Raw genomic sequence first — 144,179 nt, 5'->3', positions numbered from 1 at the left:
CACCATCGAGTTTATTGTGCTGTCTCACTGCTCACACGACATCATCCTGGGATGTGACTTCCTTTCGACCCATCGTGCCGTTATTGACTGCGCTCGAGCTGAAATCGCCTTTTCTCCGCTGTGTGACGCTCCCTTTTGCGACGTACCTACGCAGTCTGCCAAACTTGTGGTCGCGACTGATACCGACATTCCTCCGTTTTCTGCTGCCCTCGTACCCCTCTCCTGTGCCGGCGTCACTCATTCAACTGTTTTCTTCACGCCTTCCGAAACCGCTTCCCGCCATCCCTGCCTCCTGCTTCCCTTTGCTGTTCTGACGATCGACCATGGACAAAGTGCAATTTACGTCTCGAACCCATCTTCGTGCCCGTCAGCAGTGCTCCGAGGTGAATGCCTCGGGCGTATTGAAGAACTTGATTCCTGCCTTCCCTACCCTATTCTTGATACCACCGCTTCCTTCGATGTCGATGTGCTCAGCTCCTGTGATGTTAAGAATGATCCACCGCCCTCCGACGTCTTCCACCGTGCCATTGACGCTGACCTTCCACCCGCGCTACGTGATCAACTTGTCGCCCTCCTCCAGCGCTTCAGGTCTTCTTTCGATCTTCCTCAGACTGCCTTGGGCCGTACGTCTGTCGTTGCGCACACCATCGACACCGGTACACACGCCCCTCTTCGCCAGCGCCCCTATCGTGTCTCGGCTTCTGAGCACCGCGTCATTTCTGATCACGTGGACGACATGCTCCGTCGGGGTGTCATACAGCCCTCTCACAGTCCCTGGGCGTCTCCTGTTGTGTTGGTAAAAAAGAAAGATGGTTCCATCAGGTTCTGTGTTGATTACCGCCGGCTCAACAACATCACACGCAAGGACGTCTATCCCCTGCCACGAATCGATGACGCCCTGGACTGCTTGCAAGGAGCTGAGTATTTCTCCTCGCTGGATTTGAGGTCAGGTTACTGGCAGGTGCCTATGGCTGACACTGATCGCTCAAAAACTGCCTTCATAACACCTGACGGCTTATATGAGTTCAACGTCATGCCGTTTGGCCTTTGCAACGCCCCGGCAACTTTCGAACGCCTGATGGACACCATCCTTAGTGGACTCAAGTGGGAGAGTTGTCTTTGCTATCTCGATGACATCGTCGTCTTTTCTTCGGACTTTTCTTCTCATCTCATCCGCCTGGAGCGCGTTCTGACTTGTCTTACTGACGCTGGGCTCCAGATGAATTTGAAAAAGTGCCGCTTTGCTGCCCGACAACTCACCATTTTAGGACATGTAGTCTCTAAAGACGGCATTCTTCCGGACCCCGCCAAACTTCGTGCAGTTGCCGAATTTCCGAAGCCCACCTCACTGAAGCAGCTCCGTAGCTTCGTTGGCCTTTGCTCGTACTTCCGTCGCTTCATCTTAAATTTCGCCTCGATCATCGCTCCTCTGACCCTGCTACTCGCAGGCAGCTCCAACCTCTCCGCTTGGACGCCTGCTTGCGATGACGCCTTCGACACCTTGCGCCGCCTTTTGGTTTCGCCTCCTATCCTGCGCCACTTTGACCCGACTGCGCCTACTGAGATCCACACTGACGCCAGCGGTATTGGACTGGGTGCCGTTCTCACCCAACGCAAACCTGGCTTCCGTGAATATGTGGTCGCCTACGCCAGTCGGACCTTGAGCAAAGCGGAGGCCAACTATTCTGTTACCGAACGCGAATGTTTGGCCATCATTTGGGCCATTGGAAAATTTCGTCCCTATGTCTACGGTCGCCCGTTCTGTATAGTAACCGACCACCATGCCCTGTGCTGGCTGGCCTCTCTCAAAGACCCGTCAGGCCGCCTAGCTCGCTGGGCTCTGCGATTGCAGGAGTATGACATTCATGTCATTTACCGCTCCGGCCTCAAGCATAATGACGCGGACGCTCTTTCCCGCTCGCCGCTACCTAGTGCTTCATCGCCTGCTCCTGTGTCTGCTTACGACTTGTCCTCGCTTGCCACTGCCGACATGTCAACCGAGCAGCAGAAAGACCCTTGGATCGCCAGTCTTATTAACTTCCTTTCGAGTCCTACGACTGATAATTCGTCCCGTTCTCTCTTACGTCAAGCCCGTCACTTTTCTATTCGGGACGGTCTCCTCTACCGTCGCAATTACCTGTTCGACGGACGCAAATGGCTCCTAGTGATCCCCCGCCATCTACGCACCGACATTTGCGCCGCTTTTCATGCGGACCCACAGTGTGCCCACGGCGGCGTGTTGAAAACCTACACGCGTCTGCGTCTTCGATTCTACTGGCGTGGCATGTACCGCTTTGTTCGCCACTTTGTGCGATCTTGCCCATCCTGTCAACGGCGTAAATGTCCGCCTCACACCTCGCCTGCTCCACTGCAACCGTTACCCTGCCCTGCCCGCCCGTTTGACCGCGTTGGCATAGACCTCTACGGCCCCCTCCCTCCCACTCCCGCTGGTCACCGCTGGATTATCGTGGCCGTGGATCATCTCACACGTTATGCTGAAACGTCTCCATTACCATCTGCCTCCGCCCGCGACGTGGCTTCCTTTCTTCTAAAGAACCTGATTCTTCGCCATGGTGCTCCTCAAGAACTGCTCAGCGACCGTGGACGCGTATTCCTGTCTGACGCTCTTGAGGCCCTCCTCAAGGAATGCCGCATTATCCATCGAACCGCTTCGTCTTACCACCCTCAGACCAACGGCCTGACCGAGCGTTTCAACCGAACCCTCAGTGACATGCTGTCCATGTACGTCGACGCCAACCACTCCAACTGGGACCAAGTTCTTCCCTTCGTCACCTACGCATATAACACTGCGACACAAACCACCACTGGATTCTCTCCCTTCTTTCTTCTGTACGGCCGCGAGCCCCCTTGCACGATGGATACTCTTCTTCGCTACCGACCCGACATTTCCGAGTCCACGCCACTGTCCGACGCTGCCAGGTACGCCGAAGAATGCCGCCAGCTTGCTCGCTCGTTTACCACGCAGACCCAGTGGCAGCAAAAACATGACCGCGACACTTCCGCGGCCTCTACCTCCTACCCTGCCGACTCCCTTGTGTGGCTCTGGGTGCCTCCCACAACCCCCGGCCTTTCGCGGAAACTTATGCATCGCTATCATGGTCCCTACCGGGTTCTCAAGCAAACATCTCCGGTCAATTATATTGTTGAGCCTGTTGCACCCGCTGCGGACTTGCGTCGCCGTGGCCGCGAAACCGTCCACGTCGACCGACTGAAGCCGTACTACGACCCCTCTGTTCTTCCTTCCCCTTAAGACGCCAGGATGGCTCCTTTTCACCCGGGGGAAACTAGTGTGCCAAGTGTGACAGGTTCCGCTACCACCATGCGCCGACACTGCGCTGCGCCTGACGACGACGAAGTTATGCGCCGACACTACGCTGCGCCTGACGACGACGAAGTTCCCCGCTCTCTTCTCTCTTGGTGCTGGCTACGCCCGTCTACGCTGCCAGACCCTGCACAGCGGTTCGGTCTCTTGAGGACGCCTAATAAACGCACCCCTACAATACCATCAATTCCGCAAGAAGATGTAAGTTTCAAATCGATAATCGGTATGATAATTTGCAAGTCGAACATGTTGGGACCCATCGCGAAATGATCGCACATTTGGAAATCGGGACGTTGGCTTATATTGGATGAAGAAGGAAACGACTTAACGAAAGTATCATTTAGTACAGTAGCACAGATGTGGCCGGGAGTACGTTCGCCGGTGGGTGCAATAACGACACTTTATTGGCGTTTCCAGGTTTTATTGTGTTCCAGATGCGTTTTAGATTACTCTTCAGAATGTTCAGGAGGGTTACTTTAAAGAAGGTGGATTTAGTAGACTTCAGTGCCCGTTGATATGCTGAAGCAGATGTCTTGTACGCTGCCAAATGGGCAGGTTTTAATGAATACTTAGAAGTTGGAAAAAGTACTTTCTTTTTGTTAGAACATCGTTTTAAATTTCGTTTATACCATGGAGCTTGGCTGTTGGAGTAGACACGCCGAAGAGGGTGAAGACGATCAATCAGTTAAGACACTTTATTTCGGTACATGCACCTGGTAACCTGGTAAGAAAATATCTAATAAGAAGCCCGGTTATTAAAGGCTACGAAATGAGCTTTATTATAGTCGCTAATGGTCTTTGAGCGTTTTCACTCTGGTGCATGCGATAAATCGAACGTGAAATGTAAGATATTGTGATCGCTCAGGCCGGGCATATGTATTACGTGTAACAGGGTATCTTCAGATGATGTTAGTGCAAGATGTAAACAGACAGAGAGGCTACATACTAAAGGCCCCGCCTTCTAAGGAACGGGTCCGCGAGCCATGGTCTCGCCGACGAGTGACAAATCTAGTCTTCTTAAAACACCGGTTTATTCCGGATACACAAAAAACACTTTGAAAAGACACAGCATTGGACGACAGCATTACAATTTCAATATAAACATATTTTAAACCCTTCGTGTTCTTATTAAGAAACAACGGACCATAAAGCAGTCTCACAACAAGCTAACCATTTAAAATTTAAAGAAAAAATATGGGCTCTTCATGCATCTTTCAAAAATATAAGTGAAGACACAAACAGGAGTCAAAGAGCAGAAGTTGTAATGTCGAAGCGGCAACACAGGGAAGTGAGGGCCGATTTTATGGGAGGGCCTAATTTGAGCTCATGGACAGTGGCAGATTGAAGAAAGCTGGCGTATTTTACGATGATGGACTTCACTGTCCTTCAAATTACAGAAAAGCTTCTGCACAATCGAGAATGTGTTTCTTCGCACAGTAGACCTCTGAATAAAGTCCGAGATGTCACTCAGATTTATTTTGCGGGTGAGCTCTATGTGCCCATGAAGAAGTGCTATGTGATTTTATCGAGCTTGTCCCATTGCTGACCTGAGGTAAGTTTTGACGCGACGGAGGCACGAAAACGATCTCTCAGATGTGCATGACGTGAATGCAATAGAAAAATAAATTTTGACAAGCTTAGCCACCTCGGCCAAAAGATGTCGCAGCTGCTCACCGTTATCGCCAGAAAGCATCTCAACAACGTCCTGAAATGTCTTCAAGGGTGTATTGCTGACTTGCAATATCTGTTAGCATAATACGGTGAAGGTTCAGTTCAGTTCAGTTCAAAGCAATATTTATTCACACACAGAGGAATACATATGAAAATATCTGGACCGACAGCCGTAGGGCTAGGTCCAGTACAAAATAAACTTCATCAGGCAGCCGTAACAAAAAGAGGAAAGAGAGGAACACAGGAATCAAAACGCCTAAAGCAAAGTATTTCAGTGAACAGCAGTATAATACAAAGCAGAGACAAAGAATAGGGGAAGAAAGAAAAAATAACAGAAAAAAGAGGGTGGGGGGGGGGGGGGGGGGGCTCAGGGTTCTTCCTGGCTGTTAATGAAGAACAGCTTGGAACTGAGCTTAAAGTTATTTGCAAGTTTCACATTGATAGGTACTGCATTCCAAATTTTTGCTCCTGAGAATTGAATCAAGCGCTCACCGTACACATTGCGACAGGCAGGGAGGTTGCAGTTGCATTTTAATGCGTATCTTCTGTTTCGGGATGGTAGCAAGGAAATATTGAATGGCAGCGGAATACTAGTATTAATAATGTTATTCACCAATATACATAATTTGTAATTAAGCATGGATTCAAATGTTACTGCATGTTCCTGATATAAATTATTGTTGTTAAAATTTGACGATGCATGACCTATCACACGCAATACTCTCTTTTGTAGCCTCTGTACTGGAAGTAGATAAGTTATGTAAGTCTGTCCCCAAGATTCGCAGCAGTAGCTAATGTGACAGTGAAATAGGGAGAAATATAAGGATCGTACAGTTAGCAAAAAAACACCCAAAAGGGAGTAAATGGCTTGTCCTCTAACGCACACCCAAAAGGAGGTTTTTTTACTCCATATGTATAGTGTTTTTTTATTTACTCCCTTATATAAGGGAGTTATTTTGGAGTGTAAAGGGAGTAAATTTTTTGCTACCCACAGAGATGGAGCCTAAAGATGACGTCATGTTTATTTATCCTTATTCAGGATCATTCTTACAGAAGTGACAGCGGCGAAAACGGGCAGTAGCTCTGCGTGCCGCCGGCAACCGAACTTGAGAAACTGCGCTGCCCTAATGTGACCCCGTGTCACGCATTCTTTTCGCCGTCTGCTAGCCCGGCGGCGGCGTGCGCGGCAGGAGTCGTCTGCTTGTCGTCTCCTTTTGCTGTACGAGCTCGTTTGGTTGGCCATGTTCGTAGGTAAAGGGATGTGACATTATAATCAGTTTTTCAAAACTGAAAAGCAGACGCTGGGTAGTTTTCACAGTCATGCACCACGCTATATTTGACCCAAAACAAGAGCAGGAAAGATTAAAATACACCTGATGGTAGTTTGGAATGGCAGTGGTTGCTTTAATATTCACTTCATTAAGGCTTGGATTTTAAACATGGCTGAGGAAAAATGTGGCCTCATGAGCTAAATCAAGAGATCAGCGTTGACACTACGTTCTATCACAGTTCCATGTTCATGTAACACATAATCTGCTGCAACACATTGCGAGAACCACACTGTAAAAAGCTTGTAAGAATTAGGCCTAAGCGGGTGCTGTAACGGGGTGGCGACACAAACAAAGGAAAGTCAGGTATCGTTAGAGCACTGGAGGCTTCACAGGAACAATTCAATTATGTAACGTACTGTAGCGGAAAACGGCGACAAGTCGATATCTTGTACCGCGGCAGGCGCCCGTGAAGGAGCAGAAGTCAGCAAAGATCCAGCGACGATGGTAACCAAGCGGTCGTCACCACTGATCTCCACTAGGGGAGCTGGATGCCGCATCGGGCGCCCGAAAGTGAAGCCACCGGAAGTAAGCGGCCTTGTCCCGGAAGTCAGCCTTTGGCAGTGCATGAAATCGGACCTCAGCACGGTTTTTCAGTTCCAGTTTTGTTTTCCCACTTAGCATTTCGTCTTTCCGCTGTTCTCGTCTTTTTCCATGACAATGCCTACCTTTTGCGCCGCCAACTGAGCGAGGAGACCAGCGAAGTCTTCGGGAAGGACGTTTCAAAAATAAGGGCCCATTGCATTTCAATGGGGCGACACTAGCAGACGACAGGACGTCGCTACACACAGCAAGTATGGAGCCTCGTCTACTCGGCTCGGTGTCGTCTCGTTTGCCTAGCTTCGCCAACTCTGCTCTTTATTGCGATGCTCAAGCCCAAGTTATGCTATCAATGGGGGATAAATATAAGAAAGAATAGGTTGAAACATTCACCAGGCAGCTTACTTTGCAGCGACCATTTTACCGAATTATATTTACACCGAACCGGAGCGAGGGCTAGGTGTCGACGGTGTTCGGTTGGTTCACATTAGCGCCTCCAAAAGGTATGGTACTGCTTTTTCGACGGAGCATGTTTCGTGTTGTTGCAAGTTAAGCCTGAATGGTCTTTAATTCGTGGTGCTTGGTGCAGTTGACTTCTAACAGCGCTTCTCACGCGCACTGCACCATTCGCCTTTCTTGTCAGTCGTTCCTCTCGCGCTGCGCCTCTTCTTTACTGCACGAAAATTCGGTTTTAAGGTGACCTAGCCTCATCGTCATTCCACTGCTTCTCCTTTACGCTCGGAATACAAGAACCAGTCAAGAACATAGTGTTTAATGCACGTACCCCTTTGCCGAGGCAGGGTGAGACCTGCATGCCTGTTTTCTTCGCTTTCGCAGAAATTACAGCGTTCTGCACACAATGCTCACATTTCTCGCGTTCAGCTTGCTTGTTCCTTTCATATAACAGCAGACATCACACGAAAACAGCGCAAAAAACTGAGAACGAAAGGGCGAAAGACATGACTGTTTGCATTGAAATACACAGCAGACACCCGACTTCCGGGACAAGCGGTCCAACTTCCGGTGGCTTCACTCGCGCTCGTCTCGGAAAGCGCGAATGCGGCATCCAGCCACCTAGTGGAGATCAGTGGTCGTCACTCACCGCCATTATCCGACAACTGACCAGAAGCAGACGAGATGCTAGGCGGCGGGGCGGATTGCACAAAATGGTGTTTTTGTACTCCATTTCGGCACTGATGGAGTATTTGGCACAATTAACTTCCTTTCTAGACTGGAGTAAAGGCTGGTAAATCTTCATTTTTACTCCCTTATTCCCTCATGGGAGTAAAATGGAGGACAATCCACCTTTTTACTTCCCACTCATGGAGTAAATGTTTTCACAAATGGAGTAAAAAGGGTGGCCGCCACCATTTTTACTCCCTTTTGGGTATATTTTTGTTTACAGTGTAGCACATCATACGGGAAATACCGTTTAGCCTTAACAAGTGCGTAGGAGCTAGAAACTAACTTTATAAATATCTTATCTGCCTGTTCTTTCCAGTGCAAGTGTTGGTCAAAGATGACGCCTAGGTATTTGAACGAAGAGACCTCCTGAACACTGCGGTTGTTTAGTGATATGTGAATCATGTTGGGGGCAATGTTTCTTCTCCTAGACTGGAATACCACGTATTTGGTTTTGTCAACATCTATCGTTAATTTATTAACACGAAAGCATTCTGAAATATTAGAAAGTTGGGATGTTATTCGGATTTTGTTGGCCGGACAGTTATTCAGCTGTGAACAAAAGGGCAGTGTCATCCGCATACATAAAGACCTTAGAAAACTGAATGGCCTGCGGGAGGTCATTCACGAAAATAGAAAGCAAAACAGGACCCAATACTGATCCTTGTCGAACCCCGCAAGTAATAGGTTGAAGTGTGGAATGTTTGTTATTCAGCACTACTTGTTGTTTTCTGGCGGACAGGTAACTATCGAGAAACTGGAGCGAGTCATTATTAAAGCCACAAGCTTCTATTTTTTCAACGATCCAGAGTGGTAAACGCACTCAAATGCTTTTTTTTATGTCGAGGAATATTACTATTGCAATCTGGTCATTGTGAAGAGCAGTGTTGATGTGCTGAGAAAGCGATGTAACGGCAGTAGTTGTGGATTTAGCTGGAACAAACCCATGCTGCTCAGCACAAATCACACTGTTATCAAGAAGAAACTTGTTAAATTGCAAGGCTACTAATTTTTAGAAAAAAGTATTGATCACACTGAGTACTTATGTAGGTCTGTAACTATTGGGGTCATTGGGTCACCACTCTTGTATACGGGAACAACTTTCGCGATCTTTAAGTTCATCGGATATTTGGAACTAGCCAACGCATGGTTAAATATATTGCATAAGGGGACGCAAAGAATATCAGTACTGTCCTTTAGTACCTTTACTTCTCTCAGACCTTTAACTATTGATTTCATCTCATCTGCAGTTATATCACGAAAAGCGAGGATATTAACTGTTACTCTAGGTGTCCCCAAACAAGGCGTTGTTGAGGGGAATCTATCAACTAAGTTCCTTCCACGATCAACGAAATGATTATTGAAAGTATTAGCGACCTCATCAGAGATTACGTAAGGAACTATATATTCTTTTTTCTTTAATCCAACAACATCGGTTACAATTCCCCATATCTTTTTGGAGTTACCTTTCTGCCGCATAATTAGCATGGTATGGTATTGTTTCTTGACATTCCTCATCATTGCGACCGACTTATTTCGGTGATAACAAAACTGTTCGCGGTAATAACTATTAGTTCGATTATTTTTCCACTTGTGATAATACGAATCTTTCTTTTTCAGGACTTTAAGTAAGTCTTTTGTCATCCAAGGGCATATACCTTGATCGTAATTACGTCTAGTATATGCACGAGTGGATTGATCGATGGCGTTGGTGATTTTGGTCACTGGATTCTGACATTCAATATTCACGTCGTTATCGTATACGCCCTCAAAATCAGTGCACTGAAGCAACGACCGCACGTGAGAGTAATCGATTCGTGCAGCGCGTTCTTTAGGCGATTTGGAATGACTGCGCAAAGGGTCACAGGGATAAAGCACAAATGTTGGATTGTGGTCCGAAATGGCAACGTCGCATACGCCAGCAAACGCATTTACGTCCTTGTCGCACAGCACATGGTCAATCAATGAGGCGGATTGATTAGTGACTCGAGTTGGCTCAGCTATAACATTTGTTAAGTTAAAAGACTGTGAGAGGAGGAGATAGTCACAGGAGTTATCTTTCAACAAATCAATATTGAAATCACCACAGACAATTACCGATTTACTTGTCGCAAGGGTAACAGGATACTTTCCATTACTGAATAGAATTTGTTTAGACAAGCGCTGGGTGGACGGTGAACAAGCCAATAGTGATGCCACACTTCAGTTGAATAAAGAGAGATTCATCGATGCTTTCGTCATAATTAGCATTATAATGGCAACAGTAACCGATTCACTTCAATTCCTTTCGATTAAAAAATGCGACGCCACCACCACGGGCGGTACCTCCTCGTAGTCGCGAAAGAAAACTGTAACCAGGAAGATCAGCACTTTCATCTTGTTTAAGCCAAGACTCTGTCAACGCAATAACATCGTAACGGTGCGGGTAGTGTGAAGCACGCAATGAAGCACGCGGGAGCAGTTTTTCTGCCCAAAGCCCTTCTCGCCCTGGAACTCCGCTCTTGCTCTAAGCGGCCCTCTCTCAAAGCCCCTAACAGATCACGTTTGAGTCTCGTTAAATCTCGTACGGTGCCCGGATGCTCTCGTTTCAGCTCCCGGATGTGTGGAATTCAGTTCCCGAATGAGTGGAATTCAGTGCCTGGATGTTGGCCCTCGGAGTCGGCGTGAAGTTGTGAAGCTGCAATGTCGCAGTCACTAACTGGCCAGTGCTGATGCGCGTGTGGGCATGGTCGGGCTTGAGAGCAAGCGCTGACACTGGGTCAGGAACTGTTTCAGGCAAAGTGGGGCTGGAGGCGATCGCCGTGCTTGTTACTGCTGTCATCGGGTTGGCTTTCTCATCCTGCTCCTGATGACGAGTAGTGCTCTGCGGACCTTCTGAGGGGCTGGGAGTGTGACAAGCAGGCTTGGTCGTTGTCGAGGGCTCTTTAGCATCAGCGGGCGACGGCTTCAACCTCACAGAAGAGGCCTGCAGAGCTGTTGGCGGTAGTGACGAGGTAGATGTAGATGCCGGAAGCCTCGGCACGGCTGCTGCCGCAGAGTCGTCCTTGGCTGCAGGAGGCTCTGGCGACAACGCCGCTGAAGCGCAAAGTGGCAGAGCCAGAGACGCGGGTGGGATAGTAGTGGGAGCAGGACGCGAGGCGGAGCTCGTGCGGATCCCACCTGGTGTGGCGTCGAGAGAGACAGCCGGGCTGGAGACGCTGGACAGGAGTGGCGGCGATGCGGCGAAGGGCTGCTGAGGCGGGCCGGGTTCTGATGAAGGCTGCGTGGGCGCGAGCGAGGCCGGTCCAGGGACAGAGGCTGGCGGCGGCGAAAACGGGTCCGCTGCGTCGTAGAGAGGCGGCGGAACGTAGTAGGCGCCGAAGTACGCCAAGACGGCCGCACGCAGCTCATCGTATGGCCGGCCGCCGAAAGCAGAGTAGGTGAGCCGACGCAGGAGGTCGGCCGGGAGGATGTCACAAAGGACTTCGTGTTTGAACGGCTGGATGGTGATGCCGTTCAGGTACATCGCAGCCTCCAGTTGGGCGAACCACCCGCCGACGCCTGCAGGCCGGAACGCCGGGAGCGGCGGGTCGAAACTTGGGTGCTGCCAGTACGCCATGCTGGAACGCCGCTGAGATAGAAGGCACGGTTCGCCAGGTCACCACTGTTGAGGTATTAGCGGTGTCGCAGCGGAGCACTAGAGAGACGACCAGCGTGGCAGGCTTCTAGTTCCGGACTGCCCGTGCCGGGCGTGCGCCACGAGCACGCGCTGTCCGTCTTTATTTTCCTCTAGCGCGCGCCGTAACGCCGATCTCAGCGCCGGCGCTTTATAGCGTCGCCGGGCGCTACAACTACACTGCCGACAACGGGAGCTATTCATGCTTAAAATTTCTTACAAAACCTGGGCGAGGTCAGCTATGCATGTTACATGCAGCAAGTGCGAGTTCTCAGTTTTCCGCATCGAAAATTTTCCATCTGTGACCTAAGCATACTTCCAACCCTTCTCTTTCTTTTTCTTCAGAGCGTTTCCCAGGAGCACTTTCGTTGCCGGACACAAATTCTCGTTCACGTATGCTGGCGAACTGTCTTCTGCTGAACTGATGAAACCGAGTTGAAATGTATTTAGTTTATGCTTTTTGGCTGCGTTCTGCATTTTGTCTCCAGCGGTACGGGAGTGAAATTTGATAACATTTGACTCTTTTTTTCGTTCATCGATGGTACTATGTGTACGACATCAATGTCATTCTCATTGCACTCAATTTGCAGATTGCGGGATATGTTTTTCAAAGTGGAGACAAGGCCTTCATCCTGGACTACAGGAAGCCGTTCAGGCTGATCTTCCCGCCGCCGCGGTGGCTCAGTGGTTATGGTGCTCGGCTGCTGACCCAAAAGACGCGGGTTCGATCCCGGCCGCGGCGGCTGTAATTTCTTTGGAGGAGAAATTCTAGAGGCCCGTGTGCTGTGCGATGTCAGTGCACGTTAAAGAACCCCAGGTGGTCGAAATTTCCGGAGACCTCCACTACGGCGTCTCTCATAGCCTTAGTCGCTTTGGGACGTTAAACCCCATAAACCATAAACCATAAACCATGATCTTACCCGTAGAATTTTCAGCAGGTACCCCCTTCGCCAGAAGTAACCGAGCAACAGGTTTTCGCTTCTCAACCGCATAACGGAGTCATTACGGCATCCATAAAGACCAAAATGTGTCAAAACGTGAGAAAAAGGGCCCACCATAATTCACAGAGATTTATAGCTTAAGGGCTGCCGTAAGTGCTTCGCTACGCGGCTAAGAAACAAATCACCTGTGCCCGGTTACTTTTGGCAAAGACTGTACGAGCTGTCACCATTTCCTGTCAAAAATTGCTCATTCTCTGCTGCCACATATCTGGTGGGTAGCTGTCGTTTAGCGAGGAATGTACCGTGTCCACCACCCCGTAGAACCGCTGACGATACATGTCCTCGAAGGAAGGAAATACGTGAAATAGAGGTCCGTCGTCATGTCGTCGTGGAGTCTTCCTTTGCCTTGGCGCAGGAGCTTCTTTTTCTTTAACACGCAGTTCCAATTCACGCGCCTCTGCTGCAGACTCGTTCCAAAGTCGGCAAAATCCTTGCTTCCTAAGTTCACTGAGACTCTTCCTGACAGCCTTGACCATTTTTTCCGTTTGATCAAATCTCAACGCTGCCTTCTTCAACGCCGTGCTTACTGTTTCTAATCGTGAAAATACGAGTCCGGAGCTTGAGCATGAAGTATGTGTTGAATTTTGACAGCGCTTTCAAAAATTCACTGGCTTTGGTCCCGGTGTCGTTCTATTCTTGTGGTGCTAGGCCATGAAGAAACAAGATGAGGTGGCTATAATTCTTGGCAACCTTCCTTAGTGAAGTGGCCCTGAAGCCCACCTCGTGGGACAAAACTTTCGCAAGTTTACGCTTTCATCTTCTTTATGAAATGCCTCGAACAAATTCAGACGTTTTGGGGAGCACGTAACAAAGATTATCATTTTTGATATCATGCCCAGGAAATCGCGATATATTCGATTTTCCGAGACATGTCCTGCAGCACAAGGTTCAGTATGTGCGCAAGGCAATGCACGCACAGTGCTCGCGGCTCGTCCTGCTGTATTCGGGCTTGCAGCCCACCGTGCTGCCCTCTGATGCTTGCAGGGCCATCATAGCTTTGCTCACGTACTACTGCCAACACTCAGATTAAAACGATAGAGGACGTCCTTGAGAACAGCAAAAAGACTGGTCGCTCTGGTGTCTGCAGGCTTATAAAATCCACAGAACAGCTAATGTGTTTCGAAGTTCTTTTTTACAATACGAAAGCATATCGACACCTTGGCAGATATGTCCGCTGTTTCGCCTGTGACCACTTATTTCGAACATTTCGTTTAAAATTTGATGGGAAAGCCACCTGTACTTTGTTCGAGAAAGCCATGATTGCAGTTCTTGAATGTCACTGGTGCGAAGTTCTAGAAGCTTAGGTTACTTTCTGCACCATCATGACCACGCACTGCCAGTCCTTGGCACGCTAAGTACTGCAATGAAGATAATGCCGCTATCAGGGCTTTCCTTGCGTCTTTCATTTCTCTTTGCTTCCCACTATACACAAGCACATGTTACGAGTACGTTCATCCCTGCTTTGATAGCTGCGGTTACGCTCATGGACGCACGATGCAGATTCGAGGCCTCATGACCCTTAAATATTATAACAGCTTTCTTGCAGTTAGCGAAACCATTCGTCAAAAAAGTCAATTGAGAGTCCTTATCCCTGGAAGTATTTGGCAGAAAGATGTTCATAATGAAGCTCAAGCAGCACGACAAGTCTCACCGAATGTCTTTGTCCACTGACGCGTCATAAACAAGCCATTCGTACGCCTTTTTCCACGTTGGTTGGTAACGTCGCCCACGTTGTGCTTTAGCAGCAGAGGCTGCATCCTCACGATTTACATGCGTGTGGAGGCAATGGTTACAGTGGCAGATGTTGAGCCTGGGCCGCTAAGGCAAACCTCGGTATTTTGAGAGGAGCTCGCTGAAGGTCCCGCACAGGGTGAACTGGGTGTCCTTTCGTCACTCTGTTTGGGAGGTTTATCCTTCTTGGTGAGGTATCTGTCCATTGTTCACTGTTCTTCACGGCTTCCTGAAAACGCAATACCAGGAAGGTAAGGCGACCAAGAAATTGAGCGCCGAAACCGAGAGAGAGAGAGAAAAAAAACACCGATCGCTTATTTGTGCTTAGTGCTGCGATCAGTACGGACATTGAACAAATAGTTCGCTTCCAGCGACAGCGTTGGCATACCTTTCAGTGAGCAGAGCAGAAGTAACGTCATTCATCCACGGAATATGCAGCAGTCGATCGCTGGTCGATTCTTAGCGATTCCGACAGGCGCAGCTTTCCAGGACATGTGCTACTTGCGCCACCTACCGGCAAGTGGCGGTGACAGGGTGCGTAACTAAATGGCAAGGGATGCAAAAAACAAACATAAAACGTGAACGAAAGCACGTAGAGAAAATGCTTTGGGGGATGTGTATAAAAATTGTTGGCGTTTATGCATAGCTTGAACCTAACGATACGAGAGAAAGCTTTGTTAAGCATGGTGACGCATGGTTTGACGGTTTGAATTAGGGGGAACGCTCAGGCTCCGCCTTTAGAGTAGCCACGATAAGTTGAAAGTTGCGCTTCTTTCCTGTCGTCTCTATCCCTTTTTTCATGTGAACGTCTTTTTAGCGCACAGCCTTTCAAATACGCATATGTACCAACTAGCCCGTCAAAAAGCCTTACTTATGTTGGACCGGCCAGTGGCTGATGCAATGGCCGCTGCTACTCTCCATAAGCTCGCTCTGTATTTTCCCAAGTCCAAAACCACTTCTTGGTCTGATAATTGCCACGACATATCTCTCCTTTCCAACGCCTGGGGTCTCGGAAAGCCTTTACCTTGGTCTGGGCTCACCTTAGCATGTTACACGTCATCATTCCTGCTCGACAGCTGCCGGTCCCGCTTGGCTTTTCGCACCGCATTCTTGGAATGTGCCTCAATCCACTGAAGCGAAGTTAGATCCAGGGTTCGCTTTACTTCCTTATCTGCTTCTTGAGGGCTCCCACTTTGCATCTCATCGGGATCGTATCCTATGAACTCCTCCATGTTATCAGGCTAAGCGTCTCTACCAGCTGTCGTAGAATTCCAGTTTGTTGACTCACACCTTAATGGTTGGTAGGTTGGTATTCACGTACTCTTGAAAACTTCGTGTATTCAACCGCTCTAAAGGTTTGCCTTTGCAACCGCCGAGGTGACGACGACAGCGAGACTTTGTCTGAGTGCCTCAGACCAGCGTCCGAGCAGATGCACTTCGAAGCCTTTCACAGCTGTTAATGACGACGATGTTGTCCACAGGTTAATGGCACATGCCCACGGCGGGGGATTGGCCAGGGTGCGTAGCGGATACAAGCGCAGTTTACTCCAGCGAGGTTATTGCTGAGCGTGGTATCGACGCGGAAACAACGTCGACGTCTTTTACGTCATAAAACATGTGAGCTGCATAAGTATTTCCACTATTAAAAATACGAGCGATGCCATTTCATCGGTGTGCAACGTGGAAAAGCAGCTTTAACGAGTGAGATCCCGCACAGTAACTAACAAGTCCTAACAATCCTACCAAGCTTTAACGAGTTTTCGAAAACATGTTTTCTACCTTTAGACATCTCTTACCACCACACCGGTTGCGAGATCTTAAAAGACGGGCTCACCTTCGATGTCATTTGACGGCCTTCGATTTCGCGAAAAAATTTTCCGCCCAAAATAAAACAATGAAAATTCGATGAATTAATTTTGGTCCATTAATCACCTTTAATTGCATTCTATAACGCAAATTATGCCCGTATTACTGCACAGTGCATCTGCACAGATCACACTGAGGTATCTTTCATGGCCCTTAAAGAAAATTCTGGAACGAATGATTTCAAGCATCTAGTATTTATATAAAACTGAGGACAAGCCGCCGCGGTGGCTCAGCGGTTATGGTGCTCGGCTGCTGACCCAAAAAGACGCGGGTTCGATCCCGGCCGCGGCGGCTAGAATTTCTTTGGAGGAGAAATTCTAGAGGCCCGTGTACTGTGCGATGTCAGTGCACGTTAAAGAACCCCAGGTGGTCGAAATTTCCGGAGCCCTTCACTACGGCGTCTCTCATAGCCTTAGTCGCTTTTGGACGTTAAACCCCATAAACCAAACCAAAACTGAGGACAACGCAGTGAGCTATGGAAAGGAGAACTGTAGACGTAACGTTCATATACAGGGAAACGAATCAGTGTACGTTTCGCCCAATTGGGGTGGTATTCTGCCGGTGTCGCCTTTTGCGACATGTCGCATATGGGCGGGGCCTAAAAAAGTGCTTGCAGATGCTCGAAGAAACGGAAAAAGCCGCCGGCACTTACGTCTGCGGTGCATTCATTCACTCCTAGAAGCGACAATTTACCACTGCTGATTCACTAGCAGCAGTAGTTTCGTATCTTTTATAGCAAGAATATTTGTCATCACATGACGTCTAATGTTCAAAAAAACATTTGCAAATTTAATATAAACTCGCTTTACTTCATTTAAGTCTATAAAACACCGCGAAAAAGCTCCAAATCTATTTTTCTTTCGTTCCGGACGGTTGTGCTAGGTTTCGGCTGCGTTTCGGGCAGTTGCAGACGGTAGCAGTGTAGCTGGAGGTCCCATTAGGCTTGCGCGCTCCAGAATCGAGAGCGTATCTAAAAAACTAGGCTGAATTGCAGCTTAAACTTTATCGTCGAAGCAAGGTAAGTCATAGCGAAAAGTAACAACACCAGTAGTTGCCGGTAAACATGCCGACCGCCGGAATCGCAAGGACTGCTGAATTGGCTGAAGCGGGCGGCTCTCGCTTGAAAGGACGTCGCCATGTTTTCACGCCAAGGGCACAAAAGCCGCAACTGCCGATTGCGTTCGTACGCGGTAGCCCGTCGCCCGCGCGAATCGCTTCAGCGCATTCCGTTGTTCGACTAAGCGTAGTAAATTGGAGCGACGTCACGATGACGTAGCAGGAAGGCGGGTCCGTGTCGTCACGCCGCCGTCACCGCGGCTCGAGCCAATCAGCGAAGAGCGAATGCGACATGTCGCAAAAGGCGACACCGGGAGAATACCACCCCTGTAGTCTGCGCCTATCGGCTTTAGCTGTCGGCCGGGGATGCCGCATAATATTGACGAACACGCATCAGCTGGCGCTAAAAACCCTGCCTCGCCTCCCGGCGCCTGACATATTGCGTGCGTGATGGTTGGGAAACTTTTTTCTTTAATGAGCCGAACGAGAGGTGATCGTGCATGCATTTTGCAGTTCTCATATATATTTCATCACATCTAAAAGCATATTCGCCTTTTCACTGCGCAGAAAACAAGACCACGCACTCGCATAGCGCTTCACACGTTGACGACGTGCATGCATCCGCGAGTATTCATGAGCGTGTAGTAAAAATAAAGAAACAAACACTTCGGGATTTCATAACGCCCGCGGCCCGCACAAAGTAGCCGATTCGAAGGCAGAAAGAAATCATTTCGCTGGCCGCATAGCAAGCACACAGCGTGAAAGCCATTGAGAGCTCGCTGTTGGCAACTTACTGCCTATACGCAGCCTGAGTCCTCAGAATGAGAGGCTAAAGCCTCAGCGCTCGTGTTTTCGACTAACCCTCGCTCCTATAGCGCAGTGGTGCAGCGATTGAGCGATGCGCACTGCCTCAACAGGTGGCTGTTTCACACAACCACCGGTTGGGCTTGTGAGACCCAGGTTGGTCAGTTTGCTCACAACCCTGTGGGCAGGTCGGGATGACATCACAGGTCACGTGACCTAGGTGACAGGTGGACCCCCTGCTTTTGTTGTCAACTGTTGTCATGCCGACACCGGGATTTCCGTGGAACGAGGAAATAGACCGGGCTTATCATTAGTAGGAAAGATAATCAACGAACACTTCGAGTAACGGAGTGTAGTCAGGTGGGAAGGTGAAATGTGCAGATTTGCAGGGATAGAATGTCCTCAGCAGGCGGAGGACAGCGTTAATTTGGGATCAATGGGCGCTGCATTTGTCCTACAGTAAATATAACCCAGCTGACGACGATGATGAAGACAATAACCACTGCGTGCAGATATAATGCCTTGCCTGTTGCTTCCGCTACACCTGCCAACTACACGGTAGCTAAGACTGGAGACAGAACGGTTACTCGCGATGCTGCTGGCGGTACTTCTGTGATCGTTGTTCGATCGCGATCGCTAAGTTGCACTAGTTGGTCCATAATGTTATTCCCTCTGCTGGCATCGCTGCAGGAACATTCACACACACTGCTACTTCGACAACTGCTGTCAGAGATGCAGACAAACTACTGGCATTACTACTGACTTCACCACTCTATACTACAATCTTCTTGATTGCGACCACCACCGTTGCTACTTCTGATAGCTAAGACACCAGTCGCGCTAGCCGCTCTGGATAATAAATAACACTTTTGCGATCACTACAACTGTCGCCAGTTGGGCTACTTCTGCCAGGCTGATGGCACCGTTGCAGGTCGCTGTAGTCACTCGAGAAAGGTAGGTTTACTCGCGCCTTCGCTGAAGCCTTGTCGGCGTGACGTTAACTCTGCACTCACGCTAGGGAGCGCAGGCTGAGCACTCAGTTCAATTGCAGAAAAGTCACTAGCGGAGAAATCACTGATGAAAGGGATTTGGGCAAAGCCATATGTTCAGAACATAGATTCTGCTTACTCAGCGATCGAATAGCTTTTGCTTTGACATTTCATGGCACGTTAGTAAGCACAGACCGTCCATATCGTCCGGAGGTGGCATAGTGAAAGATGGGACCTGAAAATCTAAAAAAAAGTGTTTGGTGAGAAAAAAAAGATGTGCGCAATCAGTTTTAACAGCCGCGGATGGCGTTCGATAATACTGATTGGAGGTTATTTGAAGATGTCATTGATCGGAAGTGGACGCCAGCTGGCTGGAGATGAGGATATCGTGGCCTTGTCGAGGGCGGATGGTGCAATTTCAGGTTGATATCTTTTTTTTTTTCAATTCAATTCAGCGTTTATTTGGTTCCTTGTACAGTACAAAAAGGGCAAAAGAACTGTTTGAACCGTTAGCCAACGGCTAGTAAATGGGTCCAAGTCAAACGTGTAATTCAACAGACGTTGTTGGTTGGTTGGTTGGTAACGTTGGCTGGTTTATGGGGTTTAACGTCCCAAAGCGACTCAGGCTATGAGAGACGCCGTAGTGGAGGGCTCCGGAAATTTCGACCACCTGGGGTTCTTTAACGTGCACTGACATCGCACAGTACACGGGCCTCTAGAATTTCTCCTCCAAAGAAATTCAACCGCCGCGGCCAGGATCGAACCCGCGTCTTTCGGGTCAGCAGCTGAGCACCGTAACCACTGAGCCACCGCGGCGGCTCAACAGACATTGTATATATGTAAGGATACAAAGCAAGATAGTCAGTATGTAGAAGGAACTTGTACATAGGTATCCACAACGGATAATATTGCATACATAAGTCCATGGTAGAGAGAGGGTGCGGTAGATGGTCCTTGGCGATCACAAAATGAACAAGGGAGGGGAAAACCTCAGTTTGCTAGAGCCAACGTTTCGACAAGGGGACTTGTCGAAAAGACAAGTCCCCTTGTCGAAACGTTGGCTCTAGCAAACTGAGGTTTTCCCCTCCCTTGTTCATTTTGTGATTGCATACATAAGTACAGTGTAAGCACTCTTGCTCCTCGAAAAGGGGCCGACGCACTTTTAGCCTGAACTTTCCGACGCCACCCAAGGCGTCCCACAGTGACCACTAAGTATACAGGCAGCGCTCCCGTGTTCTAGGACTGCTCGATCGGATAAGACCACATTGCGTTCTGCGGCAGCTGGAAACCGCTGCAGTAACCGGCGCTTTCCTTCTCTTATCAGAGCAAACGGTCAACTATCGTGAAAGGTCTAGTTAACGCCAAGGGAGTGCTTCGCGCTCTTGATACTCGGTCAGACCTTCAACCGTTTCTAGGGTGAGCAAGTAAGTGTGATACTCGTATTAAATGGGGCGCTGAAATGCGGATGAGATTCGGTAAAAGAAACTGTAGGCACATTTCCGGTACAGATAGAGGGAATTAGACCTGTATTTGCCAGTTTTGTGTGGAGAAATTTTTCTAACAGATGAAAATTGTGTAAAGCAAAGGAAAATCTTGCACGCGTTCTATGGGAGAGTCCCCAAAGACCTAACAAGGGCCGAAATATTAGAAATGAGGAGCAATGGGAGATCCTTATGCTAAGCAGGAAAATATTGTGTTCGGCGTCCCTCAGGGTAGTATACTTGCATTGTGGGTTTTTTGCGCAAAAGACACGACACAAAGGAACGAGGTAGACAGGACAAGCGCTTACTAACAACTCAGGTGTTTATTGACATAACATTGCTTAAATACAGCAGCTGCTCTTATCAATCACGAAAAGGGAAAGAAGAGACTTAGCATACATATATCATATCAGCACAGATCCCACCATCGCACGAGTGAATGCATGTTTCGAGCTCTAATTCTGCGCAAGATAACTGATTTCTTTTTTTGAGAGCAAAATTGAAGGATTGCTGACACAAGAGTTACCCGATTTTCCTATCTCATTGGCCTCAATTATCTCTCTTCCAAGTTGTGTCTTGCACCGGCGCAGTACTGAAGTTTTTTCGAGCGCGGGAGTGCAGTTGCGGCAATTCCGAATATGGTCAATCATTTTGCTACCTGACTTGTTCTTTACATCTCTTGTTATGTCAATAAACACCTGAGTTGTTAGTAAGCGCTTGTCCTGTCTACCTCGTTCCTTTGTGTCGTGTCTTTTGCGCAAAAAACCCACAATGCTTAGGCACCAACTAGCCTGCAAAAACATACTCGCAAGTAGTATACTTGGGCCCCTGATTTTTATACTGTACACTAATGATGTTGCATTGCATCTATAAATTCGAATGCTGAGTTTGTAACATACGCTGACGACACTAGTATACAGGGTCTGTTCTGAAAGTAGTAGGACTGGTTTTTTCCTGGGCGAACGGGCGGACGAGAGGTGGTCTGCGCGTGCAGGATCGTTGAAGGGGGATATTGGGAATCCTGGGGAAAATCGGCAGTCGGCTCTCAGCCGTTGAAGAGAGGAGGTCGCTTGTACTGTGAACCCCTGTCGAAACGTCTCGTCACGCAGAATCATCGAGCGTTTACTGGATCAGCGATACGCGGTCAAATTTTGAGTAAATCTTGGTAAAACGGGCAAAGAGACTCACAACATGATTAAGGAGGCCTACGGTGACGCTTCCATGGGTAAATAAGGTGTTTTTTGAGTGGCACAAGCTGTTCCGAGAAGGTAAGGAAAGAGTGAAGGAAGACGACCGCTCCAGACGCCCTTCGACCAGCAAGACCAACGAAAGTGTGTAGCGAGTGAAACATTTACTTAACAATGATCGTAGAATGAGTATCATAATGATTGGTGATGACTTGAGCATTCCTCAAACCCAATTTTTTTAGATCGTGACAGAAAACTTATCCATGAGGAAATCGTGCGCGAAGTTGGTGCCGGGAGTGTTGTCAGAGGAGGCCAACCGGTAGGATCTTCTTCATCAGGTGAATGAGGACCCCGATTTTTTGCCCAGCACAAGGTGGCAACGCTGCCTCAGCCCCCCTACAGTCTCGACTTGGCCCCGCCAGACTTTTTTCTATTCCCGAGAATGAAATTGACGCTCAAGGGGAAACATCACGGATCGGTAGAGGTGGTTCAACAGGCCGTGACGAGGGAGCTAAACACTATTCCGGTGCAGGCGTTCCTGCAGGCGTACGAAAACTGTAAAACTCATTGGCAGCAGCGTGATCACAATTTTTCCAGGTGAAAAATTGTGATCGTTTGTACTATTCTCTTGAATAAATTTTGTTTAAAAAATTGAGTCCTACTACTTTCAGAACAGACCATGTATTTATTTCTTCCCACTCTTACTCTAACTTAATCAGTGCTTCAAATGGAATACTTCACAAACTTGGCGTCTGGTCAAACGGAAATGCCCTACATGTAAATTGAAAACAAAAAAAACTAAAGCAGTCATTTTTCACACAAAGGGTACATATATTCCCGCTTACGACAGCTTAATATTAAACTCAATTAAAATAAAGATTGTTAACAAAACAAAAGTGCTCGGAGTTGTTTTTCAAAGCACACTACAGTGGGAGGAACATGTCAGTTTTCTGCTGCAGAAGGTTAGCAGTATCACTGGCCTGTTAAATAGTATCTTACCAACACCAGTCAAGTTATTAGTATATAATTCTTTGTCTCTATTACATGTTCGTTACTGTCATCTTGTCTGGGCGACCACCACTGATGCAAACCTAACTAAACTCTTCCTAATGCAGAAAAAATTCTGCGAATCATAGCTAACGTTTCCTACAAGGAGCACTCAAATCAATTGTTTAAACAATATAACATAACGCAAGTATACCTCTTATACAAATGCATGCTGTTGAGAAAATTCCATTTTGCCTCTAGGCAAAATAGCGCATACCCTAAGAGAAATTGCAAATCTTAATGAAAACGTTCCAGCGTACATCACTCGCTCTCCAGAAATCTATAATATTCCTCATTCTCGAACGAACTATGGACATCACATGCTGTGTAATACACTTCCGAGGCTACTGAATTCATATCTCGCACTAGGCATAAACATCTGTGATCTCTCACTAACCGACTTATAAACTAACGACTTATAATCTTATAAACTCTTGCGCTCAATATACACAATTTTATTGAGTTATTATTTTTTTCCCTCCTGAGCAATTTATGTTAAAGGTTTCTGTATGTATGCATTGTTTGTTACTCATGTTTGTGGAACACCCACAAAATCATATCTTCCAATGTGTGTGCGATCAATTGTTGTTTATTTTCATCAAGTTTTTATGTAAATTTATCAGGTTGTTTAACTTATTAAGCTGACTCATTTTATCTGTTAAGTGTTATAAGAAGCTGTGCATGTGTTTCCTCTGCTGCTGCCATTGCACTGGGACTGAGGGCCTTTCAAGATGCTTTATGCAGCTTTTGCCTCAGTTTTCACCATTTTCTTTAAATCGAAGATAAATCACATCAATCAAGCTCAGAACCATACGACCAACTCTGGGCCGTCCAACTGGTCGAACACGTCGCCAAAGCCCAAGAGCTCCTGGCTGCCGCCTAGGCGGGGTAACCAAATCCCAAACTTCCTTGCTTGACGATCAAAAGTTATTTCACTCACTATGTTTGGTGTATTTTGCACCATTCCTGTTATTCAAGTCATTTTTCTGCTGTTCAATAAGCTTTTGTTCTATCATTCAGATCTTTGTTTTTTATTTATTTGCGGCGATATAATTAATTTGAACGTAGCGTGAAATACAGCCCACATAACATTCTTCGTTCAAGTAGTCATCATCATCATCAGCCTTACTACGCCCACCGCAGGGCAAAAGCCTCTCCCACATCTCGCTAATTAACCATGTCCAGCCGGCCCTTTTGCTTAAATGTGCAGTAAGTAGCAGCCGAAATCGCCCGCGTTCGCTCGCTGCCTAAGCTCAATGCTATTCAATTGGGCTGAGAGTGGGCAAGGAATAAGCAGTGCGTAGTATCGTCCCAGTCAGCGCAGCTCAATGCGGGACATGTACATATGTTACTGAGTTAATATGTAAATAGATTTATTGCCCAGTGTACCTCTCCCCCTATCCTTTCTAACTGTCCCCTCACCTCTTTCGTTTCACTTCTACACACTGCCTGCTGTCCTTTATTTCCGCTGCCCCAGCTCAGGTGCTTCCCGCAGCGATAGCAGATGCCGGGGCTAGCAAAAACCATTTTCCTTCCATTTATTATGTTTTTATTAAAACCACTTACTACTACTACTACTACTCAGTGCAGCCATGGACAGTCTGCTGTGTTAGGAGGAAAGAGGGCGATCAGTGTAACCTCTGCTGTGCACTGCCGCTCTCGGGGGAGGGCCTAACGCTTCCGGGTTTTTGTTTATTCTTTCTGATTTCTCTTTGATTTCTCTTCCAACGAACTGCACAATCAGCTGCATCGCCTGATGTTGGAAGTGCTTTCTATCGCCGTACGTTTTCAGGTGACTGATGCTACCTATCGCCGTAGGTGACACATTCATATGTTGACGTAAGTATAACAGCTCCTTACCAGTGCAGTACCAGTAAGCCCTGTTATCGCCAAAAACCGTTGCCAACTGACTCGAGAAACCATAGAGGCTGAAATGATCGACCGGTTGGGTGGATCCTGCGTGGACAAGCCTTCTATTGCTCTTACTGGTAAGAAGCTGTTATACTTGCGTCAACATATGAATGTGTCACCTACTGCGCATGCATGATGTTTGCCCGACTTTTTCAGCTATCGTCCAAGGTCCAAAATAACTGTTGCAAGTCAGCGCTCGTGTGTTCCATGTGTCTTCCAATTGTGTCCCCGTCTGTATTTGCGCTGTACATTCCCTGGAGAAAAGCTGCTCGTAGCGGTCAGCATGGTGTCGGTTAGAGCCACGCGATTCTAACGAGTGGTTGCTACCATATTAGTGCGCTGTGAGTTTTGTCCATAGAGCAAATTTCGCGCCTTATATCCCCGCCCCGGGTGTCCAATCTGCAAATCGCGAAATGCTGAGGCCGACATCCACCAACTGCTGTTGGTTTGCCCGATGCTGAAGTCGACGAGAACCCGGCACTTGGCGGCAGCGGGTTTCTCGCCGACCAGTTCTTCGTCACGTATCCCTTGGGCGCAGGGGCCGTCCCAACGAAGATTAAAACGACCATGGACGTCTACAGGACGTCTCAATGAACATTAAAACTGCATGGACGTCCTGCGGACGTCTAGGACATCCACAGGACGTCTAAGGGAGTTCCAGTGGCCATTGGGGTATCATCGCTCACTTCATTTGACCGTCCAACCTTTTTTGATTCATTTAGCCATCCTTTCATTTCAACCTTCATTACATGCCTTTCTATGCCCTGAAACAATGAATATCACATTAAAAAATGGCTGGCTATCAAGTGGCTTAACTAAAATGGCCGCCACCACGGTAAATAAGAAAGTGGACAGAGAGCGTCTGTGCATGAGATTGCAGCCTCCGCTTTCAATCTATAGCCAACTCTATGCATGGTGAACGATGCGGAAGCAGCAACAGCACACTGAACTCCTGCAGACCAACAACGCCTAAACCACCCCGCCCAAGAGTACTCTCGGGCGGCTTCAGCAAGTGGACGCTGCTTCTAGTGCAGAACACCTAATGCCCGGAGTAGGGAGAAACTGGGAAGAAACTCCGGCTTTATACTTCGCTTCTATACGTCTAATCTCGCATACCTATATAACAATAGTGGACTGATACCTACAACCGGAATCCACGGCAAGGTAAGCAGGAAATGAGGTGCACTGCTCCAGCTGATCTCGCCGAGAAACGGAATGGAGCGTCTCCTCGATCCTTTTATATTTATTTGTACATGCATCAGCCCCAGCAGGGGCTATTGCAGGAGTGGGGATATCAAATCAAATCGTCTTTATTTCTCTCTCAAGGAGAAAAGGGGGTGACGGGTAAAAGCCGCATGACTGCGGCTTGACAAAGCCCGGCCCCCTCTATGCACAGTTCGGCAGTATTGCTCGTGCACATACAGAATTAAATTTCACACTTCCTCTCAGACCTAAAATTTTGCACCCTACAGAACAAAATCACTCCAAATGAAAGCACATGCAGTTTTAAATACATAAGAAACACACATTCTAGAACACATCAGGTTTTAAACATAAAAATTTCAAACACACTCAGATTAAAAACACGTTCAGTTCAATAATTTTCAATTTTTTAAAATTCTGGAAAAGACGTTACCTTTAGTGGTAGCAGAAAGTAAGACATTTTACAGCAAAAAAGCACCAATAAAAATAAAAGGCACCAAGAAAAACACAAAACGCAATCATACAAGAGAATCATGTGATGTTGGCTGCAAGGAAATGTGCATGTAGCGCTCGTAATGACAATTTTTCCGGGAAGGTATCGATGAGCGCAAGGCTATTTAGAAGAATAGCAGCATGATACGAAATGGACTGGCGACCGTACTCTGTACGACAGTGAGGCACCACCCATGCGTCACTATGACGTGTATTGTAAATGTAAGTGCGGGGGCGAAGGTTTAACAAATTCAGGATGCTGTGATTGCACGCCGATACGGATGAGCGATATGTACAAGATAGACGGTAAGGATAAATGCATTCCGTGGGAAGAAGCTTATAGCGCAAGAAGTAATCGGAAGTGTGTGCATGACAAGGGACATTAGCAATAGCACGCAAGGCACGTTTCTGTAATGGCTGCGTTTGGGCGAGTTGGTTAGACATGTTAAACCTGGAAAGCGCATAAAAAACAACGGACAACAGAAAGAGACAGACACACGAGCGCTAGTGTGTCTGTCTCTTTCTGTTGTCCGTTGTTTTTTATGCGCTTTCCAGGTTTAGCACGTTTCTGGCAGATTTTAAGTTTCTGTATGTTTTCTTTCGATGTAGTTGACCAGACTAAATGGCAGTAGTTAAGTGTCGACAAAAATAGTGCGTTATAAATTAAGCGTTTAACTGTTGTTGGCAAGAAGTTGCGGTGTCTGTTTAGTATCCCGCAAACCTTATTAAGTTTGTTGCAAAGCCCATCAACATGCTTGTTCCAAGTTAGAGTTTCCGATAATGTTACGCCAAGAGTCTTAATTTCATTAATAAGGCTTACCTCTTCGCAGTCTAAAAGAATTTTGCCCTTGATGTTTACCTTTGTGTTCTTAGTACGGAAAAGAATAGCTTGAGTTTTTTTGGTATTCAACCGCAGGTAATTTGTTTGCGACCAGTCTCTAACTAATGATAAAGCGTGATTTGCCGAGCAGACTAGATCATCAGTATTTGCCCCTCTGAAAAACATAGCAGTATCATCCGCGTACCCAACCCATGTAGCTGTGTTTAGAAGAGAAAAAATGTCGTTAATATAAACAACAAATAGCAGAGGTCCTAGAATACTCCCTTGCGGTACGCCGGAAGTGATGGTTCTTATGTCGGAATTATGATTGTTATTGCTGACATACTGGCACCTGTTTTGAAGGTATGAGGAAAGGAGACGATTTGCACTACCGCGTATTCCGTAATGCTGCAGCTTAGATAATAAGGTTACATGATGTACGCAGTCAAATGCTTTCGTGAAATCAATATACAGTCCTAGTACAAGTTCTTTGTGTTCAAAAGTGTCAATAATGAATTCTTTTTCTGTTAATAGTGCCAATTCTGTGGATTTGCCTTTCAGGAAGCCATACTGGTGCGGCGAGATAAGTGAGAATTTGTTTAAAAAGTTGTAAAGGCGTGTGTGCATTATTTTCTCCAAGCCTTTTGAAAATATGGGTAGTACGGAGATGGGACGATAGTTATTTATGGCATTTTTATCACCCCCTTTATGTAGAGCTACCACTTTTGCAATCTGCATGTTCTTGGGAAAACTGCTGTACTCCAGAGCTAAGTTGTATATCTTATTCAGGACAGGTGCGATCAGGTCTAGGATATATTTCACTGGGGCAATCTGCATGTCGTTCACATCATGTGATTTAGAATTTTTCATTGTCTGGAATGCAGCAATGATTTCAGTCTCAGTTGTGGGGAAAAACACCATACTGTTACTAACTGCACTTGGTCCAGGAAGTGGGACAGAGCTTATTGCTGGTTTACTGTTTGAGGTGCCAACACTAATAAAATGGCCATTAAGCATATCAGATAGCTGTTTGTCAGCCACAATGTTATTACCCACACTCAAACTGGTGAGTACAGCTGGGCTTTTACTTCGAAGAAGACTGTTTAACCGCTTCCATAATAAATCAGGGTTTTTAATTGCATCACTGAACTGCGCCATTAAGTACTGATCTTTAGCCTTCTTAAGCTTAGCATTTAGACGATTCCTGAACGACTTAAATGCTTTAAAATCTGACGCATCTTTTGATTTTATGAATTTCCAGTATAGTGCGTTTTTAAATTTAATTTGAGCTAGTAGGTAGCTTGTAATCCATGGCTTTCGAGAGTTTTTGGCACTCGAGCGTGTCGTGTAAGGAAAATGCTTTTTGTATATGTCTGTAATATCTGACAGGAAAGCGTCATACATGGAATCAACATCAGTGTTTTTAAGAACAAGAGCCCAGTTGTGGGCCTGAATATCAGCACGAAAACTGTTTAAAGAAGCATTAGTGATCTTTTGAAAAAACCACGTAGATGAGTTTTCTATCTGTGGTGCTGTTCTATCTTGAATAAATGCGAAAATAGGCAAGTGATCACTAATGTCCCACACAAGGGTGCCAGAAGTTGAAGGCTTGTCGATATTGGTAACAAAGATATCAATTAGAGTTTGCGAAGATGATGTTATACGTGTAGGCTCATTGATGAGGTTGACGAAACCATATGCATCGAAAACTGATAACAGACCAGTTCGATAGCTGGAAGAGACAGTCAGGTCAATGTTAACGTCCCCACTAAGAAATAAGAAATACTTGTTTAAAGATATGAAGTCAAAAAGCTGCTCAAGAAATCGCAGAAAAACGGTGATGTTTGCATGCGGTGGGCGATAAATCACGGTGAAAAATCTACAGCCATCTCGAACAGTCAGTGCCTCATAGTTCTCATTTGACGCAGAAAATTCTTCAACAATATGCGCGTTAAAACAGTGTTTTAAAAGGAGCAGCAAACCACCACCCCTTTTCTGCGGACGACAAAGCGCAAAGCTTTTATAATCAGAATGATCAAAGGTACAGGAGGCTTCAGTGTACCAAGTTTCAGATACCATAACAGCATCAAACTTGATATCCACGGAATTGAGTAGCAGTTCAAAGTCATCGTGCTTATTTTCCAGCGAACGGGAATTTAGGTGAAGAAAAGACAATGTGCCTTCAGGTTTCAGGCTTTTGAGGCAGTCGGGCTTGACTGGCATGAAATTTCATGTTTCCGCGTACTTTGGCTCATTGGTTCAGATATGACTACGTGGTCCCATCATCGCTAGTCATGTTATCTAGGTCACTCATTGATGCGATATGGATCACAGACGAGCCATCTTTCTTGCGCGCAAAAATTTTTCCGTCTTTGCACCATGCGTACTTCCATCCAACTTGCTTTTTCTTTCTGATTGTAGCCCCGAGTAGCTGCTTGTTGCAACGGGTGAGGTATATGTATATGAACGGTATATGAAACACATACCGGGTGTTTCACCAAATATGTTCTGCAATTATGGAAAATAGGTTAGGTTTGGTTTGGTTTATTGGGGTTTAACGTCCCAAAGCGACTCAGGCTATGAGGGACGCCGTAGTGAAGGGCTCCGAAAATTTCCACCACCTGGGGTTCTTTAACGTGCACTGACATCGCACAGCACACGGGCCTCTATAATTTCGCCTCCATCGAAATTCGGCCGCCGCGGCCGGCATCGAACCCGCGTCTCTCGGGCCAGCAGCCGAGCGCCGTAACCACTGGGCCACCGCTTTTGAGTCGGAAGAGCGCTTTTTTCGGCATAGCATTGCATAGCATTCGGAATAACATAGCAAGACGGTAGTTGCGTTCATATGATCTACTTCAAAGAATAATTCTGAAGGAACTAATTCACTTAAGAGAGTTTCATTTGGTCTACATATAAACAGATATTTATCTAAAACCGTATAGCCTCAGAATGTGCGTTCGTAGAGTTATGTTGGATCGGCGGCCTTTTACACAGCATACACAGCAGACATTCATACCCAAATAAGCCAAATTTTGCTACATTTAAAAAGCTGCCGATCAAATAAAATTTGACCAACGCTAATTCTGAGACCATATGATACTAAACAGACATCTATTCCATATGTAGGTCAAACGAAACTGTCCTAAGTGAAGCAGTCTTCTGATTTGTTCTTTTAATGTAGGTCACATAAACGAAGCTACCGACTTCGTTATCTGCAATACCATATCTTGTGCAGTTGATAACGCAGTTACGGTGTGCATCGATTGAGTGGATGCACATTGAGCTTTCGAATGATGCGTAAATTGTGCTGTTTAACGAAGAAAAACGCGCAGAATGCTAGCGCGAACAGAGCCTAAAATGAAGCATTTACTCAAACGGAGGGGGGGGGGGGGGGGCTCTGCCTTAATACAAAGCAAGGAAAGAAGTGGTGATTAGAATTTCCGCTTCAGACAATTGTTCTGTACTTGAATCACACGAGGGGAAAGCAAAATTGACAAGGATGCAGAGGTAACTCTAAATATAGGGACGGGCGCTGTCCAGTCTTCAGGACAGCGCCCGTCCTGTATATAGTGTTAATCCTGTGCTCCGTGTCGATTCTGTGCTCCCCTCTTGGGATTCAAAAGAATTGGTCCTAGAAGAGACCTTTGTGGAAGACCTTATGACACACTCTCTATAGAAGAAATGGTCGAGTTGAGGCATAACACTCTGTGATCGAAGAAAACTAGAAATAGAGTTAAGAGGCAGATTGTCTAATACTGCGTTGAGATTGTGTAAGAGTTTAAAGTAAGGAATTGTATCAAATACTTTTGATAAGTCTACGAATGTAGCATCACTCTGGTTACCGAGATCCAAGGAATACTCCATGCTTAACCTTTTCCTTCCCTTTTCCTTTCCCTCGATTACCCTTACCCTCGGTTGCCTTCATCGTCCTAGACTCCATCTGTGCTAGTAAAGATATCAAAAGGAGAGGATAACCTGCAGCGGGGACGACATGGAGGAAAAAAAACTGAGGAGGTAGCGTCCGGCGACAGCCTTGAAGCCTAGTCTTAACAAGTAAAAATATAGCAAAAAAAAGAAAGTTTGTCCCCCCGTGATCACGCCACGTGATAGTGTGCGGTTAAAGGCTAGCCCCGCTGCGCGCGCGCATGCGCGGATTAGCGAGGCAAACTGACTGTAGATCAACTTCCTTGCTGTAGATGCCCGCGCATACGCGCGCACTAAAACATACCAGAATCAAAACATAAAGGACTGACTGGGAGAGCGAGAAACTGAGGGAGAAAACGGCTTCGTAAACACTCGGCTTGCGAACGCTGGCCGCGTGACGTCACGCTGCCTCCTCAGTCTTTTTTCCTCCATGAGTGACGAGTAAATTTCCACCCAGAATCGTGATCGGCGCAGCGCAGTTTGATAAGGTTAAGTCGGACCTCAGCGCCAACCCGCTGAAGAAACATCATTTGAATGAAAAAAAAAGAAAGTTGCAAACAATTCATATTTAATTGCTCCCGAGAAGTTGACAGTTGCTTCTATCTTCAGGAGATCTCCGACTGCCATTTTTCATTTATTGCAAAATGGGCATAGTGTATACAAAGAAAAGTAAAGTGATATTCCTATGCTTACCTTAACAAGTGTCGTACGGCTTGGATTTAGCGAGTAATTTTATAGAGTATCGCTATAACCGTCCACGTAATATGCTGCACTTGCTTAAAAGTTTGCTCTTCTCAAATCAACAAGTGAGGCGAGTTCTGAGTGCATAACAATATGCACTGAAATTACCATGGATGTGTTGTGGACGTTTAAGACGTACATGGGACATCCAAAGGAATTTCAGTGCTTATTGGGATATGGCTCGAGATGCGTTTTCCTATTCCAGCTTCACCAGCAAGTTTAAGCGGTGATACTAACATAATTCTGACAAAATACTAGAATTGCGCCAGCCAGACTTGTCCCGTTGGACGTAAACTGAACTCCCAGGCACTCTATTTAATTAATTTTTCTCCTTTTCTTGTCTTTCAGGAATAGAATTGGATAAACTGGAAATAATTGTCAGAAACATTCATGAATGTTTTGTTTAAACATTCGCGCTGCACTTTCGGAAATCGCCGATTACAAACCAATTCAGTCTGACTTTTTTATTGCTAAACTTGCTTCAGCACCCCATAAATAAGCTTGTTTTATTCCAGTTCCATTCTCAGCGACGCATAGCGATTACGAAGTGGGTAGACACAACGGAACCGAATCCTGCGAATGCGACGTTCTCGCTGCGGAAACCACTTTCGGTTTCAGTTTCTCTTTGGCCACCGCGCAGCGCCGGAAACGACGTCTGCTCCGCCGAGAAATGTAGCTCCGAGGCGGGCGCGGAATGATCAGATGAGATGTCCGCGATAAATCGATCACTCTCGGAATCCCACGCCTGGAACAGGTGGATGGGGGAGGAGACAATGCAGGGTGAAGCAGAAAGACAGATTACCTGGGCAGAACTTCATTGATTCGGCCGACACCGTAAAGGTCGTTTCCGAGGTGCTGCTTATCAGTCAAGGGGCAGGCGAGGAGGTGAGCAGACGAGGGAAAGAAGCCATGGCGCTGCTGCAGTGGATATCACGGGCGAGGGAGGTAGGCTCTGAAGGCGTCGCTGCGCGAGGCTGTACTACAATAGACCGAACAAGCCGCCGACGGTGGGAAAGAGATCGTCTGCGCACTCAATCAGCGGCGTTAACTACATACGTGTCAGAAGGGACTCACTGCGTTAGCTTTGTTAATACAATTCTTGCTACGTAGAGCAGTTGGCCTCTGGAAGAGAGCAGCAGCTTGCCACACTTGGTCCTCGTGACAAGTCGGAGAGATAAAACGCCGAGAGCCAGCCTGTCAGCGCGCTTCCGTACCGCCTGAATCAAGGTGAGACACAGAATTCAATATATGTGTATGATACGCGCCCTACAGTTAGTCATTGCCGAAATACCGCGTGGAACATACCCCTTCTTAGTTTTGTTTGCTTACAGCTTTATTTCTAAATATTGTTGAGAAATCATACATTGCCTCTTTGTCCCGTGCTGTTTTGAAAGGTTTGACGTCGGCTAATCGGTCTAAGTGTGCATGCTGCACTGCATTTTCCGGTCAGTCTAAAAAAAAAAAAAATGCTGCTGGAAACTTGTGAAGCGAGTTCGTGTTCCGCAAAAATGTCATCCTGCAAGCTAAACCATGGAGTAAAATGCTTAGCAGCCTGCATTGATATCTATCATGCTGTTGCTACGGCGGCGAGATGAGGCGGTTGTCGTCTGCTGTATATTTGTGCAGACGACACCGCGCCGCCTCGTTAGGCCGCGTAGAATGGCGTACGCAAAGCCAAATGCATTGTTTCTACTTTCGTTCTAGGCGTTCACGCGTCCGTAGTGTAGCCACTGACATATGCATTAGAACACGCGACACCTCCGAGGCTTGCAGCGAGTCGAGAGTTGGGTGGTTTCCTTCGGGCGTAACTAATATGTGGGTGCAAGGCTCGCGAGAAGAGTCGGTCACAATCGCACATTGAAGCGTCGCGCTTGAGACGCAAACGACGTTTGCGCCGTAAGTCTACACGTTGGGAAGAGCGCTGTGATGTGCATTGTCCAGCGCAATCTGTCATCGGATGGATGCAAATTTCCCCGCATTTGCGCAACTTGGACCGCAGCCAAGCGGCAGCTGCGCCGCCGCGCTGAGCCTAGCAGACACCGCGGCGGTAGTGTACGAGTAGTACGGGCTTCCACTTGTGTCGGTCTGCCGGCGGCCTTCCACTCGCGGCGCTCGATTACAGCGCATTCAGCGGCAGCGAAGAAAATCAAGTGCTCTTATTCGTGGCCTCCAAGACCGTCTGCAAGATAGGGTGATCTCGGAGGCTATGACTCATCTTACGCACGCGCAGCTTTATGTAGCGGTTCGCAGACGGACAGCTGCTGTCGTATATGCTCGGATCAGGTACTGCACGGTGGCGCGTTGTAGTGACGCTGCTAACTGTTTCCGTCTTTCATTGTGTGCGTTGTTGCGTTACGAATTTCACCACTCAAAAAGCAGTACAGCACTGAAGGGTCCTAATTTCGAAAGTACTGTTGCCCTTTCGAAGTACTGTTGCCGCGAAAGGTGGGCACCAACTACGTAGTCAAAAACAAACACAAACCAGCCTAAGCGAACATCAGAAAAGATAGTTTAAATCAATTCGATTTGTTCCCATTAGCCTAAATTTTTAGTCACGCCCATTTTTCGAAGTTGAAATCTCCTTTAACTGGTTTTCATTCAGCAGGGCTAGGAAGTATCCAGGGCATCTTAGAATTCGTTATCATCGAGACACCATCGATACTTTTCGGATATCTTGTATCGCAATCAAATTACGTCGGAATATATGTCCGGAGTTTTATTTTCAATATTCTCTTTGGATCGATCCTTGAAAGCACTTTCTAGAGACCACATAGACATCTGTTTGGCAGTCAGCGGCAATCCGCTTCTTTGTCTAACCCTGCTTCTCGCTCTTGGCAGGTGAGTTTGATTTGCCAATTGCTGAAACTGGATATATTGTATATTTTTTTCGCCGCTGACTGCAAAAATGCCTGTTACATGCTCTGCTTGTTCCAAACCCGTGGACGGAAAGTGTTTGACTTGTTCTCGTTGCAAAAGTAGCTACCACTTTGGAAAGAGCTGTTCTGCTATCACGAAAAATGCTTTTTCAAAAATGTCGACTGCTAAGCGTGAAACCTGGACATGCCCATCATGCGAATCCAGTGCAAGCAATCACTCAGACTCGGATGATAGTGACGTTTCGTTTGGTCATGAATTCTCTGCAGTTAACAGCAAACTTGACCAACTGAGAGTTACGGTTGAAGCTCTCACAACTAAAGTGGAGGAACTGCTCCAATTTAAGGCAACAGGTGAAAAAATGGCTGAAACCGTCACTGAAATCCAAACGTCAATTGAGTTCCTTTCTAATAAATATGACTCTGTCATGTCTACCCTAGAAGCGAACCAAGCTGAGTTAACCCAGCTACATGCCCGAGTGGAATCACTTTCTGAGACTGTTGTCGCTCAAGCTGAGCTGCTGGATCAATCAAGGTGCGCAGTTAATGATCTTGAACAGTACAGCAGGCGATGCAACTTTGAAATACATGGCCTCCCAACCAACCCTAATGAGAATTTGGTTTCTTTCATGGGCGATCTAGCTCAGACACTAGAGTTTCCAGAATTTGAAGCGAATACAGTCGCTTCAATACACAGACTGCCGAAAAAGGACAGTTCGTCTCCCCCTATCCTTGTTCAGATGCGTGACGTGGCGTCTAAAGAAGTATGGCTTGCTCTACGGAAAAAGCTTCGCGATTTACCTACGGATGAGTCTCACCCTCGGCTGTATTTCAACGAAAATTTGACACGGACAAACAAGGAGCTTTTCCGATTGGCCAGGTCTAAGGGAAAAGAAAAGCAGTACAAATTTGTTTGGACACGTAACGGCAAAGTTCTGGCCAAGAATTCAGAAGAAGTCAAGACTGTTATCCGCATTGAGAAGATGTCTGACCTGGACAAGATCTGCTGAGCATGGGTGATCTCGAATTCCTTGCATGTACAACATTTTCCGAAGTAACAAAATTTTTCACAAGTGACGCACAACCTGCTTTTTGCGCGACGCACGTTAATATCCGCAGTATCCGAAAGCACTGCGATGAATTCATGGCACTAACTTCACCTTCTCGTTCTACATTTGACGTATTTGTACTGACGGAAATCAATATTTCAGCCGATATTTTCAATCAGTATGCAATACCAGGTTACCAAGCAATTTCCTGTACCCGACCTGCTAGAAAAGGGGGTGGCGTCGCAGTTTTTGTGAGAGACAGTTGGACTGTCACAGAGCTAAATTCTGACTTCCAGCAAGCAGAAGTAGTAGCATTGCGTTTGAGCACGCCAGCTCTCTCTCTGATACTCTTTTCAGTATACCGACCCCCCTGCTTCAATGGCAGGCTCTTTTTGGCCGAACTTGACAACGCCCTCTCAGCCCACTCGCATGAAGATTATATCTGTGTTATAGGCGATGTTAACATAGATACCTTTCGCCCTTCTAGGGCTCTGGTCTCAGATGATCTTGATCTGTTATCAAAATGGGGACTGCAACCAACTATCCAGAAAGCTACGCGAGAAGAATTTCTGTCAGGGCAACTTGTCGTCTCTTGCATCGACCACATAAATATAAGAGCTCCGAATTGTGCCCTACAATCTGCTATCGTCGAAGCAAAGCTGTCAGACCACTACTTTGTCTGTTGTTCTTTAGCCCGGAAATCGAACCCTCCAAGAGCAGATAGCGGTAAAAAAGAAATTTCCATCTGCGATCCCAAAATCTTCTACCGACTGGCATCGGAATACGATTGGGAAGTGTTCTTGGAAAACGTGCCCCCGAAAGACATTTATGATAAGCTTGTTGAGCTATTACAAGAGTTTAAGAAAGCGGCTACTCGCGTGGTTGAAATCAGGCAGCGCAATAAAGAAAACTCATGGATGACCTTAAATATACTATCAGCTATAAAAGAAAAAGATTTGCTCTGGGCCCAGTCGAAAAGGGCACCTGCATCTATCCTGCTACGGTCCAAGTTTAAGGTTGCAAGAAATAAAGTAAACGCAATGATTCGTCAGGCTAAAAGAGTACATTTTCGTAACAAGTTCAAGAATGCAGGCTCTGATACTAGAAAAACGTGGTCTTTGATTAACAATCTACGAGGTGTCAAAAGGCGTGGCAATGATGGCAAAGATTTTGTGTCGTATTTCGGCACTGATGAAGAAAAAATAGCTAATGAATTCAACAGGTTCTTCTCGCAAGTTTCGGGCAGTGCGCAACAGAATCCCTTATTTTGTACTCTGAAGAACAGCACAGTTGAATCTGCACACCTACCTTTGCTAAGTGAGGATGACCTCTGTTCAATTATTTTTGGTCTTAAACGCAATAGATCTGTGGGAATAGATGGCATTTCAGTTGATGATTTGCGAACCTTGTTCGACATACTTAAAGGCGTGTTGCTGTCGCTGTTCAACAGCATTATCTCAAGCGGCATGATCCCGGTGAACATGAAAGCGGCTATAGTTACCCCAATTCACAAAGGTGGTGCACGTAATAGGTATGAGAATTATCGTCCTATTTCAGTCTTGCCCTGTTTGACTCAAATATTAGAAAAACATCTGCTGTTTACAATGACAAGTTTTTTAGATAAGCACAAAATCCTGTCACCGTGTCAATATGGTTTTGTACAAGGTAAAGGGACGGAAATGCTTTTGGAGGATTTTTCTGACATATTAAATCGATCTTTTGAACGTAACCAAGTGGTGTGTGCACTGTTTCTGGATGTCAGCAAGGCTTTTGACAGCGTGTGTCACAGTGTGTTATTGTGTAAACTGTCCAAGTTAGGCTTCCGTGGAGCGTTTCTTTCGCTTTTGGAAAATTTTTTACTGCAGAGAACGCAATATATCTCCATTGGCCGGGCAAAGAGCGCTTCTTTGTTAATTAAAGCTGGCGTCCCGCAAGGTTCTATAGTTAGTCCCCTGTTATTTAACGTCTACGTGAATGACCTTTCAAACTTTGTTCCTGTAGGCCTGTACCAGTACGCTGACGATACTGTACTTGTAACCCAGTCACCGAACTACTCTGACTCAATTTCTTCTCTTCAAGCTGCAGCAATAATTTCTATGGACTGGTTCTCAAACAACCTAATTAAAGTTAACAGCTCTAAGACTCAGCTTATATGCTTTCACAGCCCGATGAAGAAGGTAGATTTAAACCATCACCTTTTCTTGCACGGATCGTATTGTTCCCAATGTCAATGTATACCCTTGAGCTATACAAATACAGTGAAATACCTAGGATTATACTTTGACAGTGCTCTTTCATGGAATGATCACTTGTCCCACGTTTGTAAAAAGCTCCGAACCGTTTCCTGCGTGCTTTACAACATCAGGTACTACATGCCGCTTTCAATACGCAAAGTTATCGTAAACGCCCTTGGTTATAGCATACTGCGCTATGGCATAACGATTTATGGTCACTGTGCAGTTCGCTGGAAGTGCACGATTAATTCTCTCCTACGATCTGTATTAAAAAATATCGGCTATGATTTAGGCCTTCCCTCCAATTCTGATCTCTTTAAGGTATTTTCTCTACCTGATTTTGATCGCCTTTTGATGGAAACGATCGTCCTGAAACATTTTTGGCTTAGTGACTATAAGATTCCGTATGTTCCCACACGGTCTCTTCGACCGAAGGAACCTTTTTGTATTCCCCGACGGTCTACAAGATATGGAAGGCGTTTAAGAGATTATTACGTTCCCTTTCACTTTAACAGGTTACCTCCAAGTGTTCGCCGGGCAAAAACTAAATACAAAATAAAAAAGATGCTGCGATACATTAATTAGAGGGTTTACGACATCATGCATGTGCTTTACCACCTGTCAAGTAAATCTTGTGATGTCATTGGTTACTGCTGTATTTATTGCACTGATCTGAGGTATTGTCATGCCACTTTGGTTTTTCTTCCTTGCGATTTAATCTGATGAGGATTTTTTTTTTCCTTCATGTAACATGAGTCTTGTGTCTATTTTGTTCCCACCGTCATACTAATTTGATGTCCGTTATTTTGAATGTGTTTTTTTTTTGCCTGTGTGTATGTCTGAGCGGTTCCGCTGCCTGTCGGGCTCTGCCGCTCAAGCCCTATGAGGCTTTGGCAGGCCGGATTTCTGTACATTTTTTTAAATATTTGGCGCAATAAAGAATTATTATTATTATTATTATTATTATTATTATTATTATTATTATTATTATTATTATTATTATTATTATTATTATTATTATTAGTTTATCGGGGTTTAACGTCCCAAAGCGACTCAGGCTATGAGAGACGCCGTAGTGAAGGGCTCTGGAAATTTCGACCACCTGGGATTCTTTAACGTGCACTGACATCACACAGCACACGGGCCTCGTGAATTTCGCCTTCATCGAAATTCGGCCGCCGCAGCCGGGATCGAACCCGCGTATTTCGGGTCAGCAGCCGAGCGCCACAACCACTGAGCCACCGCGGCGACTGCATAGACAGTCTGTGGACTGTCTATTAAGGATTTTGTGACGGGTTTCTTGTGCTTGTGCACAGAAGGAAGCTCACAGCGAATAAAGCTAGTGCTGCTCATGCGCGACCGCACAGGACAACACCGGCAGGAGTCCGCCGATCGAACTGCGGCTGTACGGGTCGATCGCAGCATAAGGCGGAATACAACCTGCCGCGGAAGTCCAGTGGTTATGGCGTTGTGTGCTTCTGGGAAAGAGGTCATGTGTGAGATCCCGGCCCCAGCGGTTTAGTTTCGCTGCCGGCCGAGAGTGAACATCAATCAGCTAGATAATTAGTACACATTTCCCCCGCGTTTCAATTAAATAGAGTTGGCATTTTCACGCACAGCGGGGCTCAAAATACAGGGATGACGGAAGAAAATGCCAGGATCGCTGGTAAACAACATTAATTTACCACACGACCTCCTTTACCTATTCAGCTTTCTGTATGTTTTGCCCCACAAATAACTTGTAGAGTCAGCGGGGCGATTTCGTGGTCTGACAAAGCTATAGAGAGATTGCTGACACACTACTTCTTTTATAGATGTGGAAGAGCTCTTCAAGTTCCCTCTTGGTTTTGTCTGCACTTCTAAACAACAATTCACGTCCTAAGTTCAGGAAAGGAGTTCAGAAGGGTTGAGAATTGGGCGAGTTGGTAGGAATTCATACTTTATCTGCTGTGGCACCACAAGGACAAGGACGTCCTTGTAACCTTGTTCGGGACTGCGCATGCAACCGTTGTTTTTTTTTATATATATTTTGTGCTTTTGATAAATTTTGTCAATTGTTAGTGAGCACTTGTGTCGTCGCCACTCTTTATACGTCCTTTTCCTTGTGGTGCAACAGCAGAGAAAGCAGGAAAGGAGCTCTTTGAGGATTTATTCTTATTCATGAGAACGGTGAGGCATGCGTTACTGCTCCTATCACTGTATACTGTTCGAAAAGAACAGCCGACATCCTATAGCTATAGCGTTCGGCTTTTGCGGATAAATCCTACTAACACCGTCCTACAAATGTTTTTCGAATTCAGACTTGTACGAAAACCTCGGACTTTCAAATCCAAATTCAAATTCTTTATTTAAATTTAAAAGTACACAGTCTAACACTGTCTGGACCCGTAGCCGTAGGCTAGTCAGTCATGGGTCCAAAAAAGGAAATACAATCATACAGACACTCCAGCACAATGCAACTAGAACATGTAACAGCGGGAGAGATACATGTATATGAATACAAGTGCAGAAATGAAAAAAAAAAAAACACATCACAAGGAGCAATTCTATAATATGAAAACATCGTCGAAGTCAAAAAATAAATATTGATGATAATAAAAACTAATGCGCGCACACAGGTTGACTAAGCATTAGTTCTTAGTATGTATGTGCCGAAAGAATTTTTTTTTTTGCTGTAGGAGTGAAATTTTGAGGAGTGAAATTTTCAAGGGAGTCTGGCCTTGCGACAACAACCGCTGCCTTCTGGCTCTTATAAGTGAGGTGGACACGAGGAGGAGGTGACGCGACGCGCCGGATCCACGTTAGCCGCGGTATGTCGGTAACTCGAAACGCCTCGCACCTTCACGTTGCGGCATCAAACGAACGACTACCCGCACTGCGCTCTCTCTCTCTCTAACGCAGCTTCCACGCTCCACTCTCCCGCGTCGTTTCGTCTGTCAGCGAATAATAAAGAACAGTCTGCTATCGATCTCCGCGTTCTTATATCGTAATTCGGTCTCTCGGCCGGACGTAGCTCCCGCTACAGATCTATTTCGTCACGAGCATCTCAGTGCGTGCATCCAGCGACAAGTTCTCTTTCAAGAATCGTTAGAATCGCTGCAGAACCCAGCCACTAGATTCATTCATTCATGTTATTCATATGATATCAGCATATCATCTTTAAAAGCAGAGTTGAGCCTAACAAATATTGCCTGTCGTCGTCGTATCGCCAGTATGTGTTTATTTCATAAGTATTTTTTACAGCTCATTGAGTATTCCGCCCTACATTAGCCCTCCAGCACGCATTTCAATCCACCTTGGCCATCTGCCTGCAAGTTTACCGTCCACAGACTCATATGACAACGTTTGCTGCATCATTCTTTCCTCGCTCAGCCAAAGACCGGAACGGCCTTCCACACGACGTCACTGAAACCACCTGTCCATCCTCATTTTCGAATTGTATAACTGCCATATTTAACGAATAACATCTTTGCACATAAAGTTTGATTCTATCTGTACCCACACCCCATGCCTTACCCCCTAACTGGGGTTCTTGAAGGCAATAAAGTGAAGTGAAGTGAAGAAACAAAAGAACAAGGCCAAAAATATAGCACACGGCTTTCGAGTATCTCATTTCGGATAAGATCGCTTACCTTTATGTCCATGGACTGAAGGCTGCATTTTAGCAGAGATGTCTTACTATGTTGAAAAAAAGCGCGAAAGGCCAGGATCACAAGAAGAAGTAATGCACGACGCGGGTGCTATTTCGCTACTAAATCTTTATTGGAAGAGCACAAATATATAAACCTACCGTCGTAGAAAATACCACGAACCACCCAAAAGGCAAAACAAGAAGAAAAAATAACACAGGGTGAAATGTTCGACTAGTAAGAAATGCAGTCTAATATGATACAAGATACGAAGTCAAGGAACCACCGCACTTACAGGAAGACAAACCAGACGAAAACTATAGTTACGCATGCTGTCTAGATATGTCAGTTCGCAGTCAGCGCAAAGGATGGTTTACGTACACAAGATTATCCTTGCCTTGGTATGTAAATATCCTTGGTAACTTCGCGTGGTATAGTTAATCTTTGTGCGCAGTTAAAATGTCTGTTTGTTCAAAAACAACAATCTTGAACAAAAGTTCAAAAGCACCCGTGAACCGCTCAAAGGTTATCATGTAAGGAAAATGGGCAATACCTGCGTAAGCGATGCGCAAACTTCCTTCTACAGATCGGAATTCGACCCTTTCTTTGTTGCCAGATATTATGTATCCTACGGTGTATGTCGGCTCTAGGTTTGCCTTTGGCACGCGCCTTTTTAACGCAAAAGCTTTAAGGAGCTGGTGAGCCGGAAAAGCCGGCGCGTCGTCGTCGCTATAGTCTGAGGCTACCGCGTTTCCGCTATGCTCCGCCGCGTCATTCGTGCCTGAAAAGTCCCAAGAGCGCCAGCGGCGGATGCCTTGCGCAGCTACTCCACCAACGCGCGGAATCGGCAGCACCCTCCCGCCCCCACCCCTTTTTTTTCCCGCGCGCGGCTGTCGATAAGCGGTGGCGGGCCGATAACGCTACCGCGTTCTACTCTTAAGTCTAAAGCTTAAGCGTTCTTCAAGCTTTTACTTTGTATTGTGTCAAAAGCTTGTTTTACTGAAGTAAACGCTTGTTTTGAGAAATTTTAGGCTTTTCTGAAAGCATTATTTTGCATTGTTTGCGGAATCTTTCATTCGAGCAGCTTTGATTATACAATAGTTAGAGAATATATCATGACCACTTCAACATTTTCATGCCAGTACTTCTTTGCTTGCTAGAGGCGTATCTTGTGGCGCCTAAAGCTAAATTTCATTTTTGAGATTTGAAATATTTGCGTGCGCTAAAAAGACGTTCACAGGAAAAAAGGGTGCACAGACGACAGGAAAGAAGCGCATCAAGTATGAAATATCAAATATGAAACTTCAAGCCTGTCAAGCATATATACGAATTCAACCTTTTGCTAAAATACTAGACGACGACGACGACCAAGAGCGTGGGAAGAGTAGAAGACGACAACGAAGTTCGGACTGTGTTCTCGGTGCCGCTCGCAGCTGTTCTTGCCTATTTGTAAATATTTGTAAATATATTCTTTCCCGCAACATATTTGGTGGAGGTGCGGCTTTCCCCTACGTCTACCGACGACGGAGCTCCGCAGCGGCCGCCAGTTGCCTTCACTCATCATGACCCAAGACGCCGCCCAGCAAACCTCAGCCCCGGCCATGACATCACTCGTTCTTTCTCCCCCTCGTGACCCTGGGACCTTTTCTGGTACCGACAACACTGACGTCGACGACTGGATCAACATGTACGAGCGAGTGAGTACCTACAACCGCTGGGATCCGACTCTTATGCTCGCAAATGTAATATTCTATCTAAAAGACACCGCCCGGGTCTGGTATGAGACCCACGAAGACCATCTGACCAGCTGGGACGTGTGCAAAGAGAAACTCCGCGAATTGTTTGGACGGCCGCTCGGCCGAACACTTGCCGCTAAGAAGGACCTCGCCTCCCGAGCTCAAACATCTACGGAGTCCTATGTGTCGTACATTCAAGATGTGCTGGCCCTCTGTCACAAAGTTGACGCCAACATGCCCGAGTCTGACAAAGTCGGCCACGTGTTGAAGGGAATCGCCGACGATGCCTTCAACTTGCTCGTATACAAGAGCTGCACTACAGTCAACGGAATTATTAAGGAATGTCGACGCTTCGAGGAAGCCAAAAGCAGGCGTATTAGCCAGCCGTACGCACGCCTCCCCAACACGGCTGCGACTTCTTCATGTGAAGACCTGCGACACCGGGAAACTCCAGCGCCCCCAGAAAATGTGACCCGCATCATCCGACGCGAGCTCGAAGCTATGTCCCCTGCCCCCCCTGCATCTACATGATGGCGACAACCGCTTGCCTACCATCTCTCTGGTACAAGCTGTCGTCCGCCAAGAGCTTGTCAACATTGGTTTCCAGCCCGTCAGCCCTGTACGGTCTTCACCACCACCCGAAATCACTGCAATTGCTCCTGAACGACCTTCGTACTTCACTCCCCGTCGCCGAAACCCTAACGATTGGCGGACAACCGACGACAGGCCCATTTGTTTCCATTGCCACCGCATTGGCCACATCTCCCGCCACTGTCGAAATTATTGGTCCCGTCGCAGCACCTACCGTCCTCTCAGCGCCCACCGCGACGACGAACAGCCCAGCCACTCCACGCCCCCTCCAGCCCAGCACAGTGCTACAGTCGACGGCCAGATTCCCCGCTCCAGCCGCTCCCCGTCCCCCCTGCGTCGACAGTCTCGTTCGCCCCAACGCCGTCGCTCCTCTCCTGGTCCCTACGGACGCTCGCAAGCGGAAAACTAGACGCTGCAGTGTCTGGAGGTGATGCTGCAGTACAGCCCCAGTCCCAAAATCCTCGATTAGCCCTTCGCGCACTCCATAATTTGCTCGCCATTCATGTCGATGGAGTGCCTGTGAGAGCCCTGATCGATACAGGCGCGCACGTATCCGTCATGAGTTCAGCCCTACGACGCCGCCTCCGAAAAGTACTGACCCCTGCACCCAAAGCCGTTCTCCGCGTTGCCGACGGCGGAACGCCTCATGTTGTTGGACTATGCACAGCCCGTGTGACCATATCAGGCCGCCATACATCCGTTCTGTTCTCTGTTCTGGACCAGTGCCCTCATGAAGTCATTCTTGGCCTCGACTTCCTGTCTGAGCATTCAGCCCTCATTGACTGCGTCACTAATGTTGTTCAGCTTGACCTTCCTCTTTCTGCTGAGTCGCCGTCCCCAGTTATACACCGTCTTTGTGCTGTCGACTTTGTCCGTCTACCGCCTCAAGCCGCAACTTACATTTCTTTCTCATCTGTTCCCCCTGTACCTGATGGTCACTACGTAGTCACTCCGGAACTTGACGTCGCCCTGACGCGCAGCATTGCGCTTCCACACATTGTGTTTACAATGTCGGCCAACCAAGCGTACCTTCCGGTCCTGAACTTTGGTTCATCCATCCAACCGCTCCCGCAAGGCATCTCACTCGCCACGCTGTGCCCTGCTGCCGAATGTGTGATATCAGTGGACAGCTGCTTACCTTCCACTCAGCAATGCTGGTTGCCTGCGGCCCCATCAACAGCGAAGCCAACGGACGACTACGCCGACATGATCGCTTCTGACCTACCGTCGATGCAAGCTCGCGATCTTAGGTGCCTCTTATCATCTTTCCGCGACATCTTCGACTTTGATAGCCGTGTTTTGGCTCGGACCTCTGTGGTGACGCATCGCATAAACACCGGTGATTCCGCTCCTCTCCGCAGACATCCGTACCGAGTGTCCAGCGCCGAACGCACCCTCATAAATCAAGAGGTGAACAAGATGCTCGCAAAAGACATCATCGAGCCCTCGTCAAGTCCTTGGGCTTCACCAGTCGTCCTGGTGAAAAAGAAGGACGGCAGCTGGCGCTTCTGCGTTGATTATCGGCACCCCAACCGCATCACAAAAAAAGACGTATATCCACTCCCAAGGATCGATGATGCCTTAGATTGCCTCCACGGGGCCAAATATTTCTCTTCAATTGATCTTCGATCGGGGTACTGGCAAATTGCCGTTGATGAAAAGGACCGCGAGAAGACCGCCTTCGTGACGCCTGATGGCTTATACCAGTTTAAAGTCATGCCGTTCGGCCTCTGTAACGCCCCGGCTACCTTCGAACGAATGATGGACTCCCTTCTTCGTGGCTTTAAATGGTCCACCTGCCTCTGTTACCTAGACGATGTTGTGGTTTTCTCGCCTACTTTTGCCACGCACCTCGAGCGCCTCTCCAATATTCTGACAGTGTTTCGTAACGCCGGACTTCAGCTGAACTCATCGAAATGCAAGTTCGGTCGTCGCCAACTCACTATTCTCGGACACCTCATTGACGCTTCTGGTGTACGCCCAGATCCCATCAAAATTCAAGCTGTGAAGAACTTTCCTCTTCCAAGGTCGTCGAAAGATGTGCGCAGCTTTGTCGGCTTGTGCTCGTATTTTCGCCGTTTTATCAAAGATTTCGCCGGCATCGCTCGTCCCCTCACCGATCTTCTGAAGAACGACACCCCCTTTACCTGGGGCCCTTCTCAAGAGAACTCATTTTCATCCCTCGTCCATTTGCTGACCACTCCGCCCATCTTAGCACATTTTGACCCGTCGTCTCCCACATAGGTTCGCACCGACGCCTCCGGATATGACATCGGCGCCGTCCTAGCCCAACGTCAACAGGGTCAAGATCGAGTCATCGCTTATGCCAGCCGCCTACTTTCAGCCGCAGAGCAAAATTACACCATTACTGAGCGCGAGTGTCTTGCCCTTGTCTGGGCAGTAGCTAAATTCAGACCCTACCTGTTCGGCCGTTCATTCGCTGTTGTCACTGATCACCATGCTCTCTGTTGGCTGTCTTCACTAAAAGATCCCACCGGTCGCCTTGGTCGCTGGGCATTGCGCCTCCAAGAATACTCATACTCCGTCGTGTACAAGTCAGGGCGCCATCACCAGGACGCTGACTGTTTATCCCGATACCCTGTGGAACCACCTGACCTAGAGGACGCTGAGACCCTGCCCTGCCTCTTATCTATCTCTGATCTTGCCGATATTGCCAACGAACAGCGCCACGACTCATCTTTACGACCTATCTTTGATGGCATCCGTTCTGCAAACCGACCTCCGTCTCTGAACCTTTATGTGCTCCAGAACGGCATTTTGTATCGCCGAAACCTACGCTCCGATGGCCCTCCGCTCCTGCTCGTGATACCCCAACGTCTACGCTCTTCTGTCCTTGAAGAACTGCACGGTCTGCCGACAGCCGGTCCCCTTGGCGTGTCCCGCACGTACGCTCGGGTGCGGCATCGCTTCTTTTGGCCTGGTCTCTATCGTTCCGTCAAGCGTTACGTGGCCGCTTGCGACCTGTGTCAACGTCGGAAAAGGCCCTCCACTTTGCCTGCCGGTCTTCTGCAACCCATCGACATACCTACGGAACCTTTTCACCGTGTTGGCCTCGACCTTCTTGGCCCTTTTCCGACGTCCCTTCCGGCAACAAGTGGATCGCTGTCGCAACTGATTATACGACTCGGTACGCCATCACGTGTGCTTTGCCGTCCAGCTGCGCTACCGATGTCGCCGATTTTCTTCTGCAAGACGACATCCTTCACCACGGCGCCCCTCGTCAACTGCTCACCGACCGCGGTCGTTATTTTCTATCCAGAGTAGTTCACGACATTCTTCGTTCGTGTGACACGCAGCACCAGCTCGCGACAGCTTACCACCCACAAACCAATGGGCTTACGGAAAGGTTCAACCGCACGCTCACCGACATGTTAGACATGTACGTATCGCCCGACCACCAAGATTGGGACGCAGCCTTGCCTTATGTGACATTTGCATATAACTCTTCCCTTCATGACAGAACAGGCTATTCTCCTTTCTACCTTTTGTTTGGTAGGCATCCCACCTTGCCTTTGGACACACTCATGCCGCCTTCTTCAGCCCCCACCACTGCTTACGCTCGGGACGCCATCTCCCAGGCCACGCGGGCGCGCCAAATAGCACGTAGTAGGCTCCAAGCTTCTCAAGTTTCCCAAAAGTCAGCCTACGACCGCCGTCACCAAGCCGTCGAATTTACCCCAGGATCACTCGTCCTTCTCTGGACGCCCTCTCGCAGCGTCGGTCTCTCCGAGAAGCTCCTTTCGCACTACCGTGGCCCTTACCGTGTCGTGCGCCGTGTTACCGACGTGAACTATGAAATTGCTCCCCTTGAAACCTCCCCATCGTCCTCTGGCGCCACCACCGACATCGTCCACGTCTGTCGCCTTAAACCTTATCACGACGCTCATCCGTTGCCGCCCTAACGCCGAGACGGCGTTTCAGCAGCCGGGGGTCCTGAAGCGGGTAGACGACGACGACGACCAAGAGCGTGGGAAGAGTAGAAGACGACAACGAAGTTCGGACTGTGTTCTCGGTGCCGCTCGTAGCGGTTCTTGTCTATTTGTAAATATTTGTAAATATATTCTTTCCCGCAACAATACCAACACAGCTTGTAAAATCCTCTCAACTACTTTCTCAAACTGTGCAACCTGACAAAAACTTCGCAACTTTCCTACGACATCAGACACAGAAAGAATTGGACACTGCCATTTTCTAGAACTAACCACGGGTGCAAGAGGATAGCGAATTGTCTTCCAAAACTGTTAAATAATTTAGAGGATGTAAATCTGAATATAAAGAATATCTCAAGAAAAGAATGGAAAAAATATCTCATTTCTAGCACAGATCTTGCAACTTAGCCTAGAAATGTAATTAACTTCTGGTCCTAAATGACAGTTCGTTCCGATTGCATCGATAATTTATGTGTCCTTCATCTAGTGGTGGCTTTATATCGTTCTCCTTACATTCATTGTATCAAGTCTCAGGTAACATTTTTTTTTCTGCTGTGAGATTACAGCAAAATGAACATGGTGCGTTTTTTAGTGTGTGTATTATGTATATTGTGTGTGACATGACATGCCAAATGCTTGGGTAGCGTTGCAGTGTGTAACATACGCACTAATGTATGTCCAATAGTCTTATTAGTTGTGTATTATTGCTCGTATTATTTCCCCATGTACGCCTATGAATAGTAAGCTTGATTGTGTCCAATGAGAATGTCTACAAGATATGTATAAGTGATCTACTCTGCTTTTAATCCACACATCTTTAATTTTTCAATGAAAAGCTCTGTGTTCACGCCCTTCAACCTGCCAAATATAGGGGCAGCAACCTTCGTCAAGCTGCTAATCAGCAGCTTTTTGTTGCTTGCCCTCGCATTTTCGTACTGTTGTAAAAAATGCGAAATAAACTGAATTGAATTGAATTGATATATCGAACACTATGAAACTATCAAATAAACTAGCTCGTCAGAAAGCCTTACTTAAGCTAAGTTTCATAACGACCCGCTACTTTGCAGTTGGTAGGCAGTAGATTAGGCGTAAGTGCCATTTTCGTGTTGACAGCTTTTTCTTGGCTGCCTTGTTCGGGGAACCTTCATCTTATAGTAAACACCTGTGCGTGGCGCCGCATGATCAGGCCGATCAGGCCGATCAGGCCGATCAGGCCGCCCGCGCACTCTCTCCCCGGGCTATCTCCCTGTCATTGGAAGCCTACTCCCAATCAGACAATCTGGCCCTTACATTCAAACACATCACCGATTACTACAAGGAGGAGCACCGGCGCTACCCGGCCCCTTGTAAGGGACTGGATCGCGCTGACGAGTGCCTCCTCATCAAAATTCTTACTAACACTGTACTGTGCCCGGCGGTGCTTAAGCATTTCAACACATCCTTTGATGGCGCGTGCCAGTTCTGTGGGGAGGTGGCTGACACCTTCCACATGGTTTGGGCGTGTCAATCAAACCCATCTATCCCCCCAACCCCACCAGAGAGGACTGGGAGGCGGCCCTGCTCGGCTGTCAAGACCTAAAGGCCCAAAATGCCTTGGTTCAACGGACTGGGGTGGCGTTGCTTGCCAATGGGTCCCCGGAATAGGGGCTTCACCTAGTACTGTGAAGGGAAAGGGCCAATAGGGCCTTACCTCAATCACCTTTCTGTAAAAATTTAATAGACGATAAATGTTTTTCACCACCACCGGAATCTTAAATCAGCTGAAAGTTACACTTTCACTTATCCGGTTTCCTGGCGTCTGCTGTCCCCGTGTTCGCTCATTGACGACTGTCCGTCCGTTTAATCACCTCTCAACCTAGCCACGCCCTGCAACTGTGCTTCTGCTCACAGGACGGCTGGCGCCGTGAATCGGGCACACCTACCGCGAAAGGCTAGTGCTGTAATACATAAACTTCAATTGGAGCCCTCACCTGGAAAATAAAGGAGCACCCTTTTATTTACAAGCGGGGACCATAGCTCGCAGAATATATGAGCCACTTATGAAAGCGGTACCGAGTCCATTCACGGGATATCGAAGTGTTGGCCAGCAAGCTTTCAGAAGATACGTTTATCTCAGAAATATTTATGCTACCCATGTGCAACGTGAAGGGGAAGTAAACATTTCAGTGGTTTCTCCTTCAATAAACTGCGTGCTTTTAAGGCGATCACTGCGTGATGATTTGAACCTAGTGCGCACATATTCTCTAGAACGCTGTATAGAATCAACGGATAAACTTTGCAGCATCCGCTGGGCATGGCGTACGTCAGCGGGGCGTTCACCACAGAGTTGCCATGACCACGATGGTGAAATAGCGACACGCAAGCTTACATTGAAGAAAGACACGAAGCTCGCGGTGATATTCTGATATACATTGTAAATTGTTGTAAATTGTTTTTTTTTTCGAGGAAATGGCGCAGTACCTGTCTCACATACCTAGGCGGACACCTGAACCGTGCCGTAAGGGAAGGGAGGAAGGTGGGAGTGAAAGAAGAAAGAGAGAAAGGGGTGCCGCCGGGGCGGTCTCCGGGATAATTTCGACCACCTGGGGATCTATGGCGTGCACTGACATCGCACAGCACACGGGCGCCTTTTGCGTTCCGCCTCCATCGAAACGCGGCCGCCGCGGTCGGGTTCGAACCCGGGTACTCCGGCTCGGTAGACGGGCGCCTTAACCACTGAGCCACCGCGGCGGGTAGATATACATTGGAAATTGGTTTTTGAGGAAAGGAAAAGGCGCAGTAATTGTCTCAAGTCTCAGCGGACACCTCAACCGCTCCCAGAGTGAAGGGAGGGAGGTAAGAAAGAGAGAAATAGGTGCCGTAGTGGAGGTCTCCAGAATAACTTCGACCACCTGAGAATCTTTAACGTGCACTGATATCGCACAGCACGCGGACGCCTTTGCGTTTCGCCTCCATCGAACAATTATTTCCGACTCGCGAGGGGCATGTCGGAACGTCGAGCAGGGCTGGGTACCGTATCTAGCCTACCGCATTCTCCAAAACAGCGTCTATACCGGGGACCCCGCGCACCGGCGTATCGTTTGGGCTCCCGCTCACATGGGCCTTGAGGGAAATGAGGCAGCTGACGCCGCCGCCCGTGCGCTCTCTCACCGGACATTTCCCTCCGACCCTGACGATGAGGAACTCGAATTCACTCCCGCTTACTCCTTCAAAGACATTGTTTTACTTTATCAATCTGGCCACGGTCTTTATCCCCGCCCGTGTAAAGGTCTCTCAAAGGCGGAGCGGCTTCTGCTGTGCCTGTATACTGATACTCTGCTGTGCCCGGCAGCTCTCAAACACTTCGACCCTTCTTTCTCGGGCAGCTGTCCGCACTGTGCGGAGAAGTCTTCGGACATCTACCACATGGTGTGGGCCTGCACCTCCAACCCTGCTATCCCCGCTCACCCCAACCCAATCCGTGAGGACGGGGAGGCGACCCTGCTCGGCTGCTCTGACCTGCAGGCCCAACGGGCCTTGGTCGGGCGAGCCCGGGCGCCGGCCGACGCCACTGGGGTCCCGAACTAGGGACCTCCACCTAGTACTTGTAAGGGCTGGCCCCCTCTGTGTCAGCTCATGCATAATCTGTATGTGTATAACCATAACCATAAGTGTATGTGTACATAAATGTTTTCCACCACCACCACCACCATCGAAACGCGGCAGCCGTGGCCTAGTTCGAACCCGTGTACTCCGGCTCGGTAGACGAGCACGCTAACCACTGAGCCACTGCGACGGTTTCGGTATGCGTTAAAAAAGCGATGAGAACCGGTTCTGCAAAAAGAAACAAAGCAGCCAAACTGCCAACAGGAGAGAGAGAAGAAAAGATGAGACTGTTTCTAATGCGCACGGCCAGTACAGCAGCATCGATAGCGCTCGCACCCCATCCCTTCGCGACCGAAACCCTCCTGTCAGCAGCACACGAGAGCCTTTTCCTACTGAGCTTGCGACAGAAAATATTAGACGCAAGCAAACAATAATGGATGGATATGCGGCAAAAGCAGCATCTGAACTTGCTTACATATTACGGCAGGTTAGCATTTTAGTATATCCGGTTATTCTCAACAAATACAATAAACAAAAAAGGTGACTTCAGCGACCACGGTCATTGGGTGCGCACTGCCGACGTCCCGAAAAATGTCGCTGGTGTCGCACCACGCATAGATCAGAAGACGATGGTCGAACGAACAGCGGCGGCAGCGGAAGCCACTCGGGTCCCGTACTAGGAACTCCACCTATAGTGTTTGTGAGGGGAAGGGCACTAAGCCTGGCCCCAGAGCAACCTCCACGTAGCCCTCCCTCTCGTTTCAAAGGCGATATAAGCGTTTTTGCCACCACCACCACCACCTTCTAACGATAACTCTACTACTACTACCACTACTACCAGTACTATATTACTCTGCGGCGCCTGTGTGTTGTACAATATTAGTGCAAGTTAAAGATCCCTAGATGGTCTAAATTATTCCGAAGCCTTCTGCTACGCAAATTAGTTCGCTTTCCTCTCACACACTCTCCTTCCTCCCCTCCCACACGGCACGGTTCATTGGCTGATTGACGAAGGCTTTATTATTGGCAATAAAATTAGGGAGGGTGGTGAATCAGACTACCTTGAGCCCTGGCGGCCTCCGTGGCCCAGGCCAATATACCGCCGCTTGAACGGCTAGAGCTGCGGATCAGTCCCTCCCACTGCTTCATGGTGTGGATGTCACAGTGAGGGTTTGATATTTGCGGGCGTGCCCACAGAATGCGATTAAGGTTTGCGGGTTCGTTGCAAAGCTTACACGCTGCGTATTGGAGCAGTGGCGAGGATAGATGTGGGTGTACGCAGTGGGGTGCGGGTACGTGTTGGTCTGCAGGCGGCGCCAGGCATGCTCTTGGGCCTTGGACAACGTCTTGTGTCCTGCCGGACACCTGCGGCGGGCCAGTCGCTCGGCTTGTGTTATTTCGTGGTAGTTGGTGAGCGTATCCTTGCGGGCACCTTCGGCAAAAGATTTTGGCTGTAGCTGTGGTTTCAAGCGTCGGGCAATTCCCTGCTGCGCCTCTACTTCCACTTGTAGTTGCCTCTCTTAATTCATGCATTTTGACAGGAATGCATGTGCGTTGGAATCAAGCGCTTCACCTTTCCTCAGTCAATTACATACTCCGCGTTTCTCCCGCGTTCCTCCATGTCAGCCACATTGCTCGCTTACAACAAGAGGCCCGTGTGCTGTGCGATGTCAGTGCACGTTAAAGATCCGCAGGTGGTCGAAGTTTCCGGAGAACTCCACTACGGCGTCCCTCATAGCCAGAGTCGCTTTGGTACGTTTAATCCCAATAACCAACCAACCTGCTTGCTTACTATTATTGGATTTTTGGGTGACTTGGATCTTGTCTTGGCTTGTGATTACTGAAATGCCGCACCAAGTCCAAATTTGAATTTCAGAGTCTTTGCGCCTTTACTTCTCCTTTCGTAAATTTTTACTACAGAGCACTCAGCTTCCAAAAAACGCATAAAAAAAATTCTTGCTGGAGGATATCCGTTAAGTGCCGTCCTATAACATCCCAGGCTTACCGCAACTTTATGGAGTGTCCTCTTCAGAGCTGCTTTAAGAATGAATGTGCTCACTTTCTTTCTGTCGGAACGATTTAGATTTGTAAATAACCGTGACCCTCTCCTTCAATTTTGTTTGTGATCGATGCAAGCTCTTTTTTTCACCTGGAATGCTTGCTCCATCTTTGTCTTTATGGGTTCTGTATCCAGGAAGTTTTGAGACCTTATTTGTGTTCCCGAAGTGCCGTATTGTATGGCTTATTAAGGCGAAAGCCTTTAATGCCTCATCGTTGTCGACAGAAGCTTGTCGACAGAGGTGTCACGGTTTTCTAGTCAGACCAGAAAAAAAATCTTTGTGAACGATGGGATTCCAACCACCATCCTTCCTTTCCAGAGCCGAGCGTGCTAATGGCTACGCTACTTCCTGCCAACGCATGTCTAGTTCTCCTTGTCTAGGACGTTGGAGAGTGTTTGCAGAAAGGCGTCGAATCAGACGGATGCCTCCCAAACACCCTCCTGTGTCTCCAGCATTTCAGATTCACAAACAATTGTACACTTAATTAACATCTTAACCACACATCAGTGACACAAGCAGCAACACCGCGCTAAAGGCTTTTGCCTCACAGCACTTTAGGTGAACAAAGTGCCCCCCTGAATATTTTTTTTGAGGTGCTCATATAGAGCGCTGATGATTAGCTTGCTTTTTCTGAAATCTCTGCAGATCAATTGCCATGTTCTCGTCGTTTTTGCGGATGCTGAGTTCTCCGGCGTTATTGATGGTTGAATTTCGCTTTCGGCGTCTGTGCGCCATCACAAAGGTTGTTTTGAGTGTCTACGTCGGAGCGTCGCGCGTTCCGTCAGGGCCTCGTGTCGCAGCTGCACGCGCAAGTGCAGCAGGCAAAGCGGGGAATTGCACGTGCATCAAAGGGCTGACGTGTCAAGGACTCGAGGCCTTGAAGAAAACAGCGCCGGAGCAGACGTGGAATTCAAGCATGTAGGTGACAGCTGACAGATGGCGGGTCTGTGCTGGCCTCCCTCGGATAGCCGACGTCAGGCCTCCTGTGTCCAGTGTAATCGTGTCCTGCTCTATTGTTCCTGAATCGCTCAACACTTCTTCACCAGCCGCCGACGTACTGCGGCTCTGGTGTTGACCATCGTTCCATCTTCGCTCCGCCTGGGACTTACGACGCCGTGGCCGTCGACGATTCCTGCGGCGTTCAATACCTCCGGCCATCTGGCCACTTGCAGCCCGTGGCACCGTAGATTCATCGCTTCCCTCGTGACGCTTCGCGCTTACCTACCAGCGTCTGACCCCGCCTCAGCTGCACCACCGTTTCGCCGGGTACGATCGCTGGATGGTGAAGGCTTTCCTTTGTTTCTTGCACGGATTGTGGTCATAATTTCATTGCTCTTTCAGCTTATGCGCCACTGATTTCTTTCCCTAAACTGGAATACGGCTTCGGCGTCCACCCGCTGTTTTGCGTTTTATTCCGAACCTGCTCGTGATACCCATCCCCGGCTAATATCGCTATACTGCGCAACCGGTGACTTAATCGACCTCGTTCACCTCTAAATATGGCCTAGACTGCACCGCGCCTCGGTTTCGAACCCGTGGTCGCGCGAACAGATCAGCTTCGCTGGCCACAGCACGAGAGCACTGTGCTATCGCCGCTACCGATCACGCCTCGTCTTTAAATGACGCGCTTTCGCGCTGTACATTGCATGTCGTCGTCCTCAGCAACTTCCACCCGTCCGCAATGGATACTGAATACACCGCTACCGCTGTGCCATCTTAAGTTGCGTTAAGCGGTCCCAAAATGTTATAGTGCTGTACTATTGAGGTCCTCAATCACTGATTCCGCCGATCTTTCCCTGAAGCCTGACCTTGAAACCCCAGCCTCATACCGAAAGCGAAATGGAAATCAGACGTGTTTGCGCGCATACTATGCATTTGCCCAAATAAACTAAATCGCCTATGATTACTTCCCAGGGTTAGCTACTAGGCTAGCTTGTTCCTGTGTGTGGTTTGCCGTATGTGGGGCTTCGAAGGTTTCCTTTCGCAGTAAATCTATGCCCGCTTCTGTTCTCCCGAGGCTTTCGTCTGGCTGCGCGTGCATGCAGCTATGCGTGCACCTCTTGCATACCGGCTATTACTTGTTTCATTGTTCGCTGCCACGGCTCTAGCATTCGCCGGCTTCCACAGTCTGTTTCGCTGTGCCGCATGTCTGCCTCTATTGTTTTCTCGTCACTCGCCGTTTTTCTCTTCGTGTCTATCGTTCTGTCCATATCCTCGGCGTGCGGTTTCGCTGTATCGTCACCTGTCGTTTTCTTTTCGAACTTCTTCACTTTCTCTTTCTTGCATACTGCGTCTTGCCTTAATTTTTTTTAATTCTGCAAATATAAGTTGCATCCTATTTTCGCTGTCGTGAGCAGTGTGAGGATGAAGTCGTACTGCTCAACTCGCCTGTTGTTGGTGGTCTGAAGAGGATGATATGCTCATGAAAACCTGATATAATCGGGGCTAAAATTGGTGGTTGGTCCCCCTATTCCGGGCGTCCCTTGGATCTTGAAGCCGCTCTAACCCATTCGGTCTGCTCTTGATGAACTGTCGCGTCTGAGATGGACAGCATTTCCGCCCGACGCTCAGTCACTGGTTCTTTTATCCTTTATATTTCTTTTTGGTCTTAGCAGGCCCATACCCTATGGAATATGTCCGCCTCTACGCCAGAGTGTGCATTGTGGCTCATAGTCTTCTGCAGAAAACTATTCATGAAGCCTTTTTGGGCGTGTGTGTGTGTTTGTAATCTTTTCAGTGCTATTTCCTCTTTGACATGTCTAGTTCTTGTTCCCCTCTGTGTTCCCACACGTGTTCCCCTCTGGCTAGCTTTCAGCGCTGTACAATTTCTGAGTATGCGGTCAGCACGTTTCAGTAGTGGTGCTCGTATGTCTGTTACAGTTCCCGGGGTAGGAGTGTGCGTCTTCTTTCCCCTCTACGGGCTGATACGCTGGTGTCCATATGCGTAGGGGAGTGCGAATACTACTTTTAGTGCGTAAGATTTCGAGCCGTCGCGTAGCTCCCGACGTTGGCCGAGGTGAGATGGAGCACCGTTGCCATAGCAACCGTTAAAGTCACTGGAACTCTGAAAGTACCGCAACCAGAGGGCGGCGCGCAGGCAACATTGGGGTGTTGTTGCCAGAGGTGGTCCAGCGCGGCGAGCGCGTCGTCTGCTGGGCGAAGAAAGTCTCCCTTGCGGCGGCCTTGTTCATCGGTTTTGCGCAAAAATTAATGAAAGTATTCATGATTGAGAGCTTAGATGAGGTGAGGGTTTCGAAAACCTTGAAAGCGGTGCACGACAGCTGCACAGCCTCTCGTATTCTTGAGCCCATGGGTGTGAGCTAACAACGCAAGAAGCAGGCTTGTCCTATCGCTTCCGCGAGAGGCTCGCAAATGCATGTTTTCGGGACCCGGAAAACTTTAAAGCCGGCAGGCTGCGTACTTACCAGCGCTATATAACAAAACGTTTAGTAAATCGCTTCACTTGGAAGTCTGCTGCGTATAAAACGTTCCCTTTACGCTTACTGTTTCCTGCCGCCTGTTCTTCCCTCCGAGTGGTCAGTAGCCGGTCAGAGGCTTGTGGGAGGCAGTTGGGCGACCCTAAAGTCGACGAGCTCTCCGAAATCTCGTAAAGCAACGTCTCCGAAGACATTTATAGCTGTCACGCTCACACAGACACACGACGCACAAAGACACGCACACGCACGCACACAGACACACGCGATGCACAAAGACACGCGCGCACACATACGCACGCAGACACACGCATACACAGACACACGCACGCACATGTACAGACACACGCGGTGCACAGATACGCATGCAGACACACGGACTGACAGAGACGCGCATACACAGACACACGCGGTGCAGATACGCACGCAGACACACGCACTGACAGACACGCATACACAGACACACGCGGTGCACAGATACGCACGCAGACACACGCACTGACAGAGATACGCATACACAGACACACGCACGCACACAGACACACGCGGTGCACAGATGCGCACGCAGAGACACGCACTGACAGAGACACGCATACACAGACACACGCACGCACACAGACACACGCGGTGCACAGATACGCACGCAGACACATGTACTGACAGACACAAGCACGCACACAGACAAACGCGCGCGCAGCACACTGCCCGCACACAGATACAGGCGCGCGCACAGACACACGCACACGCACGCAGACATACGCTCAGATAGAGGCACAGACACGCGCGCGCACACGCACACAGAGACACACACGCACACAGATGCGATACTGAACGTGCTACTTCGTAAAACACGCAGTCCAACCCCATCGGAAGCACTGCACCCCGTCGGCTCCTAGAGCGAGTGGACCATCTATGGAGGCGCCTAATCACGCGATCGCAACTGGCCAATAGGCGGCGCGGCGGCGAAAAGAAAACAGCTGCGGTACTTTCAGAGTTCCAGTGACTTTAGCAACCGTTTCAGCCGTGCTCCACCTGGCGGCAGGACCGTCGCTGCGGCGCCGCCGCTGCCGCGCGCCTAGTCGCGCGCTCTCGACGCGTGTGTCGGAATGTGGAGAGAGGAAGCGGGAGGGAAACGGGGAATAAATACGCGCGTTCGCCTCGGGCAAAACAGTCGCTGCGTGCTTACACAACTTGCCCGGTTTAACCAGAGCTAAACGTCAGCTAACTTTATTTCCGAATCGAGCACGAATCGAATATTAGGACTAACATTGGCTACTTAATTGCGCGAATATTAGTACCAAACGAGCAATCATGCAAAACATTGGAGTGACGGTAGTCCCACTGCTGTACGGTGCTGTAAGATTAAAAGTTGTGAAGTTAAAGCTATAGCTGCTAATAGACTGAACGCTAATCTCCACTAACGGGTCGCAACACTAAGTCGCTATATTAGCTCTAAGACCATCAAGTTATAGGTATAGAAAGATTTCCGTTTGCTTTGTTTGGTCAAAGACACTTTTTCCCGAGCATTTCGCCCCATCAAAGCCGAGCACCAGGCCGGAGAAAGCCTCGTACCCATCAGAAAACCGGTGGGTACCCAGCGGCGCTAGAACCGGGATGGTGTGTGAGCCGTGCCCTCTGAGATGGAGCATTGAGGCAGGGCTTTCCTGAATTTACATGCCACGAAGTATAGTCCTTGGAGGTCATGTACAACCCTGCGCAAAAGTACAGACCACGCGACCTGACACAACAACGTGCCAGCGCTTTCTCACGGTGCCTGTTTTCGAGATATGCATAGGCTGCCTGACGGAACATATTGGCCTGTCTGCCCATACATTTCGTCCAGGCACGTATTTATACGCAGAAAAGTGGCACTCACCGTCATTCACATTATGAACGCAACCACAGAAATGGACCGCGTCGTGGCGCTGAGCCCTTCGTCTCCGTCACGCTTTTCGCGGAAGGATGGTGCGCGGAATCGGTTTGGGCAGTTTTTGTAATATTCGTCCAAGAAAAATACAGTGCGTCTTATTCGAACCTCCTGACAATATTCGAAAAGTACGTGAAAAGGTGAGAACATATTTGATTCTTTTCGAGTAACTTTGCAAATGCACTGTTCGATTCGTTCGAGTAATCGAACGGAAGGATATTCGATTCGCTATTCGAAATTTATCTTCGAATATGCACGCACCCCCACATATCAGCTTTGCTTGCTTTTCGGTTTCCTTGTTGTTCTTCTGGGTCCTAATAGCTGCCTACCCTATCCTGCCCCTGGTGTAGTTTTCGCACGCTCCTTGCGAACCCGTCATTATATTCTTGTTTCTTTTTTGCCGGTGATTGCGAGCGCAATGGCTGCCTGCTTCACTCGGGTTGAGTCTCTGCACCTGTCTGAGGCGCTTTTATGAGGTTGCTATCCGAATTTATGACTGCTATCGTCACGATGCCTCCAACCGCTGCCCTGCCGCGTCCGCGCATAGCGTATTTCTGTTGTTCTTCCATTGTTCATCTGTGGCTTGAGCCCTGGCCTTTCTTCTTCCTCCGTAGTGTATACCGGGTGCATGTTCCTTTGCGTGGACTTTAGTTCTAAGATGCTCAGCTCTTCGGGTGCTTCACATCGGTCTTGCGCTGTGTTAATGACGGCAGTTCGAATCTAACTCTCATGTGCTTGTCATGCTGTTAGCTAGGCTGCATTTCCGCGATGTTAGGTGGGCTTCAATTATTACATCCAGCGTGTTGTGGATTTCCAGCTTCACTAGTTTCGTTGACGCGCTGATTGGATTGCCGCTCTCTTTTATGCCTTCATTGTCAGGACGTTGATTTTTCTCCTCATCTGCTTGTTTTTTTTTTAAATCTAAGGTACGGTGCGACGTACGCATTATGCATACGAAAGCCTATGTACTAGCTGCAAGGTGTCTTTCATGCCTCTTCTCCTGTTGCTGAAGTTCACAAGAACAAAGTGTCGGGCTGGCCAGTACTACATACCGAAAGGAAGCAGCGCGTTGAACGAGGACACAGGAGGAAAAAACGTGCACAAGCGTTGAATAACAAATGAAATTTTATTTCGGATCAAGGCGTATAAATAGGCCGTAGGAAGGAGTCGAAAATGTAACGCTGCGCGATCTATGTGTAATGCTGCGTGATCGTTTGTCTACGAAGGAGATGGAGTCCTAGGTGGCATGGCAAGCATATAATTCCTTTCCCGCATTCCCATTCATTGTTGATTGTTTCGTTGGTTTGCTGTTTTCTGTAATGGCCTCGTTTTTATTTTTATTGTTTTATGCCGCTACGGTTTCAGCGCTTTTGCCCACCCTTTTGGCCACGTGTTTTTTTGTTTTTTCCTGTTTTAAAGGGACACTGAGGAGAAATTGAAGTTGGCTTGTATCGACAGAATACCAGCTCCTCATTACAAAAACGCCACTCATACTGACAACAAAGCTCTTGTAAAGTAGAAAAAAGCAAGAACCAAAATACAGGTATCGCCGCCACAGGCCAAACTCGCAAGTACAAGCGTGATGACGTCATAGGACAAAACAGTGTTGCTAGAAGCAATGGTTCTAGCAACAGTAGAACACGAGAACCACGAATCACTCAGGCGCAGCAAATGCATGCGCAAATCTCCTTGATGTCGCCAGATGGCGCCACGTACCCGGCAGCTACGCGCGCGCCTGCAGCATCAGGACCAATCAGCGCCTGCTCACCCGCGGTAGGCGGGCTCCCGGTATTCCGCTAACGGTAACAAGGTGCACGGTATGCTAAAGGTGTCTATTTGCTAGAACTTCGTTGACGACTTCGAGAACGGGACCCATCGTAACGCTGGCAAAACGCCGGTGCAAACATAAACGAAGCGACGGTATAGTGACGGCCGCAATAGCCGATAGATGCCTTCAACGTGCGGCCGGCGGTAGCTTTCTTTTCGGCTGCTGCCAGGCCGCACTGCTGGCCGCAGAAATCACGGAGTCTGCGTTACGTCATGTGCACGTCGCGTTTCACGTCACTTAGTCCTGTGTCGTCATAAGAGAATCCCAAGTTTGAATCACAGCGGCGGGAAAAACTTTTTCAACTTCGAATCCAAATTTCTTAGAAATAAATGCATCTTTCGCTGTCGGCCAAGTGGCAACAAAGCCATGAAATGCCGAACTATCGGATTTTGCTGTAAAAAAAATATTAATAGAGCTCTCCTCACTGTCCCTTTAAACATTTCTTTTTTACATGTTACGCTTACGGCTCTTTACGCCATCTTTTTTTATCGTTTTTATCTTCAGTTTTACGCCCTTTCTTACGAAGTGACGTAGCACTCCGATTCCTGGCGGACGCGCAGCATTCCACATTTTCCCACTCCTTCCTACGGCCTGTTCATATGCTTTGTTCTCAAGTGAAAATTCACTTGTTAGTCGGCGAATGTGTACGTCTTTTTATTCCTGTGCCCTCTTTCTACGCGCTGTTTCCTTATACGGTATCCTGTTGGTGATTCTGCTGATCATTCTCGCCACTTCTTCTATCTCGATTACAAAACATAAAACTGAGCAGGGGACAAGACACAGGAGAGAGGCGAACAGGACGAGGACGAGCTGTGTTGGGCCTGCACCCCAAGATAAAAGAAGACTCTTTTACCGCACGATTCTTGTCATTCCAAGCTAGTCAAGCGGGGAATTGCAACTTCATGTCTCAGATCCTCACTTGTTAAGTCTTGTCGGCACATGTTGCAGTGCAGTTTTAACGGTCAAGTAGAACGGCTTCGCTCTGCTGGGTTGCCTCCCGCGCTTATCATGGCTGTTGCGGAATCTTTGTTGAAGGCCTTATGGTCAAGCTCAAAGAAACAAGAGCTCGCTGAAAGCGAGCGACAGAAGTTCGAAGTCCTTCCGTATGCACACAAGATATCACATGGCCTGAAGAAGGTTGAAAGGAAATTCGATGCGAATGTTCTCTTTTCCGCGCCATGCAAGATGTCTCGTCTCTGTCTTTTAACGAACAAAAACAAAAGTAACCAGAAGAAAGCAGGATGTGGAATCGACCACAGAACCAAGTACGTGCCCTGCAGAACAGAAGTTGTTTATGAGATTCCACTCAGCTGCGGATCCGTATATGTAGGGCAGACGTGATGTTGTATTAATAAGCGTCTTCAAGAGCACATAAACTCTTTGACTTCGCGTTGTGGGCAGCACCTGCCAAAGACGTTGCCAGTCTTGTGAAAAGAAGAAAAAAGATAAAGAAAAATGCATGCCACTTTTAACGCATACAAAGATTATAGGCCGTGCAAGGGACCAAAAGGCATGTGAAATCATTGAAGCCTTGCGCATTGTAAGTTATGGACCTGATAAGTGTGTTAGTGAGGCATCGATACACCTTTATAAGAAAGAGCTTCACATTCTTGGTTTGATAAGACGATTTCGTTGAGTGCGGTGCTTTGAGTGTTTGTCGTGCACGCGTTGTGCTTTTGAAGGAAAGGGGTTTCGCTCCAATTAATCGGTTGTTAGTCTGAGCTCGTCCTCTTTGCTTCTCCCCTGTGTCTTGTCCCCTGCTCAGTTTTACGTTTTGTAATCATGTCGTACCAACTAGCCCCTCATCGCTCACTCTTAGAATTCTTCTGTCGGCTTTGCTCGCCACCTTATTGCCTCTTGATTATTGTTGTTTGTGATAGTCAGCCCTAAGGATTTGGCCGATGGGACTTTCTATCTGGTTCCGTTAAGCCTCATCTCGATGGGGTGATCGTTTCTTCCTTTCCTAATTATTAGGCTTTCTGATTTTACGGTACGCATGTTAGGTCGCACTGTTCTGCGTACGCTTGTACTCCGTTTTCAGCTTCCTGCAGTCGATGCTGCATTTCTCCTTCGTCGTCGCTGTTCGTCCCGTTTTACAAAAACGTGGAGCCTTTTAAGGTGGTCCGAGGACGTCTGCTTCTGGATTTCTTCACTTCTTCCCTCAGCCCCCGGATTTCCTGACTTCTCTTTATTTGGAACGCTGCCTCTTGCTGGGATGGTCACAGTCGCTTAGCCTTGGAAATAAAATAGTCCTGGACCTGGCAAGTAGTTTAAAAAGCGAGGGAGGAGGCACTGATCATTCTTGGGTACTTCGACGCAGCTAATCGGGCTTGGGATAGAGTGACTGTGGAAGAGTGGAAACTTAGCAGAAGCAGTGACGATAGAATCACTCGCTGTACTTAGACTCTAATCAGCTGACACGCACAGATTATAACCTAGTAAGGGGCACTAATCACATCTCGCAATGGATAAAAATGCCAAAAACGCGGAGTGAAACGAACGCGGCGAGCCAGGCTAACGAGCTGGAAACTCCTCAGAGAGTGCAGAGGGGGCAGGATGGTATATTAGAAATCAAAAACTGGGCACTAGAACGTAGATATTTTCAAATCCACCAATATACTGCAAACAACCGCGGAACACCCAGCAATAGACAACCATCTGTCAACTGCGGGAAGCAAGAAGGAGCTCGCAAAAAGAGATGGAACGAAGGTAGGCATAACAGGAAAATAGTGGATTATGCGAACAAACTACTCTCGAAACAGGAGTGACAACAAATATGGGATGATAGGCAGGACAAGTTGGTGTTAGCTAAAACATGGAATGTAGTTTTTATGAGCTTCAATACACCGTCATCATCATCATCATTGTCTTCAGCCTTACTACGTCCACTCCAGGGCGCCTTTCCCATATCTCTCTGATTAACCCTGTCTTGTGCCAGTTGCGGCCACCGTATCCTCGCAAACTTCTTAATCTCATCCGCCTACCTAGCCTTCTGCCGCCCCCTGCTACGCTTGCCTTCTCTTGGAATCCAATCCTTTACCCTTAACGACCAGCGGTTATCTTGTCAGTTTGCATTAAATTCCCTGCCTAAAGCCATTTCTTCCTCTTCATTTAGGCTAAGATGTCATTAACCCATTCTGTCCTCTTCCGGTCTCTGAACGTTGCAGTTAAAGTAAAACTCTTGCTTGAGCCAGTTGGTTCATGCTTGAAGATGTAATGAAAATGGCGCGACGAACGAGGACAAAAAGTAGAATAAAAAAGAAAGAAAACAGAAAGGGAGATTGGTAAACTGACATTCATGATCTGAGAGAACCTGCCGTATGCGCTCCACCCCATTCTTATTCTTCTAGTTATTTCACTCTCATGATCCGGACCAATGACTACTACCTGCCCTAAGTACACGTACACGTATTCACTTACCACTTCTAGCACTTCGCTGTCAATTGTGAACTGCTGATCCCCAGCGAGACTGTTGAACATTACTTTGGTCTTCTGCATATCAATTTTAAGACCGACCGTTTCATTGATCATGCTTTGCAGCTTATCTCCTGAGTGACTTAGCAAGGCAATATCATCAGCGAATAACAAGTCCCAACTGTTCTCAGTCCGGGCCTCGGAACACCTCCTTTAAACAGGCAGTCAATAGCATTGGCGAAATCATGTCTCTCTGCCTGAAACACTTCCTTATTGCTTTATTGCTGGCTTTACGGAGGACTATGGTAGCTGTGCGCCCGTTACAGATATCCGCTAATGGGTAAATGAGAGCGGAATAGAAGTCGAATTCGGGCCTTCCATGTCTAGGAGGATATAATGGGGAGGACTTATCCAACACCTGAAAAGGAAGTGTATTGTAGAAACAGGACAGGTCAAGCACACAGACAACAACGGGAAAAGATAATCGAGAATGAGACGCAGACATAACCGTGGAAGAATTAAAATCATACCACAGACATTAAATCATGCCATTACTATCCGTCATGTCTTTCTTTCTTCATCGGCTTTCCGTCTCGTAACATTTGGTGGAGGTGCGGGATGTCCTCACCATCCTGGAGCTTTGGCGTCCTCCGCCTGTCATGGTCGTCGGCCGCGTGTTCCTGGCTCGCGGCGCTCGGCTCTGCCCCTATCTGCCAGACCAGAACCGACCTAGCTCACCGTTCGCCCCTGCCCCGTCCTCCGCATCGAACAGAAGACGCGATAAACCGACTGCGCTGCAGCGACCAGACCTTATGACCCCACTGACCCGATAAGCTGCCCACACGTGAGCACGCAGCCCCCTGCCCATGCCATTCGGTGCGTCCGTGGGTCTCGGCTGTCAGCTCCACGCGACCTGTGTCCCGGGAGCTTCGTGGATCAGCATTCATCTGGTCATCCTTCGATCCACCGTGGTGGCAAGCCATTCACCTTGTTCCTTTCTCACGCCCATAATCATGTCCTGCTTTACATCGTCAGCGCCCTTCTTCTAGTCCGCGATCAGGACGATCGCTTGGTGGTCCCGGGTCATGCCATGCACTAGAAGAAGACGAAGAGGGCAGCAGCGCGGACAGTAGCGCTCGCGCTAGGCCCGCAGCGGCATCATCATCGTCATTAAATCATGCCATCACCATCCGTCATGTCTTTCTGTCTTCATCGGCTTGCTGTCACGTAACAAATAATAACCAATGAGGCTGTAGCAATCATGGACGACTCAATCGATCAGTTATCCGATTTCTTCAACGAATGTTGAGAGGACGGCTCTGTACCCGCAGCATGGAAGGAGGATGAAGTATTTATTCCCAAGCCTAAAAAAGAAGCAATTATAAATATATTAAGACCTATGGCCCTCATATCATGTGTGGGCATGCTCACGGAGTACGTTGCGCTCAACAGAATAAAAGGCATATAAACAAGCACAGGTTACTTCCGGACACCTTGTTCGGATTTTGCGCCAAACTATCAACACATGACATTTTGATGCTACTTAGAAGCGAGTGAAGCCTCCATTAGAGCAATACTAGCCCTTTATCTCAAGGAGGCGCCTGATAATGCTATACACGATAGGATCCTCTGCAGCCTTAGTTGTGGTAAACACGTGTATAACGACGTCAGGATTTTCCTGTGCGATAGAAAAGCATCGTAAGCGTTGGGGGCATCAAATCGAAACCGTTAAAATTGTGCAGTGCAGGTGTACCACAGAGACCAGTACTGTCCCCTATACCTTTTAACACCGCCATGATAGGACAGCCCGGAAAACTAAACAGGTTAGGAAATGTTTAACATGCGCATCACACAGATGCTATTCCGATATAAGTAAACCAAGGCTCAATAACATTTGCGCAGGAAAGCCTACAGCAGGCAGCTTACGTGCTGCTTTCGGAACAAATTGACATGGAGGATTAGGCAGCGTTGTTACGTGGGCGATTGAGATTAAGAAGTTTGGGGATGCGGTGGCCGCAGCTGGCAAAACACAGGGTTAATTGGAGAGACATGTGAGAGGCCTTTGCCGTGCAGTTGGCGTAGCCAGGCTGACGATGATGATGATGATGGTTATACGGACGCCACGTCATCTGTAAACGACAAAATGTCGGGGCTGCTATGAAATAACTTACTAAATGCTATATCATGCTCCTTAGTGTACGCGAAAGACCCCGAGGGAACAGCAGAAATTGCCATTCCGCTTGTGAGAAACTACATTAGAGGTGAACTTTACGAAAGAGCCAACAGAATTCTAAGGCGAAAGAATAAAAAAATCGGGGAAACATTCAAGCCCCGTCTTAAGGGTATGGCGCTATAATGTAGTGGGTTAATTCCTACTGATGCAGAAGGTCATTCTCTGCGTACTTTTCATTCATGTATCCCTGGGAGTCCTCATACGCCTCCTGGCGCAGTGGTGCAGCGGGGGAGCGGTGGGCCACTGCCCAGCTGCGATGGCAGGTGCTCCCAGCGATGGGCCTTGTGCGGCACAGGTTGCTCTTCCCGAGCGACAAATCATTAACTGCCACCTGTCAGGGTGGGCAGTTTTCCCACCATCCGGTGGGCGGGCTGCGATGAGGCCGCAAGGTCACGTGACCTAGGTGGACCACTCACCTTCCTCCTGGGTTGCTCTCTGGGCACCACCTGCCAGAGCCATGCTCGTGATTCCTCGCTCAGTACGCCGACGCCGGATTTTCTGGACGAACGGGCCTCTAACGCTATCGCGTTATTACTCTATCGGAAGAGTAACAATTTCCACTCCTGCCCATGAGTCTCTTCGTGGAAACAATGGCGCGCCATATCTCTGCCCCAGAGCTCGCAAGGTGGACGCCTCACAGGGAGACTTGTAAGAAGACGGAGTCATTGCTCCTATATTATGCCCTACTACAACATTACGGTTTGGTGGACGAGTGTACCCCTTTCACAAATTAGTACAAAGAAAATGTTTGGTTTGGTTTGGTTTTGTTTTGTTTATTGGGGTTTAACGTCCCGAAGCAACTCAGGCTATGAGGGACGCCGTAGTGAAGGGCTCCGGAAATTTCGACCACCTGGGCTTCTTCAACGTGCACTGATATCAAACAAAGAAACGGGAAAAATTATAAGAAGACTTCAAGCCAAAATATTCTACAATCCACAGCTACCTCATAAATAAATATTTTTGTTTCTTGTTTTTAGGGAGGTTTAACGTCCCAAAGCAACTCAGGCTATGGGGGACTCCTTAGTGAAAGGTTGCGGAAATTTCGACCACATGGGGTGTAAGGTATCGGTAGCGTTCGCGGGGGTCATCGGAACGCGGCTGGGGGCACTCAAAGCGGAGCGTCTCCTTTCTTGGAACGCGGCCGCTCGCGAACGCGCCGGGAAGTACGGGTGTCCACCCGACACGCGGTACCGAGCACGAATGTATATTTGTGTTTATTTTCATTTGGCACGACAGTGCGTTGGTGTTTTGGGAAAGGGCGTTTTGCCCTACAGAAGCTGGAGGGTTGGCCAGGCTCTTGATAAACCAATCATGTGAACATTGTAATATGATTGGAAGCTACGAAATGTGGGCCGGGCCTTTAGGGCTTTAAAACCGGGCCCCGGAGCTGGAAGCGGGGTTCTGCGCTAAGGTGAGATGCAACGCATCTTCGGCAACGCCGAGTAGGGGCTTCCCCTAGTATTAGCTGCAGATCCACCTTTTTGTTGTTTGGTTTGTCCTTTTTGCTGCTTAATGTGTCTAGTGCCTCAACTTGATGTAATGTAAATACGTGTACATAAATCTTCAAGTATTCGCCTCACCCCTGCATCGTCACTCATCTTGAGACCGTCACTGACGGAGCACCCCTGGTGCAGAGATCGAGCTTCAGTCTTCCAGATGGAACAAACCGTCTCTGGCGGGGCACCGCTGGTGCAATAAGAAGAAGAAGAAGAACCTGAAATTTACTTGGGGTTCTTTAACGTACACTGACATCGCAGAGTACACGCGCCTCTAGCATTTCGCCTGCATCGAAATTCGACCGCCGCGGCAGGGATCGAACTCGCGTCTTTCCGGTCAGCAGCCAAGCGCCACCGCGGCGGCTCATGAATAAATGTACCCCCACCTCCTCCGCAAGAGAAACTGCCGATTATGTGATGAAATAAGAACTCTTTACCACATGTTATGGGCATTTCAAAAATAGTCCAAACAGCTAGCATTCAATATCCTATGCATGAGCAGCGGTAGGACGTGCTTTCTAGCTCGGGCCCAGACCTCCAGCAACGACTGCCAGAATGGGCTAGGACAATAGCAACGTGTAACGAAGGAATTTAAACCACATTGTTAATAAACCTGTTCAATAAAGTTTTCTCCATTCTTTCACCTCTCCATCGATTGGGATGAAAGTAAAAAAAAAAGTCTAATGGTTGTACCAGTAGTGCGATTAGATTGGCTACATCTCAGTGCTTGTTCTGAAGATTAGTTGGTAGTGGTACAGTTCTACCTGCTGGCGATAAGTATAAGTAGTTATATTGTATTGCATTTCGACATCTGGAGTCACCCCTATAAAAGAGAAGCAGCACATTCCAGGTTTCCTTTTTTGCGGCGTAATGTCGCAGAAGACGAGCATAATTGCCGATATATATCTGCCTGGCCTCACATAATTGGCGGCAGTCCGTAGTGACTCTCACGAATTCCATTTCTTTAGCGATAGCTTAGTGAGCTTTTCGGCTGGCCAAGTTGATGTGCGTCGCAACGCTTGGTCGGGCAACACGTGCAGCTTCATCAGAGTTCCGCCGCTTAATTTAGAGGGCGCGGTGCCTCCCTCGGAGGCATCGTGGGCGTTCTCCGAACTAGCGGTGCTCACCGAATTCAAACTACGAGACGCAAAACGTCGCGACTAATCAATTTCGATTCGTGTATGCGGTCGTGCTAGGTCGTACTTGGCGAGTCCGGCGAGATTCTTGCTCTGTCGCCATGCCAAGCTGGGTGTTGCCTAGGCGTTCGCTAAGATTTTACTGTGCTATGTAGTTGGTCATATCGACTTCTTCACTAAATCGAAATTCTTTGTCTTCATCGCTTCACGTGACCTCCTCGATTGCAAGAATAGCCAGTTAGCTAGGATGCTGCTACCCCGGCGGGTGTATTCATTGCCATGCTTGGCGATGGGACAGATCTGCCACCGGAGGCTCTTGGCGCAATGCGGCGGCAAATAGCGAAAAAGTTTACACAGAATGGTGTGTATAGATTGAAGCAGTTTTTTAGCTGCGCTGGCAAAAAAAAAGTTAATTAGCAAGTGTCTGGCAGGCGAATAAAGGCAGCAAAGAATGGTCACAAAGGTTAATGAGGCATCTGGGATTACGAGATAGCCTGCTTGGAAATGTTCTAAGAAAACGTGCCGTTGTCAATTTTTTTGACCTACCCATTCCCGCTCAGTTCGGCGTCTTTTAAATCCACTGTGCCCTGAATTCGATTTCGTTGCGGCCAGTTCAAGTTCGAAAGCCTGTTATAGGCATGTGGTGGGCAGGTTCTCCTCTGACGTCGGTACCCGTTGTGGGCTGCTATGGGGAAGACGAGTGGGCTACAAGGAGTCCCCCACGCTGGAGACCGGCGAGATGTCTGAGCTGTGCTGTCATTCCCTCGCCTTCCGGTGTCTAATCCCACCCCGATTATCCTTCCCCTTTAAGAGAACTTTGTATTGCTCTGTGCAGTCTCGGCGTCGAGAAAGCGCAGCTGAAGGAACAAACACGGGGGAAGACATTTTTTATGATCTTTTTGCGCCACTTGCTTGCCTGTGTTGGTGCCTTGCAGAGATGCTCGAAGTCAGCGGCCGGCGATCGGTTTGCACGCAGTGACCAGCCATGTCGGAGGAGCCGATCAAGCCCTGGCTGGACTGCCAGCGGGCAGCCGCCCTCATCAGGGAGTGCTTCGGCTTCACCGCGGCCTCCGTCACCGAACTGGAGAGCTACGACGATCGCAACTTCCGGGTGCAGGTAGGTCCTGGGGGGTCGAGGAATATTTCGAGAACCAGGGTAAGGACGCTCGATGGCGGCGCAGGAAAGAAACCTTGCTGGGGGCCTCCTTCGCAGAACACTGCGTCATACAGGCCAGCCCTCTGGCCGCCAGTACGCAGAGACTACGCCCAAGACTTGCTGTGCGCTCGACAGAGACGGGGCGGGTACTTCGCATGCTGCGTCTCCGGGTCAGTGCCGTTGAATATCTAGTGTTCTTGGGTACTTAAGTCTCGTTTAAATGAAAAATGGTCAGGACGGGACGAGAAATTTTGGAAAGTTGGATTCCGTTATATGTTGGAGGGCCCTGACAATGCACGAAGCAAGGCACTTGAAGTCGCTCACATTTAGGGGCCGGTTGGGGAAGCACCTGCAGACAAGACACTGCGCTACAATACAGGGCCGAGGAGAGAAGATTGCTCTGCATTCGCCTTGCCTCTGCCCGGTCCTGTAACGCAGTTTTTGAAGCGAAAAGCTCCACTAGGCTCGTCAACACCGCGCTTCGTTTACCCTTCGCCGCTGCCGCGCGGTCGCCGCCGCCGTCCCAAGATGAGAAGGTTCTTTCGCAAGGAGTTGCGAGAACGCTTGAGCGGCGGCGGCGGCCATAGAAGAGGCGGCCATCCTCGCCACCGTTTGACCTTTCGCCGCAGCCGTACGCAGTGCGCTTTTGAAAGGAGGGGTATATAAGGCGCGCTTGCCCATAGAACAGGCGCAGACACTCGCCATGGAAGGAGAAGAAACAACAGTCGGGCGGCGCAGAAACACCGATCCAGAAGTGGTAGCTTGGGAGTTGGCTGAAAAGCAGCGAGAGCTTTTCGCTTCGAGATATCCAGGCCTAACCTAAGCTAAGGCACAGCCAATTTTTTTGTCTTATGATGCTGCAAAGTCGGATCGAGCAGGAAAACACGGGTTCTTCGGTCGCAGAGGCAGAAGAAACCTGCCGCTATGAGAATGGTGGATCTCGCCAATAAAAGCTCGTGTGTACAGAAGAAATGCTGCTTCTGTACGTGCATTGTAGACATAGTTGAACCGTACAAGGGTTTAATGGGATGCCTTGCATCCCGTCAGGATAAAGCAAGGCGATGTTGTCTGTGACGTCACGTGACCGTGACGAAACGCCGAGGAAGGCTGCGCATTTTTATGCTGTCGAGCCAGCTTCGCGTAGATTTTCGCGAGGAAAGGCTTCTTTAGCAGCTGTCTGTTTAAAAAAGAACGGCGTTATTGTCTGCATCGAAATTAAAGCTTTAGACAGTTAAAGGGACCATGAAAAGAATTAAAAGCCGCTTGTAAATGTTAGAAGTGATGCTCAGAAGCATTGACACCAAGTATGAGTCTTCGGAACTGAGCCGGCAATTTATTATGAATTTTTAAAAATCGTGTTTTTTAAAATTCGCGGGCCGCTTGGGGTCTTCGTAGGGAGCAATTCTGAAACCAAAATCGGGAAAACAGACGTCACTAGTCCCATGACGTCGGCAGGCCACCACACGCTGTCATTCGCTAGAGCCGAGGCAGCTTCGACGTCACGGGCACACTTTCGGTAGCGGTGAAAATCGTCTGCTCGAGCTGCCGCGCGACCCCCTCGAGCAAGCGCGAGCGAGGGCATTGACTTCGCGCATATGGTTTTAATTTACCTCTGCCGCCTCTTTCTGTCGCGAGTTCGGGAGCCACTCGCAGTGTCTTTTTCGACCGCCCAAGATGAATACGCCTTGCTGTGTCGTCGGCTGCAAACCCAGTGACTGGCGAGGTGTTGAACTCAGGCATGTTATTCCTAGAGACATGCGTGAGCGAGCAGCCTGGATGGAGCGCATCGGACTGCCAGCGTCGCACGCCCGCCGAAGACTCCGCGTTTGCGGTCGACACTTCGCACCTGACGCTTACTACTATAACCCAGCGCTCGTTCGACAGTCAGGCATGAATGTCAAGCACCTGAAGCTTCGACCGAAGTCGCTGCCGACACTGTTTCTTCCCGCCGGGAAGGTGAGTTTCCAGCTTACAGCGATCGGTATGAACGTTTACACGATATGATCTGCGATGGAAGACAATTTTATCTACGAGAACGTAAAAAAAGGTGCCGCATTTACTTAGGGCACAGGACGAATTCGAAGCGTTAGCTGTCGCGGAGGGCCTTGGCCTGACGGCTACGTACTGCTGCGGTTCACATTCGGCTGCTGCTTCGACATGCAGACTCGGCCCCGACCTTCTTTCACTCTCCCGTCCGTTTTACGACCGTAATACCGTACGTTCCTTGTGTTCTAAGTCGGGCGGCGCGATTTTGCGATCCCGCAGCCGGGTGTCCAACATCATTCGACAGCTAGGCTCAGTATATGCACGGTGTTTCACGCCAAGACTTGGCAGCATCGGTGTGACGGCCGAACCAGCGCACAAAAAAATAAAACATTGTGTGAGCCGGGAACAGGTCCGCTTCCATTCTGCCAACTAGCAAATAAACCCGACGCGCGCCGCAATCCAAGAAAGCGCCGAGACCGGAGAGACGCTGCCGACGCACGCTGCTCCTCGGGAGTGCGACAACCGGAAGTTGTAAACCGAACGTCAGCGAATGACGTTTTCATGGGCGGAGCCCAGTCCCGGAGCTGTTTTCTTAATTTTTTTATGGTGCCCCGCGCGTACGAGTTGAGGGGGGAGAGGAGGAGGGTGATTTTTAATCGCCTATAACTTCGTTGTTATTGATGCTAGCTCAAAAAGTCTTGAGCTGGAGTGACGAGTGATGGATTGCCTATCTTTACATAATCTCAATTAATTTGTTTCATAGTCCCTTTAAAAAAGACTGCAGTTACGTAGCTTTCATCGCGAATTCGCCAATATAAACACAGCATGCAACGCGAGACCTGCTGGACTTTCTTCCCTCGGATCTGGCAGTGAGATAAGTATATTCTTGAAAGAAAAATTGGAGTGGACACTTAAGCTCCGCCTTAAGGATATGACGCAATAGCGTAGCGGGTTAGGCTTTCCATTCTGAGCAATTTGACACCTTTTAACGCATTTTTATTTTTTTAAATTGTTTCAATTAAATAATTCATCAATTACAGATTTTTAATTTTCTTGATAGCATCAAGCACGGACTTTTCATTCAGAGCATGTTGACACTTTTAAACCCCGTTTTTCCAATTTTTTTCATTTATTTTATAATCAATTGATTACAACCATTCCCTTAACCCGTCACTACCTATCACACACCAGTCAATAATCATTCGCTAGAACCACGAATTACCATTTTTTACGCAGCCGCCGATTACAGGTCGCCATTTCGAATATCTGCCGCGAGCTAGGCTGTAACTTAACTAACCGTTTATGCTGCACGAAACGCTGAATCGTATGACGTCGTCCGGAACATTCTCCGGCAAACGGTTGGCACAGGGAGATTTTTTCACGCAGCCCTCGATTATTCCCGACACGCTGTGCCGACTACGCCGGCGGCTTTTCGACCGAACGAGCTGCGTACGCTATCGCGTAAAAGCGAAAAAAGCACAGTTGATGCATGCGATGAAGCTTTAAATTTGGCGCTTTATTGTACACCAACTTCAATGCCGTTAAAGGCGTACGGCCGTTAGTAATGTTCAAGTGTGGCGAGGGCCAAATCGTGAGGTCTAGAACTGGCAGAGTCTTGAAAAGGGAAAAATAATCTTACAGGATAGTGGAAGCAAGTAGTTACGCACTACGCCTGGAGGTCAAGTATAAGTGCATTTGGTTGCTACAGTTCCAAAATATGTTCGACAGCTTATCGACATTCCTGAAAAGAGAAGTGCATAACTGATGAATCTCGCCAGTATTTACATAAAAGCGATACATGAAAGAGGCCAGAAGTGAGGCTAACAGCAGCGCAGCGAGTGACGGAAGGTAAAAAGATGAGTGGAAAGTTAACGTACAGAAAGAGAGCACCGTGGCTAAGACAGCCAACGACGGAAACGAAAGGGATATGTAATGGTTAGAACTAGTTTACGGTGGTGTATTAGAAGGAAAGAGTGGGATGGTGAAATGCGGTTGGGAATTGCACTGAGCCAAATGCAGTGATGAGGTATAGGAAACTGAAATAGTGCGGTCCCAGTTTGTGCTCGACAGACTCGGAGGCCTTTGAGAGAACGAGAGAGATAGAGGCCTTTCCGTTCAGTGTACTGAGATTTTGGTGACGACAATGAGGAGAGCTTGTAATTCCATTTCATTTTTTATTCATTACCAGTCATGTTCTTATCCACATTCCTGAGAACGAGAAAAAACGTTCAATTTTTCAACATAGGCAAAGGGTCTTGTTTCGAAAATCAAAATTGTACGAGGAAGCACTCCGCGATAACCGCCGATCAATTTGATGAAATTACCCGTCTTCAATATTACCACGGGCTTTTATTGGAAGTTTTATTTTTAAAGAGGCTGAAAATAACTGCTGGTGAGAACGTTGTTGGAGCAGTCAACAGAAAAGGGAGCAAATAAATGAGGCTTTAGCAGCTTTCAGAGAACTAAAGAATGTTCCCTTGCAAAGAAACAAAATATTGATGATTTAACCGTTTTTGTAAATGCGTTATATGTGTGATAGAAGTTTTCCGCCCCTGTCAATACCTGTCAGGCTACGAAGAACTCTTTTCAGATCCACGGCATAAGCATGTCTTCTGAAACAAATTCGGAAAAGTAGGAAGTTTTGCTAACCATTTTGCGCTTAAAAGTGTACCAGAATGGAATAGCCGTCCTTGATTTTACGCGGCAACGCGTTGAGCATGGTTTTCCTCTCTACGGAGACATGAATAATCAGCCCCTTGACTTGTACTGACCAGAGTTGTACACGTGTCGGCGAATCTGCACGAACGGGATTCGAGGGAGATCAGCCGCTCCGCAAACAGATTTTACGGAAGAAAATTTGCAGGGTTTGGGAGGATATGCATAACCATTACAGAGTATAAAGGAACCTTTTGTTGTCTCAAGGACACCTTACAAGTCTCGAAGACAGCAAAACCACTTACACAACTGACCTCGGCAAAGATTGTCTCAACATGTTCGCAGTCACTGGGGTTAGGTCCCGCTTTTGCCGGAGTGGGCCGCACACGGAACACGCCTAGCCAAATGTATTGTCCAGATAATTTCGCTTGAAGATGTTTGTCACGGTTACGTGCTGTTGCTGTCGTTCCGCTTGCCGCTTCCTTTGGGCCTCCTTAGCCTAGCAGTCCGCATCCAGTCGAAGGGCTCCCTGCTCTGCTGTTTCCGAGGCTTGTTGATCCCGTATTACAGCGAAAGCCTTTAATGCCTCATCGCTGTCGACAGAAGGTTGTCAGCAGAAGGCTGCCAGCAGAGGTGTCACGATATTTCTAGTCAGACCGGGAAAAAAAGTCTTAGCGCACAATAGGATTCGAAACACCATCTTTCCGTTCTGCAGCCGAGTGTGCTAATGGCTACGCTACTTTCTGCCAACGCATATGCAGACCTCCTTGTCTAAGACGCTGGAGAGTGTTTGCACAAAGGCGTCGAATGAGACGGATGCCTCCCAAACGCCCTCCAGTGTCTCCAGCATTTAATATTCACAAACAATTGTGTACTTAATTAACATCTTAACCACACATCAGTGACACAAGCAGCAACACCGCGCTAAAGGCTTTCGCCTCACCGCACATTAGGTCAACAAAGCAAACCCCCCCCCCCCCCCCCCCCCTGAACTTTTTCGGCAGCGCGCTCTTCTGAAGTCTGACATTCATTTCTGCTAGTGGTTAAGGGCATCCGCATGTAGTCACTGCGCAAACGTTCTTCGGCAGCGTCAGCTTGTTGCCTGGCACGATTACAGCGTTGATGCCACACCGCTTCTGCTTGTCGCTTCGCTATGACTGCAGGGTCTGTCAACGCATGCTGTTGTTGCCGTCTTGTACAGTCTGCGTCACTCTTGTGCAGAGTGTTCGAGCAGTGTGCTGCAGGCAATAAAAACAAAAATTAGAACGCAGCCCATGGCTTCCAAGCAGAGTGGTCGTGGTCGCCTTCTTTCCAAGTCTCTGGGGTTCAACTTGCGCGTAAGCGTTGCCTCTAAATAGTAGAAACTGCGACAAGGTGTCGGTTTTTGTGCGGCTGAGTGCGTCGCGCGAGCGCTCCGCACAAGGGTGGCGCGGACTGTACTTTGGTGTTCAGGCTATTTTGCTGGGCGCAAAGCATCTACATCGACATTAGGAGTCCCGGCGTAAAGTGAGGCGAAGGTTGTGCGCAGCAAGCGCGGTAGCAATCCGGTAAGAGAAGCTGTGCGCGCTCTGAGAGCCACACGTGGCGTTCGTCACTGCAGGCTAGGCAGGAAAGAGAAGAAGCACGTTTGTACCTTGAAGGCTCGGGTGCCGAAGCGCAAGTGCCATTCAGTGGAAGAATATAGTCCTGAAGAAGACGGGGGGACTGGCCAACAAGTTCACAGAGAAGAATCGACCCCTTTCTCGGGTTTAAAGGCCCGTTCACACTTGCCCAAAAATCCGGCGAGCGAAGCGGATTCGGCCGCTTTTGACGCCGAGCGACGCGGAAAGCGGCGCGGCGAGGCCGATCGGGCTGGACCCATTTCCGCCGCGCGGCAACAAACATGGCGGCGCGCTTCGAAGCCGGACCCCCTGCTTCGGACTGAATTGTCGTTATTGCTGCCTTTTTCAGTGCGTTCACTGGCCAGAAATGCGGCACAGCTCTATCGCTTCCTCTCACCTGGCCTCCAAGAAACCGTTGAAGTGATAAATTTGTTTTCTGTTTTTATTCAGAGTGACGAGTCCACCGCTTCTAGGCTTAGCAGCAGTGTCGGTTTGTTGACAGTAATGGTTCCCGCCCTGACAGCCAGATGGCGCCACTACACGCTGAGTTTATTTTTGCGTCTGTGCTAGCGTACGCTGAACTAAAAGTGAGAATGTGCCTGCATGCATACGCTTATGGTACGTAGACAGCGTAAATTTATGCTCGTTTCTCACTATATCTGTGTATGCCACTTGAAGCGACGGTGTGGAAAAGCGAGAAACAGCAGCGGCGCGGCGGATCCGCCTCGCCCGCGCGTGAACAAGTGGGAACAGGTCCTTGTTTTTGCGGCGAGCGAATCCGCTTCGCTCACCGTATTTTTGGGCAAGTGTGAACGGGCCTTAACACTGCAAGGTGACAAAAAACGTCTCCTTTTTTTCTTTCCTGCCTATCTTTAGCTGCAATGACTGTGTTTTTTTCAGGATGTGTTTGTTCAGAATCGTTCATAATGCGACCTCACGTTCGTAGTGGCCCAAGTGCCTCCAGCGGTTTTTATTTGTTGGCTCAATGGAACAACTGCTAGGCTGCCGTTAAACTGCAGGTTCCCTGCCGCACCGAGCGAGTCACGTGACCCTCCTCCTTCGCCCTTGCGCGCTCTGCCTACCCTCGCACTAACTGGGCCACCGCGTCCCGTAGACCTCTGCTCCTCCGCCAGACAGCACGCCTCTGTCCCCGCTCCTCCGGCTTCTTCCCCACACGGGACGCCTTTTTCGCTAGCGACCCATTCAGTGTTATCGCAGTGATTATTGAAGTTCGAGGGGTGATTTTGTTTTTTTCTTTATTTCAGAGTGCATAGAAACAAATGTTTCTATGCACAAAAAAATTGACCTGAACTACAAAGCATGATTAATGAGTTAGACAGGCAGAGCAGAAGGGTGGGGCTAAAAATTAGCATGCCGAAAACCAAAGTAATGTACAACACCCTAGCAAGGAAACAGCAGTTCGCAATTGGTAGCGAGGTGCTGGAAGTAGTAAGAGAATATGTCCACTTTGGGCAGGTAGTGACCGCAGATCCGGATCATGAGAGGGAAATAACTAGAAGAATAAGAATGGGGTGGAGCACATAGGGCAGGTTCTCCCAGATCATGAATGGCCGTTTACGAATATCGGACCTCAAGAGAAAAAGTATACAACAGCTGTACCTTACCGGTACTCACCTATGGGGCAGAAACGTGGAAGCTAACAAACAGGGTTCAGCCTAAGCTAAGGACAACGCAGCGAGCTATGGAAAGGAAAATGATAGGTGTAACGTTAAGAGATCGGAAGCGGCCGGAGTGGGTGAGGGAACAATGTAACGTTAAGAGATCGGAAGCGGCCGGAGTGGGTGAGGGAACAAACGCGGGTTACTGACATCCTAGTTGGAATCAAGAGGAAGAATTGGGCATGGGCAGGGCATGTAGTGCGAAGGCAAGATAATCGATGGTGAAGGCAAGCCTAGCAGGGGGCGGCAGAAAGTTAGGTGGGCGGATGAGATTAAGAAGTTTGCGGGATACGGTGGCCGCAACTGGCAAAGGACAGGGTTAATTGGAGAAATATGGGAGAGGCCTTTGCCCTGCTAGCGGGAGTAGTCAGGCTGATGATGATGATGATGATGATTATGATGAGAAACAAATGTCTATGGCTGCGATGCACAACGTAGTGGAGGACTGGGGATTAGTTTCGGCTACGTGAGCATATACCGAAATGTTAATACACAGGCTACTTTCTATCAAAATTCACAGTTGTGTACAGTAGTTGGCGTTCGTTACCGGTGAACTTGCACGGCGCCCTTGCAGCACGCTTAACACCGATTAAAGTCGTTTTTCCTCACCGCCAGGTTTGGGTGCCCATTCTGAGATAGGCAGGTACTGGGCCTATTTTTTCCTTCATAAATCATTATTAATTTAGGTTTTGTGCAGCTCCTTTAGACTTATGTTAGCTGGCTGCCTCAGTAACTTTTTTTTTTTTTGTACAGACTCCTGTTACATGGAGCGTCAAGCATGACCTCAAATATTGTTGCGAAAGCAACGCTACGCTAGTCGCCGAGCCATTTCGCGGAGCCGAGGAAAGGCCATACTGTGCATGCGCGAGGAGCAGTGACGTCACACGGCGCACAGCTGGCGCGCCGCCGCCGTCGCTGCACGGGTGACCCAGAGGTGCCTCCGCCGCGCTCACCAGTAGCGCATGCGCAGTAGCGGCGCATAGATAGCGTGCCGGGGCCGCCGCCGCTGCAGCGCACTCTCCATCGCCTCTCTCTCTATTCTCGTTGCTTTTGCAATCCTGCATAGTTAACCAGCGCTAAACCACTGCCAATTTTCAATTGCGGTCGACATTGCACTGTTCACTCCGTATAGCAAAAGTGCTGCCAAGGATTAGGGCAAGACTGCGATTGCAGGGAGCTGTTCTTCAGCGAGAATGAATGGAACTTCTGTTTTCTTTGTTTTTTCGTCCAGCTATGCCGCGAGGACTCCGAGTGGGAGAAGTACCCGCATGGACTCGTCCTCAAAGTCGTCAACTGGATCGAGAGCCAACAGACAGAGTTCATCGGTAAGGGGGCGTCTACACAACATGTCTCATCGTTGCGCTCCTGGACCGGCTAGCCGAATGATTAAGTAGTGAATGAAATCAAATCAAATAAAATTTATTGAACGCGCGTGAAGGGAAACATACAGAAGGATATACGCAACAGCGTCACAAAGTCCATGGGCTGTACTGGGACCCCGAACAAGTAACAAACATAAAAATACAATTAAAACTGCACGTTCACTAATTGTACAAGGAATATTAGAAGAGGTACTTCGAAAAGAAAAGGCAGGAAAAATTGTGGTTCTGAAAATATTATTTACTACTTGACTGAGAACGTCAGACACCAAATGACAAGTTTTTAATCGGGCAAAGTAATACCATCAAAACCCGGACCTGCTTGAGGTGTGAGATCGTTAAAGGCACTTCCCCAGTAATCACAGAGAACAGTGAAAAAAAATGATACAATGAATCCTGGAGTGAGATACAGCAGCTAAGTAATTGGAAGTACGGCAAAAAACTCCCTAAATGTATTAGGAGTAGGGGGTGGGTCATTATAAATGGTACCATTATATCTGATTGTGGAAGTACAAGAATTTCATGAAAGTACATGTTAAAAAAACCATTTGGAAGTTCTCTTTTTTTTAAATGTTATTTTCGTGTTTAGTAAAAAATCGGATTCATAATAACGTTTTTTCGCCTTTTTTAATGGCCACTTTAATACGTTAGAATATTTTTTATTGCGGGATGCCAAAAGGGAATAAACACCTGCCTTTTAGTATTTTTAAACAGGTTTTATTTTTACGCATGTATTCTAATAAAGAATTCGTTACCCAGGCATTTCAGGGGAATCTGAAGCGTTTTTGCATTTTACATGAGTAGTGCAACCTGATTTAGCATTATTAAATAGAATGCAGAATAACTTTAGTTCTTCCTCTGGTCCGAAAGCGATAAAATGGCAGAGAAGTAGGGGTGTGCGAATATCAAAATTTTCGAATACGAATTGAATACGAATAGTTGGTTCCGAATATCGAATCGAATATCGAATAATCAAGGACAGACGCATTTAACCACTACAAAACATTTATTTCAGCGCCCAAGAACATTACAGCTCAACTGTCGATGATTAAATGAACACCAGAGGTGTCTGTGGCTGCACAAAAAGTACCAAAGTCTCGAACATTATTCTTAAAAGAGTGGAAATATTGATTAAGGCTAGCTTGCCATCAGCAGAAAAGCGCGTTGCTGGGATGAACATAAAAGGTTGTCGTGAAGGAAAACCAGCTGCTCCCCATGGTCAGGCAGAAGTAGTTCCCTTCTAGCTGAAACGACTCCTCCAGCCACAGAAAATGCCCTCTCACTTCGCAGTGACCTGACACGTATTGCGAGGTACTTCGTGCACAGCTCTGACTATACCAGCTTCGCAGGTATAGCCACAAAAAAGCTCACCAGCGCAGTAAGCTACGGCACTTGAAGGAAGAATTTTCCTTCTTCCAGCGCATTGCTCTGGGCGCCGCCATGTTATGTATCTGTCGAAAGGGCTTGCGGACCGAAATGAACGCCGGTGCTCACAATGAATATTCGGCTAGATACGAATATTCGCGTCCGGTCGAATATTCGAAACAACACGAATACTTGGATTTCGAATCGAATACGAATACTAAAAATATAATATTCGAAATATATTCGAAAATTTCGAATATTCGCACACCCCTACAGAGAAGTTAATTGAGCTGATTCGCTCGATATATTTTGTTTATTGAAAGCAGTAGTAATATAGCACGAATCAATTAGAAGGCGGTCTGAGTTGAATGCAAGCAAAATTGGAAAATGGTCAGTAATATTGCTATGAATGACACTAGTGGCTGGCGGCAGGGTGAAATTAGATAAAGCGCGTTCTAAAAGTGTACACGTTTCAAATGAGGACAGCCTAGTTGGAGACATTATGAACGACTCAAAACCGCGCTGACTGAAACAGTCAGAATAAGCAGAGGCAGGGTTGGAATCAATAAGATAATATTAGTGTCACCTACAGTTACATCGCCTTTATTTTCATAATATAATTTCATGAAGACGGTATCGAGGCTGATTATAAATTCTGAGACAGCTGAAGAGGGAGACCGATAAATGCATCCAAGTATGAAGCACTGACGTGAACTTGTGAGAAATGTTCCACCAGTTTCAATACATACCAATTCGCAGTGTGCTACGTTGAAGAAAATATCTTGTCGACGTGCGTAAGATATGTCAGGTGATATGAAGCTGGCAGCATCACCGTGAGTATCGGACGAACGGTGACAACACTCGGCGTGATACGAAGGAAACCCAGATAAATTACGATCACCTTTAGAGAGCCAAGTTTTAGATATGCAGGTGTAATGAGCTGACTGATTAAGCATAACGATAAAATTAGTTATACTCTTGCAGTTCTTGCGCAAACTTCGCGCATTGAAATGGAGCAAAGATCTACAGTTCAGATGAAGCAGTCATTTAAATTTTTCAGGTGATGTCAACATGACGAAATATTGTGTGCAAACGCACGGTTGATGGTAAAAATGCGCATGTCACGTCCATGAGAAAATGCTCAGGTCTGATTCGGAGGAATGCGGTAAACTCTTCTATCAGATGACTTGCTGGCATTGATCTGACAGTTATCGGTCCACAGAAACCGGCAGAATTTTTATTTCTTCAGATGAATAGCCTTTGAAAACTGCTTCTTCTTGTCGAGTGTAAAATACTTTTCCGCGTGCACCGTTTTGTTCTATCCACTAAAAAAACAAAAACAATCTGGATTAACTGAAGGCGAGCCTTGCGTGCTTTGCGGAAAAATTCTTTTTTTTTCGGTCCCGGGAGCAAGAATGAGCCATAATATTCTCTGTTGCTTTGAGTGCAGCGCGGTGAGCCGTCAAAGCAGAAATCTGAACCCACAGCTGAGCAAAAATGCTGGTTTATTGTTCCTATATTGTCAGAGTGACTTTGCACGGTAATATTTCCTTTGGATGAGTAAATAAAATTACCGAAGACACTTTGGAAATTCTAAAGTGTGCTTGGCGAAAGCCTCGTCCGTTCTGCCTCCCTTGCTTTCTCATCTGGTGACATGTTAAGTCGTCGCATGCGCATTCGCTCTTTGTTCTTCTGGCGTTTGGTGTTGGGGGAATCCGGCGTCCGCTGCCGCTTCCCCGAACCGCTTGGCGCGGAATCACGGGGCCGCTTCGGAGCCATGCGTCTCACGCACTCCACTGCAACGAGACGTCTGGCGAAGGAGCGGCGGTGCAGCTGGCACCGCCGGCGCGTGCGCGCTCGTTCTACCGCTACTGTGTGACGTCACAGTTGCTATGCACAGCTGCGCCCCCCACCGGCGCGCCGGTTCAGCGCCATCTTGAATTGCCGGTTGCAAAGCAGGGGAGGAGGTTGCGCCGCTGCGCGGAGGAGAGGCCATAGTTGGCACGATTCCAGCGCACGGACGGACACCGCGAGCATGAGCCATAAAAGGCTTTCGCCTTAAAAAATAAATGCGCATTTGGCAACACACAGATCGGCTTGCGTGCAGGGTCAACGTCTTGAGACCATATCGCAAAGCACAGCAGGCGGAGAGAGGAGGCGAGCGGGACGTGGTTTGTCCCCTTCCTTTTCTTTCCCTTGTGAAATTATTTTTTCTTTGCTCTGCGGTGCCATGCTTTTGAATGTTTACCAAGTGATGGCAACGGCAGAAGGAAGGAGGCGAAAGCAGACAGAAAGCCAAAGACAACACACTTAGAAGGTTGTCGCTACTTTAGTGCTTTTAACGACATCTTGGTACCGCGCATAGGGTGCACAATTGGTGAGTTCTTCTACGATTTCTCCTGAACGATGCGTATTCCAAAGAAGCGCAGTGGCAAAGATTTTAATGGCATTACGTCACCCAAGGGCAAGAGGTAGAAACCGACCGAGGAACCAAGTGCACTTTATGGACAGTCCTTAAATGCGTTCTGGAGCAGACGGGTGCTGCTCGATCGAATCGAACTCATTTTCTTTGTTCTCTTTTCTGTTTTTTTTGCCCGTGTTAGGGCGCGGCTTTCCAACTGCGTCGGCGTGACCGTTTGTGTGTGCTTCTCTCTCCAGAGTCGACGTCGCGCCTGCTGGTGGAGCTCAGCGAGGAGATCCCGTGCCAGCGGCCCCTGGTGACCTTAAAGGGCCGCTTCTTCGCTACCGAACGTTTCCCCATCGGCGCGGCGGACAGTGAGTGACTCTCGCGTCTCCTCGGAGCCTCTTTCCAGCGCTTGCGCTGCATTCACACAACGAACTGAACCTTACTTAGAATTGATGACATCAGCTGGAAAAGGTGTTAGAGTTTTAACGCAGTTAAACCGTGTAGACGTACGAAAGCACGTGTTTAGCCTGGTTGACCCATAGTTTTGCTTTGCTGGGTGGTCGGCACGCCTGGCGACGATATTAAGGTGAAAGCCTTTATTGGCTCATACTGTCGTCCGTTAGCACAGTGATATGTTTTGCCGAGCTAGTAGCGTGTCCCACCAGGCATCGGGTCCAAGAGCACCGCCGCTGTGCCGAAGGAGGAAGGAACGTGGGCCGGAGACGGGGAGTAGGGGAAGTGAAGGAAAAACGCTTTATACACTTATTTACATAGTTACATGATTATTTACATTATGTACATAGAGCGGGACTGAGAATGGATCTCAGTGGAAGGGGAACGTCTTCGTCAACCGTAGTCGACTGGAGCTAGCAGGCTTCTCTCGGCCACACTCACGGCCGAGTTAAATATCGTTCGGATTCCCCAGATCCCTGGCTGGGGAATAATGTTCGACGAGCACTGTCCAATCGTATGGACCGAAGGGGACGTTCTTGTTACCACCCACGGCTGGGCAGGTGCGGGATTTTCCACTCTTTCGCAGCTGGGTCGATGAGAGGGGGAGATGCTGACTCATCCAGCCCTGCGGGAAAGGAATCTCCCGAAGTCTTCCAGCAGGTGAATGAACTTGCTTTCCCGCCGATTGCCCAGAACGCGAGTCGGGGACTCAGAATTCTTCAATTAACCACCAGCGTGACCGGCGCCGGCACGTCGCCTCCGCTGTGGTCGCTCGGACAATACCTCCGGCGCGTCTCCGGCCTTCGCCGCTATAGTGGTCACCTCCGCTCAAGGAATTTCGCTGGGGTTACTGCTGACAATGGCCCTTGAGTCCCAAGGGCGTCCGCAGAATTTTTTGCAGGGGGGGGCCCCGTTGGTGCCCCGGGGGGGGGGGGGGTATGTTCGTAGCAGAAAGGCGCTATTTGCGGAGTAAATTTATTTATTTATATATAAATAAAAATTAAACAAAATGCACACATGAAAGAAAAATTACAAACAGCAAATTAAAGCGCGGCTAGGAGAGGTACATTGGAGTTTATCAACGAAGAAACAACTAAAATTAATAAAAATGCAAAAAGATGCTATATCACTTCGTGGAGAAGAGTGCTCAGTCTTGCTGCATACGGGTTCTCGACTCACCCGGATTGATGACCAGCACACAGCACAATATGTTCACAAACACGCAACTACAGTCACTCAGTCAGTCTTCCTTGAACAGCAACTGTAGGCGCCTCGGATTTTTCTGGGCGAATTGCGTAATTACACGTGTGATAAATTCACTTCTGTGCTTAATTACACGCTCTCGGTGCACACTCATCATACACATTGATTGGAAAAACTGTTGAACGCGTACGTTGAAAACAAAAGATGACTATATATACAACGAAAACTTATTTACAAGATAAATGCACGCTCGCAGCTTCATACACCTCGCTCCATCTTGCTTGCGCATCCGCACAGTCGAGCAACCACACACACACTGCTCTCCGCTCGTTTTCTCGTCCGCTGTCTTGGTTGTTCTCAGCTTCGCTGACAACCGGCCACTAAAAACACCCAAGCACAAACACAGAGGCGCGCACACGTGCAAGGGCTTACTTGCCGCAGTATCCCCGAATGCGCACTTTGCGGGTGAAAGGAACGCCGCGCAACTTCCGAGGGGAAGGGACACTCGCCACTCCAGTCGGAAAATTTGTTTTTGTGTTTTTATGGGGTTCAGAGCCCCAAAACGACTCAGGCTATGAGGGATGGAGTAGTACAGAGTTCCGGGTAATGTCGACCACCTGGGTCTCTTTACCATGCACTGACACGCACAGTACATGGGCGCTGTTGTGATTTGAGGCCCAGCCAGAGGTGACAGGCGAGCCAGGCAGGCGCCATCGGGCTGCGTTGACCAAAGGCGCTGGTTTTCGCAGAAGACGCAAAGAACGCTGGTGTGGGGGCGCCTCGGGAGACTGCGTCGCCGTGAACAAAAGCAGCTAATCCCCTTTGCCGGAGATTCTGAAAGCGGCGCTTCTACCGAACTGCGCTACCCGTGGATCGGAGGAGACAGCGAGCGGCGGCGGCGCCAACTCATCGCCCGCTTGCCCCTGAGCAGCCCGACAAAGCGGGGGTGGACACGGCTGATTTTACCTTCCCTCCTTAAGAATTCATCGGTGACCGGCGTAACGATAGGCGAAAACAAGATGCCCCGTGCACTGTCTGCCTCCGTGTCGCTATCTCTCTAGAGATCAAAGAAACAGACACCCATCTCAAGGCGGCTCGAAACACATGCTCGCCGGTGCCGCTGTATGTCTGGAACAGGTCGCCCTTCAGTAGAGCTAACGATGGCGTGGTTTGAAAACGGCGGAACGACGCACGCCCGGACGCGGCATTTCGCAGATGTGACCATGCGGGGCTGCTTTTACCCTTTTGACTGAGCGCACCACCGCCCCTGGCGTGCGGCCATCACTCACGGTTCGAGTGAGTGATTTTCCAGGGGGGTGCAGCCGCCCCCCCCTTGCCCCCCCCTCCGGACGCCCATGCCCTTGACATTCCTGCTACACTAATCCGCTGAGGCTCGGAGGGGCATTCCAAGCATCCCACTTCCCACCGCCGTCGCGAGGTTGTCGGCCTCGTTGATTGTTCACGGTAGCTGCTTGATCGGGCCCACGTGGTCAGAAGTACGGTCACAACAGCTCGTCCGCCGCCCGAAGAGGTCTCGTAGTGGTTGCAGCCAACGCTGCTGCGCGCAGAGACCTGGAGTTGTGTCCGTTCGGCTTTTGGTCACAGCTGGGCCCAAAGGTTCTTCTTGCTTCGTTGACAGCTGTAACGAGCTCAACCAGCAAAGTCCAAAGCCCAACAAGCAGAAAGCGCCAAACCGACTTTAAGAACTGCCAAGCTGTTTTCGGTCAACAAAGTCTCTTTAGAGAAAATGAGCTGTCGCGTGAAATTTACTTCCGCCTCCGAAAGTTTCCAAGTTTGACCAAACCAGAATACACAGAGCTTATTTAGCCAAAAGGGAAAAATTTCCTAAAATTTTGGGGGGGTGCCGTAGCACGGTTTATGTCACAGAAAGCCACCGCCCGTGAGAGCACAAAGGGAAGGTGGAGCTGCTGAACACACATACAAAACAGACAAAAATGATTCCCGCTAAAGCAAAAAACAAAATACAAATTTGCATAGCGGATTAACGTCCGGGGAGTCAGGAAAGGGCATTACACGGGAAAGCTTCGGCTGAGGCCATCAGCGTTGCCATTACTCGCACCTTTCGGCAACGCATGTGAACTGAGTCCCGCAATGCCAAGCTCCGAAATTTCGCTGTCATTTCGCATAGGAGAGTGTAATGAACAAAAGACAAAAAACAAGCATTAAACTGAATATGAGATTATGCGTCATATCCGCCCCTTGCGCGGCCGTGGTCCGAGAGCTGCTTTAGCAGATGAGACATTACATAATGCTAGGAATTTCAGCTTGCATTTCTGTACAGGAGAGTTAAATGAACAAAAGAAACAAGCATTCAACTCAAGACGGGATTATTCCTCGAATCCGTCTACAAACAGCGTTGCGACTCAAGGAATTTACTGGTTCCTATTTTTCAGCCGCCCCCTTCGCGGCCGCGGTCCGATAGCTGCTCTAGCAGGTGCAACAGGACACAAGGCTAGGAATTTCAGCTTAGGACCCTTAACTGTTCCTCGTCCAAGTCTCGTGGTTCTGAAGTTTGGCTGACGCTCAGAAAGCAGAACGCGAGAAGGGAACGGACGAGTGCGAATGCCGTGCCAGCGTATCCGTCTCTCTCGGATCGGGTTCGCGCGTTGCGTTCTCTTGGCTTGTGTTCCCACGGGGCGGGTGCGAACTCTTGAGCACCGAGGTGCCAAATTGGGGCGGCTACGCGGTTCGGATTTCAGTCGAGCAGTCAACAAGAGCCGCACTTTCCCCTTAATTAACTCTTCCCGTTTGGCCACCTCTGTGCGCTGCCGCTCCGTGGAAACCTTCGCAGGTGGTTTGCGTGGCGCGTCACTAGCAATCGCTGAACCATTACAGGTAAAGTCGCTGGCGTTCGCCTCACCATGAGTTTGTAAAATTGCCTGTTCTAGCTCACCACCGTGAGAATTTATAAGGCTTACAGGGCCAAGTTTGCCCTCTTCACCCGCGTGCTCTGCTGGCGCTGCGAATCCTGGAGCCTTCGAACTGGTGAGGACCTGCGCAGCGTTATCTCCAAAACTAAGGCTCTTTTCTTTGGGCAGCATATCCAAGCGATTTGATAAAATTGAGGGATACTGCATAGGCAGGTTTTGGGAGACGGCTGCCTTGGTCAGACGCAGCTCGAGCGGGCTCTCGTTCGCGACGCGGGCAGTAAGTTGGTCGTGTTGGATACCTTTCCTATCCTTATACTGGCGGTACAGCAGGCCAGAACGGAGCTGGAAAGGTATGTTCTTCCGTGACACACCTATGTCACTTTGGTGACTCAAGTTGCGTAGAGATTGTTCTTTCTCTTGCTCAGCGGTGAACGTTTCTCTGTCCACACGAAGGAGTTCGAGAAAGCCATCTGAGTGGGGCAACACTAGATTCGTTTTCAGTTCCTCACCTAGCCCCAGCTCATCACTTGCGCCTACTTCGGAAGACTCACTATAGCCTGCACTATTGTCGGTACTCTTTACCCCTGTGCTACCAGTGAGTAAGTCCTGGGCTGGCTCGTCATTAGGTAGCGCGGAGCCGTCACAGCTTAAGTCGCCGGCGTTCGTCTCATCGTCTGTTTGTAACAAAGCCTGCTCTAGCTCATCACCGTGAGAATTTACAGGCTTCGGGCTTACAGGTTGAGGTTTTCCCTCTTCAACCACGTGCTCTGCTGGCGCCGCGACCTCACGAGCCTTCGAAATGGTAAGGACCTGCGCAGCGTTATCTCCAAAACAAAGGCCTTTTTCTTTGGGCAGCATATCCAAGCGATTTGAGAAAATGGAGGGATGCTGCTTAGGCAGGTTATGGGAGACGGCTGCCTCGGTCAGACGCGCCCCGAGCGAGCTCTCGATCGCGACGCGGGCAATAGGCAAAGACACACTGGTTTCATTGGAGCATAACTCAATTTCGGGTGTTTGGTCGCGAGCGGCTGTCGTTCCCTCATCGTTAAACTGATCATTGTTTCGAGGCAGCGCTGAGGCGCATTCCTCGCCTACAATAGAACTTGCAGTTGCCGCTTTCAGCGCGCGACTGCTTTCTGGAGGACGACATTTTTGCGCTGCGCCTACGCCTTTCTGGGTTGAAAGGGAAATCTGCGCGGCATCGCGCTTTTCAGCTAACGCCGCGCTCTGGCTTGGAGCTCCACAGTCGCTGTCAGGTTTGCCCTCTTCAACTACGTGCTCTGCTGGCGCTGCGAATTCACGAGCCTTCGAAGTGGTAAGGACCTGCGCAGCGTTATCTCCAAAACAAAGGCCCTTTTCTTTGGGCAGCATATCCGAGCGATTTGAGGAAATCGAGTGATGCTGCTTAGGCAGGTTTTGGGAGATGGCTGCCTCGGTCAGACGCACCCCGAGCGGGCTCTCGTTTGCGACGCGGGCAATGGGCAAAGACACGCAGTTTTCATTCACGATTTTAATTTCACTTCGCGCCGAAACCTCCTGATTTAATGTCGAATTCCTCTCGGCGCGCTTCGCCAGTAAAATTTGCAACTCCAAACGCATTAAAGCAAGTTGCCTTTCATCGGCTTCCTTGAGACGAAGGCGTTCTTTTTCTATCCTGTCAGCCTCCTCCTTGCGTTCTTTTTCAACCCTGTCGGCCTCCTCCTTGCGTTCTTTTTCAGCCCTGTCGGCCTCCTCCTTAGCGTTCCTGATTCCCTCCTGAATGACTTCCCAGGTCTCCCAAATTTTTTCACCCTCCTCCTTAGCACCACATTCCTTAATAGCCTCAATCAGCTGCGGCTTTCTGTGACTTTTCCTGGCCTCAATACCCAGCTTTTCACACAGCAACATCAAGTCTGGCTTCTTTAGTTTGCCCAAATTCATGGCAATTCTCGAACGAGGACTTTCAAAAATAAGCTGCTACGTGAAATGCTTTAGCGAGCACGTGCAGAAGATTAATCTACAGGTAGTGATAAATTTCCAGAGTTATCAAGCCTGGCAGATTCTTAAAGAAAGTCAAGCGCTCACCACTGCTGAAGCCAGGACCAAGCGTGGAAGATCCCGCCGCTGCCACCAGTTGATATGTTTTGCCGAGCTAGTAGCGTGTCCCACCAGGCATCGGGTCCAAGAGCACCGCCGCTGTGCCGAAGGAGGAAGGAACGTGGGCCGGAGACGGGGAGTAGGGGAAGTGAAGGAAAAACGCTTTATACACTTATTTACATAGTTACATGATTATTTACATTACGTACATAGAGCGGGACTGAGAATGGATCTCAGTGGAAGGGGAACGTCTTCGTCAACCGTAGTCGACTGGAGCTGGCAGGCTTCTCTCGGCCACACTCACGGCCGAGTTAAATATCGTTCGGATTCCCCAGATCCCTGGCTGGGGAATAATGTTCGACGAGCACTGTCCAATCGTATGGACCGAAGGGGACGTTCTTGTTACCACCCACGGCTGGGCAGGTGCGGGCTTTTCCACTCTCTCGCAGCTGGGTCGATGAGAGGGGGAGATGCTGACTCATCCAGCCCTGCGGGAAAGGAATCTCCCGAAGTCTTCCAGCAGGTGAATGAACTTGCTTCCCCGCCGATTGCCCAGAACGCGAGTCGGGGACACAGAATTCTTCAATTAACCACCAGCGTGACCGGCGCCGGCACGTCGCCTCCTCTGCGGTCGCTCGGACAATACCTCCGGCGCGTCTCCGGCCTTCGCCGCTATAGTGGTCACCTCCGCTCAAGGAATTTCGCTGGGGTTACTGCTGACAATGGCCCTTGACATTCCTGCTACACTAATCCGCTGAGGCTCGGAGGGGCATTCCAAGCATCCCACTTCCCACCGCCGTCGCGAGGTTGTCGGCCTCGTTGATTGTTCACGGTAGCTGCTTGATCGGGGCCACGTGGTCAGAAGTACGGTCACAACAACAGGGTGTCATACCTTTGGCAGCTTGTTAACTCGTGTTAACTCGGGAGCTAAAACAGATAGGAGAAAACGAGCGGTTGCTTCAGATAGAAGAGAAAAAGATGAACCTAGAAGCCACGTTGGATGACTGTAGAGTAATTAGTTAATTAATTACAGTCAAAAATGCCAAAATTGCGCCGAAACAGCGCGGCCGTCGATATAACCACGGGAACAGTGTGACGTCACATCCACCGGAAGTCATCACGGCATAGTGGAAATTGCCACAGAATGGTCGGAAAAACATCAGATTTGTGTCAAATTAGACGGCAAAATGTGTAATTAAGCGTAATTAACACTTAAAATTTCCGAAAGATGTATATTTGGGTATCGATATAACCACGGGAACGGTGTGACGTCACATCCGCAGGAAGTCGTCACGGCATAGTGTCCTCCGTTTTCGCCTCTAAACACTTTTGTTGCCGCCCCGCCGCGGTGGCTCAGTGGTTACGGCGCTCGGCTGCTGACCCGAAAGACGCGGGTTCGATCCCGGCCGCGGCGGCCCAATTTCGATGAAGGCGAAATTCTAGAGGCCCGTGTGCTGTGCGATGTCAGTGCAGGTTAAAGAACCCCAGGTGGTCGAAATTTCCGGAGCCCTCCACTACGGCGTCTCTCATAGCCTCAGTCGCTTCGGGACGTTAAACCCCGATAAACCAAACCAAACCAACTTTTGTTGCCAAAGTGTGCTCGCAATTTTAGACTCAGGTTAAGCTCTGATCGAGGTTAAGCTCATCTGACCTGTTCGCACCGCAGGTGGAAGTTGATGGAGACGGCGATGTGCTATGCGCAGCGAGAGAGAGTGTTGCAGTTTAACACGAGGCGTGATCGGATAGCCTAGTGCTTTCGTGCAGTGGCCACTGAAGTTACTCTCTTCGCGCGCCGCGGGTTCGAATGCAGTGTCGCGCCATTATTTTTCTTCTGCCATTATTTTTCTGTTACAGCTCCTTCTCTCGAGCGGTGGGAGACCGTGCTGGCTAGCTCTGACCCCAGAACGCAAGTTTTGGCGGTGGAGTGGGCTGACAAAGTCGTCGAGGGCTATGTACTCTCGACCACTTAACGCGACCTCTTGCCAAGCTCTTTCCGGCGAACAAAATGTTTTACAATCAATTCTCCTGCGCCCTAAAGGTTAGGCACCCCACAAGATTCTTGGCTGGGTTTGAACCCGAAAAGTATTGTTCTCGCACTGAAAGGAGGCAACGGACTGAGAGTGGTCACGGACGAGCGCTGAACTTCCAGCGAGTTTTATCGTGAACGATTCACAAATATATGCATGGTGTCCGAATAAGTGCAAGGTAGAGTGGTTGTGCTTTCAAAACACGGTGGCTTATGATGCGGAACCAGAGCCGTCTTCGAAGAGTGGGGCGTACGAAACCATTAATAACGTCATAACTAACAAACAAAACCGTGCTGTCATAACCACGCGTGTTTCGGCGGTAAAAATAGATCTTCGAACGCGTTCAGGTTCCTTGCGGCACACAAGACAAGGGCTAAGAAAGAAGGCGCGACGAGTGGTGACTACAAACGCAATTTTTCGGTTGTCTGTTCTCGTTGTGCAAGTAAATTTCAGGTTCTCTTTCCTTGCACCAGAGGTGCCCCGCCGGAGACGGTTTGTTTAACTGGAAGACTGAAGCTTTTCTTCGCACCAGGGGTGCCCCGTCAGAGACGGTCTTACGATGAGTTGACACGCAGGGGTAAGGCGAATGCTTGACGATTTATATACAGCTATTTATATTGCATATACAAGTTCAGGCACTGGAGACAATTTAAGCAGCAAAAGACAAACAACAAAAAGGGTGAAACTGGCTAACACTAGGGGAGGCCCCTACTCGGCATAGCCGAAGATGCACAGCATCTCACCTTAGCCCAGAACCCCGCTTCCGGCTCCGGGGCCCGGTTTTAAAGCCCTAAAGGCCCGGCCCACATTTGGTAGCTTCCAATCATGTTGCTCCTTAACATGATTGGCTCTTCAAGGGCATGGCCAGCCCTCCGGCTTCCGTAGGGCAAAACGCCCTTTCCATTGCAAAATAAAAGTAAAAACAAACACAAATACACATTCGTGCCAGCAAGTGCGCGAATCGGTACCGCGGGGCGGGGGGGGGGGGGGGGGGGGACACCCGTACTTCCCGGCGCGTTCGCGAGCGGCCGCGTTCCAAGAATGGAGACGCTTCGCTTTGAGTGCCCCCAGCCGCGTTCCGATGACCCCCCGTACGCTACCGATCCCTTACAGTGCATTTTTCCTTTGCCTTCGCCTCGTGCGTCACGCTTAATTAAGAGGCGCTACCCGCTGCTGAGAGGAAACGCGAACATGACGCGCAGGATGACAGCTCTCTTCCCTGCTATTCCGTGAATTTGGCTTCAATTCCTGATGTTGTGATTTCCGAGGCAGGTGTTCTCAATTTATTATCGAAGCTTGATGTAAAAAAATCTCCCGGACCAGATGACATTCCCAACGCATTCCTGAAGCGTTATGCAGAATGGTGTGCCAAGTACTTATGCATCTTATTTAACAAATCACTAAATGAAGGATCATTACCGGATGACTGGAGAACGGCAAGAATCAAGCCAATTCACAAAACTGGAGACAAAGCATCTATTCAGAATTACCGTCCGATATCGTTAACATCTACAGCATGCAAGGTTTTGGAACACATCATTCATAAACATATAGCAGATTTTCTTGAACAAAACAATTTTCTAACTAATGCACAGCATGGCTTCAGACGAGGATTTTCCACTGCCACTCAGCTAGTACAAACTATACATGATTTTGCGCAGGCAATAAATGAAGGAAAGCAGACTGACGCTATATTTATGGACTGTAAAAAAGCATTTGATAAAGTTTCGCATAACAAGCTTCTTCACAAATTAGGCAATGTACTAAAAAATGACAAATTACTCGCATGGATTACAGCCTACTTAAGAAACCGTCGTCAGTTTGTAGTAGTAAATAATTCCCCTTCCCCTCCAGTTCCTGTTGATTCCGGCGTTCCCCAAGGATCTGTTCTTGGGCCACTCCTCTTCTTGATTTTTATTAATGACATTGTCGATAACATCCCAGTTTCTGTTAGATTGTATGCTGACGATTGTGTGTTATATGAAAAGATTACTACTACTGAGGACCAAGTACGGTTAAATAACGATTTCACTAAGATAATAACATGGTGTGACCAATGGCAAATGTGCGTTAATTATGATAAAACAGTGTTCATGCGTATAACCCAGAAAAAGAAGCCTCTTTTGTTTAACTATACTGCTAAAAACAAAGTTCTCTCTCAAGTGAATACTTACAAATACCTAGGTCTGCGGATCTGCAATAACCTCTCCTGGACAGAGCACGTTGACAACGTTACAGCTAATGCCCTACGCAAACTATTTTTCCTCCGACGTGCTCTGAAGCTCGGCCCACCCAGTGTACGTTCACTTTCGTATAACACTATTATTCGCCCTATGTTAGAATATGCCGTCATAATCTGGGATCCTTTCACTAAATCTAACATTGCAAAGTTAGACAGAGTCCGAAAGAAAGCAGCACGGTTTATTTACAATTCATATAACCGCACATCTATCACTGCACTTCTTAATCAAAGTGGTTTGCTTCCAGTCTCTCACAGAAATCGCATCTGTCGTCTAAAATTTTTATTTCAGTTAATCAAAGGTCAGTACAATATTGACACATCCAATATTATATCGTTCTCCTCAGGGTACAACACAAGACAACGCCATGATTTTACAGTAACACCATTAAACGCACGAATTAACACCTTTAAGTACTCCTTTTTCCCCAGAACGATTACAGACTGGAATAATCTAACTAATGATGCAGTAACCAACCTTCACTAAAAAGGTTTGAAAGCCACCTTTAACTTTTTTATAATGTCCTACCACTACATTTCTTTGTTTCGTTCGTACTTTTTGAAATTGTGTTCTTGATCTTAAATTGTTGATCAATTGTTCTTGTATTGTTTGCTTGTTCCTGAGGTCGTTTTTGTTGTTTCCAGAATTTATGTATTGTGTGCCCACCCTGCGAAGGTCTTGTAAAAGATCGCAGTATCAATAAATAAATAAATGAACGTTTTTTTTTTAAATCGCTTTGTAATTTCGAACTGGCTGTAGTACACAACTAAAAACTTTTTAAAACCAGTAGCTGTAGTGGTGCTTAAATGACAAAAAGAATATAGTCTGTAGCCACTTATTTTTCTCTTATTTTTGTCGTAGTCACGGACAATTCTGGCGCTTCAGCTCCACTCCCCAGTTGGTGTCGCTTCGCTGGCATTTGGTTCTGGGCCGTTATCGGGACCCGCCTTCGCGACCTATGTCACTTGACCTCGGCCAGGAGTTATCGCCTGCGCATGCGCAAATATGCCAGCTTTTTGTCTTAGAGGGTGATGGACGCCATGCAGACGCAGCTTTTCCCAAGTCTAGACATCCGTTCAGTTTCTGCGATTTGCCGTGTGACAGGCCTTTAGCTCTCTTAAAGGGCCTCAGAAAGGGGCTCGCAGTAAAGTTGCGGTACGTCTGTGACGTTAAAGGACGCTGCTTCAGAAATATCCTCCAGCAAGGATGTTTTGAATGCGTTTGTTAGAAGCTCAGTCATATACCATCAAAATTCGAACGGAAATCAACATTCACGGGCTGATTTCCGCCCGGCTGTACTTCCCGTCCGCTGTCCCCTATTTGGCACTACTGTGATTATTTCTTAGTATGAACCAAGACGCCCAGTTTGCAGCATTGAGCCCTCCTTCTCTCGCTTCTCCTTCACTCTCTTTAGTTCCCTTCCCATGCGTAGGATAGGGTTGCCTGGTTGCCCTCGCTCAACTCTGTTTTCGTCTGTCTCTCTCTTTCTAACCGAAAGGCATTCCTTGGCTCTTTTCACTATTCGGTTGATATCCGTACGTGCCATGATCTTCTTGGCTCTAGCTCGAAAGTTTTCCATTTTTAGAAAAGTTTTTGTAGGCAGCACTTATTTTCGCACTGGGGTGCCCAATGATCTGGATAACAATTGTAATCCAAGCTGACCTGGATAACAAAGAACACCCATGTCTTTGTAAGCGTCCACGATGTGCAAGTTGAGCCTCGCTAACACGAAGCCGAAAGGGCCACGAGATTTATCCGTTATAGTCGCTTCTTCGTTATAGCGGTACGCGGCCTTCGTTGCAACTGGAACATGCCAACGGGTTCCCCTGTCAATATGAGTAGCGAGGAAAACATGCGGTCGTCCTCAACAAGCACACCGAGCGCTCACCACGGGCTTCATAGCCTGTAAAACGTGTTGTGGATAAATAATATCGGAGAGGACAGGAGGGGGTATTTTAAGAATATTTTGCTTCATTTTCTAGGTGCATAAAGGGCAACTGTAGAGGTTTTCGAATTCGGCCGAATTCGTGATACTTGCAGGTAAAGCATGCTGTCCTTTTGGGCTAGAGTTTGAAATGATGACGTAATCGTCGAGTAAATTGGGACGGCGTTCAAGTTTCTCTGCAGCGCACCGCCCCAAGTAGAGGGCGAATGATGACGCCATCTATGGTACCGGCGCATTTCCAGAGCATAAACACTTGCTCTGGAGGAAGGCGAAGCCCGCCGAGCGTTGTTCGACAGCTGATTCGCCATGTCTGCGCTAGTGAGAGCCGAAGTCATTAAGGGCTTCTTGAATAGGGCTACCCTATCGGTTAGGGGCGCAGGGGAAGAGGGGGGCGCCAGTGCGTATGCTCAGAACAATTACCGGACGGACATTACCAATGATCATTAAAACAAATAAGCGGCGGAATTTAGCAAAACGCGATTGTAAGACTGGTGGCTCGAAAGCAGGAGACACAAGGTTAGAAGTCTACAACTGAGAACGTATTTAAAAAAAAAAGGTGAATTTATAACACAGTTAAATAGAAATGAAGAAAAAAAGGCCGAACATGGTGGCAACCGTTACGACCGCTTTCAAAAGGGGACGCCCCTATCTTCCATTCATCCATCTCTATTCTCTCTGTCGCTGGCTTCGAAAAAAAAATGCGAGGACACTTTGGAAACTGAAGTGTTGAAAGGCGAAAGCCGAGGACACTATGCCGCGACGACATCCGGTGCATGTGACGTCGCACCGTTCCAGTAGCTATATCGATACCTAAATTATACATCTTTCGGAGATCTTAAGTGTTAATTACGCTTAATTACACATTTTCCCATCTAATTTGACACAAATCCGGCGTTTTTCCGATCATTCTGTGATAATTTTTACATTTCCGTCCCGACTTCCGGTGGATGTGACGTCACATTGTTCCCGTGGCTATATCGACGTCTGCGTTATTTCGACGCAATTTTGACATTTTTCACTATAATTAATTAACTAATTACTCTACAGTCATCAGACGTAGCTTCTAGATCTATTTTTTCCTCCTCTATCTGAAGCAACCATTCGTTTCCTCCTATATTTTTAAGTTCCCGAGTTAACACGCTGCCAAAGGTGTGACACCCTGTGCTAACAGGCGACAGTATGAGCCATTAAAGGCTTTCGCCTTAAAATGGTTGCTCCACTTCACAAGCGCGCTTCCGCCAGGCCTTCCACATTCGCACAGGCCAGAGAAGTGGACACTGCTGCAACTGCGCGCGCTTGAAGCACTGAGAACTGAGCGGGCGCTCTGCAGCGGCACTTTGGGGGGCGCCTGTCGGCGCGGAATGCGCCTGGCTCCATGCATGCATAAGCGAAGTGTAAAGGCGTGTGCTGCGAGGGAAGATTTGACGCATCACACTGTGCGATCGCTTGATCCTAATCGATTGCATTGGAACCCAAGCATTTGTCGCTGCTTCAGAACACAGTGAAATTCCTGGACAGTCAACATCTGCCGCAGCCCCTCCCTTTCTTCAGATGGCTGTGGAATTCCAGAGTGCGACAGGGGAGGACGAGCGTCACGAGCGACACAAGCGTACAGGCGCGGCCATAAGTAAACGGAGCACGCTATTGCGTTCGAAGTGCAATCACACTTTCTCCATTGGTAATGAAGAAGTGTTCATTGTTTACAGGAAAGCCCACCAACCTCCGCTGCCAGCATGCGCGCACCACAGCTGGAAATTTCAATTAGGTGACGCGTGAAAAATATTTGAAGACAGTTGCGTGCTCCGTTTACTTTTGTCCGGGCCTGTACATAGAGAGCCTACATGTCCGTCTTTTAGGGTGGTGACTGCTGGGTCCAAGGTTGCCTAACGGGGGCTGTGGCGGCTGCCAAACTTGACGGGCCGCCATCTTGGTCCCCAGCGTATGCCCTGTCTGCTTTGAGAAGCGCCCTGCTCGCTTGAGGAATATCGACAAAGCAGCTTTTCAAGAGCGTCCTCCTGCTGAACACGGTCGAGAATGCAGGATCGGTCGTTTACTGCGGCATTGACGTCTTTCGTAGAAGCGCGCGAGTACGCGTTTCGCAAATTCGTTGTCATCTCGTTTCTCATATTCAGAATGTTGCTAAGCCGTAATTAACTTTTCCCAGGTGAAATCGCGCAACAGACAGGAAAGCATCTGAGCATTAGCTACTAAGGTGGAAGCACTCTTACGTCGCTTCGTTTTGCCAGAATTACGTTTCCTTGGTGGCATTGAAATAACGCGTCTGGCTTTGATCTCGCTTTTCTTCGATGTCATTTTTAATCCAGAAAACGACTCTTTCTTTTTTTTGTTAATCGCATGAAGGCGCTGGATTAAATAGACAATCATTTCGTTAGTTCATTTCCAGGTTTTCTTACTTTATGTATATGTAAATTGTTCTCAACAAATTGTAAAACTACCAGTATTCTACATTTACGCTATTATAATGATTAAATGTGTAACGTCGCCAATTACGCAATTTTGTGCAGATACAAGGCGTTAAGAACAGATTTTGCTAGGGTACCTCGCAAACAATGCTTACACATTGCCGGAGCATTACCATTCTCAAAATAAGAAAAATGCTGCACGCAAACTAGGCCACAATTACACTACCGTCCGAGTCAATTCTTTGAAGCATCCTACAGAAACTGGCGAACTGAACGTGCCCAATGTATCGATTTAATGCGTAGCCATGCATTTATTGAGAAATACTATAGAAGTTGCTGTTGCGACACGCAATAGCGCATTTATGACTCAACTGCCGAGTCGGCATAGCCTCAAGCGCCCTTTTATTTATATGTATTTTAGTGGGGAAGACACACACAATTCACAACAGGTTACTTTATTGCAATGCTTGCCTGACATGCAACAACCCGCTCGACGAATCACAGGGGTACATGGGAAATCCAACAAGCATATAAACATATTGTTACGTGACGGCAAGCGATGAAGAAAGGACTGCATGACCGATGGCGATGATATGATTTAATGTCTGCGAGCCTAGCACGAGCGCTCCTGCCCATGCCACTGCCCGCTTTGTCGTCTTCTAGTCCGTCACATGACTCGGGGCCACGAAGCGATCGTCCCGATCGCGCGAACTAGAAGAATGCCACAGACGATGACAAGCAGGACGTGACGATGGGCGTGGCAGAACATATGAACAGAGAATAGAAGATGAAGGGCTTGCCGTCGAGATGAAAGAGATGATGAACGGGTGAAGCCAGGTCCACGAAGACTGAGGAGCCGCCGGTTTCTGGAAGTCAATGCCGAGGCCCGTGGACGCACCCAACAGCAGGGGCTGGGGTACTTGTTTCTCGTGTGAGTGTCGGTGGTCAATGGGCTCTCTGGTCAGTGGCGGTGGTCTCGGTTCAGTGGGGTCGTAGGTCGTTGGGTCTTCTTGGTTCGTTCTCATGTGGGCGGTGAGTGGGGTCACAGGGCAGTTGGGGCGGTCGTTGTGTCGTCGTGTCTTCTGGTCGGGGCTTGGGGCGGGGCGGTGAAGAGCGGCGGCGTCGGTGCATACCTGGCAGGCTGGGGAAGCGCCGGGAGGTGCGAAGCCGTGAACTCTCCACAGAAGACCTCGGTGTACAGCAGGCTCCTAAGCTCCGGGACAGGGACATAAGCTTATGTCCCTGTCCGAATTATGAACAGTAGTATCAGATTTCAAACAGCACTTTGCCCAACATAAAAGCAACATTGATCATTTTCGACTTTTTCAACGCATGTACTGAAAAAACAACCTAAAAACACAGCGGCTAGAAGCCAAATTAAAGCCAAAATGGGCTGCACAAGTGCAGAATGCTGATGCGAGCAAAGCAGAAATTACCATTTTACGACAAAGCAGCTGGAGAAGAATACAGTTTGCTACACTGATCACAGTGGGAAAGCAATCACTGCGATAATACCTGCACCAGTTGTACTTTGAGCATGGACACATACACGAACAGAAATAGTGGAGAAACCAACAGACATGAGGAAATTAATTACCTCGAGCAAAACGCTGAAAATTACATGACATGGTGGAATAATGTGCAGAACAAATACGTCGTTAGCAACCTGCACTTAGGTATGACAGCTATGAACCAAGTTAACAAAAGGCATGATTTGAAAGAAAGCATGCCAGCGTTTCTTGGTTTTGGGTACCTTTTGCAAGCTGTGAAGAACAGTAAAAAGAAAATTTAACAGGAAAATATTTTACAGCTATTTTGAACACACACCTAGGTAATGTTACGCAGAAAAGGTAAAAATTTCCCTTGATCATCAATGTGTGGCATTGAAGTTGCGTAGAGTCCGTAACAAACGCACAGTCCGCAACGAGTCAACACACAGCCTCTCGTATTAACGCCCTGCAGGTGTCTTCACATAAAAAAAAAATTGCCGCAACTGCAGCACTACTCTGTAGCTAGTCTAAGCTGACTGCAGAGCTATTCCAAGTTTGCGGCAGCACAGGTTTTGCTCGATGGCCCGTTTACCCGTTGTGCATGCTGCTGTCGCAGGTAAATCTTCAGTCTTGCTTTTACATACTTTTCGAGAAGCATCTTCTCTACCTTAGGCTTGTGCAAGTCGCAACATCCTATCTGCATTTTTACAGACTTCTGCAGGGCATTCAGAATGCTAGAAAATGGTTTCTTGAGCTTCATGACTTCATCCATTTCTGCAAAAGTTTTGAAATTCTCTTCACAATCTATCAAAATACTCATTACAACCTGGCTTGGCTGAATGAGGTTTCCAGAATTCTTGACATATACCTTCAGGTGAATAAGGCTGCTGTATTCGACAAACGTACTGTCAATCAATACTTTTTCACAGCTGTTGCAGCTCTCTATAGAATTCAAAATGGACTTGAGAAGAAAACCACCCACATAAGCTATGATGTCGCACTCCGCAGTCGTCAGACCGATAACAAACAGGTTCTCCAACTCTTCAGACTGCTGGCTGGGGCCTTCTGCCAGCTTCTTCAGGCTTGGATCAAGGAGGTCAGCCAAATGACTACTGTTATCAATGTTGTAGCTAGAAGACTTAGGTGTATGCAGAAACTGGCTAACACAAATGGCCTTCAATGCGCATTTCACATCGTACGCACTTGGTACAGGTTTCCTGAGCCTCACTACAGAGAAAATATTTTCAAGGCAATCCTGGATTAACCTAGCAGTGAGGAGGTACAAGTATCCGCGCTTCACCAGGAGCTCCTCCGACAGGCGCAGTACAACAGTGTTCGACACCAAGAGACCGGCTTGAGATGGCTTCCAATGTGCAGTCACTCCCATGTTCATTCAATTAATGAACATGGAACCTTGGAACTTGCATGTGGCACATGCAAGCTCCAAGGTTGTAACTGCTTCCTTGAGCTTCGCGAGATCAAAATGGCTTAAAGCGACGATGGGGTGTCGTGATGACATCAAAGTGTACCATTTAGTCACAAGGTCAAAAAACCATGCAGTTGCTTCTGCTTCCGGCTTCAAGACGTTTTACTTGATTAGATACCGAATGATAGGAGGTGCTTCGCGGAACATTTGCACTGCAACGTTAACTCTCATTTTAGTGAAGTGTCCGTTGTTGACGTGAATGTCGGACAGTTTATTAGCAATTTTGACGTCCTTGTTGCTATCATATTCGAGAACAGCTTTAACATGTTCAATGCTAACAGTTGTTCCTGGGATGCCGCGCTCCTTTGCTGTTCCAACAGGAAAACGGCGCAAAAGACGTGGACAAAAGAGACAAACACAATAGGACCAGCGCCAACTTGCAACTGAATTTTATTTCGCACCAAACCCGCCTTTATGTAGGCCAACACGCCCTAACATCCGTGTAATCACGCACAGGCAGTAGAAAAGATCACTGTAAGATATCTAACACATGAAGCGCGATAGCAACCACGTAACATACTATCATGGCTAAAAAAACCCAACAAATGTATAGCAAACAACACTAAAACGGTCATGGCCAAGCAACTCTTAAACATCAAAAACGATACACACTTATGAGTGATACGAGATGACCAACAAGAAACATGAAAAAAAAAGGGTGAAGAATGAAGCGTTAAGACCAAAGCAGTGTCAGAGGTAAAAAAAAAAGGTTGAAATGGATGAAGAGTACAAACCTTAAAGTTGGAAACGAAAAACCAGCAGCCACATGAATGGTAACCGATGAGCAACCAGAAACATGAAAAAAGATGGACGCGAAGCTGAGACCAAAGTCAGCGTCAAAGGTATAAAAACGAGAAAAAATTGGCAACGAACAACCAGCAGCCATATGAATCATAACCGATGACCAACAAGTAACATGAAAAAGGATGAATGCGGAGCTCAGACGTAGGTCAGCGTCAAAGGTGTAAAAAAACGAGAACAAAAACCGCGCAAAATCCGCACATCGTCAAAAAATCGTCAAAAATTGCAACCAATGCCAAAGGAAAGAGCGTGCACAACAAAACAAAACGAAGAGCCTACAAAAAACTTTCTAGAAAAGTGTACTCCTCGTTGCTAAGCGTAATGGATGGCTTGCTGACGCATCTGCTCCCTTCTTTCCTGATGTAAAAGGCTTCGACCACCTCTCTCTCAAATCTGTCCTTCCCACTCCTCAAAAAAATAGTTTTCTCTAACTCCGGACGGCAACCCCTGCAGGCTTTGCAATGATCCACTAGAAAGCTTCCTTCGTTATTCCGCAGATTCCGGCAGTGCTCGCTGGCGCGCTCATTAAAACATCGACCAGTTTGGCCAATGTAGCTGAGCCCGCAACGTAAGGGAATCTGGTAAACTACCCGCGTCCTGCACCGTGTGAACTTGTTTTGATGTTTCAGAGTACAAGCCGGTTGTTTTTTCCCGTTAGTCATTGCGCAAAGCTTAGAAAGTTTGCAGTGGGCTGAGAATGCGACCTGAACATTATGTCTGCCTGCTACTTTTTTAAGGTTGTGTGAAACCTTGTGGATATACAGTATTACTGCCACAGGTTTACCAGATTCCCTTACGTTGCGGGCTCAGCTACATTGGCCAAACTGGTCGATGTTTTAATGAGCGCGCCAGCGAGCACTGCCGGAATCTGCGGAATAACGAAGGAAGCTTTCTAGTGGATCATTGCAAAGCCTGCAGGGGTTGCCGTCCGGAGTTAGAGAAAACTATTTTTTTGAGGAGTGGGAAGGACAGATTTGAGAGAGAGGTGGTCGAAGCCTTTTACATCAGGAAAGAAGGGAGCAGATGCGTCAGCAAGCCATCCATTACGCTTAGCAACGAGGAGTACACTTTTCTAGAAAGTTTTTTGTAGGCTCTTCGTTTTGTTTTGTTGTGCATGCTCTTTCCTTTGGCATTGGTTGCAATTTTTGACGATTTTTTGACGATGTGCGGTTTTTGCGCGGTTTTTGTTCTCGTTTTTTTACACCTTTGACGCTGACCTTGGTCTGAGCTCCGCATTCATCCTTTTTCATGTTTCTTGTTGGTCATCGGTTATCATTCATATGGCTGCTGGTTGTTCGTTTCCAACTTTAAGGTTTGCACTCTTCATCCATTTCAACCTTTCTTTTGTTTTTTTTTACCTTTGACACTGCTTTGGTCTTAACGCTTCATTCTTCACCTTTTTTTTCATGTTTCTTGTTGGTCATCTCGTATCACTCATAAGTGTGTATCGTTTTTGATGTTTAAGAGTTGCTTGGCCATGACCGTTTTAGTGTTGTTTGCTATACATTTGTTGGGTTTTTTGTTGGGTTTTTTTAGCCATGATAGTATGTTACGTGGTTGCTATCGCGCTTCATGTGTTAGATATCTTACAGTGATCTTTTCTACTGCCTGTGCGTGATTATACGGATGTTAGGGCGTGTTGGCCTACATAAAGGCGGGTTTGGTGCGAAAGAAAATTCAGTTGCAAGTTGGCGCTGGTCCTGTTGTGTTTGTCTATTTTGTCTACGTCTTTTGCGCCGTTTTCCTGTTGAATCATGAACCAACTAGCCCAAACTAAAGTTCTTCCTTTGCTGTCTCTACCGCCAGGGTAAAACTGCCTGCACGAAGAAGCTGACCACGAATATTTTTCAAAACGTGGGCAGGCTCGGCCATGAAATATAGCTCCCTGCCATCCAAGTGGGGGTGTGCAACAGAGCAGACAGTTTCCGGGTGCCTGTGGCTTGAAAGTCCAAGGAGGCGCCACACTGCCCTGTTCGCTCCTCCCGTGTCACTTGTCGCAACAAGCACTCTCAAAGAAACCTCGAAACAGAGCTCAATTAAACGAAACACTAGCTCCTTCAAAATCCTTCCGTCAGTTGAAAGACCAGTCAAGTGGTAAGCGATGACTTGCTTCCATCTTGTGTTTAAACCCCCAACCATAAACACAAGGGCATGGTTGGCGACATTCGCAGTTGATTCCGGTAGAGTCGTACCTCCAAAAAGACAATCGAGGGAGGCATCATGTTCGAAGCCCTGGCTGATCTCCATTTCGTCGATGGAAAGCACGCAGTCTTTTTCAATGTGTTCCATTGTTTCTGCCTTGCGTTTTAAAACTTCCATCACCTCAGTGAGGATGCCAGGCAGGAAACGAATGTTCTGCAATCTTCGAATCAAGGACCTGCTTGAAGGCAGCGGATATGACAAAGACCTTAGAATTCGTAGCCTGTCGTACTGCATGCATGCTTGATTTGGAGAGCTGCTTGTATAGTCTTCTGCGACCACTTTCGAATCCTGGTTTTTGTTTCCAGAGCCTTTGTTTGATCTGGAGCAAGAAATGATTTTAACGCACTTAGTTCTTGCTAACTTGACTTGATTTGATTAACTTGATTAGTTCTTGCTAACTTGCTAACTTGACTTGACTAACTTGATTTCCTTATTAAGACTCCGTACGTTTGACCTGGCTTGCTCATGCAGTCGTATCAAATTTTTACACTTCCTGTTTAGGTCGCTATTTCTTTTCGCAACTCAGCATTTTCTCGGCGCAACATCAGCAATGTGGGAGTTGCGCCGCCTGCAAGCATAAAGGCAGCTGGCGTGGTTGTTTGACCGTGTGGAGAAGCAGTGCTGTCTGCGTCATTTGCTACAGTGTCGGGACGGAGATGTGGCAGAATTGCTGCTGACACATCACCATGGCTGGACTTAGGAGTGTCGTCTGTGTCACTTGATACATTGTTGGAAGGCAGATTTGGTGGAGAGGCGGCTGCTGACGCACGATGACACCTCAACTCATCAGTGTGGTCTGCACCATTCGCTGCCTTGTCTAGAGTCTTGGACAGTGCATTGTGGTCAGGAACCTTTCTGTCGCCAGGATGTAGAGGCAGCTGTGGAATGTCTCCAGGTGTGCAAACACGTTTGGTGTGAGACGAATTTGCGGGTGTCAAGGCACAAGTGCGCTTCTTTGGGAACTTTCGGTGTTTTGGAGTGGCTGAAAAAAGTTAAGGACGCAAACACCACTACAATGAAATGCTTGCCTATGCTCTCTTATTTAGGAAACAGCTTAGATATCCATTTTCACTTTCAGAGTAAAAATTACAAGAAAAATGTTAGCATTTTTCTTCAATGAAACGCACCAGACAAAGCATTTTATGCACAGTTTCCAGTGCTTCGAGTAAAAAAATAAAATAAGGACAAGATACCTCTGTGCATTGGGCTAATTAGTTCAGATGTGTTTTTTTTGTAAACATAAATTACATTTACGAATGTCGAAGCGAAATGGAACTTTTTTCTCTTCCAAAAAAGATTTTACATATGTACTTACCACGATAGGGAAAAAGAGTTGGGACAGCATCCGGCCTCAGCTTTTTCAGTCCATCTAGCATGTTTTGTTCAAAACTTGCGTCTTCAAAATGTGCCTTGAATAAAAAAAGGCAATTTTAACAAAGTTATTTGAAAACACAATAAGTTGTTTCAGTTGCTGGAAACTTAATATAATGAGGACCCCAATGGAAAATTTATTACCTGCTATTTTTTGCAATTAAACATTTAGGCTAGGCGGTCTACATTTCCCAATGATGCACCAAATGACCGACAGAAAGCGTATCTTGAACCATTCTAATATTTTATGCGCGCGTCGAAATTAGGAATTACCATAAACATATCAATATGAGAGCAGCCAACAGCCACAGAAACCAAGGAGCACAGGGGATTTTTTTTATTATTTATTTATTTTTTGTGGTGTTGATCAAGTAAGAATATTACTGTCGCTTAAAGCTCATTGATTAGAAAAGCAGAAGAAAAAACAACCACATGCCGCCGGTGGGATCCGAACCCACGACCTCCGAATTACGCGTCCGGTGCTCTACCTCTGAGCTACGGCGACGGCTGTCGAACCTTCTGCTTTCGGGGGTATTTATGTTTACAAATAACCTAACCTTGAGAGTGTTCATCAGCGCCACTCACGTTCGTAAGCGGCGGACGTGGAACGTCCTGAGTTACCGCTGGTGTGACGTAGAACGCCATCGAACGGCGAGGGTGGAAGCTGTGTGAGAGCCCTCTTATGCTTAACATATCAAGTTTGTTTTAAACAGTATGTGAAAGAAATTGCGCCCTACAATACCATGAAATACACGTGAGTGCATAATTACGTGCTGGTTGAACGAAAAATATTTCATCCAAATCACTTGGTTTTTCGTGCCTAAAATACCATACGCGACCTTATCATTAAATCACCACAATCGGCCTTTACGGCCATGCTTGTTTGAGCTACGTTTGACAAGTTTCGCAGTGCACGATTTCGGTTTTTATCTTTTGCAATCAGACCCGTCAATTACTTTTAATAACACGGTATAAAGAAGGATCAATCATAAATTCCACCCCCGTGCGGAATTTCAGCACGAACAACTCAGCGATTTATTTTTTTTCGTAGATACAATAAATATGCCGCACACTGCGTACACAGCCGATTGCCGAACGTAGCTGAACGATGCGTAAAAGTGAACTGCGGGGCACTCCAAGACTGAAAAGCGACTGCCAAGTTAGAACATGTTCTAAAACCAGGCTTAATTATGCACATTTACGTTTCGTACCTTCTTAATTCGGGGTAATGGAACCCATAGCCTCCACTTGCGCGCATGCTCGGCTACGGGTGGCCGTCGCAGGCAGCTATCAGCTGACAGCTGGCTGCGACGGCCGTCCGCGCTCACAAAAAACACACAAGTATAGAGCCCTTCAAAAATTTATAATATAGCAATAAGTACGCGCACGAATACATGGTGAAGCGAGGTATAATACTCACAGCGCAAACACGAGAAGCAGCAGCGGGCTCCCAGCGGTCCCTTTTCACTTGCACAAGCCAGCGCTTCCTTCGGTTAGGGCTAGCCGGGAAACGATACATTCGTGTGCCCTTGCTGCAGTGGGTCGTACATTGCGGAACGCAACACCCGGGAATTTTCGGTGCTCACACAACTCTGAACGTGCTCACAGTGCTAGCATGGTGCCATTAAATACTTCCTTCCCGTCGAGAGCGAAAATCACAGACACTCAGCAGCAGCAAGACAAAAGCCTTATGCGCACGGCGACGGCATGCCGACTGGGGACCAATATGACTCGGCAACGTCTGCTGGCAACACTGGTCAAGGGCGGGCGGCGGCACAAGCCAGGTCAAAAGGCGACACCACCGTAAAAAGAAATCGGTGCACCAAGAGGTTTTATGTGCTGAAATTTGGCTGTGCGGATCCGAAGGTGTACGCCAACAGGACTGCATCAAGATTTTTGTGACTTATTAGTGACTTTCAAGATTCTTCTGTGATCCTCTGTGCGTTGGTCCCGCAAACAGCCACAGTCTTTCGGGACCGCAGCCGAGCGCAATAACAGCTGAGCCACCGTGGCGGGCAACGTTTTGTGTATGTAATGAAAAAAAAAAGTGAGAAGTCCGATTCATCTGGTGGTGATCCGGTAACATGGTGTCGCAAAAATTTGAAAACTGACAACAATGGACACTGCTTAACGATTTTTCTGACGTAAATAAATGTGCAAATAATATCCAAGAAACATTTTAACGCGGAAGGGGCAAACGAGCCTTAAGGAGCCTTTTTTTTTGTTTTTGCAGTTTGCCCTGTCGCTGTGTGAGTGCATAACTCAGGAAGCTGCTGCTCGGAGCCACCGTGGAGTACACAATGCACTTTAAGTAGGAGCTACGCGATGCGAGTAGGCAGTAATGCACTGGAGAGTAGCTCACAGTGCTGGACATGCTTCCGATAACAATTTTTTTTTGTCATACTAAGGCTAATTTCAAAGCACTTCTGAAGCGTCAGTTGTAACCTGGTTTGCTTGTAAAATTCGCTTTGGAAGAAGTTGGTGCACAACTTCGAGCAGACAACGTGCAAAAAGACATAGCGCAAAAGAAAGGACAAGCAATATTTATTCATGATGGAAGCAGGCAGTTAAATAGCCATAAGGGCAATGAAAAGACACAGGCATTGCGCGAGAGCAAGATATGCAAGGGAAGGCACACAGAGGGGTCAACAATTTTTATATCGTACACTTAGATGTTTACGAATGAAGCAGGGCTAACACACGTGTGCGCTCTTACACCGATATGATAGGCCTCGAGCAGTTCAGCTGCTGTCGCGTCTTTGTTCAGGCAATATACGCAATTTTCCAGCAGTTTGTTTCGCTTTTTTTTTCATTTTATTTATCGCATTCAATGCAGAGGTGCGGTAAGTGCGAACCCGTACCAGTGTACATTTTATGCTCCCTTAAGCGGTTATTGATTCATTGACCGGCACTCAAATCATAAGACACTATGACGCAAGCTTTCGGGGTGCAGAAAATAATGAAATGAACATTGTTTTGCGGTCACACGCACTAACCTAGTTTATAGGAGTAAATGATTACATCATTACAGTATTAACGTATTTCATGTGAAAGCATCAATTCCTTCGGGTTTCTACAATGCCTATGAAGTTTTCTTCTAATAAAGAGCACTGCAGAACAGTGGTGCCACCAAGCCTGCGAAAAAAAAACATTGTTGTAAAATATTGGTCTCTAAAGTGCAATAGAGCAGCTTTCTAAAGCTCATTGTCGCAACCTGCCACATATGCTGCACGTGAACCTGGTCAGATCAGCTGACCGGCTTCCCTCAGTTTCTAAATCACATCAACAGATTATGCTCTAGTGGGAAAGTAATCTGTGCAAAAAGCGCGGTCTATAATTGTATAATGCCTTCCGCCAGATATTACGCATAAATCTTTCGGGCGAGTCGTCAAGCAACGCATCAGTGCTGGAACAGGGGACACGCGGAGCGAGCTGAAAGTGCGTCGTCGGGGCTGCAGCCGAAGGCTTCGGTGAAGGCGGGCAGGTTGCGAAGGGGCAGGTTCACTCGAGCAGAAGCCGGCAGCCGGCGCCTGAGCAGTACCTCGCGGTGGCTCTGGTTCCCACCGCCGCCTCGCAACTCGCAGTTGTCCAGGGCGTAATAGACGAAGAACAGCTGCTTGGAAGTGACATTGGCCAGGTTCGCCAACCGCTGGTCCAGCTTCCACACGCGCCCGGGCGCCGACAGCTCGCGGAAGGAGTAGAGGCCGATCTCGAGGGCGAGCGTCTGGTCCAGTAGCCACTGACGCAGCCACACATCCCGGTTGCTGCCCGCCGGAGCCGCCCACTGATGCCATCCGCCCGAGGCCATGCACCCCAGGAGCTCCTGCACATTCCGCTCCGAGCGCTCGCTGAGCGGGAAGGTTCGGTAGTAGGCGGAGTCGGCGTGGAGTACCGGCGCCGCTGCTGCGTAGAACCGCACGGCGACCCGGGCCAGGTGGAAGGCGAACAGGCTTTCGTTGGCTGGCACCGACCCGTTGACGAGGCCCACCGGAACGTGCAGCACTGGACCCGACGGCAAGTCAAGCGTGGGCCAGGTTTCCAGGGCACGCGCCGACCGCCGCCAGGACCGGAAGGACGTGAGTGGCCGTCGTCGAAAGACCTCGACTAGGGCTTCGATAGGAGCGTGCAGCACGTGTATGTCACGAGCAGCGCAGGGAACGTTATCGTTGCCGCTCTTTGCGCCATCGAAGAAAGCGGTGTCCAAGTGCAGACGCCGAATCCTCTCGGCGACCGCAGCAGTGGAAACGCCGTCCAGCCATGACACACGAGGAAGGGCGCGCAAAAGCACGGTTTCCAGGTCGGAGAGCCAGTGCCGGCGCAGGGCAGCTGCACCAGAACGGTGAAGGGACGCGGCCAGAGCTCTTGAAAAGCAGTCGGGCGCGGCACGCTCAAGGGTGCGCAGGCAGAGGCTCATGGTGTCAGGTTTCTCGGAACGGCCAGCGGCCTCCAGAAAGGACAGCTGTCGCAGAAAGCTTAGGCTTTCGGGTAGAAATGCTGCGAGCCGCACCAACGCGCGGAAACCGAGATGGTTGAGAAGAGCAGAGGTTGGGAGAGGACGAAGGGAGGCGGTGAGCGCTCTCGCGAACCTTGGATCGATCAGAAGCACGCGTAGGCCCGAGTGAAGCTCCTGGTCATACTGGCCAGTTGTATTGCTGCGGGTGACGTAAGCGATGAGCTTGCGGAAGCTGTCTTCAAGTTCAGATAAATTCACCACTTCAGTCTCATCGAAGCTTGCTGATTGGTAAAGTACTTCCACGACGTCAAACACGGCTGATGAGTCATTCAGGAATTTATCCACGTCAGACTTATCGGTAATATCGAAGAGAGACAAAGTTTCTTGTAAGGAAGACCGTATAAGTGGCCACTCTGCGGCACCAAGGTGTGGGAAATGCAGGGGTTCGGGCAAGTCGATGGCAATGACAGCACGCTGGTCATTATTCGGGTCCCTCGCAAGGAAGACATCGACGAGGGCAGCGAGACCAACTTCGCGCAGAAGGTCGCCGGCTAAAATCCAGACGTCATCCCATGGTCTGGATGTGTAAGCCGGTAGAGGCCATTCCTCGATTTTCCACCGTCGGAATAGCAGGCGCATTTCAGCAACTGATGAAGATGCGAGTGGTCGGTCGTTGCACGCCTGAAGGAGTGTTTGGATGGGTCTCACACTGTCTGGATTGCTGGTAACATATTTTATGGCTTCAGCCTCCATTTCTCTCTCGAGAATAGTGTCTCGGGACCAGAGTTTTTCTGACTGCGATGCTGCTGCAGCGGGTCCTGGTGACCAATGCTCGCAAACGTAATGGTAAAAGTCGGTGCACGGGCGCTCAGCGCCGTTTAGAAGCGCCTTCAAGTATTCTCCTTCCCGCAAGCAGGGCTTCGTGTTACACAAATAGGCACTGAACCCAACGGTTGTACTAGTCGCAGTTGATGTGGTGGTTCTGGTAGACTGGTCACCTCCAGGAATTGACTGGCTCCAAACCAAGACCACTACGACCCAAAACACCACAAGACAGGCGACAACGCAAATGACACTGTTGTCAGAGAAAACCTCCACTGGGGCTTCCAATGGAGGTGAAGCAGCGACGGCAGCGAAAATTTCAACCTCTTTTGGTGCAGGTGGCGGAGGAGATACTTGCTCTTGAATTTCTTCACCTCCTTCAGAGAATGGCGAGTTGGCCATGGGTGATTTTTGGGCCATGACAGTCGTTGAGGACAGAGAGGCAATGACGGCCGTTTCGGAGAGAAGGTTTGGTGCCTCCTGAGAAGTGTCTAATGTTTTGTTGGGCGACGTTTGCGCTGCTTTACTGGCATCCGCGGAAGTTTCCGAAACAGCAGGCTCGGCACCACCTTCCTTCACCGCTGCCCGCGCGGTTTCGACGGAAGCTTCGCTCTTGTTCGCCTGCATCGTGCTTTCTCCGGCCGCAGTTTCATACTGGGTCGAACTGATTGCGTCCGAGCTCTTTGTCGTCGAGGCCGCCTTAGCATTAGAACCTTCCTGCTTGGATGCCTGAACTTCATGTTGGATAGGCTCGCCGGTTTCTGGCATAACACGTTCATTCTCTTCAAGCGTAGAACTCAAAAATATAGTCGACAACAGTCCTGTCGTCCGGCCATCGGCATCCGCAGTTCTTCCTTGCTCTTTTTCAAAGATTGTGCTTCCTCCAGAGAAAAAGCTTCTCAAGAAATCTGTGGAAAAAAAGGAGCGTTGTGTCGTTGACTCCGACTGTGAAGCAAAAACCCCGGGTGCTTTGCCGGGCTCTGACTGGACCTTGGCGTTATCGGAAGTTCTTGACGCTTCGGTGGCGGCCAACTCGTCACTGTGCGCAAGGCGAACGCTTCCCCGTGGTGGTTTAGCGGCTGTGACTTTCACAGACGAACGCCTCCTTGAAGGTGCGCCCACATCCCGTAAAGCTGATACGACTTGTCTCGCTTTAGTTTCTTCTGTCTGTTCCTGACTGGAACGCGATGCTGACCGTGGTAAGAAATAGGCGGAATTCCAAGAGAATTGCTTTGCAAATGGTCCTGGGAAGGGCCCACCGGGTGTGCTCTGCCTTGATTGGCCGCTTTGATCTTCAGCTCGCTTCTCAACAGCACGCGCCGAGAGACGCTGGGTGCCACTGGTTTTTGGTGACGGTTCCTGGACGTCTACTGCGGAGCACCGCCTCCGGTGCCATGCCGGCCGCGGCTCATCCTTCATCTCGTTTCCTAACACTTCTTCGAGAGAACGACTATCGCCACCTGTGGCGTTTTGCACTAAAAACATGTCGCTCCTTGAATCCAATGGATGCAGGATCAGGTGAATGGAACTCTCCCGAGCTGTAGTCCCTCCTGTTTCCTCTAGAGGGGGCAAGACGTCTTGAAATTGCATGGCGTTTCTGCCTGCTGCTTCGGCGAATGATGCAAAGTCGCGACGATTGCTTCTTCGCTGGAGCTCTCCTAGTAGAAGCTCCCGCTCGAGGCGCGCAGTTTCCTCTTCTTCTTTAATCTCCTCTAAGTGCACAATCTCGTCTGTCCAGGTCCTTTGGTGAATAGCTATTTCTCCTCCAAGACGCTTGATTATTTCTTCAGCGCGAAGCCGTTCTTGGAGTTGTTCATCACGTTGTGCAGACGCGTGACAGCGAACAGCATCGCATGCTTTGCAGGCCACACCTTTATACACATCTCGCCCTCCCCAGCCAGTTGGCAGCGATCCCGGCATACCTTGAGTCTTAGCTTGTGGCCATCTACTGAAGGCCGGTGTCGTGGCTCCGTAGCAAGTGCACAGTTGAGGGACCGATCTCCGTGGCGGCACGCTGTGTCTGCTCAGCTCTCCAGCCGGCAGAGATGGCCGGCAACCGTACGGACCAGGTCGATAGGGTCCGTGTGCTATCAGGTGACTATTCCACCTTCGTGGTCTTAAAAAAAATGGCTGCCCATCCGCTCTTCCAAAAGGCCGTGTAGTTGGATACTTCCACCGCCTGCTACTCTCAATTCTTGAGGTGGCGCCTGCTGATGCCCGAGTATCCACATCTTCGAGGCTACAGTTGTCGGTGTCGTCCCTAATTTCCTCCGCGTAGTTTAAGTGACGAAGGCGATTGACACGCTTTGAATTCGACGGATCAAAACCTACTAGACGTGGATTGGGAGCTCTGCCAGTGTTGACGGCATGGGCGGCTTCTGCATTTCCAGTCCACTTACGTGCGCTTGATTCAAGATGGGCGTTAAAAATTCCGTCGGTAGCGTGGGGGGCTGCCTGCACCAATGTCTCGTTCACACCACGAAATCCTCCCTCACCCACACCATGAGTGACGTGTTTCGTTGCAGAGCATTCTTGCCTAGTTAGTCGCTGATTAATTCCTTTTTCGTCGAAAACGAAAGATTGTCGCCGGTTATCGTCAGCAATTTGATGTTCTGGACGCAGATCGTCTCTTCCGTCAGCTTCAGGCTCAGGAGAAAGGCATGGGGATATGTTTCGGCATACCGAGAACAGGGTTCGGCTACGCTCCTGTGTAGGCGCCGGATTTTCTTCGCTCGGATCGTTCTTATCGGGGCTGCTACGACTCGAACCGAAAAAGGGGATACGGCACGTAGATTCCTCACTCTCCCCCTCGGTAACCTTAGGCTTGGGTGCGGCGAGGCTTCGACGCCGCCCGCCATGCGCTGCGGACTTGTAGTGCGTAGGTGAACATACGCTAGCCTTCCTTTTCTTGAAACGTGACATCGGCAACGATAAGGCACTAAGAAACCACTTTCCCGAACCTTGTGGAGGCACCGCCTGTGATTCTGGAGCGCAGCGTGACAACCTTCTCTTGAAGGTCGTGAACATCTGCGGGTGCCCCGGAGAAATCACGAATGGCTCCGGTAACGCGCCAGGTGACATAGACCCAGGTGGTGCAGGAACTGGTACGAACCCAACAGGCGCCTTCCGTGGTCTGACGCAATGCGCCTGTTGCAACGCCGGGGGAGGGACTCTCGGTGGCCTCGATGGCGCAGTAGTCGGTTCCGGCGAGGCCGCAGGAATTCGGAAAGGCGGCTGCACCGGCGGACACGGCGCCCTCGGGTGCCTGGCCCTGTTGATGCTTGCGTAGTCCAGGGGGTCTCTTCCCTGACGTCGGGGCGCATTCGCTTCTGCAGCTCTCGGGTCTTGGGGCCGCGTCCAGTACATGATAGTAAGGCTGGCTTGGCTGTGTCGCCCGAGTTACGTGTTCGGCGAAGCAAAGACAAGTCCGACGAGTGAAAGTGGTAGTTGTTGTTGTTGTAGCCTACGACAGAATGCTAGTGGTAGCTCCAGGAATGGCGTCCTTCTTCTTCTTCTCCACCGTGCCTGCTCCTCGTTCTTTTCTCGCACTGTACGTGCCCGCTATGAGTGAAACTGGCCTCTAGCGGGAAGACGCTCAATTAAAATAAATGTAAAACATGCAGCCAACTCACTCACGGTATTCAGAAAGCAGGAGCATTGTGAATTATTAAGAACGAAGCACATCGGCGGGAAAATATACGTCCTCTTTCTGGGTGGTGCTAGTTAGAAGAAGACGAAGAGTAAGAAACGTCTCATTGAAAACGTTTATTGACCAAACTGATGAACCCCGTGGTTTGGTTTGTGGGAATCGGGATCAATTGGTCGAAGCTGCTACGGCGGTTCTGTTTGCAAGCCATTTCTGGCTATCAGGGTATGTGTTGAGCACGGCGGCCTCCCAATGGTTACGGCTGGGGAAAGGATGGATATATGGCCTTGTTTTTTGTTGTTGTTTTTTGACAGGCTGTTAGCGAGTGGTAGAGATCCAGAATTTCCGCACAGGGCTTTCATGCTGGCCAGTAAAGTTGTGGGCACCACGTGTGTAGTGATTGAAAATGCCCTGGCTGATTTATTAAACCTGGCATTCACGAACGCGCGATTTCGGGCTTTGATATATGCGAGACCGTATAGTGCACCGACTTTTTTTTCTCCTCCTGATTCGTCTGTAATCTCTTTAAAACGCCGAAATTCGTCTTTGAAAGATCTCAGGATGCAACCTAAAAGGTAACGCATGTCCTAAGAGGAATGGCAAAATGATTTGCGTTCAAATAGTTGTTGGTTAAGATGGTAAAAAAGAAGACTAGTCAAAAGTTTGGTTTCAGGGAGTGGTTTAAATAGCGATTTTAGCTCAGAAGGATGCCAGAATGCAGTCTAAAAAAGGTACGCACGCCCAGAGGTAATCAGAAATAATCTGCATGTTCTTAAATAAAGCATTTTGTGAAATCCGGATTTCACCTTCGTTAAAGAAAACGTATTTGAAATCCGGATTTCTAAAGGTATTTTTGAAATCCGGATTCTAACCACTTTCTTACACTTTAAAAAACTAGGCAGATTTTTTGCGTCACAGGAGCTACGGAAACGGCGGATATTAATGGTGCTCTTTAATGTTCTCATAAACATTCTCACATGTTTTGCTCATGCGCTGAAGAGGGGTTCGAATGCCTGCGAATGGCTGGGAGTGCCTAGCCAAAATGGCGGTCCGAGCTCCGGCCCAATGAATGACACAATGATCTCGCGCCGTGCGCTGGCGGTGCGGCTGCCGCCGCTGCCCATCTTCCTCTTAACATAACTGTTTTAGTTAAAACAAGTTTCTATGAAATATTTGAGAGGTAAATTTTTGTGTTTTTATTTCTGGAGTAATTCTCGGCTTTCCGTGTTTGCTTTCTTAAGGGTGGCAGTTTTTCCTTGCATGTGTGCTTCACTTTTTGTGGGTACGCTTGTGGGTACTTTTTGTGGGTACGCAAGAACGCTTGGGCTAAAAACTTAAGAAACTCAGCAGGCATGCGTTGTGACGTGAGGCCAGCTAAAGGGTGGACTCGCAGCAGAGTAAAGATATGCTTGTGTTATTATTAGCGAATAGAGGCGCTGTTTCTTTCCTCATCCGCTGCAATTATTAATGAATTAGGTTCATGCATGCAGTACGAGATTAGGTTTAGCGAACTTTTATCACGTATTAAGGCGAAAGCCTTTAATGGCTCATTCTCCCGTCCGTCCATACGGCGTTACATCCAGCCCCTGGGGTGACTCTCGCCGAGCGCAGCTGCCAAAAGGTGACGTCATCTATGACGGGTGTCCACCGAGATATGTGAGACAGCTACTGCATCATTTCCTTTCGTCAAATGAAATTTTCATTTTCTTCATTACGGCACCTCTTTACCTTTCTTCTTTCACCCCCGCTTCTTCCCTTTCTCTATGGTGCGGTTCGGGTATCCACTGAGATGACAGAGAATTACTGCGCCATTTCCTTTCCTAAAAAATGCGTTACGTTGAAAGCTGGTTCCAACGGGCAAAGCATCGCGCCGAATGGGCGATGGTGTTCTGCGGACTCCCTGGCAGTGTTGCAAGGCGCAGGCGCTGGTGCTTTAATGAAGCTTAAAGGCGAAGCTTAAGCGTCATTAATTTGTAATTAGTCATTATTTAGTAATTAGCAATAAGGTGTGACGTCATCCAGTTGTGACGTAACCAGTGCCACAGAGGCAGTGAAAGTGGTGCGGAAAACGCTTTCGCCTCTGCGCACTTTAGACAGTCAAAGTGCCCCCTGAATTTTACTAACAGGACATTAGAATTCGCTTTAACTTTCATTTACATTTCCAGAAATCCCAAGGCAAGATGATATTTACACTAGCGCCTTTTTTTTTAGCGGTTTTATATTCAAGACCCTGCGCCTAGCTAGCGATGACCACGGTATATTTTCTGTTCAGTTTGGCAGTGCAAATTTCTTGCAAATTTCGTAGAACCTCTCGCAATGAAAACAAGGTACTCCAACACGTGTGGAGTCTTCGCCGCATTCCTGGCTTTCCTGCTGTGAAAAGGAAAGATCTACACTAAATATTTTTCGAGTTGACACCGTCCTCAATACACCACGCGTTCAACTTCTGGTATATTTCAGGCGGATATAGCGACGTGAGAGGTGAGGGGGGGTTCTCATTGTCAGTGATCGCTTGTTTCGTTTTTCTAGAAATAACATTTCAAGCCCTTTAGAAATTATCTCACTTTTGGTGCCATGTGTGCTAACCACACGTTACTATCGGAATCTGCTACCGCCATCCCAGCCGTGATTCTTCATTTAAACCTTTACTTAACGACGCCCTGAGCAGACTAACAGCTCCCTATTATTCCAATACTCCAATCTTTCTCTTCGGCGATTTCAACCTTCCATCTTCTCCAATCTTGCTTCCATGCTTTCATAAGCTAACCCTGCCAGTCAGCTGTTCACGCCTGCCTTAATTCTGGGCTAGCTCAAGCAATCGACCATCCAACAAGAACCCCACATCCTTGCCAATAACATATGATGTACCTTGTGCTAGCATCACACCCTGATAGCCTCTTGCCCTTTACTCACTTGAATTACTTAGCGATCATTTGTCCATTTATGCTACATTTTGTTCTCATTTAAAAGGTACCAAAAAGATGGGAAAAAGTTTGAGGGAAGAGTTAAGCTCCGCCTTAAGGGTGTGACGCGACAGCGTAGTGGGTTAATTCCCGTATATGCAGAAGGTCATTCTCTACGTACTTTACATTCATGGATCCCTGGGAGTCCTCATTCCCCTCCTGGCGCAGTGGTGCAGCGGTCAAGCGATGCGCCGGGCCCCTGGTGATGACCTTACCGATTCGGATGTGGACAACGAACCCCTTTTAAAATTTAAATATATGGTCAATCACTGTCAAGACTCTCACCACAAGTACCCGACCCCCCTCAAGGGGCTGGGAAATGCAGGTGAGCGTCTGCTGATAAGACGTTTTACAAATACATTGCTGTGCCCGGCAGTCATGAAACACTTCGACCCCTCCTTTCCTGGCCTCTGCCCATACTGTACGGAGGTGGCTGACACCTACCATATGGTGTGGGCATGCCAGAAAAATCCTCCCCCCCCCCCCCCCCCCCCCCCCAACCCGAGAGGACTCGGAGGCGGCCCTGCTCGGCTGCCACGACCTTCCGGCCCAACAGGCCATGGTCCGGCGTGCCCGAGCGGCGGTGGAGTCAAATGGGGTCCCGGAATAGGGACCCCACCTAGTATTGTGAAGGGGGTGGCGCACTAGGGGCCACCTCCCAAACTACCTCTCTATGTGTAACCTGTAATAAATGCTTTTCACCACCACCGCCACCACTGCCCTGCGCTGGCAGGTGCTCCCAGCGGCGGGCCTTGTGCGGCCCAGGTTTCTCTCCCCGAGCGACCAGTCATTAATAAGACTGCCACCTGCCACGGTGGGCAGTTTGCTTCCTTTCCGGTGGGCAGGCTGCGATGACGTCGCAAGGTCACGTGACGTAGGCGGCCCACCTCCTTCCTAGATTGCTCTATGATTACCACCTGCCAGAGCCGTGCCCGTGATTTTTCGCTTACAACGCCGACACCGGATTTTCCGGAGAACGTGCATTCAACGCTGTCGCGCTAAAACACTCTTGTAACAAAGGTGATTACGGGATTTCCAACCATCGACATCGTTTCTTTTCTTCACAACTTTACTCATTTTTTTAGTTTTGTTCAATCGAGCCTAACTGGCTACCTTTTGAAACTTAGATATAGCGCCGAATCAGCATATACATCATGTTGCGAGGTACGGGCTGTGGACTCGGTGAAGGCTGGGAAATGGGTCTTTATTAAAAGAATTTGACCCAAAAGAAAAGAGGGCCCCAGGCCCTTGGAAGGTGTAGACTGGCTCCCCGAGAAGCTGCTCTCTTCCGCTGCTGGAGGACGACTCCCCTCGTGGGCACGGCGTTCGAGGGAGCAGCAGTGAACGCACGGGAATCAACGAGGAGGGTCGTCCTCCAGCAGCGGAAGAGAGCAGCTGCTCGGGGAGCCAGCCTGTACCTTCCAAGGACCTGGGGTCCTCTTTTCTTTTGGGTCAGATTCTTTTAATAAAGGCTGATCTGGTTCTCCGTAGCATAATAAAAGGTTCAGCAACAAGAAGAAGCAATGACGTCATTGCGCTAAGGCTACTCATGAGGCTGAACTTGCTAAACCAAGGCAAGAATTAAGGAAGGACAAAGAAAGAACATTAAGGACGGTACAGCCCAATACCTTTCAGATCCTCAAATTAAATCATACCTTGTACCCAGAGCTTCACAGGCCAATCGTCGACACTGTGGAGAAATTGCGGATCTCGACCGCATGTCATTGGCTTCTCAGAAAAGCATTGCCTATCCCTTCCCCTGACCAGTGGGAGGCAGCTCTGCTCAACGCAAAAGACGGAGGCGCGCAGCATGTAGGCTGCCTAAAGCGTACAGAGATGCGCTCGTCATCTGTCGGCGTTCTTTCAAACAACCGGGTGGAAGGGAGAACGAGATGGAGGTCAGCTGCTCTGCCCCAACTTTCAGTCGCACCAAGAGCGCTATATAGTGTCACTCACGCCTTCACCCAAGGCTCTTCTGACGTCCGCGGCCTTGACAAACAATCGCACTACTGCCAACAGAGTAAAACGAGATATCAAATACATGGGCTTCCATGAGAGGTTCCGAGAGGAATGGATATTCCTTCGTTATATTCATTATTAGGGCGGAAGCCTTTAATGCCTCGTACTGTCGTGACCAAGGATTGTTAGCTAATGTGTCCGCGTTTCGTCGTCATTACTTAAAAAGAAACTCTGTCGAGGCTAGTAATCGAACCACCGCGTTTGGCATTTGAAGTGGAGACGCTACCACTCCGCCACGAAGGCTCAGGGTTTGGGCCTGATGGTTGGTTTGGTTTATGGGGTTCAACGTCCCAAAGTGACTCAGGCTATGGGGGACGCCGTATAGGGGGCTCCGGAAATTTCGACCAACTGGGGTTCTTTAACGTGCACTGACATCGCACAGTACACGGGCCTCTAGAATTTCTCCTCCAAAGAAATTCCAGCCGCCGCGGCCGGGATCGAACCCGCGTCTTTTAGGTCAGCAGCCGAGCACCATAACCACTGAGCCACCACGGCGGCGGTTTGGGCATGAATAAAGGCGCATCTAGTGAATGCATGGGTTTCACAAACAAAATAAAAGAAATAAAAAATAAAATAGAAAGAAACAAGAACAAAAAATAACACAAACAAAAAAATAAAAGAAATAAAACACAAAGGTAAAAACAACAGGAAAAAACAATAACTAAGAAAAGAAACAAAATTAAAAAAAAATATGAAGAAAAAAAACTGCGCCAGGAAAAGCTTTCGCCTTGCAGAGAGCCAAAGTGCCCCCTGAATTTTTTCGTTATAAATCAATTTCTTACGGCGATTCACTTGCACGCCCGCGTGTAGCGCCCAGGAGGAGTGAACTTCCGCAGCAGCGCACACTATATAGCAGCTACCATTTCGAGTATACAATTGAAAACATTTTTTTCACACCCTGACGAACAGTCGACGGCTGAGATATAGGCGCACAAGCATGGGGCTAAGCCAGCTTTCGAAATGTATCGAGGAAAGTGGCGACACTTTAGTTTAATCGCATTTTAATGTCACAGCTCGTAAAGAACAAGAAATTATGCTTGCAGTGGCTGTGCAAGACGAAGAATCCCGCTAAGAAAGGGTAGCAAAACACCTCAAAAATGACCTGATTGCGTTCCAGAGCAGCAACCGTCCTTAATCTCTTGCTCTGAAGAAATGTTGCACTTGGAGACAAGGTTGCCGGCAAACCGGCCGAGCACAAATGTATTCTACTTGCGCAACAATCTTCAAGCAGCCGCACCGAGTACTTTACAATGCTGAAAAGGGTTCGGATTAACTGCGTCTCTTTACTGAAATCTTTACGGTTGTGTTGACAGTAAATAAATGTGATATTCCAAAGTGAACCCTTTTTTCTATGGTTGGAATTGGCACAAGTTAATGCGTAGTTCCAGCTATATCTGCCTTGAGGCCAGTAATCAGAACATCGGGATTTTCTGGCATGTCTCAGGTTATGTTATTTTTTTTCAAAGTCAGAAAAGAAACGAGAAAATAACTAAAACTTGCCACAATTTTTAAGCATATTGGATCACATTCGAGCGATTGTAATCCGTCGGAAGGATCCAAAACTGTCTGTCGTAAACAGTTCTTGTACGCGACTACAAACATGACGAGATGCCCGTCCATACGGAATGTACTTGTGAGATGTGAAGAGTGACCAAAAAAAAAATTACGTAACGGCAGTGGTCAATCGGTGCATCATCATCAGGACGACTACGCCCACTGCAGGATAAAGGCCTCTCCCATGTCTCTCCAATTAACCCTGTCCTTCGCCAGTTGCGGCCACCGTATCCCCGGAAACTTCTTAATCTCATCCGCCAACCTGACTTTCTCCCACCCCTGTCATACTTAATGTCATACTTAATGACAATCGATTATCCTGCCTTCGCATTGCATGCCCTGCCCAAGCCCACTTCTTCCTCTTGATTTCAACTAGAATATCATTAACTTGTGTTTGATCCCTGACCCACTCTGCCCTCTTCGGGTCTCTTAACGTTACACCTATCACTTTTCTTTTCATAGTGCACTGCGCTGTTCTTAAGCTGAACCCTCTTTGTTAGCCTCCACGTTTCTGCCCCTTAGATAAGTAGCGGTAAGATACATGTATTGTATTCTTTCCTCTTGAGGGATAGTGGCCATTCATGATCTGAGAGAACCTGCCAAATGCGCTGTACTCCATTCTTATTCTTCTAGTTATTTCCCTCTCATAATCCGGGTCAGCGGTCACTACAATCTCCAAGTCGCCGCATTCCCTTACCACTTCCAGCATCTCGCTACCAGTGGCTAACTACTGGTCCCTTCCGTTACTGTTGAACATTACTTTGGTTTTCTGCACGTTAATTTTAAGACCCACCGTTCTGCTCTGCTCGTCTACCTTATTGATCATGCTTTGCAGTTCATGTCCTGAGTGACTTAGCAAGGCAGTGTGATCAGCGAATCGCATATTGCGAAGTTATTCTCCATTTACTGTTATGCCCAACTGTTCCCATTTCAGGCCTCTGAATACCTCGTGTAAATAAGCGGTTAATAGCACTGGCAGATCATGTCTTCGAATCCGTTTGGCAGGACACACACGCGCACACACACACACACACACACACACACACACACACACACACACACACACACACACACACACACACACACACACACACACACACACACACACACACACACACACACACACACACACACACACACACACACACACACACACACACACACACACGCACACACACACGCACACGCACACGCACGCACGCACGCACACAAAACCCGGATAATATGACCAATGCTTGACCATATGAATAACGTGTGACGATGAGACTGACCCTATGACTCTTTTATCCAAGAAATTGGCATAAAAGTTCCCAATATTGTATGGCTGTAAAAGAGCATCCCTGAATATGGTGTTGAAAAAAAAAAGAAATGACCGGGGTACCTAAGGAACTTACGTCCGAGTAATGCGAAAGCATTGCAGTTCTATTCCAGTTATGTTTTAATTCTATTCGAGTTCTGTTGTAATTCTATTCGAATTGCATTCTACTTATATTCTGTTCGTTTGTAGTTCGCACAGTGGTCAGTACTAGACTGAATACTGGTTAAAATTTCGTCTTTTCCCGCCATTGATGACGTCACACCGTTTCGACCAATCGCGAGTTTTGTAACGCTGCCTCTTTTTGGGCGACGCTCGGTTTTCGTGTCGATAAGCCTTCTAATGCTTTCGCATTAGTCTTCTTTACATTCGGGCGTCATCACTAGTCGTTGTATGTGTGCCTTCCTTTTTTTCGCACCTCATGTATTCATCTAATTTACTCTTAGCCCTTACCTCGTTCACAGACGTGAAACTGTTGTCATTCCTTTGCTAAGTGTACTGGCAGCTTGCCTCGCCAACGGGCAACTGAACAGGTTTTAGAATTCGGCGAGGTTATTATAGGAGTTTAGAATTTAGAACTTGCAGGTAAACGGCGTTTGAAAAGGTCAAGTAATCGGCGCATGAAGCCGCGTAGGCGTTCAGGCTTCTCCGCAGTGCACAGCGCCTGGCAGAGGCCGCAGTGATGACGTCGTGTACGGCAGCACGATGTTTATAACGAAGAAACGGCTGCTGGAAGGAAGAGAACCAACGCTAACGAGGTTAAAGGCGCTATTGCGTTCTTTGGCGGCGTCGGACGCCTCATGGCCGCATGTGGACGAAGGCAGCGGGAACCTGAAATTTTGGCAACAACGACGTCATCACGAGTTTTTCCGCACTCCTTAGGCGTAATGGGGAGAAGCCTGAACATTGTCGCTGTTTGATCCGCATTTACATCACCATCTTAAACGGTACCGCAGAACTACTTGGCACACTTTACCTAGGAGCTCCATACATTCGAATCAATAAATCGAATCTAATTAGCAAAATAAAATTTCAGCTTCCCTTTAAACTGGCGCACACAGGAAAGAAGTGAGGGATAGCGCGTTTGAGATGCGAACGCGGTGACTTCACAGCACTTAGCTGGTCGGAGCCCGTTCACTTTCAGAGCGCCTAGGCGCCCCACGTAGTGTACTAGCACCTTGGAAAAACAGATTGGCGTCTCTTGGTCGCGTCATAAAAGATTACCAGCATAATGAAGACAGCTCTCGGTCAACCTTAAAGGAGCATATACATCCACAAAAATGTCACGTCTACACCAATTGCGTGAAACGCGAAACTAAGTGCTAACTAGCGTAAACTCTGCCATTTTTTAAATCTGTGCTCTTCCACTCCTTGCTTAATGCCTTCATTCGCATCCACCAACTCCGAGACTTTCCTTTCCTTAGCTATCTATAACCTTACACGCAGACGCGAGTGAGTGAGTGAGTAGAAACTTTATTGATTTCTAAGATTTAGCCTGCGGTGGAGGTCTTCTTCAAGTCTTCTCTTCAAGTCTTGAGGTTGCCTCCTTAGCCTTGGGTGGTCCCCTAGTCCAGGGCTCCACTGAGTCTGGCCACCTCGCTTGCGTGTGCTATGAGTGCCCTTTGGGCCTCTAGCTCGCAGCTGGTGAGCCGGCTCTCCCATTGCTCCGCACTTGGTGTGTCGTGTTTGTGGAACGATATGTTTCTGTCGCATTCCCAAGACGCGAACTCTCCGCGGCTTCGGAAGATCGAGGACGCTCGTGCCTCGAGTTATGCCAGTTCAAGAAGTGTGACACCGTAGTACGACAAAGTTTCGCATGTAATACTAACAGCTATTACTATAAAAGGAAAGGAAAATGGAGGCCGCTCTCGGTCATCATTCTCGAGGAGCACTCAGTTCAGCAGAAAGAGCTTGTGCGTTGTGCCGTCTTCTTCCCCTCCGCAGGCCCCGTGGTGAGAGAGTGCGCGGTGCGTCTGTTCACGTTCCTTCCCGGCCGCACGCTGGACCGACGGCCGCTCAGCGACCGCGTCTGCCTCAGCTGGGGCGCCCTGCTGGCGAGGCTGCACCGGGTGCTGCGCACAAAGGTACGAAGGCGGCTCTCGAACGCTGTGCCCCCGTTGCTCGACGACCAGCATGCATCTGGTGACCGAACCGCGCCAGTGTTGCGTGAGGGTTGCGCTGGGGAGGATGCGGGACAACGCTCGTTGCTTGCTCTGCTGTGTCCTTCCGCGTTCCTTTCGCTGCGTTCGACATCTTCCCGCCATCGCTGAAGCCAAGCCAGATACGAAAGCTCGTCTTCCCAGCATTCTCGCTGTGGATGAAATGCTCTTTAAAGGCCTACTTGACCGAAATTTTTCAAACCGTAAAAAGATTGTTTTTTCATAGTACACCCCCGTATTATGCTACCCACAAAACATTACGCTCCAGTTTCAAGCAGTTACGGTGAAAAAGGCACGCAAAAATCGGAGTTTTCAATACCGAAACTGGAAAAACGGGCGCCATTGCCGCCCGCCGGAAGTGACGCATGTTTGAGACTGTACTCCGGACGGGTTCGGAGCGTCTGCTCGTTGCGGCTCGAGCAAAGCGCTGGTAGCGGTAGCGCGTGCAGAACTTTGTGCGGTAAATACTGGTTATATGTGAAAACACACATCTTGAAACGGATGAAACGCCCTAGAAAAAGTTTTAAACGTGTTTTATTTGCTGTCGTAGACTATAAAAGTCCTGGCTCAACCTCAGTGAAGATGATCGCACCGCAATGCTTGTGAGCGCTGTTTGCCTGGCAGTATTCGATTACAGCTTGTGCAAAGTTCGGATATAGCGGAGGAAGGAAGCATATTCAAATGGGGGCCAAGTAGAAGTGCTTGTATTATAAAGTCGGCTTTTTTGAGCGGGCACGCGCGTGCCAACAGCACATGTGCGCTCTGCTGTACGTGCAATATGGTTGTTGTCTTGATAAAAACAATGACCTGCCTTCTCCTTTTCCTTCTCATTTTTCTCCCCCGTCGAAAGGTATTCCTGCCTGTGCACATAAATTTGGAACAGGTGCTGTGAACGCCAGTTAAATCAATAAAAACAGATGGATGTGTAAAAAGAGAGCTGAAGAGAATTAAGTGCTGCGTTAAGCGAAGGAATATGCCAGAAGCAAAATTTGTGTTGCAAAATAAATGTATATTTTTCTCTTCGAGGACCGTGGCATCAGTGCGGTGCCGATGGTGGGCTGGTTCATCTTTGCGCGCCTCGGTCGGGCAAGCCACTGCGCGTTGCGAAATACATGTCGATTCAAATGAACAAAAACTTATGCGTTGCGTTCATTACAGTATTTACCTAGAACCACTTAAAGCCCGTGTACTGCAGGGACGGAAAGGTTTTTCTAATCTTTTCAAACCACACAGCTGGGCAGAACGACGTGGTTGCCGAACCCCAGTCGACCGTATACGCCCACCGCGCAAATTACCGTAGGTGTCTCTAACCAAACATATAAATTTGATATTTATATGTTATGGTATTTATATGTTATAGATCACCAATTAGCCCGCACCCTTACCCTACTGAATAAAATCAAAATTCTTTGAAAAGATTATCATTCAAATAACATGCGTGCAGTTCTCTGGGGTCTTGGAGACGCGTCTCGAATGGTAACGCTGAAGCTTCCTGTAATCGACCTCAAGTGTGAATGGCATGAGGCAGTAAGAAAGTCGACGTTTTCAGTAACGCTTGTGTGGCCTTCCAGGATTCTCAGCCCGGCCTGCAAATCTTCGAGGCAGCAGATACACTCGGCGCACGACGGCATTATTGCGCATTGGGCAGAGCTGTACTTGCAAACGGGTGTGCATATGCTGATTCCTTTTCAGACGAAGCAGACCTCTCCTAGACTTCTGCCTGGTGTAAATAACGTGCCGTCAAAAGGGCGTTGCTCGATGAGCAAAGCCGTCCACTTTAACTTCTGGACCGGCTTAGCTAGCTTGTGACAAGCGGTTCCCACCTCCTCTTTATTCTCCCGATTAGAGACGCCTCGAAGCCTTCGGTTCGTGGCATGCTTTGCCGATCGGGCCAGAAAGACGTAGGTGCTCTGATGCATGATGTAGACCGGGACAGGTCTATTGACAAAGCCCAACCCACAAAAGGGGTTAGCGCGAGGCAGAAGCGTCAGTCACCCACCATTATCTTTTTTGAAGAAGAGAGGGGAATTCACGTTAAAACCTGAGCTCCAGACAGCTGACACCAGCTTTCGAGATCGGGGGTGAAGGGCAGTGGCCGAGAGGTATACATGGTGCTTTCCGCATTCCTCGTATTCCCTTCCGCGGCCATGCACTTCGTCTACATGATGCCAGCAGTTTATTTTTCTCGGATACCATCGAGCTTCGCGGTGAAAACAGCCAGAAACGCGCCAGAAGAAGAGCTTACAAGGGGCGCGCACTCACTTCAGAACGCCTGAAACTGGCGAGCCGGCGATGCCGGTGTCTCAAATGTGCGTCATTTCCGGTCAGGTTTGTTAGTTGTTCAGCACACCGCTAGGGGTCTGCGTCGTCTGCTACATAGGTTTTTGAACGCTTCTAACTAAAATTCTAGACGCTCCACAGCCCTAATATTAAATATAAATATTGTTAATAACATGCACGCTATATCGAGCGCAAAATTAGCCGAAGTAAAGTTTCGGTCAAGTAGGCCTTTAAGAAACTCACATGGACGGTGGCGCCACTGTTCTCTGTAGGAAATGTCGAGAAACAAATGGGACACCGCTTCGACTGCGGGACTTTAGGGAAGAGTAGGCGCAGCTCCCTTTGTACTGTAAGTCGAAATGAACACTGAAACCATTACTTTAAGCTTAGCCTACGTAGATAGAAATTATTTTGATAAATTTAGTTTTCGAAGTAAGTTGAGCTGAGAACAAGTGCAAAAGCATTACCGGCCCCTTCGTTACCCTATCGTGTGCCGTCTTTGCCAAAAGTAACCGAGCAAGCGCGACTGTAACGGGAGCTGCTCGGTTACTTTTGGCAGAGATGGCGATGGAACGGGAGTGGGCTGTCAGCCGAGCGGCGGCGGCGCTGCGGTCCCCGGCTGCGGGTGCAAGCTGGGTGACGTCATCCCGCGCTCTCGTTCTCCATCCTTGGATGATAAGAAGTGAGCAGGTAGTGTGTGCGGTGAGAAATTTTCGCGCCTTTGGAGTACTTTTATAGGCTAAGGCCTACGCCAGCCAGTTTACACTCGCTGCCGGGGAGCAGCAGGCAGCGCTGAAGACCGCAACGCAATCGCTCGGCGGCAAGCCCACTCAGGCCGCCGGCGCTGCTGCTCGGTTACTTTTGGCAGAGATGGCGATGGAACGGGAGTGGGCTGTCAGCCGAGCGGCGGCGGCGCTGCGGTCCCCGGCTGCGGGTGCAAGCTGGGTGACGTCATCCCGCGCTCTCGTTCTCCATCCTTGGATGATAAGAAGTGAGCAGGTAGTGTGTGCGGTGAGAAATTTTCGCGCCTTTGGAGTACTTTTATAGGCTAAGGCCTACGCCAGCCAGTTTACACTCGCTGCCGGGGAGCAGCAGGCAGCGCTGAAGACCGCAGCGCAATCGCTCGGCGGCAAGCCCACTCAGGCCGCCGGCGCTGCTGCTCGGTTACTTTTGGCAGAGATGGCGATGGAACGGGAGTGGGCTGTCAGCCGAGCGGCGGCGGCGCTGCGGTCCCCGGCTGCGGGTGCAAGCTGGGTGACGTCATCCCGCGCTCTCGTTCTCCATCCTTGGATGATAAGAAGTGAGCAGGTAGTGTGTGCGGTGAGAAATTTTCGCGCCTTTGGAGTACTTTTATAGGCTAAGGCCTACGCCAGCCAGTTTACACTCGCTGCCGGGGAGCAGCAGGCAGCGCTGAAGACAGCAGCGCAATCGCTCGGCGGCAAGCCCACTCAGGCCGCCGGCGCTGCTGCTCGGTTACTTTTGGCAAAGATGCTACTGCCGCTTTGTCTGGAGAACAGAACAAAAGACCATTGCACCCTTAAAGATGTATCGGTCTTGCTGGGCTGGCATGAAGCCTTTCTCTTTCATATTGATTCTGCAAGTTCCAGCCAGGGACCTCTAGGGCTCAGCCGATGTAACAACTTTCATCGCTTTGCCTGCCCTAGAACGGGTGGGTTGAAGACTTCAATTCCCTCTGGGAGCCGAATTTTCTTATCCCTATTTTATTTCCGACCTTCTAAAGGGCCACTTTTAAATGAGCGAAAAGACGAATCCCCCACAAAAAGTTGGACGGAGAACGCATTCTAGCGGCGGAACTCTTTTCGAAGGGTGGAATTTGAGTGGCTGACTCAAGTTTTAGTAAACGCTCGTTCTTACTAAGCGTAGTGTCCACACTCTTAGAAAAAAAGGTAGTGAAAACTTAGTAACGGCTGCTGTTACAACCTTTTTTTTAACCCTTACTACCTATGTACTATGTTGCTACAGAAAGAAAATTAAGTAGTAACGAGGTAGTAACTTGTGCTGTTAATACGTTTTTTGGCAGTTACTACACTTGTACTACCTCATTATAACCCTGGTAGTATCCATTACTACCTTGATCTGGAAATGGATGATCGGAATATGCACATGTATGAATATTAACATTTCCGGTGACATTGCTACTCAATTTCCCATGTTTTTATATAATGAAAAGGGTTTCCTAAATGGCAGCAAATCTAACAAAATTACCAGTGCTGTTTTTGTTTTCAATACAATATATACGCAGCACGTATGTGTTCCATTCTTTAGTTTGATTTCTTAAATGCACTTTTGCACCAAACCCAAGCTATTGTGCCTGACTTGTGCTCATTTTTCCTTCTGGTTTACTACAAGATGCACAAAAATGGGAGTTGAGTTTCTGGTGTCATGTTCATGCATTCCCTGTGACACATTAGAAAGTCACCACGAAGTCAGGTATTCATGTCATTCGACAATAAAAACCCAGCAGAGACTCTTTTTCGTTAACACACAAGATTTCCTTGTCATTGGCCATCAGCCACTCAAGTGACTTGCGTGCGTTGCGTTAACCCCCATGCAGAAATATACCAAAACAGACTCAGATGTTATTTCACATGAATTTCTCTCATGCCATTGTCTTTGCGGTACGCACAAAGGCATGCAGGAAATAAATGCAGCAAGCGCCGGAGGCACTATAAGAGGGAAGGGACGGAGGGGGGGGGGGGCTATAATTTATGCTTTTATGACAGTGTCGGCAGTCTGGAAAGAGAGAGGTTGTTTACTGGCCAGTGAAGGTTTTCTTGAAAAAAAAAAAAAACATTATGCTTGTAGACACCTATTGAAACATTACACGGAAAATTCGATTTTTTTTTGCTCTTTATTGTCCAGATTAGTGGTCGTTACCTGTGATCATTATTCAATGCGATGAACGTATCGCGCGGTGGCGTTAATACGAGTGACCAAAAAACGTGCTACCAGCAAGGGTGAAAGGAAGAACTTTCCTTTTTGTCTGCAAAGTGCAAAATATAGGCTCGAAGACACTGAGAGAGAGAGAGAGAAAAACTTTATCATGGCAAGTGTGTTAGACCCCCTTGGGTCCCTGGACCACCGCACGGTCCCACTCTACGTCGGAACGTTCATGTGGTGTTTGGTCATGACGTCGAAGACACTGATACAGCAACGAACAACGTAATATCAAAGGCTGGCTCAGTCGCAGGCGCCATATAGTGCGTCACGTTGAAAGCGTAAGCGCGCGCTGTTTTCAATAAAACTCCGAACAGTGCAGAAAGGAACGCAGAAAGAAAAAAAAAAACAAGTGACAAGCTTGCGATGTACCATGCACAGTAAGAGCGTGGTTACACCCGGTATATCTAGATTAGGCTCGATTTAGTTAAGCTTAGCAACATTGGCTGCCAAGAGGCACAATTCAATGTAAATTGAATAGAAATTAGTTCAGAAATGAGTTATAGACCTAAGTTCAATAAAAATGAAATTGACACCGCCTTGACAGTGGTCAACAGCGCTGCGTTTTTGTTGAATAGGCGTAGTTTCTATAATGTTTCGACACAACGTCAACAGAAAGCTAATGCTTATTTTTGTAAGGGATTATGCCATAGAGACTACTCCGGTGTGCTGTCTCTATAAAACGCGGTAGGTCGCCGCTTCACTGTGCCGCTGTCCTTACATAGATAAAAAAAATCTTCGCCATTACAGCTTTTGCTCATCCGCTCAACATTATTTTCACTGTGACTTGCCAGTCTCCCGGAAGCGCTTCGCCGCCTATTGTCTGTGCGCTACGCCGGTGAACGCCAGCTCTCCTGGGTTGCATCGCAATGCGCTTTCAGTTCCAACTCTCCGCAGCGCCACAATGCGACCTCGCTCTGTCGCAATCCTCGCAGGGTTCCGGGAAGTATCCGGCGTTGCTGAGTCGCTACACCCCCTGGAGCCTGTGGAGCGTCCGCGAACTCCCTGCCTTGGTCGACGTCGTCGTGGACAGTCCCCAAGACAGGGCGCTGGTGCACAGCGTGCTGGCGCGGTTCGAGGAAGTGGAGCCGAAGCTCCGGCACTTGCCCGTTGGTGAGTGGCCCCGTGAGAAAGGGAATTAACTCTTGCTAGCGCCGGCTATATACCTCCCGTCTAAGGCTCTTGTGCAAGGCCTTCAAATTACGTCACAACGTACTAGGCTTTGGGACTCGCGTAAAGCCAGAGATATGAATCCGGCATAAATGCTACGCTTACACGTGGCGTCTGGAGCACGCTGATTCGTTGTACACCAGCATTTTTATTCACCGGTGTGGCACTGACATCGACGTACAACGCCGCTGATCTGACAACGCAGAGATGGCGTGTGGGCCAACCGTTACAGCTCTGGGAGAGGGGCGTGCTTGAAAAACGCGACGCTGCGGGATCAAGCAACGACACCACACCTTCTCTGATCTGGGCTTCAAGCCTCGGATATTTAGTTGGTTTTATGGTTTTATGGGGCTTAATTGTCCCAAAGCGACTCAGGCTATGAGGGACGCCGTAGTGAAGGGCTCCGGAAATTTCGACCACCTGGGGTTCTCTAACGTGCACTGACATCGCACAGCACACGGGCCTCTAGAATTTCGCCTCCATAGAAATTCCGCCGCCGCGGCCGGCATTGAACCCGCGTCTTTCGGGCCAGCAGCCGAGTGCCATAACCACTGAGCCACCGCCGCGCTGAAGATTTAGTGTCCGGCTGCAGTGCGTAGCGTTCTGGGCTGAGCAGGAGTAGGTGCGTCAGTTATGAGAGGAGCGAGGCTACCAAGTGAGGAAAACAGCGGCTTTCGTCTGGTTCCGACCGTTCACCGGAGTCAGAGAAGAGCTATAGACTCAAAGTAAATGCAGAGGACGCGCAAGGCTTAGAGTGCGAGCGGATCGGTCCGCAGTGGCACACAACACTTGGCGCACCACAGGCACCTAAGTTTGACGCTGCGATCGGCTTGCTTACGACTACTGTGTTGTCCTCTACCGGACGCCTGCATATGAATGAATGAATAAGTTTATGGGGAAAAGCAGGACCTATGGTCAATCTATAGGGAAGGGGAGAAGGAGATGGGGCTCGGTGAGATCTTATTCTTGAGCATGTTTTAAGATCCGTGCACTGATTCCCTCGCATTGCTAAGCGAAGTTCGCATGCACGGCGAAGCTGTATATGCTTAGGGATATTTCGTCCGGGTCCTCCTTGGGAAATTTGGGAAACACGCAGCCATCGTACGAGTGTACGTGTTGTAGTTTGTGTTCGTCTCTCTAACCAATACCTCCTCCCCCCTCTTGCACACACACGGACAGTATTGCACAACTTGAGCAAACGTGAACTTTCTTCTGAGTTCGTAATGCCTGGCGCTTAAGAGAAGACAAAGGACAAAAAGAGTACCTATAGACGTGACCGATTCTAGTATCGTTCCCATGTGTTTATTGCCCTTTTTCCTGCCCCTTCACTTGAGGACTAGGCGTTATGAATTCAAAAGGTCAGTCCCACTGGCTCGAATTCCCATCTTAGAAATGAACCTGCCTCGTTTCCGAGAAACCCGATGTACGGAGAGGAAAGGTCATTTTGCTCCAGTTTAGCGACATCCAAACCGATTCTTAGCGGAGGCCTTCGTATGACGCATCTTAAACAAAGTCTCTGCATGTCTGCGATTTCTAATCCGCATATTTCAGTCGGCGCGGCAGCGGATTTTGTTGCAGGGTGTGGAGGTGATGTGTTCTATTTTGATATACGGACCAGGACCATACTCCTTCCGTACAAACCATAGTTTTTGCAATGGCAGCTTCTCATGGTTTAAAACCGCGATAACGGACTACGTCATGTAATGCAGGGGCATCTGTTGCGGCACAAGACTGCGTTTAAAGACATTGATATTTTGTTTTGAGGTAACGTTTCTCTTACAGAACACTGCCTGAGAAGGCAGGCTTTTTCTGAGCGCATCGCTTTCTGCGATTTTTTGTACCTGTCGTGAAACCGGTTCCAAAGAAGAATGGAAGGGTTTGCCAATATACCTCGCTTAAAAACCGACTGACCACGATAGGTAACTGCCTATATCAAGGCTGGCATTCAGACTTCTGTCAGCAGTGGCTGTGGGTGAAGGGTAGGGTGTGACTGCGAAGAAAAGAGGACCAAAGGAGGAGACATACAGACAGGGTGAAGAGAAAACGACGCAGCTGCCGAAAGTTCCAGGAAGCGAGACCCGTTTGTCGAGATGGTCAGCTTCTCGCTGTGTGCTTCACACGGATTCGTGGCCTTCATACGCTTTATAGCTTGCTTAATGAAGACAGCCGTAGACGGCTGCGATTTGTGCCCAGTATGCACGTGGTTAGGCACGCCTCACATGGATCACCTACAGTTCTTAGGTGGACCTTGTACACATCGGTGAGGCCTTGCCACATTCATTCTTGCGCTCAGGGGTTCTGCACGGGGACCTGAACGAGAAGAACGTGCTGACGCGTGCAGCCGAGAACTGCGGGGATGGCGACGACGAGGTGTACGCCGTACTGGACTGGGGCGACGTGCACGGCGGACCCCGGGTGCTGGACCTGGCCGTGATGCTGACCTACGTGCTCATCGCGCCGGCGGGGCGGCGGTCGCCCGAGGAGAGCGTGGGGCTCGCCATCGCGGGCTACCTGCACCACCTGCCCGAGGAGAGGGGCTGCGTGAGTCTGCTCAAGGTGAGCGTCCCCTGCCACGGAGTGCGACCAGGCCTAGGACACCCCAGCCCCTCTCTGAAATGGCGGCCATGGTGCCTCTTGTCGCCACAGACACAGCCTTAAATGTTCGCTGGAGGGGGCACCCGCCAGCCCTAGGCCCACAGTATTAACGCCCCCGTGCCGCAGAAATTCCGTCGTCGTCGTCGACGTGGTGAGCGGAAAATCCCCTGAGAAGCAACCTATAGGTGGGCTGCTTAGGTCACGTGACCTTGTGACGTCATCACAACCTGCGCAGCGGATTGTGAACAACCACAGTGGCAGGTGGCAGTTAAATTAATGATCGGTTGCGAGAGGTAGCTCGGTATGAGCAACCTGAGTGGCACAAGCCCCACCAGTGGCAGCACCTGTCATCGCAGGGCAGTGACGCATCGCTCAACGGCTGCACCACTGAGTCAGCAGCGGCATGAAGACTCCCAGGGATCTACGAATGTAAAGTCGAGATTGACCAACTTCGCATGTACCAACACTAACCCTTTACGCTATCGTATCATACCCTTAAGGCGGGGCTTAAGTGGCCCCTGTAATTTTTGACGTTGGTGATCCTTTTCACAAGACCTTAGTTCTGGTCTCAAAAAACTTTTCCTTCTTACAGAGAAACGTGCTTGCACTAATGTAGCGCTGTGCCACTTTTTCGGGTGTGTGTTTTCTGTGTATAAAGGCGTGTCTGGCAGAATTATGGATACAGACAGGTTAACTTATTCGGTTAGGCAGCCGATGCATATCTTTAAAACAGGTGCTGCGCCGTGAGAAAGTGCTGGCACGCTCTTCTGTCTGCTCACGTTGTCTCTTCACCTTTGAGCAGGGATGTATAGGACGCGGGGAGGGAGGGGGAGGGGCGATGTGTGTGTGGTGTTGGTTTAATTTGAAGCTTAGTAATTGGTACACTTTTCACTCAAGAGAAAAGTGCGTGTGTTTGTATTTTTTCTGTCTCACATTGCACCAAGGCTACCAGACACGCTGTTCATCCCGTGACCAGTTTTCTTTCAGCATCCGGTACTGTTTTCGTGGCACAGCTGCCGCACACACAATGTGGTCCTGGTAAAAAGATCACAAAAGAAATCTATACATTATTTTTGTTTCGCCCTTTTCGGCGCGCAGACACTGATCGCGGCCCGCCTGTGCCAGTCCCTGGTGAAGGGGCTGCAGGCGTACCGACAGAGCCCCGGCAACGAGTACGTGCTGAGCACCCAGGAGAACGGGTGGCGATGCCTGCGCCGCCTGTGGAGCGTTGCGGACGAGGAGCTACAGGCCACCTGGAGCCGTGTGCTGGCCGAACAGGGGGCGCTGCTCGATGGTGCCCCCGCCGGATGTGCACCCGTCGACGTTCTAGTCGGGGCCGGAGCCTCGTGTTCGGAGAAATAGCGCAGGGACGGTGCCCGGAGAGAAAGAACTGCGAGAGCGGACAATGGTGATTGACGTTCGTTTGTCATAACTACTATTGACAGGAATTGGCAACACAATGTCATATTCTTTGGGAATACAAAGGTAGGCCCACTCCGTACGCTCCTGCCAGCACCCTCCAAGGAAAGCTGGGACCAACTGCCCATGAAGCAGGAACGGACAAAACAGGGAGCTTTCGTTAGCGGGGCCTTGGAGGTCACCCCACTATGAGGGTCACACTCTGGGCGTTTACATGAGCCCGACAAAAGTCGGGTTAAGCAGGCTGTCGGGCCGAGAACCGGTTGTCGGGCTCATGTATACGCTAGGGGGTCGAGCAAAGGGACTGTCGAGTCGAGCTGGGCCAGCCCGACTGCAGGGGGTGGGTTGGCTCTGCCCGACCCGGTTGGAAGGAGCATGTATACGCTGCCGCATCGGCTTAGCGCCTCCTCTCCTGCCTCCTCTCTTGCCTCCTCTCCAGTCTGGCTGGCGCTTTGCAGGAACTCGGAGCACTCGGCGCGCGCGCTCTTTCTTACGGCCTGTGCATGAGGGGCAGCTGCTACCAATCACCGCAACTCTCCGGGGGCTGGTTCGGTTACTTTGCACATATTGCTCAACGGCTGCTCCGAGTACTGAACAAGAACTTGCCAACCATATCTTATGCAGCCACTGCTATCGGCACGCAAAGCAGGGAAATAGTGGATGGATCTCAAAACATTGAAGTCGGCATGCAATGATGGCGCATAGTATTAGCGGATAGGGCTGTATCATTTGCGACTAGCAGGAATAAAAGTGAGGCAAGATATTACAGGGCGAAGCCACGGTTAGGAAAACATTTATTTTTATCTTCAGGCCTGGCACAGTCTCTGTCGATACTTGGAAATGTATGAAAACATTCGAAGTATCTGTGCCATCTGTTCTCACTGCGTGAAACACACCAGATCAGAAAGATCCTATGCTCTTTGGAACTCCAATATTGTTTCACATACTTAGAAGGACTGAAAACAATAACAGGCGCTGCTTGTAATGACCTATACAACATTGTCGTGCGGCTCGCAGTTCAAGGGATGCCAGTTACAGCCTTAAATGCTTTCGCGTTGGCTTGTGGATGAAACCAGACGGCTTGTCATTTTGGTTTGTCAATTTTTTTGCGTAGTTGACGAGAAGAATTCGGAGAAACTTCTCAGAAATGAGGTGTGTTAAGCATTTGGTGTGGCTTCTGTCAACCCATTCCGGGCAGCATAGGACGGGTGAATCTTCTAGATGTGGTTCAGCGATTAGTTACAAGACTTCGAGAATTTCGATCGTGGGAGATACTTGACCACCTTTTAAAAAAAAAGAAACGCCGAAATCACTAGAAACCCCGGCTTTGGATAGTGGTGTTCACCATGCTTTGTTCTCTCGGCGCCTGCTCAGGCCGTAAGAAGAGAGCGAGAAAGCGCGCGCGTCGAGACCGGCCGTGCTCGGAGATATTTTTTCCGGCAGCGGAGACACCCATTGGAAATCAAAGCGAGCCGCTGCCGGCCTCGAAGACAGCGCGCACGTGAACGGGCGAACCAACCGACCGGAAAGAGCAGCAGTCGGGAAAGGGAACTTTTCGTCTGGGCGTTCCTCCTCCTCTAGCATGCGTGTGGTTTTCTTGCTCGACGCTAGGGGTAGCGACGATCTCTGCTCGACAGAAAACCGGTTCATGTAAACGCGGTAGGGTCGGACTGGTCAGCCCGACATCTGGCGCACCCCGACCCGACCCGCAACGTCGGGCTCATGTACGAGGCCTGTTAGAAAAGTATCCGACCTTTAGCCGAAGAAAAAAAACTGGCATAACTGTAGCGTTGCAAACCTAGCCACCTTCAAAGTAGTCTACTTGGGACTCCACACACTTCTCCCAGTGGTGCTGCCATTGTTGGAAGTATTACGAAAAGGCCTCTTTTGGAAAGGAGTTTAGCTCAGCTGTCGTTGCAGCCATAATGTTCTCTCTTGTCTGAAATCGCGCTCCTTTCAATGGCCTCTTGATTTTGCGAAACAGCCAGAAGTCGCAGGGGGCCATATCAGGAGAGCAAGGAGTCTGTTTAACTACAGGAGTCTGGTTTCTCGCCAAAAACCCTGAATCAACTACGAGGAATGTGCAGGAATATTGTCGTGATGGGTGCGCCACTTTCCTGTTGACCTCAACTCCGGTTTCTTGCGCCGCACAGAATCACGTAGGCGACGGAGGACATCCCTGCAGTACTCTTTGGTCATTGTTTGACCCTGTGGGGTGCGTACTCGTGGTGTGCCACACAGAGGGAGTCAAAGAAAGCAGTCAGCATCACTTTCACATTGCTGCGCACTTGGCGGGCCTTCTTTGGTCTTGGTGACGTGGAATGCTTCCACTGTGACGGCTGGTATTTGGATTCCGGGTCATACCCGTACACCCAAGACTCGTCACCAGTGATTATGGTGTTGATGAAGTCGGGGTCACTGTTTGTGGAATCTAACATGTCCTGTGAGACTTCAACACGAAGCTGCTTTTGCTCCACCGTGAGCAGCTTCGGCACGAATTTCGCCGCAACTCTCTCTATGGCCAAATCTTCTGTGATAATGGAATGTGCAGAGAAATTGCTCATGTCCACCTCTTCCGCAATTTCTCAGATAGTCACACGACGGTCCCGCATCACCACAGCGTTCACTTCGGCAATGATCTGGTCATTTCGGCATGTTGATGGCCGATCGGAGCATGGCTCGCTCTCCACCGATGTGCGGCCGTCTTTAAACCAGTTGCACCACTGGTTAATCTGTGTGCTGCTCATAGCATCATCACCGAAAGCCGTCTGAACATTTCGAATAATTTCCACTTGGCTATCGCCAAGTTTCTGGCAAAATTTGAGGTAGTAGCGCTGCTCTTCTCGCTCCGCCATTTTCCTTGCAATAAAAAACCGACGAGAGCACTGCGCACTGCCTCACTCAAACGCTGCGTCCCAGCGACTGACGTTATTGGCAGGTGGGAAAAAATTCGTGCATGCGCACGAAGGTTCAAGTTCGGCTGGTGCATGCGCGCTTGTTTCATATCCATCAGGTGTTCGCAAAAAAAAAAAATAAAGTCGGATACTTTTCTAACAGACCTCGTACACGAGGCTACTGAGGCCCAGCCGCCTACGGTGAAGTTTTTGGCAATAAACGTTGTTTCTCTCGCTCTCTCTCTCGTACTAGATGGTGGTGTGAACTTCTTTGTCGACTCTATTTCATGCGAGAGAAAATATAAGAAAGCACATGCAGCGAGCACACAAACCTGATGAAATCTGAAGTTCAAAGACGGTGACATTAATCCGCACATGTACCATGGGGGGCAAAAAAAAAACACCCCCCCCCCCCCCCCCCCACCTCCAAGTTCCAACCCCTGGCAAAAACTTTCTTGTGTCGAGACCGACCCAGTGCTGTCGTTTCTACAAGAGAAGGGCATTGACTAGTGGCTCACATACGCAGTGTGTCACTGGTCGGAACTTGAAGGGGGGGGGGGGCTGCTACTTTTGCCCCGATGGATCGTTTACAAACGACATCGACTGCACGGCGGATACCGGGAGAGCAGCTAAAAACGCGGAATGAACAGCCGGCGGTTCAGTTGACAGAAAACCAATCCCGACTCTATCACTGGGAGCACAAACCAAGGCTAATGGGAAGCGCGAAGGGTCGGGGCCGAGGAGGTGGGGAAATGCGAAAGTCCTATAAGGGGGACGGAATGGCCAGAGCAGACGGGTGCCAGGAAGAGCAAAACGGATGAAAAGGAATAAAATTGAGTAAAGTACCTTTTTCTTAGTTTTTCCAATTTCGCACGAGGGTATAAAATGTGGTTCACCGTAAATTCATCTCCACATTCTTCGCGAAAGGTTTGTATTGTTTTGTTAGCAGGCAGTTGTGTGTATTGCGTCCTATTCGCAGACGGCATAAAATCACTTCCTTGAAGCGCTCCTGGTGCACACATGACTTCCATTCACCTGAAACCGGCTTTACCAAGTGTAGTTCATTCTGGAATTCAATGCTCCAAGCCGACTCCCATTTTTACTTAATTTCTGTTGTACTATGTTCATGCAATAATTAAAGGGCATATCTATTTTTTTTTTCATTTCCTTGCCACGAGCTTGAGCAGAGCACAATTCTGCCCTCTCGTTGCCTTTTATTCCGACATGACTTGGGACCCAGCAGAGTTTTATTTTTTGTCCTCGAGCTGTGGATCTTACTATGTTGTGTATGATGTCCCCAAGCAGAGGAGTGATTGCATTTCTAGAGGGAGAACTGTCAGTACACTTAAGGAGTTTGTGTCAGTACTGTTTGTGAGGTTGTACTGTACTATTTTTTCTATGGCCACACAGACTGCGTAACATTCCGCGGTGAATATGGATGCGCACTGTGGAAGTCGTACTGTGTCCTCTGAATTCCCTCGCAGCACTGCGCTTCCAACGTTAAGCATCCGTTTTCGAACCATCAGTACAAAATCTGTGAAATCACCGTATTTTTTCACAAGTGCAAGAAATTCTTCTATGGTAAGTTGTTGGGGAGAGTCTGTTTTTGCGGAATGGTGTAAGAGTGAAATCGCAGATTGCAGGAAAATTGCACCATGGAGGCAGTGGATCTCGTCTTGGGGCAATGTCAGGTCACGTGTCCTGTATTGTGGCATATCTCTTCGAATCTCAAGATCGGTGGCCTGGTAGCTTGAGGTTTGTCGGTAAGTATTATTCTAGAAGGACGTTTCGTTACTACTGGACAGGAGATGTGTTTTGGTAGAGGTCTTACTTTAAAGACATATGCGCAAGTTAGAGCGGTTGTTCTGATTTCAAGGGGGGTTCATTTGTTTCTGCATACAGGGTGACTGTGGGAGACGTCCTGTATGCACCACAGTCGAGGCGTAGGCCTGATTTGTTTACTGAATGTAGTTTTTTTTTGGGTATGACGGTCGTGCTGACCCGTACACAATACACCCATAGCCTAAGGAGGAACGTACCAAAGAGCGATATATATGCAGAAGACATATTCTATCTGACCCTCATTGTTTCCGTGAGAGCCCTTTGAGTATTTTTAGAGATTGGGAGGCTTTCTTTTTCGGCGCGTTTTTATGGGGCAGGAATGTGAGTTTTTATCGAATGTTATGCCTAAAAATTTGTTCTTGCTTTATTGCCGCGTGGTTTCATTTAGATGTAGGGCGGGGTCGTTCTGCAAGCCTCTTTTGAGCGAGGAAATAGCTGCTACTGTTTTTTGGGAGAGAACATAAACCCTTTTCTGCCTGCCCAAGTCGCTAGTCTATTTATTGTGAGGTGTACCGGTCTTTCACAGGTTGGTACGCTGGATGGTGTGCATGCAGTTTGAAGGTCGTCGACCTATACTGAATACATCACGTTCTTAATAATTATTTTTTTTTCGATAGAATTCATTTTTACGGCAAAAAGCGTAGCACTTAAAGTACACCCATACGGTACCCCATTCTCGTGAACGAACTTTTTTAGAAGGTGTTGAACAAAGGCGTATATGAAATCAACAGTCAGACAGGAAATCTTTCAAACAGTTCAGCATCCTTCACGGATACCTAGGTCTGCAAGGTCGCGGAGAATCCCAAACCTCCAGGTAGTGTCGTAAGCCTTTCCATGTCAAAGAAGACTGCCAGACAGTGTTGTTTCTGTATGAACGCTTCTCGTACTGTGTTTTCAAGGCGGACGAGATGGTCAGCTGCTGCACATCCTTTTTTTAAATCCACATGGGTGGGTGCCAAGAATTTCACGGGATTCGAGGGTAAACATTAACCTAATATTCAATAGACTTTCGAAAGATTTGGCGAGACAGCTTGTGAGTGCTATGGGTCTGTACCTGCCAGCGGAGGTTGGGGGCCTTCCAGGTTTAAAAAATGGCACAACTGCTTTTTTCCAAGCCTCTGCTATTTTTGCCAGTTTCCATATTTTGTTGAAGAATTGTAAAAGTGCTTCTACTGAAGCTTCGGAAAGGTGTGCCACCATCTCGTAATGTATTTGATCACGGCTGGGTGCTGTCTGCACAGATTGGGGCAATCTAGCACGTCGGGGCAACTTTGAAATTTACAAGGTTTTCGTGTGTTGCGTACCTAGCAAAAATTCCCCATGCTTTATTTCGTTCCCTGTGTGCTTCTTTACATTCCTGTACCTCAACTTATGACTTCGTCTTACCACGCCGGAGGACTCAGGAGTAGATAGGCATTCAGCTGTAAGTATACAGTTTGTGAACATTTTATTTAGTTCGTCAACGCCTAGGCCATCCGAAAACAGTTTCTCCAGACTGGCATTTTCACGGAAGAGTGCCCAGTCAGCCAAGTGTATTTTCCAGCGGCGAGGTTTCCTCGGGATAATTTATGGAGAGATGAGAGGCTAAAAACGATTGGCACATGATCACTTCCGCGTGGGTTGTCCAGAACATCCCATTTATAATCAGTAAAAACAGATGGTGAACAAAGTGTACGAGACATTATGCCTGTGCTGCGCCACCATCTTCGTCTTTTTAACAAACGTATTAATAGCCAGGTGGTTCCAGATCTGACATTACTCGGAGCAGAACACCTAGTGCCATGATTGCGTCTTTCTTTCTACTTTATTTAGCAATACTTTCACCAGTTTTAATGGCCAGCTGTAGGTGTTTAGTTTATAAATGCGCGTCGGAAGTTCTCGGCCGGCGCCGACGGACGGGTGCCAACGCAACGCAACTCGGTATTCGTTTCAAAGATTCCTTTTTACCAAGCTTCGCAAGCGTTCGATATTTGGTGTCTTCTTGACGAAGCACCTGTCATAAAATTCCATCGAGCGCTAAGGCAGCTGCGTGCCAGAAAGGATGGCTGCTGGGCGTGAATAACGATCTGAGATCACGCCACCCTGGCTGTTTTGCGCCCCTTCTCTCACGCAACATCCTGAAGCGTGTGCATTATTACCCTGCTGTCTCCATGGCAATGCGTTTGTCTGCACACTGGTTGCCAGTTTTATACGTTCGCTTTTGCAGAGAAGTACTGCGCTGGCTAGCACAATACGTTCCCAAAGAACCTTTCAGGCTTCCCACGAACGGAATTTCCGATAATTAGGGCGATCGTTTGTGGAACGAATTGACATACTGCGCACGGCTCTATTACACTTTCCCTTAAAGAAACTTCCTCCGCTTCGTTCGCCCTCTTATTTTCGTTGTGCTCGTGAGAAGGACAGCAAGCCGTCCACGAGCGGTCCCCACAGTTGGACATCGATTGACGGAATTGTCAAGAGTCAATATGAGCGACAGCCTGCTAGGGAGACGAGATGCCCCGAAGGAGATTTCGGCACCGTTCACTGTTATCGCCGAAGAACCGAAGAAGACTGAAGAAAGGGCGACAACGGTGACAAAAATAGAACCTGAGGACAGCGAGGAAGACCAATCAGAGGACACTGTCGATGAAAAAGACCTCCTGACCAGTTTCGTTCCATTACTCATCAGCATGAAGATCCTCGGTATCGGCTTGTCGCTGCCTGAGGAGCACTCTTCACACGACATGAAGAAACGCAAGTCATGCTCTATGACCCTGCACTGCGTATGGAAGCTACTAGTCGCTTCGGTCATGCTCACGTACGTGGGTTACTTCGTTGTCAAAGAGATGACAGCGATCACCAACAAGCGTCGGTGGGTTGTGTCTTTGGACGCGGCCAGCAATGTGATCGCCATGGTGTCGGCACTTGTCGTGTACGCCTCGATGCACAACGCCTCCGACACCTTGGGCCGCATGCTTCAGAAGCTGAGCGAAGACACGGACACGGGTTTTGCAGGACGCGTTCGCGAGAAAGAGGGTCCTCCGCCGGCTCCGCGGACACCAGGCAACAGTGGCTCGAAGATTTTTTTCGTGACCTTCGGCACCTGGGTGATGCAGGGTCTCACGGTCGTCTCCAAGCTGGCCCGCTGCTACTCAGAGCATCCAGCGGGGCAGAGTGACAGCGCCATCGACGGTGGCGCAGACACAGTGGCTGCTGCAGACTGTCTCCGCGGTAACGGAACTCTCTGTTCCAGCCCTACAGCGGTAGTGAACTTCACCGAGGTTGCTGTAAGGTACGGACTGCTTCGAGGCGCCATCTGGATGAGCATGCTGCTGGCCTACTACTCGCTGGTCAGCATTGAAGCCAAGTTTAAACGCCTCAACGTCGACCTCTTTCTGATTCCTCCTCCGAAACTTGGCAGCGAGGCTCTTCGCACGTTCCGCAGAGCGCACAGCTTCCTTTGCCGGACTCTGAAAGTGGTGGACGCCTCTTTCAGCGTCTGCAGCGTCGCTTGGTACGCGCACTGCATGGTGGAGACCCTGGCGAGCGTCGACCAGTTCATCGCCTTCGCTCCCGGAGATCTGTGGTGCCTGCCCTTCCGCGTGAGCGTCGCCCTCAACGCGGTATGCCTGTTGTCCCTCATGCTGGGCACATCCGAAGCGGCGCACTCCGCCAGCAAGAAAGCCCGAGACTCGGTCGTCGTGCTCGCGCAGAGGTCGGCGGAGATGCCCATCCACCAGCCGGACATGTACGAGGAGATCAACGCGACGCTGAACTCATTCCGCCGCGACTCCGTGACGCTCCACTGTTGCCGCGTGTGGCCGCTCAACAGGGCGTCCGGTCTGCTGGCGTTCTTCGTCACGATGGCTGGCGTGGCTGCCCTCGCACAGCATCGGCCTGCAAGCAGGGAATTCCTTCGACCCCACTTTGCGCTGTGAATTCCGCTGAGTGACCTGTTGGCGAATAGCTGGGAAGGAGTTCTATTAACCTGCTACTGTCGGCAAGCATTGTCTCTGGGACGTGATTCGGATTCGATTGCGTGCTAATCACGTACCAGTCCTCGTGTAGCTTATTCAGTGCTTCACTAAGCTTGCTGCGAAATCTTCAGGCATGGTTCTTCGCACGCCT

The 144,179-nt window shown here is 48.5% G+C and overlaps 2 protein-coding genes and 1 pseudogene across 3 annotated transcripts; 1 reads left to right on the top strand and 2 right to left on the bottom strand.

Moving 5' to 3' along the window:
- Nucleotides 1-32,734: 32,734 nt before the first annotated feature.
- LOC149325211 (hydroxylysine kinase-like) lies at nt 32,735-139,315 on the top strand. 2 transcript variants are annotated; one of them, XM_089564061.1, is made up of 8 exons: nt 32,735-33,199; nt 70,083-70,264; nt 79,456-79,549; nt 83,627-83,743; nt 124,700-124,839; nt 131,088-131,265; nt 133,616-133,878; nt 135,016-139,315. In XM_089564061.1, exons 2-8 carry the CDS (start codon nt 70,133-70,135, stop codon nt 135,277-135,279), a joined length of 1,188 nt encoding a protein of 395 aa, XP_089420187.1. In that variant the 5' UTR covers nt 32,735-33,199; nt 70,083-70,132; the 3' UTR covers nt 135,280-139,315. The 2 variants fall into 2 exon arrangements, with proteins under 2 accessions (XP_089420187.1, XP_089420186.1); XM_089564060.1 differs by having other exon boundaries at nt 32,737-33,199; nt 70,124-70,264.
- Nucleotides 100,582-101,780, bottom strand: LOC149325213 (uncharacterized; annotated as a pseudogene).
- On the bottom strand, nt 105,110-108,357 carry LOC149325212 (uncharacterized). Its single transcript, XM_089563321.1, has 4 exons — nt 108,222-108,357; nt 107,404-107,564; nt 105,928-106,021; nt 105,110-105,594 (listed from the first exon to the last, which is right to left on the bottom strand). Exons 1-4 carry the CDS (start codon nt 108,355-108,357, stop codon nt 105,110-105,112), a joined length of 876 nt encoding a protein of 291 aa, XP_089419447.1.
- Nucleotides 139,316-144,179: the final 4,864 nt, after the last annotated feature.

Source organism: Amblyomma mixtum, chromosome 10 (genome assembly GCF_055824585.1).
Source record: "Amblyomma mixtum isolate Tamu chromosome 10, ASM5582458v1, whole genome shotgun sequence".
NCBI classification, from domain to species: Eukaryota; Metazoa; Arthropoda; class Arachnida; order Ixodida; family Ixodidae; genus Amblyomma; species Amblyomma mixtum.
Note: the sequence above shows the minus strand (reverse complement) of the source record. Positions and strands in the feature narration are given on the sequence as shown.

What these genes read in the sequence shown, in the direction of transcription:
- LOC149325211 (XM_089564061.1), top strand. Translation starts at nt 70,133, where the DNA reads ATGTCGGAGGAGCCGATCAAGCCCTGGCTGGACTGCCAGCGGGCAGCC. An exon ending in CCAACAGACAGAGTTCATCG is followed by an intron (nt 79,550 to 83,626) that starts GTAAGGGGGCGT and finishes TTCTCTCTCCAG; the next exon opens with AGTCGACGTCGCGCCTGCTG. An exon ending in ACCGGGTGCTGCGCACAAAG is followed by an intron (nt 124,840 to 131,087) that starts GTACGAAGGCGG and finishes CAATCCTCGCAG; the next exon opens with GGTTCCGGGAAGTATCCGGC.
- LOC149325212 (XM_089563321.1), bottom strand. Translation starts at nt 108,357, where the DNA reads ATGTCCAGCACTGTGAGCTACTCTCCAGTGCATTACTGCCTACTCGCA. An exon ending in TGCACTCACACAGCGACAGG is followed by an intron (nt 107,565 to 108,221) that starts GCAAACTGCAAA and finishes GAGTTGTGTGAG; the next exon opens with CACCGAAAATTCCCGGGTGT. An exon ending in AACTCTTTTTCCCTATCGTG is followed by an intron (nt 105,595 to 105,927) that starts GTAAGTACATAT and finishes AACTTTTTTCAG; the next exon opens with CCACTCCAAAACACCGAAAG.